This window comes from Nelumbo nucifera, chromosome 2, assembly GCF_055504915.1.
Source record: "Nelumbo nucifera cultivar China Antique chromosome 2, China Antique-T2T, whole genome shotgun sequence".
Lineage (NCBI taxonomy): Eukaryota > Viridiplantae > Streptophyta > Magnoliopsida > Proteales > Nelumbonaceae > Nelumbo > Nelumbo nucifera.
This window is the reverse complement of record NC_142650.1, coordinates 63,713,981-63,858,159: the sequence shown is the minus strand read 5'-3', so window position 1 is coordinate 63,858,159 and position 144,179 is coordinate 63,713,981. Positions and strand designations below refer to the sequence as shown.

The following is a 144,179-nucleotide window of genomic DNA, read 5'->3' as shown; positions in this document are numbered from 1 at the left end:
GAGGCTGGGCTGAACCCATGTGGCTGATGTGTAGATTAATGTTTGGGTCCCATGCCATACAAGGATATCCAACTGAGCAACCGTTTGTAGGGTAAGTGAGCAGATGGACTTAATGGGCCTAAAGCCCAATTCAAACTGGCTTAATTAGATTAATTAAAGAGGGGCGGTTTTGGGATCTAGATCAACAGATAGGATAAGGGATTGTCCTTATTCACTCAGAGAGTCCAGATCCAAATAGAGATTTAGATCTGGAAACTCTTAAAGAGAGTCCAGATCCAAATACAAGATTTGGATTAGGAAACTCGTAATGGGATTAGGAGAACCTCTCTTTAAGGCTATAAATAGAGGAGCAGGGCGAACCTCTAGTTCATCCTTCATTTTATTAATTTAAGAGAGAAGATAGCATATAGTTGGACTGCCTCTATCTTCTGCTCTTGCTCTCTCCTGCTATTGTTGCCATAACTAGTTCGATCTCCATTTTAGGAGCGATCAAGAAAGTGTTCTTGATATCATCTTTTGGTAGAAAAGGTGATTTGAAGTCGTGCTCACTCGCCCCCCATCAGATTCTTGCTGAAGAATCATGTTCTTGCTGAAGAGCCATCCTGCTGATTCTGCTTCATCTTGCACCGTGTCATCTTCGGTGGAAACAATCTTTGGATTCATCCTTGGGCATGAACACTTTCATTGGAGGTTACTATTACTTCGTACCAGGTATTACCCTCCACTCCCTTTTGGTTTCATATCTGTTCTGGTTTGGGTTCAAGATTGATCATTGAAAATGTAATTTTCTAAAACAGGGAACGTGATTCCCACATGAGAGAGAGAAATTTTTTGAAATTTCGCCTAAACTACCTGCAGAGTTCGGCCATCCATATGATGGATCTCTCATCCCTTCACAAGGTGGGTGTCTGTATAATTTATCCTGATGTACATTTTGCATAGAATCATTTTCATTGGTACTGAATTGGATTGGACCTGGTTCATCTGTAATGGATTTATATTGGATTGGGTTGGATTGAACCAATATCTAGTTCATTGATGGAAGATAAGAATACAGGTGTCAATGGACCAGGTTCGAATTAGAACCAATCTAAATTAAAATCAATTTGAACAGATTGGACGGTCCGGACATTGAATTGGACTGAGTCCAAAATGGTTCGAACTTAGTCCATCTATAATGAACTCATATTGTGCCGGATTGCATTAGACCAAATCTGGTCCAGTTGACACCCCTACCCACAAGTCATCCACCCTGATTTTCTAAATCAATGCTCTATTTTGAGAGATAGCAGAATCCACGTGATGGGGAAGCCCCATCTTGGCCAGCAGAGAAGCTAGCATGTTGTGGCCTCTCTGTAGACATGATTGAACAACAGTCTTCTTCTGCTAGCTCTTACCGATTCTTGAATATCATTGAAGATGAATCTTGTCGTCCATGGAGGGAAAGGGAACTTCATTAATGTTGATGCATCTAATAGTGAGCTGGGGGTTCGCCTTTGATGATGACATCCTTGGTCTCAGTTTGGGAGGAGTATAAATACATACAAAAATAGTACAAGATACAAGGTTTTACACACTCTATATATTTGCATTTGTACTACTTTCAAATATAAATATGGCTCAATTTGAAAAAAGTACAAATGCAAATATATGCAATACAAATACAAGGTTTGAGAATACAAAATAATACAAAAGCAATTCCTGACCACCCCCGAGCAATGATACTAGTCTATCATGTAAAATTGATGAGGATGGAGATTGTACTTAGTACATTAAAAGAACTGAATTTTCCACATTTAAATTGTAACTGTTGCCTCTTATGTATACGGGATTTTTAATCCAGATTCTATATATACAAGATTTAATTTTAATCCAAGTCTATAATAGTCTTGAGGTGTAATATTTACAGCTAAAGTATGCAAATTTTACAACCCTATAGTTCTTTTAAAGTGATCATACCACAAAACATGTTTCTGAACTATAGAATTTGCTCTTAATATAAATAATCTTTCTTAGAAAGTAGTTTCACTTTTGTTCTTTTGCCAACAAGAATAATGCCACTGAAATTTCACAAAAAAAAAAAAAAAATCAATTTAACCAAAACCAAAGTTTCATAATGTATACACTTTAAATAAACCGACTGGGAGGTGGTTCATTAGTATGTTAGTTGGTTCGCTCTAGCAATGATGTAAAATCGATTCTTACAACCACCGATTAAGGGAAAAAGGGAATTATTAATGGTGTGTGCCTATGTGGCACCAAATACCAAAAAAAAAAATAAATTCTAAATAAGGGTCTTTTGGGGTTGTGACTAGTTTTAAGGGGTAGGGAGGCCTAAGACCGGCCCTTGCTAATTTTGAAAAAAAAAAACTAAAAATAGTTATAGTTGCTATAAATAGATTTGTTTGTATCAATACTTTGAACATTAAATTTCAATTACATTTATCGGATATAATAACATTTTCTTAGTTTATTGCCAAAATGAAACCCTAAAAACAAGTTTGATCCTATAAACGGAACTGTATGTTTAATTGGAGAATTAGGATCTACCAGTAGGTATCTAGCAAAAGAATAGTGTATTGTTAAATAGCTAATTAAGGTTTTTAAAGTCGAATCAGACAACGAACTGGTCAGGGATCCGGTTCTCAGGTTGAATGAGCTGATCGTTTGAATCGAATGGACCGTCCATTCTGACAAAAAAAAAATAAAAAAAAGGCTAAAACCATTAAACGGTTCAAACAATTCAACCACTCAGATTAATGATTTACTGACCAAATCAACGTTTTTTAGCAAAATAACGATTCCCAATTTTTTGGTCCAACCGTCCAGTCCGACCCGGTTTTGAAAACCTTGTGGCTAACAAAGGGCCTGGCCCATTTGGGCTGAACTACTTCATTGCAAATTATCACATGCTTGATCATTAAAAATATAAGAAAGAATCCTATATCATGCGAACTTTCAGCCTATCCACGCATCAATCAGATCTTCTACAATATGGTGCAACATTTTTGAAAGTAATTTGGATTATCTGAATGCGATGGCTGCTGTATGGGGAATGTGGAACCAATGATAACATGCCACGTCAGTCACATAACATATGAAGCCCAACTACAAGTACTAAATCTGAAATTGAGAACTCAAATATTCTTTGTTGTCAGTAACCAAAACGTATATTTGTTCATATTGGTTCGATTTGTTGATACTTGATACTGCTGCCCCAAGCCTGTAGTAGTACTACTCTTTTTAACAATTTTATTTTGTTTAGTTGGAAACTAAATGAAACAACTCCACTTACAACTAAGATTGACATTGAAAACATGTGAAACTTCTCTCCCTTTCCACAATTTTGAACACTGTTTTGACAAGACAAAAAGGAAAAGAAAACAATAAATAAAAGATTTTTCTCCCCACACCCACATACGAGGCATGCTTCTCTTTTATTCTAATTTATATTTTCTATATAATGAAAGTATTAGAGAACAAAGATCTATTCAGGAACCTCACCTAGCTAACAGTTTAAGCTTTTAGGTTGAATGACTTTTTGAAAAGGTAACAGAATCTGTTTGACTAAGTGGTCTAATGTTCAATTTTCATGGACCCTGTTATAATCAATTAAATTTTAGTACAAGATATGAATGGGTATGCATTTATCCATGCTTAAAACCAATGGGATTTCACATGAGAGGACATATTAGAGAATAAAAACCTATTCAGGGACCTAAGATAAGAGCTTAAGCTTTTAAAATGAACGATTCCTTGAGAAAAAGAAAGAAAAGGAGTCAACTTCATTAACTTTCATTGGTGGTCGCATGTGGCAAGGAGTCAACTTCTATGCACTTGGTGCAGTCTGGTGAGAAAAAAAAAGAAAAGAAAAGAAAAGGAGAGATATAAATCTTCAATTGCATATATTCTAATGTAGAAGCTTAGAATTTAAAAATACAAAGTGGCTCATGACTATGATCTCTTCGATTGAGACTTTTCTTTGAGCGGGAGGCAAAAGGCTTGTCTTAACTAAGGTTGTGTTTGGTTTGAAGTTTTTCCTCCAAACCAAACACAGCCTAAAGGAATACACAGCGTGGAATTGCTTTTTGAGTCTTTTTTCAATATAACCTGATCTCCATCTCACTTTTCTAGTTGGCTACATGCCAAAGACCAAGTGACCAACCACTAGGAAGCTATGTAGAAGCAGGGAGCAAGGTTCCCATTGAGAGTCTTAATTAACTAGCGAATTTGTCTTTCTTGAGCGTTTTATATGTGAATTATGGCAAATATGGAGTCATTTTAAATAACGAGAACTTCAAATATATAAGGCCAAATATATAGAATGACAGAATTGTTGTTATACATGAGAAGCATGACTTTAAATTTCACTAATGTTTTGCTTTTCATAAGCTACACCAAAATGTTAAAATGAATAAAATTTGTTTCTGCTGAAATTTGAAATATTTTTGTTTATGTGGTAATATTTTGGAATATTCTAAAATAACTAAAATTTCAATTTTTCAATTTTTTTAATGGTTTTCAGTGGTATTAATATTATAGTATTAGATTTCAAATATTTGAACAAATTATCAGTCTTTTGATGTTGGAATTATAAGTTGGTGAGGTCTCTTGTTGATTGTAGCAAAGACTTGGATCAAATTCCATTGCCATCAGGGTTAGAGGGGTATGACCATGGGGGATGGGGTACCTCCATTATAGAGTCCTGATCATGAAGAAAAAAATGGAACTGAAAAATCTTGGACGGTGTTTGCCAATGTGAAGTGTGCATGATTTAGTGGGCATTCTACAACATTAACGGTTTTTCTTGTTGCGAGTTCCGAAAACAAATCAGAATCCCACCTGGTTGGTAAGGTTTCCTGCTTGCAGAGACTTGGGATCGAATCCCACCTGCACCTGAGTTGGGAGATGCGTTATTCCTTGTTGTGTAGTTCTTTAGAATATATATTTCCTTTGAAAACAAAACCTATTTTTATTTCCTTTCAAAACAAAAACAGGGTTCAAGAATGACTTTGTTTTCCTGATGTGGTGATTTGAAAAATAAATGAAAACAAAAACATTCATGTTATAGAAGACCCCTTTATTTATTATTTTTTTAAACGAAAATAACTGGCATATCAACAAAAACAAATAAACATATAACAACCCTTTTAAGTTTCAATTTTTAAAAACCTTTAATCCATAATTATACCATGATATGTCTATTTTATAAACAAAGGTACATGTTTTGACAATTTCTTTGAATCTAAGTTCATAACAAGTAAAAGAAGAAACAGCAAAGTTGGAGCTAGCAGCCCATTCCGATTTGCTGTATATTGCTTTTGAATCAAGTATGAAGCTTCCTTCCTCTGATTGTCAATGGGTTGGATCTGGACCGGGTCTGGGCAAACTTGGACCCAACCCATTAAAGAAACCCAGACCTAGATCTTTTGGGACAAGTATTAGACGCAGAACCAAGCTTGTTTTAATTGGGTTTATTAGATCTAACCTGATAAGACCTGATTATACTTGATAACCCTTTAAAGTTTTACATTTTGACAACAAACTTATTAATTCTCTTAATTTTTCTTTGCAAAATATCTTAGATATTAATCCCCATAAAATGATAATTTTAGACATGTTATATGAAATTGTCATATGTAAACTATAACAATCATGCTCTTTGGCTGCAGCTATCTTCTTTTATTATCATTAAAGAGGATAGCTTACGAGCCTTAGATGTCCATGTAGACTTTACTGGTTGAATGAATCTAAGGCGTTGTTTGATAACAGCTGAAGATGCTTAATTGAAAAGGTTATCTTTTTACTTTTAGGTTGTATTTGGTTGCAGTGCAATTTTTTTTTTTTTTTTTTGCGTATAGAAATGTAAATGAAAAAAAAATGCAATTTTTGGTTTAATTTTGTTTTGGATTTTACTTTATTTTGTTTTGGGTTTTATTTGATTTCATTTGTAATGCAATCAAATAAAGTAAGGTAAATTAAAAAAAAAAACCAAAATTTGCACCCAAATCATTTACACTGCCAAATACAGCCTTAGTGAGTAATTAAGAATGTTGTGAGCTCCTTAACAGCTGAAATTGAAGTTGGATAGTGTTGGGAATAGGGGTGTCAATTGGACTAGAGTTGATCCAATCCAATCCAGTCCAATGTGAGTCCATTACAAATGGACCTGGTCCAATCCAATTCAAATCCAATTAATATTTTGGACCATTTTGGAATTGTCCAATTCAATGTATGGACTGTCCAATCTGTTCAAATTTGTTTTAATTTAGATTGGTTTTAACCCAAACCTGGTGGTCCATTGACACCTATATTCTTATCTTCTATCAATAGACCAGATATTGGCTCAATCCAACCCAATCCAATATAAATTCATTACGGATGGAATAGGTCCAATCCAATCCAATAAATACTTTGGACCATTAAGTCTGGACTGGTCCAATTCAATGTCTTGTTGGTCCATCCAATCCATCCAATTTGATTTTGGATTGGACGGGCCCAATCCAAAACCAGTCCATTGACACCCCTGGTTGGGATAAAGGATCCCAAGCAATCAATCAAGATAATCAACAAAAACAATATTAAGGCTGTGTTTGGTTGCAATGCAAACTGATGTAACCAGTTCTGGTCATGTACCAATTTTTTGTGGTGTATCATTTTTTTTGGCTAAGTATCTCATCATTTGACCTGCTCCCAGGAGAGGATGGTGGAGCTCCCTAGTGTAGCGCAACTCGACTGCCCTCTGCATGAGGTGATCTTCTCTCCTTTGTAGGCGGCGGGAGCTGAGGGACCTGCGAGAACTCCATCTTTTCCTCCTCTTTGTAGGCGGTGGGAGCTGAGGAACCTGCGAGAACTGAATTAGAGGACCCGGGGGTATTTTCCCGGCGGGGACTCTCCGATGCCTAAGTTGGCATTCTAATTGTAGGGAGCTTGGAGAGAAATGAGAGAGCTAGAGAGCAGGGATTACCTCCATTTTTTCATTCTCTCCCCCTTGTCTTTGGGGGTTGGAGTCCTTATATAGTGGTGTCCTGTCAAATTAGGCGTAACGGCCTCTGTCAAGTCAAGCGTAACTGCCTCTGTCTCTCTGCCGCAACCGTTACTGCCAGAGCTGAGGTGGCGGGTGTAGACAGTTGTTGCAGAGTACGGCTCTGCCAGTCAAGGGACAACTCTCAGGACTGGCAGGCACGGCGCTGCCTAGCGAGAGACGTGGGCGTAGGCCTCCGGATCTGTCAGGTATGGTTGTCAGGCAGGAGATCTTCCTACGATACGTCGAGCTGCCCCTAAGTGCCGAGCTACCTATGCCGAGCTACCTGTAAGTGCTGAGCTGCCCCTAAGTGGCGAGCTCTTCGTAAGACGCCAGGATGCCTGCGAAGTGGCCAGTTGCCTGTGGCGAGCTGCCTATGCCGAGCTACTTGTAAGTGCCGAGCTGCCCCTAAGTGGCGAGCTCTTCGTAAGATGCCAGGCTGCTTGCGGAGTGGCCAGCTGCATGTGGCGAGCTGCCTATGCCGAGCTGCCCCTAGCTATACCGAGCTTCTCGAGCTATGCCGAGCTGCTTGTGGCGAGCTCTGCCGAGCTGCCTGTGGCGAGCTCTGCCGAGCTGCCTGTGGCGAGCTCTGCCGAGCTGCCTGTGGCGAGCCATGCTAAGCTGTCTGTAAGTGGCAAGCTGTGGCAAATTCTGCCGAGCTGCCCGAGCTGCCCAGTTGTCAAGAGGCTACACTTGGTTTGCATGAGGTGCCAGGTGTCACAATTTCACTAGAGGGCCAAATCCGCTCTCATCACAAACAAAATTTGTATTGATGTAAAACTATGATAGTGCAAATAATTTGAGTGTAAATTCTGACCTATTTTTCTTTTAAATTTTAGCTTATTTGTTTGAATGCAGTACAAATGAAGTAAATTAAGACATGAAACAGAATAAAATAAAAACCAAAACAAAATTAAACCAGAATTTACATTTTTTTTTCATTTACATTCCCATACATTTGTGTTAGTGCAAATAAAATTGCTTGCAATTAACCAATCGCAGCCTAAAGAACAAACCTGAAAATAAATAAATACACACAAGATTTACATGGTTTGACACTCTTTTCCTACAACCAAGGAGAGATGGCAAAACTTTTACTATATGGGAGTAATTAAGTACAATTGATGAAAAGACTCACTTGAATTGAACAAACCCAATTCTAAATCCCTTGTATACCCTCTCACATAGATCCCAACGAATTACTCTCTCTAGATCCATTAGGGAAAAAAAGGGTAAAATACAAAAAACCTCCCTTAAGGTTTCTGACAATTATAAAAGCCTCCCCTCTGGTTTCATTTTAATAAATACCTCCCTAGACTTTTGAGAAACTCGACAAAAACCTCCCTTCGGTCACTTTTTCAGATGAAAAACATTAAACTGATGTAGCAATTTCTTTTAAATACCCATTCTACCCTTTTAAATAACCCATGTAACCGATAGAACCGAAATTAACCCCCAGCTAGATCTAGCAGAAGATCAGTTGGATTGACGAGATTAACCCCCGGCGTGTAACCGATAGAACCGAAACATTCGGGTGCCCAAGACGCGCTGCCATTGTATATTGGGCACCCATCTGATAACACCACCAGCTTATCAAACATCCGGTACAGCTGGCTCGATGGCTGATGTATCGTTGTCACCACCGTTCTTCCACCTCTTGCGAGCCCTTGCAATATATCCACGATACGCTAAGCGGTGGTGGAGTCGAGCCCCGACGTGGGTTCATCCAGCAACAACAGACTCGGATTCACCAGCATCTCTTGCCCGATACTGACTCGCTTGCAGGTGATGCTACCGTAGAACTTCCCCGACGTAGGTTAGCGTCTCCAGCACGGTGAGGTGGGGATACAGTATGCCATCTTGTGACACAAACCCAATCTTGCGCTTTATGGAGCCGGAGAAGGTCTGCCCATTGTAGGTGATGCTGCCGGAGAATTTCCCTAGAAGCCTACCTGCCAGGGCTGTCAAGATTGTCGTTTTCCCGCTGCCGGATGGGCCGAGCATTGCTAGGAGGTCGCCCGGTCGGACAACCCCAGTAACGCCATTGAGTATGGTGCGTTCAGTAGGCTTGGGTTCTGGTGTAGAAAACCAGCATCCATCGGACTTCTTCAAATTTATATTGTAATTCACATCTTCAAATGCAAAGAACGAATGCATGTACGACGAAATTAAAATTCAACGATCCATATTTAACTTGAGAGCATGAAGAGCATAAGCTTCATCTGATTACCTTGAGTGTGATAGGGCGCAACGACCCACGTAGTAGCGAGCACTGGCCGCCTATGGTTGCTTGCAGCTGCTCAGGCATCTGATCCTCCAAAGATGGGCTGACATTACTGGACAAAGTAGACAACTCAGAGCGTGGCATGCCTATGATATTGTCCGAGCTGTGGTTCACAGCGGGGACATTATTGTTAGACTCACTAGTACTGATTCCAAGCTCTTGCTCACGGGGACACATTCATCAATATTGGTTTCACATTAAATTTAGTCTCAACCAATCACAATAAAAATTGCATACTCTTCATTGTTTTACATTTCACAAAATATACTTTCATGTTTAACATAGTTACCATCACATTCAAATGAATCATGTATTTTGCCGATGCATCATAGATTTTGCGCCACAAAAGATATTAAGGGGACATGTAATTAATTCAAAATTAATACTTCCAAGTTCCAACCATGCATCTCCACTGTTGGTCTGAAATACATTGTAGATCCCACATGGCTCCAAGCTAGCTCACCTTTCACTGTGATATTCCAGATGAACTGCATTGTGTTCATGTTTTATTCTTCAAACATTAAGATTTCTGAATACAGATTGTCTACATTTCTATTCCATGGCTTGTTGTATTACTTATTTGTATTAATCATGCCTGAGTTTCCTTTGGAGAATTAATGTCTTCTGCAATTAAATTGGTCCCAACAATCCACCATTGGAAACTCTTCATTAGACCTAAAGTCAACATGAAATCTAAATGCATTTGGACAGTTCTATTTAATTCTTGAAATACTTCACATAATGAAGAAGTGTATGCTTGAAAGTCAATTCATTGTGCTGACTTTACGTGTAAGGACTCTCTTATAATCTATCTGGAAAACTATTGTGACTGAAAGGAGTAACAAATGCAGTCCCCTGTTATTTCATACTTACCCTTGTAAAAACCATGGAAACACTACGTTGTGTTTGGATAGTTGACCGTTTTCTACCATGAAAAGTAAAAATTGCAGATAAAAGTACTTCTGTATCTGGATGCTGTTGCTTTCTGAAACAATGAAAACATGAAGTGCAAACTTTGGACTTTGGACTTTGTGCTATTACTTCTGTATCTGGATGCTGTTGCTTTCTGAAACAATGAAAACATGAAGTGCAAAAAGTCACTGCACTGATGTGAAAGCAAATTTGTTCAAATAGACAATGGAAACCCTCAAGCCTGGAAAAAATCTAATGTAAACTTTCCTTCCACTGTGCTCTCATTTTAACTACAAAAAGTCAAAAACAGTTGAACAAAACAATTCAGTACAAAAAAAAAAAAATGTATTCTTACTGAAATGTCGGGGTTTGACAAAAGCCCAACCCAAGCCCACCCAATCTGCACCCTCACCGAAATGACTACAAAAACTGAATCAGAGCGCAATTTTGCTTCCCTTGTGCTGTTGTGCATTTGCACTTTTACCAGACTTCTAGAACGTGCTAATGTGTTTTTGTTGAAATTGATAGGTGAGTTGTTCTGGAATCATACTTTCATAGCAAAACTATTTAGACAGTATAAAATACAAAGTAAAAGCCTAAGAGCATGTTTCTGTCTTGCTTTAAAAATACAAAAGCATGCAGTATTATAGATCTAATCATGGGATTTTCTCAATATAGAAAAGGTGCAAATCTAAAATAGATACAAATTTTACGCCTAATTCAATTCACAACATATTACAGTTATACACCTAAATGCAAAATTTGCACTTTTGTATCCCAAAAACTGATGCGAAGTTTGCTTCAGCTTCTTCCTACATTCAATTCTTACGAGACACCATTTTTTTTTATTCCTCCCAAACAAATTGAACAAAATTTTGCACTGAGCCCATTTGCACTCCCATGCATCTACTGCAACACAAAAGGAGGCTGAATTAAAATCTTGAGTTGAAGGACTCAGTAGACAGGCCACATGCATGGGCATGTTTGTGGCCCCCATAACTTGCCACGTGGCTCATGTCTCCCATGTTTCGAGTGAGACAAGCTAAGGAATGGTCTTACATAGTTTAGCTAATCATCTGATCCAAATACAAGCAGAAGCAAAAGATTGTAGCCCTCTGATCTTATTGGATTTAGAGCAATTGAACGGGTGGCAGTCACCAATCCTTTTCAACTACATATTTGCTTTCGTCTTCTCTGACTAGGAGTCTACGCGCCTACGGTAATACTGTAGGTCAGTAACCACAGCAACAACTGTTAGAAGATCCGGATCCAACGGTTTCTGAATGTAGCCAAACCATCGCGACTCCAGCTATATAAATACAAACCAGAGTAGGAGGCGCCGTCCCAAAGGAAACCACCGACGAATAAATATAAACATAAAGTCAAGTTTGCAGCCAAGAAAATCTCAACCTAATTCTCCCTCTAAATTCCCTCCTCTCTGCATTCATCCCCCTCTCTCTTTCTCTCTCTCGCTCGCTCGCTCGGAATTCGATGCCTCAGGGCGATCTTGAAACGCTAGTTTGCGGTGGAGGTGGCGGCGACGGAAAAATCGCCTGTGAAACGCTCATCGGCGACCACCGTCCGCCGGAAAACAAGGATCATCTGGAGGATCCACCAGACCAACCAGCCGAGTCTTTTTGGCTATCGAAGGATCAGGAGCTTGACTGGTTCGACCAGAACGTTTTCTACGAGCGTAAGGATTCTAAGAAAGGTATCTCCAACAACAACAACCACAGTTCCAACTTAAATCCGAGTCTCAATTCCAATTTCAGCTCTCAGCGGTACTCTTTGAATTTGAAATCCAAAGCATCGATCATCGGCCTGCCTAAGCCACAGAAGTCCTGCTATGCCGACTGCAGGTTCCGCAGGAGTTGCCGCGCGTCCAACGCCCGGTTGTTCCCCAAGAAAACCGACTCGGCCTCGGGAAAACCGGCCGTCCCGGTTTCCGAACCGTCGTCGCCGAGAGTCTCGTGTATAGGGAGGGTCAGGCCGAAGGACAGGAGCCGTCATCGCGGGAGAAACCGCCGACGCTCTGCGGAGAAGGCCGAGAAGACCGCAGCAACAGCTCCTGTAACACCAAAATCAAAACGGGAGAAAACAGGGATTTGGGCGAGCTTGAAGGCGATATTCCGGTCGGGTTGCAAAGCACAGCAAGCCGTTAAAATCGACGAGCAACCAATATTCTCACCGGCACAAGAGAGTGTCTCGTCGATCCCGTTTAAGTCTCCGGCGAGTATAACAGCGTCAGAGATAGAGCCACCACCTCCGGGACTGGCAGGGTTGAAGAGGTTTGCGTCGGGTCGGAGATCCGAAACGTGGATCGCTGATGACCTGGATGAATCGTTCGGTCGTGAGAGTATATGGCAACGACGAAACCTAGACCCACCCAAGGAGCTTGATTGCCGTCGAAAGTGGGGGGTTGTGGGACCCGCTTCCGTCTGATTACGCGGCAGCAGCGTCGGATGAAAGATTTGTTCTGTAGTCTGTAAATATAAACGGGGAAACTAGTGTAAGAGGATATGATTCAGTGAGTGCGCATTACGCACGCGTATCATCTTCTTTTAATCTCTTCATAAGTCATTCATTCTGCAATCAAGTTTTCTAAATCTGCCAAGGAATTGCAAATCTCTTGCAGGAATGATTGTAATTCCATCCATGAATTTGGATGGATTTGCTCATCTGGACTTTGTAAGAAGTGTTGTAGGAATCGGGTCGGATCAGGCTGGACGGTCTGGACCGTGAAAGCCAAGACCTGGGTGCTGATTAAATGACAGAATGATAGTTTTCACTTTTCACGAGTTGAATGGGTTTAGAACTATAACTGTGACTCCTTGAACATTCCGGTTCTTTTGTTCGGTCTGAGTCTTATGACATTAAAAAAAAAAAAAAATTATGATGGAGGTGTCTAAAGTCTAAATTAAGTCCGGATCAGTTCCTTAGAGAGCACTCCTGAAACTAACCTCACAACATCTCCCGCATTTTGTATGAAGATATTCTCAATACACGGTTGAATAGGGCTGTAAGGTCGGTGTGGGATGCACTCTTTGAGTAGCAAATCCCGATTCATCTAAACCGGTAAATCAACTCACGTGTAGGACTTTGATTAGAGAATTTTAGGTGTGAAGGCAGCTGTGGCTTGTTCTTATTGTGGTTGCAGTCAAAGAAGGAAACGTTAGTGTTCACATTTGGTGAGGAAAAGAGCGACTCCCAACTTACATTGGTGTTGATAGAAAGTGAGGGGAAGTCCAAATCACTCTCTTGGGAAGTAAGTGAATAGGGTTCATTGGCAATTAAGTCAAGGTTTGTTGCAATATCATTTGCCATGAGGAATGCCTGGGAGACTGATTAGGGGCTAGAAGAGCTGGGGATAGATCGATAAGGATTTGAATAATTTAACCGGTGAATGTGAATAAAATAGAATTACAAAATAAGATTTATGTAACCAACTATGCATAATTGGATGAGACTTAGGTAATGATGATGACGACGGCAACGATAATGTTGAGTCTCTACAGTCTCACTAGGGTGGACAAAGTGGTAATTTAGTTATGACCAACATGAGATGGCTACTTGGCTGAACTGAATTTAGTAAGCTGATGTAATCAGCCTATTCACCCAGTCCAAAATCCAAATGCTCATGTCATGGCTATGACTATGCTTAATAACAAATGAGTAGTAGGGTATAGACTAAGTCATATTACACAAAACATTAGTGTGTTCACTCGTGATTAACTATCTAACTATAGAGGATTTTACCTTATCCCTCTTTTGAATGATTTCTTTTCCTTGCTCTTGTAAAAGTAAGAGCGGTTTGCATCTTCAATCTGGTGACTGTTATGTACTGTATCTGTGATGGGATTTGCCAATTGAAGTGATTTCTGCATGAAACTATTTGGCATTTTATATAGACATGAATCCATCAAAGGATCTACCATCAAGACTGTACAGAGAAAGCGAGGGACGAGGAAGTAGATAAAGAGAGGATTTGGATTAGAATATATTAGAGAAAATTCTTGATTAATATTTTATACTTTGTGCTTAGTAATACTTTAGTCCCTAAATTTTAAAATGTGATAATTCAATACCTGAATTTTTAAAACATTTCAATTTAGTACTTGCCATTAACCAACTATTAACCAGTCATTAAGTGGCATTTGAAAAAGATAAAAATATTTTTTTAGTGTCATTTAATTTTCTTTATAAACCATCTAATTGTTGACAAAAAATTAATAGTCCCAAATCCTTGCCTCCTATTCAAGAAAGTTGGGGTCATGTATCAGTGGATATTATAGTGACCCCAACTTTTTTAAATAGAAGATACAATGATTTGGGACTGTTAATTTTTTGTCAATGTTTAGATGATTGATAAAGAAAATTAGATGACACTCAAGGACATTTAGTCTTTTTCAAATGCCACTTAATGACTGATTAACAATAATAACTGATTAATAGCAGGTACTAAATTGACAAATTTTAAAAATTCGGAAACCAAAATGCCACTAAGCACAAAGTACAGGATACTAATAAAAAATTTCCCAATATATTAATACGTCCAATATATATATTAAAATTTGGTTTTAATCAGAATAATCGAATTAAAATTCTAATTAACTTGGTTTCGATTTATTCAATTACATTTTTTGACCGAATAAACCAAATGCTTATCCCTACGTGAAGCATTTTTTATTTTTTAAATAGATTGCTGATGAGAGAACCCCGAAACCTGTGGAACCAATGATAATCTGATTACACGTCCATGTTCAGGTTTTTGGGCAACATCTTTCTTTTCTAGCAAAGTAAAGTTATTCAAAATAGTAGGAATAAGTTTCTGAAAACAAAAGATGGCTGAGTCCAATTCGCACATCAGGTGTTCTTGCCATTAATGGGTACCACCTTTTCTGTTTCATTCATTCCTGCTATTGTGAGATGACTACACGTCCATGCTCCCAATAGGGATAATCCGGTCTCAACATGTACAAGGACGGCAACTCTCACCCTACCTAGATTCTTGATGTGACGTTTTTTTGTTACTAATACCTAGGGCTGTTCATGACAAGATTCAAATCAATCAAACCGATTAATCCGGTCTGACCTAATCCGAATTGGCCGGTTTTCTTTATCATTGGTGGGTTTCGAGTTGTAAAAATTGGTAAACCGAATCGAGTTATATAACTACTTATTATTTATTAGTTATTACTTAATTATGTTGTCTCTATCCTAATTACAATCTAACTTAGTTCCCATTTTTTTCTTTAGGAATGCCATTAATGGCAAACATTGCAAGGCAATGAATCCTTAGTCCTACACTCTACACCTTTACTCCTTTAGAAATATTAGCTTGATAGCTTTTTGCATTTTTTGGAAAGATTTAAATAAATGATCTCTACTTTCTAAGGTCTTTTACACCAAATAGGCAATGACAAATATGTGTCCTTTTTTTCTTAGATTAGAAGTTTTCTTCCAATTTCCAAATTTCATTCTTCTTTCTCTAATTCTCTTTGGCTCTTCTTTTCTTGGTATTGGCGTTGATTTGAACTTCAATTACCTCTTTTCTTGAGACTCCGGATCTCCTGCCCACAAGAACTCTACCCACGCCTACCCACAATGCACTACCCTCGTGAATTGGGAACATCTCCCCCTGCATAATATTATGCAGATGATGAGATATTCTCCATGTGTGGCTGCAATAAAAGTGGGCAGGGTTCTCATGGGCAGGAGATCTGGACTCTTTTCTTGATATTGGATCTTTAAGGCCAAGAGGTACTTTGAATATCACAAAATCGACCCAAACCGGTTAGGTCAGTTTTGCTTAGTATAGGGTCTGATGGAGGACGATTTGGCTCAACCCCATGAACCCAGGACACGTGCGCATGACCTGGCTTGGTGAACAGTCCAGCCTAGCAGCACGATCCCGACTCGGCACGGAGGAAACGCCAAGTCAAAGGCAGTCAACTCGTCGAGGGTTAATACCTCGGTGAGTTAGTCCCCTGCCTAGCTCGGAGAGCCCGGGCTCTCCCCTAAGGGACGCCAAGCTTTTACCCACTTGGGAAGGAGCACCTTGGTGCTTCGAGGCAGGGACCCATCTGCCCTGAAGCACCCCAGTTTGTGGAAGCTCGGCGAGCCGCATGAGGGAAGGCAGGAAGATCTCCTGCCCGACCGCCGTACCAGACAAATCTGGTGACAGCAGCCGTGTCCCTCATCAGTAGACCTGTTCATGGGCCGGGTGGCCCGACGGGCCAGCCCGGCCCGGCCCGATTCCCGGACGGGCTTGAACAGGATTTTTGGCCCGCGGGCTTAACCTCGGGCCAAAAAGCCCGGCCCGCAAAAATTCGAGCCGGGCTCGGGCTTTGCTAAAATAGCCCGGCCCGAGCCCGGCCCGGCCCGACTTATAGTTAAACTTAAGTAAATCCGGCCCGACCTATAGTTAAACCTAAGTAAAAACCCTATGTGATGTCTATTTGAATAAATTTTTTGATTTGAGGTCGTTGATTCACTTGTAGATCCATTGTTCATTTAAATAGGGAAAAAACATTTAAATTAAAATAGAAAATGTCAGAAAATTTTGAATTTCTTTTATTAGATCGGGCTTTGGGCTCGGGCCCAAATTGTAGGCCCGTTGGTCGGGGCGGGCTCGTGCTCGGGCCTAACAGTTTTCTGTTAATAAAGAGTCAAAGCCCGGCCCGAGCCCGGCCCGGCCCGGCCCATGAACAGGTCTACTCATCAGGCAGCGTCGTGCCTGCCACCTTTAGAAGGTGTCCTACACATGACAGACACGTACCTAGCGGTGATGGCCCCGCGCGTGCCACCTCAGCTCTGCCAATACTGGCTGCGGTAGGTTGGCAGTGACGGTTATACCTGCCTTGTCAGAGGCTGACGGGGAGAGGTAACAAATTTCTGTTATAAGGAGTTTAGCATCAAGGCGGGAGAGGGATTGATCTACGGTACGCGCGCTATCTCCACTCTTAGTCTTCATCTTCCTTCTTGCTTCTCCTACCAAGTACTAACTTAATCATTGGAGTGTTTCTGCCGGGTAACTCCTTTCGGGAATTTTCTTCTTCTCAGGTATCTTCTAGGAGCCACATGAGCGCCAGCTAGGAGTGACTGGATCGCGCTACATCATTTGTCGCCGTTTGTGGGAAATGCTTCAGAAAGCCTTTCTCTAAACTTCCACATCTTTTTACTCTCCAAAATCTCAACACTCATGGCGTCCTCAAGCAATATCGGATGAAACACGGAGATGAATAAGTCCAGGGAATAGCCCCAACTTCCTACTGTCTGCATCGGACAGTTCACCGTCCCCCTCTCAGTGGACGGGATCCCTAGTTTGAATGTGCCTCTTGCAGGGGCACCCGTCGTTGCTCCACTCCCTACCACAGTCGGAACAACCTTCATTGAACCCTCTGTGCCCCCAGCGGCCAGCCCGAACCAGCTGGAAGATTTGGTGCAGTGCATGCGGACCATGCAGGCTCAAATGCAGCAGTTTCAACAGTTTTAGATCTATCAACAACACGTGCTACACCAGGTCTCCCAGTACCAGTATCAACAGCAATTCCCTCAGCTGCCCCAACCTCAACATCAGTAGCCGCAGCTCCCTCCTCGGCACCCGGCCTTGCAACAAGCCAGGTCTTGCCGCCAGGAGGAGCACCTTTCTCACCAAGGAGAGGCCCCCTAGAACCCTCCTATGAGCTAGGCCTCCTCTCGTAGCAGACGCGGAAGAACAACCACTTCGGCCTCACCGCGGGCAGTCAAGTCGGGAGGACCCCAGCTCGCCAGGTCCACATCTCCTCAGGCCTCGAAGCCCGATACCCCGTTCCTAGAGAACCGGTTCGAGATCCTAGCCGCAGGCTCCAAGCATGATCCCTCCATCCGCAGCCAGCACCAGCGGCCTGAGCTACTTCCGACACACACCATTCCTGACTGCACGGAGGTGAGCAGCACCAACGATCACGTGGATGCTTTTTAGTCGTAGATGCACCTGGCGAGAGCTAGTGAGTCGTGCATGTGCGTGGCCTTCTCCACCACTTTTAGAGGAGCAACCCGTACATGGTACCGGAACTTGGCACCTAAATCGATAAGAAGTTGGGCACAGTTTGCGCAAGCCTTCGCGTTCCACTTCGTTACTAGCAAGCGGTGTCCGCGAACTGAAGAAAGTCTCCTCAGCATAGTGCAGAGAGAGGGAGAATCCATCCGAAGTTACATCAAGCGGTTCAACGATAGCTGTATGCAGATACCGCGCCTGGACCCCGCCGTACGCCTTGCAACAGCTAAGAAGGGCGTGACACACAAAGAGTTTAAGTGGCACATGGTCATCAACCAACCAACGACCATAACCGAGTTCCAGCCCGTACATGGTACCGGAACTTGGCACCTAGATCGATAAGAAGTTGGGCGTAGTTCGCGCAAGCCTTTGCGTTCCACTTCGTTACTAGCAAGCGGTGTCCGCGAACTGAAGAAAGTCTCCTCAGCATAGTGTAGAGAGAGGGAGAATCCATCCGAAGTTACATCAAGCGGTTCAACGATAGCTATATGCAGATACCGCGCCTGGACCCCGCCGTACGCCTTGCAGCAGCTAAGAAGGGCGTGACACACAAAGAGTTTAAGTGGCACATGGTCGTCAACCAACCAACGACCATAACCGAGTTCTTGAAGCTTGCGGACAGGTTCATAGCCACCGAAGAGGAGATCAACCAAAAGGGCGAGGGCGCACCCGAAAAAAGGAAGAGAGAAGGAGAGCTTTCCATCCAAGGGGTCAGCCGAAAGAAAAAGGACACAGCTCGGGGGGCAAAGCCGGGTCAGTTTTTCCGACCTCCTGTAGCGGACCGAGCTGATTACACCCCACTGAACGCGAAGCGGGCTGAAATCCTGATGGCGATCAAGGATGCCCCGTACGTGAAGTGGCCACCCCGTTTGAGGGGGAATCCCAATGAAAGAAATAAGAATATGTATTGCAATTTTCACAAAGATCACGGTCACAGTACCGAGAGTTGTAAAAACCTCCGCGACGAGATAGAGGTGCTCATCCGTCGTGGATATCTAAGAAACTTTGTACATAATAATAATAATAGTAATAAAACAGGCCGAGAAGGGGAGCACGTTAAGGATGCCCCCGAGTCTAGTAGCAGGTCGGCCGAGCAACCGCAGAGGCAGCCTCCGGAGGAGAGGCCAGTTCAGGGAACCATCCACATGATAGTGGGAGGTTCGATCGTTGCGGGTTGCACTTTAGCGGCAGCTCAGACGTCGGTTCGTGAGGCCACCCGGGGGGAGCAGAACCCCCCAACGCGGCCGAGAACAGAAGAGCCAATTTTCTTCACAGAAGATGATGCGCGAGGAGTCCACTACCCCAATGATGACGCGCTCGTAATAAAGCTAAGAATCAACGACTTCGAGGTCAGGCGCGTACTCGTCGACTCAGGTAGCTCGGCCGACATCCTCTTCAAAGCTGCGTTTGACTAGCTCCAGTTGCAGAGAGGCGACCTGAAGCCCGCAGACACTCCTTTGGTAGGCTTCAGTGGAGAAGAAGTCCGGCCCCTTGGGAAAATAACAGTACCTGTGGAAGTCGGCATGTGGCCTTGTGTGGTCAGATTCAAGCATGGCTTCCTGGTGGTTGCGACCCCCTCCCCCTACAATGCCATAATAGGTCGATCAATCACCCATGTCCTACAGGCGGTGGTCTCCACTTACCATTTGGCTATGAAGTTTCCAACAAACTTCGGTGTGGGGGTAACGCAGGGTGACCGGCTCGAATTCCGTAAGTGCTACGTCGCCGCCCTGAAGGGAAAAACCAAGGTAGCCGATGACCTTGAGCTGGAGCGACCTATGGAGCAAGGTGAAGAACGAGTCGCGCCCACAGAAGAAACAATCGCAGTTCCGACCTCAGCAGCAGACCCAGCTCGGACGCTTTAGATCGGCGCTTCTGTTCAAGAACCTCTACGATCCGAACTAGTAAGTTTCTTACTTCAAAATTTAGATATTTTTGCATGGTCCGCGGTAGAGATGCCCGGTATAGACCCCGTACTCATAACTCACAAGCTGAATATTGATCCTGTAGTTAGGCCCGTTAGATAGAAGAAACGCAACCTAGCCTCAGAGCGATAGAAAGTGGTCGACGAGGAGGTCGAAAAGCTCCTCGCAGCTGACTTCATAAGAGAAGTCTACTACCCGAGCTGGGTAGCTAACCCTGTCCTGGTAAAGAAGGCCAACGGCAAGTGGCGCATGTGCGTCGACTACACCGACCTGAACCGAGCTTACCCAAAAGACTGCTTTCCGCTCCCCAGAATCGACCGCTTGGTGGATGCGACCTTAGGGCACAAGTTGCTAAGTTTCTTGGACGCCTATTCGGGCTATAACCAAATCAAGATGGACCCGGCGGACGAAGAAAAGACTGCCTTCATCACGGAATTCGGCCTATACTGTTACAAGGTTATAACATTCGGGTTGAAAAACGCAGGGGCAACCTTTCAAGGCTTGTAAATAAGTTGTTTGCCCCGTTAATTGGCAGAAAAGTCGAATGCTATGTAGATGACATGGTCGTCAAAACTCAATTCTCACATGAATTAATACAAGATTTGCATTCTGTTTTTGAAATTCTGCATAAGTTTAATATGAGACTGAACCCAAACAAGTGTGTTTGGTGTGACCTCGGGCAAGTTCCTAGGATACATCGTTAACCGACGCGGCATTGAGGCCAACCCGGATAAGATTAAGGCCATTTTAGATATGAGACCACCCCAGAAGTTGAAGGAGGTTCAGAGGTTGAATGGCCACGTAGCCGCCCTGAGCCGCTTCATGTCCAAGTCGGCGGACCGCTGTCTGCCTTTCTTTAAGGCAATTAAGTGCAAAGGGTTCAAATGAACCCAAGATTGCCAGTTCGCGTTCGACGAGCTCAAGAAATACCTCGCTAGTGTGCCGACCTTAACCCGACCTGAGGAGGGCGATGTTTTAGAACTATACCTCTCAACGAGTGACGAAGTGGTCAGTTCGGTACTAATAAAGGAAGTAGATCGGGTCCAACGAGCCATCTATTATGTTAGTAAAGTATTGCAGGGAGCAAAAACGAGATACCCGGAGATGGAAAAGCTAGCATACGCACTGATAATCGCAGCTCGGAAGCTCCGCCCATACTTCCAAGCTCATACTGTTATCGTCCTCATCGACACACCTCTGAGGCAAGTATTGCTTAATCCCGAGGTCTCTGGTTGGTTGACGAAGTGGGCCATTGAGCTCAGCGAGTATGACCTCCAGTACATGCCGCGAACTGCCATTAAGGCCCAAGCCTTAGCAGATTTCATAGCCGAATGCACATTCAGCTCCGAAGTCCCCAGGCCGGTTGAGCACAAGGCTCCCAGCTCGAATTAGCCCAAAGCTCCCAGGTCGGTCGGGTCCGAACCCCATGAGGTAGCAGCCAATGTGGCATCTCTCCTAGCTCGGCCAACCGTGAGCTGGGTGAGGAGCCCTGGATCCTTCACGTAGATGGCTCCTCGAACCAACAGGGCAGAGGAGTCGGGATAGTTCTACACGGTCCAAGCGGCACGAAACTGGAATACGCGCTACGCTTCGAGTTCGTGGCATCTAACAATGAAGCAGAGTATGAGGCGTTGATAGCTGGACGAGCCTTAGCCAGAGAAGTAAAAGCAAAGCACATTGTTATCTGCAGCGACTCCCTGCTCGTGGTTAACCAGGTCACCGGTGAGTATGAAGCTCGCGAGCAACCATGATTGCCTACTTGACCAAAGTTAGAGAGGCCCTGCTCGGCTTCCAGTCACACTTCATCAGACAAATCCTTAGGTCGGAGAATGCTAAGGCCGACGCCCTGTCCAAGTTAGCCAACACTAGCGACATCACCATGAGAACCGTGTACATAGAGGACCTGTCTCGGCCTAGCATTCTCAGGGGGGTGTAGGAGGTCACTCCCGTCGTTCAAGCAGAGCCAAGCTGGATTGACCCGCTCGCGAGCTTCTTGCTACACGGGACCCTACATGCTCCCCTATCTGCGTTGCTTGCGGCCTACCGAAGCCGAACTCGTACTCCGTGACACTCATGAGAGGTTGTGCGACGGGCACTTGGGGGGCAGGGCGCTTGCCCAGAAAGCGCTTCGACAAGAGTATTATTGGCCAACAATGAAGGCAGATGCCATTGAACTCGTTAGAAAAAGTGACAAATGCCAGAGACATGCCAATATTCACCACCAACCCACTACCGACCTCAAGTATCTCACCAGTCCGTGGCCTGTTGCACAGTGGGACATCGATCTACTCGGGGCATTCCCGCCAACAACGGGTGAAAGGAAGTTCTTAGTGGTAGCAGTGGACTATTTTACCAAGTGGGTAGAAGTCGAACCCCTCGTAACGGTAACAACCCGAAATGTCCAAAACTTCTTTTGGTAAAACATCGTATGCTGCTTCGGATTACCTCGGGTATTGATTTCTGACAACGGCAAACAGTTTGAAGACATCAAATTCCAAGACTGGTGCCAAGACATGGGAATCTGACAGAACTTTACTTCAGTCGCACACCCTCAAGCAAACGGTCAGGCAGAAGTAACGAACAGAGCCATCCTCCGCGGATTAAAGGCACGGTTGGACCGAGCTAAAGGATTGTGGGCCGATGAACTACCCAGTGTTCTATGGGCATACCGGACCATGGAGAAGACTGCTACGGGAGAAACACCCTTCAATCTTACCTACGGCACCGAAGTAGTAATCCCTGCAGAGATCGAAGTGCCTACGTTGCGACTAGAAGCATACAATGATCAAACGAACGAAGATGAGCTACGCACCAACCTTGATCTACTCGACGAAGTAAGGGACCTCGTGTACATCAGGACCGTAGCCTACCAACAGAGAGTAGCTCGGTAATATAACGCCAGGGTAAAGAGGCGGAACCTCCGCGTTGGCGACCTGGTCCTTCATAAAGTTAAGGTACCCGAGCCCGGCGCTGGCAAGCTCGGGTCCAACTGGGAAGGTCCCTACCGAGTGAAGCGAGTGCTTGGGGAAGGAACGTACGAGCTCGAGACCCTCGAAGGGAAACAAGTACCTTGGGCATGGAATATTGTCAACTTAAGACAATACTATCTGTAGCAACCGAGTAGGCCACGAGCCGCTCCCAAAGCCCAAGGGAAAAAATGCCGAGCTAACATGACCTTAGCACAATAAGACCCAGTCGCCTTTGAGGCACGGGCAAACCTAAAAAATAGACTATAAGTCACCCCCAGAGCCTAAGGGCAAAGAACGCCGAGTTGACATGACCCCGACACAATAGGACCCAGCCGCCTCTATGGCATGGGTAGACTCCGAGAGTGGGCCACGATCCACTCCTCCAGCCTAAGGGCTAGAACGCTGAGATAATGAAAAGACCTTGGCAGCATACAATATCTAGTTGTCTCATCGACATAGACTAAATGCTTGCAATACCTAAGGCACAGGCACTTCGGCCAGGAACCCTGTGACGGATAGCCCGCCCTGGCATGCAACAAGTTAAACCCGTAAGAGACAACCAATGTCCACTTAACCCGGGTGCAGACAGGTCGGGCATGTACCCTACTATGTCAGTCACCTCGGTGTACACAAGGCTACCCCTACTAAGTATCGGAATACTGCTCGGGACCACGATGGTTGAGGAACCCACACTCCGGGTAATCAGCCTAGTAGCCTAACAGTTCAGAGTAAGACAACCACTTCGGCAAGTAAAAGAAAATTTGGTGAAAAATGTTCTTCATTATATAAGCTCCATTACACTACATAAATACATTCAATACAAAAGAGAGGGAAATCGAGCTCGCAGGCCCAGAATACAAGGAGCGCCTGACTACTTGGGAGGCTCATCGGCCTTACTCGGGGTTTCTTCAGAGGTTACCTCAGAAGAATAAGTCAGATCGGTGGCATCAGCCTCCCCGTTGCCGCCATTGTCTTCAGGGTCTGGTTCATCCGCGGCCTGGCATGCCATGTCATCTGTGATGTTGAAAGAAGTGAAGGCACTTATATCCAGATCGGGGTAGGTATGCCTTATCCACCATCGGCCGAGCTTGAACCCCCTGCGGTAGGCCTTTGACATTACGTTGTCGAACCTCGAGGACTTGACGTAGTCGATGACAGACTGAACCTTGGTATGTTCCAGAGCATCGTGAAAGATTTTCGTCTTCTCCTCGATATCAGCTTTGAGAGACTCCACCTCGCGCTCTAGGGCCTCCTTTGTTCCCTTGAGGGACTGCATCTCGAGCTACGAAGCCTTCTGGGCCATTTTGAGGCTTTCCACCTCGAGCTTTAGGGCTTCTTGACCAACTCGGAGCCCGTTCACCTCTGCCTTCAGTCTGTCTCGTTCCCGGTCCAGCTCCTCCCTCTCTAGTGCCAAGGTGTCATTCAGACCTTTCTAGGCGGCGGCAACACTCTCCAATTGATGGACCTTGTCCTGTGTTGCCTTCAGCTCGGCATGGGCCACATGGGATGACTCCTCAGCGTCCAAAGCGCGCCTCAGGTGTCTATCAGATTGGAAAGTTAAGGCATGCACAGTAGTGTTCGCCTAACAGAAGGAAACTAGTCAGCCAAAAAAAAAAAAAGAGAAAGCAGAGAAGTGAGATAAAGTGTTTGCTCACAAAAAACGAACTTACCACCATGATGTGGGTTGCCGTGCGACCTCCGAGCTGACCTGGGGAGAGTTCGGCCCAGCTCATGACTTCTGCATTGATGACGCCCCTCTTGCTTCGGTCGAGGCTGACCTCGGGATCCAAGATGGACTCCTCCTCTTTGGTCCCTGAACTGGACGCCGCCGCGTCTGCAGTATGCTGAGCCGACCCCTCTGTAGCCTCAGTAGCCGCCCCAGCTGAGCTCAGAGCCTCAGCAGTAACCCCGGCTGGCTCGTTCTCCAACCCCCTCGCAGCCTCAGGTCTTTGGGCTGGAAAGTCACCCTCCTGATCTATCACCGGAGGGGCACTGTTGTGCTCGATCTCAGGGGTAGGAGCCCGGGAATGATCGGGTTCGGGGGAGGGAGCCCTCGGTGACTCCACACGAGCCCTTTTGGCGACCTTCTTCGCATTCCGCTTCTTCCTCCTCTTCATTTGGTTAAGGAGCCGGGTAGCCGTGATTCTCTCTTCCTCGTCCACGGGGCCTACAACAAAGTTGGTGTCAGTAAATCCAAAAACGACAAGCAGATAAAAATAAAGCGCCAAAAGACAGAAATAGACCTACCCGAGCTCAAACCGGCATGAGCGAGCTTCTCTTCGGTGATGTATTCCTGATGATCGAGCTCAGCTTGAGCCCACGAGTGGAAGGCCTCCCACGTCTGCTGGTTGACGGCGATGCTGGTTGCCTGGGTAGCCACCCTCCAGCTGGTAAGGAAGGGCCATCTTGTGCTGGCCCAGACCACAAAGTAGTCCCGCTTCCAAGTCGGGACCTTGCTCGGGAACTTATGAAGTAACTTAAAGCCTGAGTAGACCTGCCCGTGCTCAGGGGGAGCGCTAGAGGTGCTCTTTTTTATCAACAGTATGGAGCAGAGTATGTCCGCGTCCAAGGAGAACCGCTTTTCATGGCAAAGAGAAATGGTCCCCACTAAATTCCGAATGGAGTTGGGGTGGAGCTGATCCAGCGTGATATTGAAACGCCTTAACACCTCGGGGATAAGGGGGTGAAGAGGGAGACGAAGCCCACCGACGAGTTGTTCCCTGAAAATCACGACCTCATCCGGACCGTGCTCCCAGGGGAAATTACCGGTGGGAAGGCTGTAGCTGTACTAAGAAGGAAGGTTGAACTGCTGGATGAGGTCTCGAAGCCTCTCCGGTGTCAGAGTAGAGGGACCGAACTGGTTCGGCACTTGACCTTGATGGGAGGTGGACGCCAACTTACCCGAGGCTGCCCATGCTTCGTGGGCAGGTCGGGCCTGGGAAGGGTCACCATGACCCGAAGTGCCCACCCCGGGCTCATCCGAAAAGCTACTCTCGCTAGACATAAGGAGGACAGGCTAAAAAAAGAAGAAAGAAAAGGAAAGGAAAGACTCTGAGACTCAGCTGAAACAGGCGAAAACGAGCTGAAAAGACCCGAGCTGGAGACCTTAGATGCGAGCTCAAGGTGAAAGATACTTAGCAGCGAAGAGAATGCCAGAACCCCGCTATTTATAGACACAGGGCCCGGTGACCAACGGTCAGATTTGGATCAATCCAACGGACCTTAAAGAAACCGGCTGCAAGGCTCCGAACGCAAATTTAATTTAGCGCGTTTTTTGGTGTCTGCACAGCATAAAGTGCCTGACGTCCGTGCGTGAGTTGCACGAGACATGGGTTTTTTACCGTAAAGAACCAAATGCCCAGCCGGTCCAACCATTGAACCGCCTAGCACGGCAATATGAGTAACCGAGCCAAATCCGCCCGGCAAACCATGAACTCCCCGCACTGGGGGCCCCCCGTCCCCAGCACGGGGAGTGGGGGGCAATTGATGGAGGACGATTTGGCTCAACCCCATGAACCCAGGACACGTGCGCATGACCTGGCTTGGTGAATAGTCTAGCCTAGCAGCACGATCCCGACTCGGCACGGAGGAAACAACAAGTCAAAGGCAGTCAACTCGCCGAGGGCTAATACCTCGGTGAGTCAGTCCCCTGCCTAGCTCGGAGAGCTCGGGCTCTCCCCTAAGGGACACCAAGCTTTTACCTACCTGGGAAGGAGCACCTCAGTGCTTCGAGGCTGGGACCCATCTGCCCTGAAGCACCCCAGTTTGTGGCAACTCGGCGAGCCGCATGAGGGAAGGTAGGAAGATCTCCTGCCCGACCGCCGTACCAGACAAATCTAGTGACAGCAGTCGTGTCCCTCGTCAGGCAGCGCCGTGCCTTCCACCTTTAGAAGGTGTCCTACACATGACAGACACGTACCCAGCGGTGACAGCCTCGCGTGTGCCACCTCAGCCCTGCCAATAATGGCTGCGACAGGTTGGCAGTGACGGTTATACCCGCCCTGTTAGAGGCCGACGGGGAGAGGTAACAGATTTCTGCTATAAGGAGTTTAGCATCAAGGCGGGAGAGGGATTGATCAACGGTACGCGCGCTATCTCCACTCTTAGTCTTCATCTTCCTCCTTGCTTCTCCTACCAAGTACTAACTTAATCATCGGAGTGTTCCCGCCGGGTAACTCCCTCCGGGAATTTTCTTCTTCTCAGGTATCTTCCAGGAGCCACGTGAGCGCCGGCTTGGAGTGATCAGATCGCGCTACATCAGGGTCGGTTTTAGTTTCATCTTTAGGCAACTCAACCAGGTTGGGTCAGTTGGAAAAACACTAGTAAACCGATCCAACCCGACCCGTGAACAGCCCTTGTAATACCATAAGAATTTTATTATAAAATATTTTAGGGGAGTTGGTTCATCTCCCCTTCGACTGGGGAGGCATGATATCTTTGACGGGGCTTGTTCATCTGTCGGCTGCTTTGTTGGCTGTTGAGGGGTTGGCCTTGTGAGGGCCAAGGGGGCATTGGACCAGTGCTGCATGAGTGAAGTGTTCACTGTGTTACCCCTTGCTCTCAATGGGGTGGTCTCCTATCGGGTGCCCCACCTTGTTCAGTCTTTAAGTTATATTGTCCAATCTATCGGGGACCATTTTGAATTGGTCTATGGTGACCAGGTTTTGGGTGTTTGGATTATTGTTTTGTTTAGCAGCCATTTTTTGGAAGCTTAGTTGTTTGGATTCAGTGTTTTCTTAGGGAAGTCTTGAGAGTTCCCATAGACAATGCCAATTGTTGCTGTCAAGGATGGGGCCGAGGGCAGTAAGGCAAATATGCTTTCTTAAACGAGGCCGATGTGTCCAACCTTAGAATAAGGGAGTGCGTTAGAGGACCCAGGTGTTATCCCAAGGGCGGAGACTCCGATGGTCAAGTCAGTTAAGCGCTTCAAAGGGGTCAGACCAAACTTGAGATGAGGGCTCAAACGATATCACTCTAGAGCAGGAGAGCTAGAGAGCAATAATGAGCAAGATACCCTTACCTGGAGTTGAGCACCCCTATTTATACTTGACCTTGCCTTAGAGTGGTTGGATGTTGTTGGGAATGGATGACTAGGATCTCGTTTGTTCGATGCCACATGGTGCAATCATGTGCCCAGCCATATGTGCCTATATCAATTTCCTTGCATTGCTTTGATTCCAAACATTTGTTGAATGAACTTTCCTTTTTTCTTGTGAATGTTAAATGGAAGTTTTTTTATTATAATTTTCTCTCTTGACATCACCTCAAAAGTATTGGAGAAGATGCTGTAACTCGTGCAGCATTTTATAGAAAAGCAAACAATCATCTGCAAATAATAAATAGGTGACAATGGGAGCCGATACTGCTAATTTCATGCCTTATTTGTAACCCTGTTGCTCAACATTTTGCAACATGCAAAATAGTGGCTGCATAACAATAATAAATAGGTAAGGGGGGTAGTGGATCCCCTTGCCTTGTATGAGAAGGAAGCTGAAATAAGTCTGATAGCACCTTGTTTATCTTAATTGGGAATGAGAAGTAGATATGCATTGGTGTATTTGTTATGGGCCCGCGCGTAGGATCTAGTCACGGGTCGGTCCATCGGGAGAGATTCCTGTCTTCCCTTGCCCTTGGCCTTGCATACAGACCCTATCGTGGCAATCGCGTGGGTGATTTGTCCAAGAGATCACCCGAACTCTCCTAATGGGTGATTTGTCCAAGAGATCACCCGAACTCTCCTTACTCTCTTTCTTGACTGCGAAAACTGAATGCTTTATTTCAATTCGTAGCTCCTTAAATAGGAGATTACAGAAGAGAATTCCTTGTTGGATTCGACTAGGCTAGGGTAATCCAACTCAAACTAAAACTCCTAATTTTCTACTCAAACTAAAACTCATAACTCTTACTTAAGAAGATAAAATAAGATAAGATAAGGGATAAGGGATAAGGGATAAGATAAGCTGGCGGCGAGTTGGCTTGATGTGTCCAGATAAGGGTGGGCCCACCCCTATGAGCTATCGTGTGGGCCCCGCTCTGCTGCTGCTACCGGGTGCGTGCGCACAGCTCATGGTGCCAATGCCGTGCGGTGCCGAGCGTGTGCGCAGTGCGTGCGGTGCGCGCTGCTGCCTGGCGGTGCGTGCTGCGCGCCATGGTGCCGCTGCCGGGCATGTGCGTGGTGCATGCTGCCGTGCAGTGCGTGCTGCTGCCTATGACTGCGCCACAGTGCGCTTCCGGATGGTGTGACCATAACATTACACCCCTCCCGGACTACGAGCTTGTCCTCAAGCTCGTATTCCAGATACATGGCTTGGGACTCTACGAATGGATCAAACGGCTGCACACTATTTCTCAGTCCACCAATAGTATGAACAACAGGAACTGCCCCGTATCTCAGTGCTTAAAGCTGGATTATTTGATGCAGACCCCAACCACCTTCTTTAGTTTCCAGCTCCCAGGCGTAACCATGGCTTACAGTGACTACACGATCTGCTGCACTCAGTCCAACCACAAGGACATTGAAGTGTTCCCCACCTCCTGGGTCATATAGTTTGAAGTAGTTTTGTGGAAGATCAACATAACAAAAATCGTGTACTGGACCAGGGCCCTGGTGTGCTTTGTTGTGGATCACAGGAACGCACTGGGTATACTTATAGAAGAGAACCTCAAGAGCTGCCTTACCGAAGAGACCCATGCATTTTAAAATATCCTCTCGGCCTCCCCCATATATATTTCCCTCAATATTGTGAAACATAGGGCTGACCGTGAACACAAAATCCATGCCATCAATATAAACTTGAGAGAAAGTTACCTCTATATCCTGCCCCTCCACCTTACATCTCTTGCGCACTCCTGTTTCCTAGGTTTCTTCATAGTTACCATACTGTGGTGCCGCAACCATAACTCTATGTCTACGCCGAGCCAAGGCCTTCGGTAAAGCCCTAGCAGCATCGCCAAGCCCACCTGTCTTCGTCAAAGGAGCACATTCTGTAGGTTCTACTATAATGTTCGTGACATTGTCCCCGGCCAAAGGAGGAGACTTTACAGTTTCATCCTCCGTGCGCTAATCCTTGGAAATAACTGCGGCTGTAGGGGCAGCGATTTGTTGTTCGCTAGATGCCTCTGCCCAGTTGTTCGCTGGATGCCTCCGTTCGCTGGATAACTCTTACTTAAGAAGATAAAATAAGATAAGGATAAAATAAGATAAGGGATAAGGGATAAGATAGGGATAAGGGATAAGATAGGGATAAGGGATAAGAGATAAGATAAGCTGGCGGCGAGTTGGCTTGACGTGTCCAAATAAGGGTGGGCCCACCCCTATGAGCTGTCGTGTGTGCTCCGCTCTGCTGCTGTTGTCGGGTGCGTGCACACGGCTCATGGTGCCGCTGTCGCGCAGTGCGTGCGCGCGGCTCATGGTGCCGCTGCCGTGCGGTGCCGGGCGTGTGCGCAGTGCGTGCTGCCGTGCAGTGCGTGTGGTGCACGCTGCTACCTGGCGGTGCGTGCTGCCGCCATGGTGCCGCTGTCGTGCGGTGTCGGGCGTGTGTGCGGTGCGTGCTACCGTGCAGTGTGTATGGTGCGCACTGCTGCCTAGCAGTGCGTGCTGCTCGCCATGGTGCCGCTGCCGTGCGGTGCCGCTGTTGTGCGGCCTGCTGTGCGTGCTGCTGCCTATGATTGCGCCGCAGTGCACTGCCGAATGGTGTAACCATAACAGTATCAGATTACACCACTGTGATGTCATACCCTCCGTTATTTTTATGATGAATAATGGAGGGTATCATAAGCATTTGACATGTCCAACTTTATTGCTACCCAACCCACACTCTTCTTTTATTTTCATCTTATTAATTTTTCAAGAATTATGTTATTTGTGCATAATCCGCCCTTGATGAAAGGTGCTTGATTCTCTAACACTAGATGTTGCAGCTTTCTATTTAAAAAAAAATGAAATTTGGGCGGTGATGGGTTTTTTACGATCCATACAAGTATGAGTGGGATACAATAATAGGTTTGTTGAATTTATTAAAATATGCTTAGTGATTATAATACCACTATTTTATGCATTTTTTGTAAGTTTTAATCAAATAATTGAAAGTTTTCATGTTTCTTGCTTATAAGTATATATAATAGAGAACAATAGATACTTAGATATGAGTTCTGCACCCAATCCATCGGACTCACCCCACTCATTTGTGGGGGAAGATAGAGGAGTTTGGCTTCAGTTAGGGCAAAGCCCATTCCAATAGTCTCTACTGTCTTACATTGAGAATATTTTCATACTTATACGTTTTATATCATGGGAAGATATTCCCAAGATTTCAAAAGGCTGTTAGAATAGTGTGGGCACATATTTGCCCTGATGAATGTATTAATCTAATACATTCATAAAAATAAAATGACATAAACTAGCTATATAAACCCTCTATAGACAAGTAAGGGTGCAAATTAGGCGGATGAAAGTTGGGCCTTTGTCAAAATTCAAGGACCTAATCCGAATACCTGAACCCGAAGCAATGTGAAATGTTAACTCGGGTCAACCGGAATTGCAGCCCTATGCTCAAGGACTCAAGGGCATCTGAAACAAAGGGTCCCAATGATATGATCACACCGACATTTAACCAACCCGGGTCACTAAAATTTAAACCTAATGTGGGTTAGATTCATTTAACCTCAACATAACCCTACACCCGACTAGGGATACCCTAAACCCAACATAATCTTATCAGGTTGAATTGATGTGGATTTTCTGTTTTAACTTTGACCGATTGACATCCCTACATAAAATGTTCTTCTCACGTTGAGTTGAACCTTGTCAATGTAGTAACACATGGTATGCTCATGAATGTGTACAAAAGCTACGTGAGAACCGGACAGTACTTGGCTAATCCTGATATGTCATATCATTCTACTGTGAGGGACCCATTTATACCGAGTTGATACGGTGCATGATTGACCTATCATTCTGACTACAACCATAGATTATTCTTTCTTAGCTATTTTTTGTTTTGAGCAGCCGAGCAGGTGTAAATGCATGTGTATGAAGTTTACACATAAACCCATTTGTTTTATTTAGGTTGTGTTTGGAATTAGTGTAAATTAAGAATGATGTAAAACTTTATATATGTTGAGTTTTATTGGCTTTGGAAGGTGATGCTACACGATTTGGGCACTCCTAGTTAGCTGTGACTTGGCTTCTGACTGGAACGAACGGCACCTGAGAGGAAGGAGGAAGTGAAGGGTTTATAGGGAGATATCCCAGTGGGAATACTCCGATGGCTAAGTTAGAACTGATGGAAATCTCAAAGAGGGTAGAGAGTAAGAGTGCTCCAAGTGCTTAAGCTTCAATACCTTTTCTCTGTGTGGGTTCGGGTTCTTTTATGTTGGAGTCAAGTCATACCTGGCATAACCGCTCTCGCCCTTGCCGTTACTGCCAGGGCAGGTGTGGCAGGCGCAGGTTGCCACCACAAATTGCCATTGCTAGGTACGGGCCTGACAGACGTGTCATGCCCTCCAGAGGAGTCAAACAGAACGCCGCCTAGCAGGCGGAACGCCACCTGGCGTGGGATCAGAGCCCTGCCACTGTGTTCGGTGGGTACGGATGTCAGACAGGGCTCCCCATAGCTTACTGAGCTACCGCGCACCGGACTGTCTGGGGGCAGGTTTGTCCCTGTACCGAGGTGTCGAGGTGCCTGCACTGGGGGGAGGGAGGACGATGCTGCCCCGGGGTGCAGTTGGGACACTTAATCACGAGCCAGGGTGCTCCCCTTTCGGGAAGGGAGAGCTTTGGGCCCCTTAGGGGGAGCTCGGGACCTTCCATACTTGGTGGAAGTCAAAATAGGCCAGGCGTCGGTCCCCGACGAGTTGCTTAACTCGCCAAGTGGCCAGCGTTGGGCTCGGCATGTTTCTCCCGTCGAGTTGTGGTTGTGTTGTCAGGCTGAGCTGTACACTGGGCCAGGTCATGTACACGTGTCCCCGGGCTACGAGGTCGGGCCAAATCGCCCTTCATCAAAAGGAATGTAAATGAAGATCAATATAAAACTATGTTCTGATTTAGATTTATTAACATTTGGATAGAGTGGAGTTTTACATCATGAATCAATGTAAAACCTCATCAAGTATAAAGTTTTATATCGATTATCGATATAAATACTATCTTGATTTTATTGATGTAAAACTTTATATTTTTTTATTATGGTTTTCAAAATGTAACGGTTATCTATATACGGTTCAGTGTAAAATATCATCAATGCACTTTTACACTAATGGCGTTTTACACCAGATCCAAACGAAGCCTTAATTTGCACCGATTTAAAGGCAAAGGGAATGCAAATGGGTTCACTATGAATTCTAGTTTGCTTTTGTTTTGGATTTGATTTTATAATATTGGTTTGTCATGATCCCTATTTTATGTACAAGAGAACGAAGGCAGGGGGAAAGGTAGGGGGAAGGTGTTACAAATTTTACGTAAGTTTTCACCGCCTGTGTTTGTGAAAATCAGTGGAACTGTGGAATTATGCATTTGAATCAAGGTCTGCAGTGGCTTATAAAATACAAGATTTTACATTCTACATATTTGTATTTATACTCCTTCCAAACTGAGCCTTAAAGAAGAATGCAAATATATTTTGAATATTGTGTTTGCCCTTCAAGTGGATACGAATTTTGCTTCTAAACATGGATAAAAAATTAATTTGTAACATCCATTGATGGATGTAAACCAACTGATGACTTGAAAAATTTTTTGCCAGTTTTTACATTGTGTTGTTATTACACTCCTCTAAATTAGGGCTGCCAATGGATTTCGAAAATCCAAAATTTGATTTGGCAAAATTTGTTGACACAAATTTCTGATACTCCTGGTGCGACACTCTTTCTCTCATTTTTTGATTCGACAAATTTACGTAATTAGATTGGATTTAATTTTTACATTTTGCTTCTGACTTATAATGATTAAAATCTGAATTCGATTATATTCTGATATATATTGTTTTAATATTTAAAATTGTATAATTATATATAAATATAAAAAAATATAATTTATATATTATACTATATATAAATTTATATATATATGCAATAAATTCAATATTTCATATTTATATTATCTATTATATATAAGTTAAAAAATAATTAATATTTTAAATTTTTTTATTTAAAAAATGAAGGGAGGTCAGGTTGAATCTAAATTTGATACAAGTAGTGGTGTCAAATGTCAATTGGGCCAGATTTGGTCCAACCCAATCTGGTTCAATATGAATCCATTGCAGATGGACCAGGTCCAATCCAATCCAATGTATACTCTTGAACATTTTGGTTGGACCAGTCCAATTCAATCTCTGAGCTGTCCAATCTTTTCAATTTAGTTTAATTTAGATTGGTTCCAACCCACACCTGATCCATTGACACCTATATTCATATCTTTTATCGATGGTATAAACATTGGTTCAATCTGACCAAATCTAATATAAATCCATTAGAGATGAATCAAGTCCAATCTAATCCAATAAATTCTTTGGACTATTAATTCGAGACTGATCCAATTCAATATGTCTTATTGGTCTGTCCAAATTGATTTTGATTTAGACGAGATCCAATCCAAAGCCGATCCATTGGCACCTTTAATTAGATGCAAATCCAATAGGATTTTGGATATCCAATTTATTCACGATCCAAACAACATGTGGAAAAATGTATCACAATTGATCCAATAATGGAGCCTAAAGCACCATACAATCATCTCCGTCCTATAATATAGGGTAAATTCTCTTAAGTCTTAAGTAATATTTTATAAATAAATAAATAAATAAATCTTATAATCTAATAAAATCTTGAGAAACCAACTTTTGATGGTTTATAACTAATATTTTCTGTCACCGTCTAACTTTTTTTTTGAAATTTATTTATGTATTATTAGATAATAAGATGTAATTTCAATATTTCATATATTCACACTTTTGTATATAAAAAGGGCCACTACCAAATGTTAGTCGCACCTATTTGAAGCAATAGGATGGATTACATTGGTATACAAGCGATGAAAAATTAAGTAGATAGACGTTAGTCGTGAGATGCCCATACCCTACCAACAAGGCATTACAGCTGTACATCAAGAACATCTCCTTATGGATGACATTGTGACAACATATAAGTGGGGAGATGTTCGTGATGTCGGCTGTATTTCTCTTCCTAATAGGGTGTGTGGACAGCGTCTTGTGGTGGGAGATTCAAGCTCATTCACGTAATGTTTGCTGGTAACCATGGCTGCAGAAAATGTGTTCTCTATCATCTGCACCATCTATTCCTCAATTAAATCGATTTTAATATTGAACAAGATGTTTTTTTCTTTTAGGGGTTTAACTATAATACCTGAAAGACATGATATCTGGAAATTTTGTGACCAACCAATTGATATCAAAAGTTTGTTAATCAATCAGCTGGAATTTGTCAAAATTGATAGGTGAATTTAATTGGTCAAAACTCTTTACATACCATATATTTCCGACATCATAGATTTTCCTTTTCTTTTAATTGTGAATGGAGATGCATATAAAAACCAAGCCCAACTTTTTTAAAATTACATTGTTACATATCCACGATCGTTATCGTATAATATATTATTTATTATAATATTTACTTATAAGTACTAATCTCCAATGATTAATAGAATTTCTTTTCATTCTGATTACCAGTTCTTTGAAAGGCCAATTAACCCATTTCACACTAAAACATCAAATTTGATATTTCTCCCACACATGTATCCATTTGAAATGATACTTATATATGAAATGGTAATACATATTTTTCACGAATTTATATTGATCATTCCAAAACGCAACGACAAAATACCATTATACTAAACATCCCTTTATTTTTTCTTTGCGGAAATTCATATTTCACAATTACTAAGGGTGGTTGTATATAAAACTTTACGGCAGAAAGGTATAACACCGAAAAAAAAAACAATACCTTACAACCAATCAACTCACATCATAAAATGGTAATCGTGGTTTAAAGTAGGGTTGGCAATTTTGACTGTAATCCATTTGATCCACCCAATCCACCTACATTGAAACCCACCATACCCATCCATCTCTAACATGGGTCAATATGGGTCAAGTGACCCATTGGGGTAAAGAGAAAAGGGTTAGGGTGGGTTGGATAAAGGGTATTGATGCATCAATTTTGGCTAAGTACCTCGTCGTTTGGTCTGCTTTCAAGTGGCCGATGACTCAAAGGTCGAAGTGGAGCTGCCTAGGTGCTGGGCTGACCAGGTGGCGAGCTGCCTGTGAGGTGCCAGGTTGACTAGGTGGCGAGCTGCCTGTGAAGCGCCGGGCTGACCAGGTGCAGGACTGCTTGTGAGGTGCTGGGCTGACCAGGTGGCGAGCTGCCTATGAGGCTCCGGGCTGACCAGGTGCAGGGCTGCCTGTGAGGTGCTGAGCTGCCCAACTGGCGAGCTGGATTGATGAGCTTCGTTGCTCTTTAGAGACCTGCAAGGAACCAAATGTCAAAGGACCTGGAGTCGCTAACTCGACAAGGTCGCTTCGATGCTTAAGTTAGTACTCTCATAGTAGACTGCGAGCTAAAAATCACAAAGTATGAGAGCTACAATTTGCTTATTTGCTTACTTTTTTACTCGCCCCCTTGCCATTGGGATTGGTGCCTTTATAAAGGCATTATTTGGCGTGGGCTTCACACACCATATCCGAGATTTTTACAAGGTCGTCTAAGTGGTCGAGATTCCTGGAGGTAACCGCCATACACTTTGACCACCCTCCGGATCATTCGGCACGTGGACCAACTTCCAAGGATCGTGGGAGTGTTTGGATATGCATGTCGAATTCGTCGACGAGCACGTCTTGCAAGTCGCCAAGTTGCGCCTGTGCTAGGCTGCCAGGTCGCGCCTGGGCCAAGCTGCCAGGTCGGTGCTTGTGCCAGGCCGCCAAGTCGCGCTTGTGCCAGGCTGCCAAGTCGCACCTGGGCCAGGCCTCCAGGTCGATGCCTGTACCAGGCCGCCAAGTCGCGCCTGTGCCAGACCGTCAGCTTGCGCCAGGGGCAGGTCGCTAGGTCGCGCCTGTGCTAGGCCGCGCTTGTGCTGGGCCGTCAGGTGGGACACCATCAACTTGGCTAAGGCAAGTTGTTGCCAAAAATGGTTTCGGGCGTCACCTAATTGTTCTGGGGTGCCATGTGTCACAATATCATTGGAGGGCCAAATCCGCCCTCATCAGGTACCATACCCATTGAGTACAACATTAATGATCACATTAAGGGGAGGGGAAACGGTGTAGGGTTTCTAGCTTTTCATAATCAAAGGGTGGAAGATGGAAGGAGAGAAAGGAAATGCAGTGGGGGCTGGCTTTCAATACCTCCACGATGGCTAACTTTTTCTTCTACACCACTGACAGAAGGAGTGATTAACAAACTAAGGCTCAGTTTGGAAGGAGTACAAATACAAATATTTACAGTACAAAGACATATAGAATAATATAAAATATAAGGTTTTGCATATTTGTAGTCCTTCCAAAGTGAGGGTAAGGTTCAAATTGTTCTGAGGGTTGTGTTTTTCTTCTCACCACCAATGGAAGGAGAGAGTAGGGAGATGCAGCGGCGGCCGACGATGTCTGTGTTTTTCTTCTTCACCTCTATTGTAAGACAGGGCAGTAGATCTTTGGTCTTCTAGTCTTTCCACCATTGTAGAGCAAGGCCAGAGAATTTTTTTTGGGTCACTGCAACGACAACCGACGACTGAGATTGGATTCGCATAGACTCTTTGGTCTTTCCACCATTACAGAACAAGAGGATTTTTTGTTTTTTACAGTTGCAGGGATAGCGGGCAACAGAGGTTCAAGATTTGATGTGAACCTAGATATGTGTTCTCCCAAGCCTTTCCAAAATTGCACCAGGTATCCTTGTTCTTCCCACTGTTGCAGAACAAAGTATGCATTTTCAACATTTTTATTATTTTTGTTGTTTTTTTTTTCAATTTATACAATTTCCTATATTTTTATTTTCAATATTTATTTTTTATATTTTTTGTTTTTTTATAATTTATATTTTTTATGCAATTTATATGTTTTTTGTATTTTTTACATTTGCTGTAATTTATGTATTTTCGTATAACTTATGTTATTTTTTTGCTTTCTTTTGTAATTTTTTGCAACTTATATAATTCTCTTTTTTTTTTAATTTTTATAATTTCCTACAATTTTCCTATATAATTTTATGTTTTTTTGTGTTTTTATACAATTTTATTTTCTTATTTGATTTTTTTTTATTTTATCATTTTTTTCCACAAGTTTTGGGTTGAAATTTATAGTTAAATTTTTGTCAATTTTAGTATTTTATGCAATATCAACTTTTTAGAACAATATATGTTTTTTCAATTTTATCATTTTCATTTTTTTCGTGTAAATTTATATCAAATTTTGTGTTTTTATTAATTTTTCTAGTTTTCAATAATTTATTAATATTTATATTTTTGTTTGGATAAAATATTCGGTATTTTCTTAACATTTGCCTTAGATTGGTGGGTCGATGGGTGGGGTTTTGGTGGGTCAGGGTCAAGGTGGGTTATGACCCACTAAGACCCAATAAATAGGTTGGCAAATAGGTCAGAGGGTAAACGTGGGTGGGTTGATACTCAACCCTCACCCAACCCACCCATTTGTTGTGTCTATTTATTCTTTTAGTTTTGGAAAATTGTCTAAAACTCACCATGAGTTTTCAACATTTCTCTTAAACTCACAACTTTTCAAAATGTCTAAAACTCACCATGTAGAAAGTTTTTATTTTTCAAAACTCACCTTTTGTTAGTGCACCATTAATGCTTCTTAACAGAGGTGTCCATGTCAGTATAAATAACAATTTTCATGACCAAAATACCCTTGAATGGTGAGTTAGAGGAAAAATGGTCTTTTCAGTTTTCAATTTTCTTGTATTTTTTTTCCTTTTTTAGTGTTTTGTTATAATTTCCAATGTTTTGTTATAATTTCTGTTTTTTTACATTTATCTATTTTCTACAATCTATAAAATTTCCTGTATTTTTTTTGTTATTTATTTGCAATTTTTGTGTTTTTCTATAGTTTTTGGTGTTTTTTCTACAATTTTTATTTTCTGGTTTTGTTTTTCAATTTCCATAGTTTCTATAATTTGAAAATAATTTTTTTATTTTGTTTACAATTTTTATAATTTTTTGTAATTTCTATTTTTTATGTATTTTATATTTGAAAATATTTTTTTAAACTTTTTCCTTTTTTCGTGTCTAAATATTCAAATGGTAATATATTAACACCCATTAATTTTTTTTGTATATATTTTATTTTTTATAGGAAGATTAAAATATGGTGTGACATGAACCCAAGTTGATTAGTCATAGTGCAAATTCTCTTAGAACTACTTTAAACCACTAATCCATTTTACTTTTTGTGTTACTTGATGGAATAAAATAGATTTTATTAACTTTTGTGTTCATCAAAATATTCAGTACATATATATGATTAACAATTCTCACTAAAAATGAAAAGAAATAATATTTAAAATTATAATTTTATAACTAAATAAAATAAACAATCTATCGAATCTAAATTTACATCAAATGATGATTTTAATCCTAAGAAATTTATACAAATAAAATAATTATCTTAGTACTTAAAATTTATAAATTTATGCATGGCATATAATATAATAGGTTAGTATTTATGCATCTCAGGTATCTGGATACCTTAAAGTCAAAACCCAAACCCATCCCAAACCCTATAGGGTTTTAATGTAAAATCCCAAACCCGTCCCAAACCCTATAGGGTTTTGATAAACAGATCCTATTAGGGTCGGAACGGTGGAATACCTAATTCCCATGAAATTGTAACCCCTATATGATATGCCTGATGTCAGGCTTATCGTATCCATACTTTGAACCCTAGTGGTGGTAACCAATCAGATGAATTTTCGTAAAAATTCATGGAGGGTTTTGATTGATCAAAGCCTTTTTGATATCATAAATTTTCCAAAAAAAGAAATAAATAAACCAAAATTCCTCAATGTGGCTATGTGAGCGTGCTTATTTCAGTATCTTGCAGATTTGAGTCAGTGGACGATCAGAAGTGGATAATGGAGGATTTATTGATTCAGGCATGCCGACTACCTGGTGCGTTATATCATTACTTGGATGGTTGTATCGGACGGGAAGACAACCACTCCTTTGCCATTATTGATTTAAAAAGAGCTCGGTGATAAGTTGATAACCACTTCACCAAGATACGCCCCCCGCCATCTGATGATGACTCAACTGCTCTGCAGGCCCCATTTTTCACACGAAGCGCACCAAAGCTTACCTCTTTGCTAGGGCATTTTTACCATCTTACCATGTTACCTCCCTACAGGCCCACGGATCCTATTGGGCTTGGGCTTTGGTTTTCAAGGCCATATGCTGAATTGCTCATCTAACGAATGATACCAATTTTTTAGGTATCATGCCTTTTCGATACGATACATAATCAGGCTCCAATTGAAGAGCAATTCAAACGAACGTGGCTAGTGATGCTAAGGGTCGGGTTTGATAGAGGTCTTCTTTAATCTGAACCCAGTCCGGCCCTACTATTAAAGTGGTGATATCGAACCCGTCTACTCTGTCCCATGCACACCTCCACTCAACCAAAGCCTATATATTGAGGCCCTGTTTTGCTCGAGGGAATAAGGGTCTGGATCTGAATCGGAATAAATCATCCTACTGGAGTGACATTCCCCCATTTGAGAGAATAGCCATATTTTATCTCTCTTTTAAAAATAAAAGATCATTCCTGTTGATTCTAATTCTCATTCTCATTTATGTCTTATTGTCTGAGCCAAACAGAGAGAATAGACCATTTTAATTCAGATTCTGAAGGATTTCGATTTTGATTCCAACTATAAAACCAAACAGACCTTGATATTTCACTTCTGCATGGGCTTATTATGGACCCACCTCAATTCAAACCAACTCCACCTGTGCGGGTTTAGACACTTAACCCGACCCACTGGCATCCCTACATATGGCCAAAATGAAAAATGTGCAGACAGGCCCAAACATATTTTTCCTGTAGACAAGATGAGTGGTTACTTTGATTGCAGATCTAAAGGTTTTGATTGTAGGCAGGCCCAAACTAAGCCTAATGGATCATTTGATTGCAGATCTAAAGGTTAGATCAAGAGCCCATTAGTTCAAATTTAGTTGTGTTTCATTTCGGTACATATTTTTACAATTAAGAAAATGCTTTTTAAAATTGAAGAAATACAAAATGAATAAATCAGAGTGGCGCAGCGAAAGCGTGGTGGGCTCATAACCCACAGGTCCCAGGATCTTAACCTGGCTCTGATATGAAGATTAAAGATTTAAAACCACCTTTTCTCTTCTTTTAAGCTTTGATGGCATAATTTCAGTTTTGGGGTTAAGATATATGTGGACATTGAGTTTGAGCTGTTTCGAACAATCAAACCTAAGTGTAGCTTTCATTTGCATCACAGAATCAGAGTGTAATTTTTAGAGAAACTTCTCACATATGCCCAAGGGTGTTTACGGTTTTTATTTAACCGAACCGTGGTGCATTTTTTGAAAGTAAATCAGTACTATCGGTTTTAGAAAAATCAGTAACCGGAACTGAATCAGAGCCAGTCGGTTAACCTGTTGACCAGTTCGATTAACCGTCGATTCAGTTTGTCGTTTTTTAGTTTTTACAATATATTATCAATATAATAAAAAATTATAAATATATATATAATATTATATTTTAAATAATAAATAATATAGAATACATTATAAATATATATATATATATATATATGTATTTATATATAATGTATATTTATTAATTTATAATATAAAATATATGTATACTGGTCGGTTCGGTTAATCGCCAAATTTCTATATTGATTAATCGAAACCAAACCAGTACCTTTAGTTTTTTAAAAACATCAAATAAAAACCGAACCAATCGATTCAATTAACTGATTTTTTGATTCGATTTTGATGATTTGATTTTTTGATTTTTTTTGCTCACCCCTACATATGCCTCTAATCTTCATGAATGCAAGTTATATCCAATAATCCAAGTACTGACTATCCAGATAAACTTCTAAACTTTGATTCGTGGGGCTCTGATTGAACGCCCCAATAGGAATATGACCCTTTTAATTCCCTGGAGACATCTCTTAGCCGCTTGCTTTAAAATCAATAGTAGTATAGCAAAGGAATTTTGAAAGGTTCTGAGTTCTGACAAAACCTGTTCTTATGAATTATTACATTTTTTCTTGATGTTTGGAGAGACTAATTGGTTTTCTCCTTTTTGGTTAATGGGTATTCTTATCAAGCCACCCCTCATGATGATGCCAATTCTATTTGGGATTTTCTTTTGAAATGGATGACATGACAAATGGGTATTGAATTCTGTTTTGAGTCAAATTGCGAACATTCTGAGGCTGATCTGGGACGAGTGCAATAAAAAGTATTTCTAGAAATATATAAATGTTTCTGGAGATTATTCATTATTATTTATCAGTGAAAAGGAACATGATTCAACAAAAGAGTTGTAGTTCGGACCATGGTTTTCAAAACCAGATTGAGCCAGATGGTCGTATCGGAAAATTTGGGAATTGGTTGTTTTACCCTAAAACTGATTTTTTGGTAAAAAGTCGTTGATTTGATTAGTGAAATGTTGATTCAGGCAGTCAAACTGTTGAATTGGTCAATGGGTTTGGCCATTTTTTGTTTTTTAGTTTTTTATTTTTTCTATCAGAGAGGGCCGTTAGTTCGGACCAGATGGTCGGATCGTTTTCACACTGAGATTGATTCTTTTGTTGATGAAGTTTGTGGGATACATTTATTCTTTTGAGTGACAATGAAAAGCATGGCAGTGGGTTATAATTGTTTCTCTTGGGTTGGTAATACGGTAGTCTTTTTAGGAATGGCAACGGGGTGAGGGTTATATTCTCCATGACCTCGATTTTGAAATTAATCCTCATCTCCATCCCTGATCCCTGCTAGAGATAAAAGTTGTTCTCCATTCCCGATCCTCAATGGGAATTTTCCATAAGGACCCAAATCCCCGAATTTTTTTTAGATAATGGTATTTTTTGAAAAAAATAAATTTACTTAAAATAAATAAAATTTTTAAAATATAAATAATATTTTAAATATATTTTGATATGTATAAATAATACAAATAATGTTATATATAACAATATATTTAATATAAATAATATTTAATATAAATAATATTTAATATATAATTGAGGTTGGGGCGGGGAGAGAATCTCAATCCCCATCCCTGACCCCAATTCTGACCCCGATCAAAGATTCTTATTAATCTTTGTCCCGTCCCCGCCCCGCCAAAACAATCCATATCCCTTACCTCACCAGGTCGGAAAGTCGGGTTTACCATCCCTATATGGAGATCTTCCGAATGTGCTGCAAAATACTGTGAAGTGGCCAGGTGGGTGTGTCCGCCTGTCAAGAGCTGGTCCCATCTATTAAAACGAGATCTACCGAGCAAAAAATTCAGCAGACACTCGGGTAATCCAATCGCAGGTTGGGAACATCTCCCTCTAAATTTAACAGAAACGGGAGATATTCCTGATGTACATACCGAAGAGAATGGAAAAAAGGGTTTCAACTTATGAAACCATTCCGTTGCCGAGAATCGAACCCGGGTCTCCTGGGTGAAAGCCAGACATCCTAACCGCTGGATGACAACGGATCTCGTTTTCTTGATGAACCAAAATATCTTAAACAATACAAAATATGAAGTTGTTTTTCTCCGAGAAAATGCTATATTATCATCTACCTCCTTGAAAACTGATATCATTTATATAATAATAATAATAATAATAATAATAATAATAATAATAATAATAATAATAATAATAATAATAATAAAAGGCTATAGTTCACGTTAACAATGCTCTATATTTGCTATGTTTATAAATAAATTTTTGGGAGAATGACAGTTCAGCCTAACATCAGAATTCTTAGGCCCAACATATAGTTAGGGTAGGTGTTCGGAATTGATGTCAATTTATGGGTGGGTATTGGTATATAAGGTAGGGGTATTTGACATTTTGAATTATTGTAGGTATGTAGTGGAACTCAGAATTTTGCGGTGAGTTGTAGCGCACTTTTTCCTAAATATTTTTTCTTTATAAAAGGATTTTTTTTTTTTTTGTAAAGAACATTTTGAAGAGATAAAAGTAACCAAAAGATATTAAGAATTCAATTGTCATGTCTATTAATTTTCTCTTTATTGAATGATCTATTTATTATATTAGAAAATTTATTTAATATATAAATAGTTACATACAATAATTAATATAAGATTAGATGCATGTCTAATAATATTAATTATAAATTAATTAATTAATTTGGTTGAATGATTCCTAGCCTAAATATTCTACATATTAGATTAGAAAATATTAATTTTATCCAAATTTAAGTTTATATTAATTCAATATTTTATGCATTTTATTATAAATTAATTTAATAAAAAATAAATATATTATGATTAAGAAGGAAAAGAATTCATTGACATCTCTATAAAAAATTGCAAACTATAGTCCATATTTTTTCACATTCTAATGATACATGCACTAAAACTGTTTAAGTAAATCCAATTTTGAATTCAAAATTTGACATAATCGAATCAATTTTGGATAATTCGAATCATAACTGATCAAATTCAGATATCCTATTCATATTGTTTAAGTAATTGAGTCGAATTCGGGTATGGCCTGATTCAATTCAATAAATATCTGAATTCAATTGATTATTTAATTCTTACTTTTGACCAAAACCCATTGATTTGGTCAAAAACTGTTTCACTTGGGTGGTTGAACTTCTAATCCATTTGACCTAATCATCGGGTCATGGGCTACACAATTTATGTACTAAAAATTTCTAGAATCCATAACTTTGTGCTTGGTAGTTTGAGGGGTAATCTTTATATCATTTTGGGTAATGTTTTGAGATCCGTGTCCCAAAATATATAATATATTATATTTTATATTATTGATATAATATATTTATATATATACATATACATATACATACATAGATACATTTATGTTTGTTAATCATGATCTTACTTGTTCTACCTAAATAGTCGATCTAGTGACCTATAACCTAGAGGCAAAAATGGTTTAACCACTGGTTTGTTTTTAAAACATTGATTTTGGCCTTTTTATGCATACCAATAGTTGATATTTTGTATAAACAACATTTGAGTTGGAAGTAAACAACTAACCCCGGTTGTTTGATGAAATGTATAAAGTATATGATCTTAACATACACTATCTTCCATTGATTTCTTATGAAACGGTCTTTATAGTTCAGTAATGGATCATTTGATTGCAGATCTAAAGGTTAGACCAAGAGCCCATTAGTTCAAATTTAGTTGTGTTTCATTTCGAGATATATATATATATATATATATATATATATATATATATATATTATTAAAGATACAATTACCAAAACAGTTTTTAAAATTGAAGAAATATAAAATTAATAAATCAGAGAGGCGCAGCGGAAGCGTGGTGGGCCCATGATCGAAACCTGGTTCTGATTTGAAGTTTAAAGCTTCTAAAACCACCGTTTCTCCTCTTTTAAGTTTTAGGTGGTATAATTCCAGTTTTTGGGTTTAGATATATGTGGGCTTTGAATTTGAGCTGTTTCAATCAATCAAAAGTAAGTGTAGTTTTTTTTTTTTTTTTGCATCACATAATCAAAGTGTAGCTTTTAGAGAAACTTCTCACATATGCCTCTAATCTTCATGGATGCAAGTAATATATCCAAGTACTGATTAAGCTATCCAGATAAACTTCTAGACTTGATTCATGTGGCTCTGATTGAGCCCCCAATGGGAATATTATGACTTGGTCCAACTGCACCCTAGAAGAAAATCAATAGTACTGTAGTCTGTAGTTAAGGAATTTTGAAAGGTTCTGACAAAAGCTGTTCTTAAATCTGCAATGCCTTATGAATGGAAGTAAGAAGGAAACCATCAATTATTACATTTTTTTCTTGTTGTTTTGACAGAGCTCATTGGTTTTTGCCTTTCTGGTTAATGGGTATCCATCTCGAACCACCCCCTCATGATGATGATGCCAACTCTATTTGGGAATTGCTTTTGAAATGGATGACATGACCAATGGGTATGAATTCTGTTTTGAGCCAAATTGCAAACATTCTGAGGCTAATCTGGGACGAGTGCAACAAAAAGTATTTTTTAAAATATATAAAGGTTCCTGGAGATTATTCACTGCTATTTATCAGTGAAAAGGAACATGATTCAACAAGAGTTGTAGTTCAGACTGAGATTGGTTCTTTTGTTGATGAAGTTTGTGGGATACCTTTATTCTTTAGGAGTAACAATGCAAAAGCATGGCAGTGGGCTATGATTGTTTCTCTTGGGTTGGCAATGCATTAGTCTTTTTCTTTGATTTTTTTTTTTCATTTTTTTTTCAGTTAGGCCCAGTTAATTTTTCGATAAATTATTTATCCGGGTAAATGTAATTACTTAGGTAAATTTTTCTTGGGAAACACTTACCCAGGTAAGTAAGTGCATTTATCCATGTTCTTTTATTTCCTAGGTAAATAAAGCAATTATCATTTTAGCCATAGAAATCTATTATTAAAAGGGACATTTTTATCCTATTTTAGGTTGTCAACTTTCCTCCTTGGTGAGAAAGTTATTTATCCACTTAGGAGATGGGTATCACTTTCCTGAGTAAGTGATATGCCTAGGAAAATAAACTTTCCCTGGTCCCTACATAAAGATGAAAGAAGAACATGGGATTCTTGATCAATGGGAACCAAAATCCCATTGACCAATTTTCTCCCCTCTCCAAATCCAAAAAAAGAACGCCCCCTTAGAAAAATCAACTAATGAACTGGTTGTAAGGGTGTAAATGGGTCGGATTCCACTGACCTGTCAAGAGATTGGATTTATTCAATAGAACCGTACCGATTGTGTTGTCTTTGCTTTTAAGGTTTTGTGCCCCAATTATAATTGGGTCAGGACTAGTTCTTGTTGTTCTAGATGGATTGAGACCTCAACTAGTTATATGGTTAATAATACATAATGGTTTGCTGGTTTTTTTATAACTTTAGTTATATTTTAAAATAAATCTCAATGACAATATATAAGATAATTTTCATTGAAAATATTCAGTGTTATCAATTGTGAATGTATAAACAGCTTACATTATTAAACTATATTGAATAAAATTATCTTATATTTTGATATGCAATATAGTTTATATTATATATAATATAATATTTTGGGTTGAGTATAGTTATTGTATATTTTATATTTTGATTAATGGTAAGGATCGGGGTTTCGATTTATTTCAAAATCAAGGTCAGGGTTGGAGAATATTATCCCCGCTTCGTTGCCATTATTAAATGAAAACTTTAATCTAATAAATAAATCATGGGCGACCATGTTGTAAGTATTGGCATGGAAGCCCATGGTTTGCATGAGATGGCCTGAGCCCAGCTGTAGACTGAGTATTTTTTGATAAGCCCATAGGGCCATAGGCAATCTCATTGCAATGAATCTTTCAACAGTACAGGTAAAAGAAATGAAGGAGAAACAAACCAAGTATTTGGTCTTGAAATAGAATAGGCATGTTTCGCCAAACAATGAGCCACAGTATTACCTGTACGATGAATGAAAGAGTAATTTGTTGATGCATTTCCCTCTAACCAAATTGATTTGATTCCTTCTTCGATGGCCAGCCTCAAACCCTCCCTAACTTCCATCCATAGCTTTGAGTACTTCTGGGTGGTTACGAGGAACATTAATAGCCCGGCCCAAACAAAAGTTCCCTTTGTGGTTGCAAAATACTATATCAGTACCTGATTTTAAACCACTAGAAGCCCCATCAAAATTTAGTTCAATGTGAGTAGTTGGTAGTGGGGACCATGAACTAGGAAGAAGATTTGGAGTTGGGCTGGATGTCATTGTTGTGTTCAACTCCTCGTGTTTGTACAGTTCGGAAAACTGGGCAGAAGATCTACTGATGATGTTTTCAGGGATGGAGGCCTCTCCACTCATTAGACTCTTGCATCTGGCCTTCCAAGCATGCCACATGATGATGGCGCATAATTTAAAAATGGATTTCTCATTATTTTTCCACAACATAGAAAGCCACTCTTCTAGATTGTGGACATGCACTGGATTAATCTTAGCTGCCACCATTGAACCAAACCACAACAGCCTCATAGCTGGACAGAAAAGAAAGCGATGTTCTACTCTTTCCAACTCATTACCACACAAAATACATATACCATCGATTTTGGGATTCTGCCTTGCTATGTTAGCACTGGTTAGGGCTGTTCACGGGTCGGGTTTGTTCGGTTTAATGAGATTTTTCTAATCGACCCGACCTGGTCGGGTTACCTGAAATTGAAACCAAAACCGATCTTGTGTAAAGCAAAACCGACCTGATCGGTTTGAGTTGGGTTGGGTCGGTTTCGGTTCTAAGTTCAACCATGCTTGAGAGTCAAATTGTATTAGAAATTATGCTTGAATTGAGGGGCTAAGGGGGGCGGGCCAAATTAGAATAGAAGTTATCAAGAAAATAGAAAGTCAAACTGTATTAGAGAAAGAAGATTGAAATTTGTATATTTCAAGAAACCTTCTAATCGAAGTAAAAAAGGACACCTAATTATAATTGTAAGTGGTTGCCTATTTGGTGTAAAACACCATAGAAACTAGGGTCCTTTGATTCTTTTCTTTAAACTTTTCCAAAAAAAATCCTTGTCTATTTGTCTTACAATACTTGTCATTAATGTCATTCCTAACTAGAAGATTATAAATTAAGTTAGATTGTAAATAGTATAGAAACAACTTAGTTAAGTAGGAACTAAGTAGGTTGTAACTATTAACTAGGAACTAACTACTAACTACTAAGTCGGTTCGGTTCATGGAAAATCGAAACCGACCCGAACCATCAGTTTATAATTTTTTACAACCCGAAACCGACCGGGGATGAAGAAAACCCGGCTGACTCGGGTTGGATCGGTCCAGATTGATTGATTTGATCGGGTTGGGTCTTCTTATGAACAGCCCTAACACTGGTTGGTAAACAGTGATTTAAGCATCTTCAATGAAATCGAGAAACCATGGTGGTAAATCATTGATGCTCCACAACTCTTTCAAAGAAACATCAGGGAAGTTCCAGCAACTGTATGAGGAACTAGTTTCACCCTCACACAGATAACGATATGCCGAGGCAGTTATGAGGTGACCTTTAGGGGTATATGTCCATACCCATCTATCTTCTGCGTGGGTGCCTGGGTGGGTCTCAAGGTGAGATGAGTAGGAAGGATAGCCTTCGTAGTAATGTCATCAAATAAGGCTTGAATCTTGGGAGTACACCATTGTCTAGTGATTGAGTCGATGAGCTCTGCCACTCTATAAACCTGCACGGATGAATAAGCCTGTGGAGATAAGGTAATGGGCATGTCAAGCCAAGGATCCTCAAAGACACGAACACTCCAGCCGTCCCCAATTAGAACTTTACAACCTCTAATTAAATGGTGTCTACACTCAAGATTAGAAGACCATAGGGGCCCAGAGTTAGTGTTTTATTGAAGATAGTTCATGTTATCATCTGATCATTTTGGAATCCTCTAACAAAATAGTCCTCATACCCACCCAACAATAATTGCAGTAGTGCATTGGGAACATCTCCACCATGTAGGAATGGCAACATGATAGAGTGGGGTTGGGTTTTGCATGACCTATCCCGACCCCAAACTCAAATATCTTTGCCCTATCCCTTTCCCATACCCATACAGGGATATAAATACCAACCCCATCCCCAAATTCAAATCTCTCCCACGAAGAAATAGCAACAGCGCAAGGTGGGTTCAGGTTTTGCATGCCCTAGGCCCCTATCCCTGACCCCAAACTCAGATATCTTGCCTTGTCCCTTCCTTGTACCCCAATGGAGGTTAGTAATCCCAACCCCATCCTAATATCTTCGAGGATTGGGGATTTGCAAATTTCCCCACCTTGCTTAATCATTGCAACATGTAAATCTACTTATATATTGGAGTGGACAGATACTACTCTTGTCTGTCCCTAATAACTTGCCCTGAACCTGATCAATGGTAAAAAAAATTTTCCCCAGTCAGGATGGGGTGGGTCAAACACCAACGAGGGCAGGTTAGATTGCCATCTCCATCCCATAAATGAAAACATACAAATATATAGATGAGGATGGCAATTTCTATCCTACCTGGTGGGTATTTACCCCTCCTTTTTGGTGGGGTGTTTTTTTTTTTTTTTGTTTGTTGGGATTCTATAACCTGTACGGGTATGGGTAGGTTACGATATTAGGCTAAACCTGACCCTTCCCGACCCGCATATTGTTGGAAAGCATATAAATTTTATGTATTAGATGTTAAATTTAATAATATTTTGAATTCTATGTGAAGGATAATTAATAATTTGTGTTTTCTACACGTCTTAATCAAATAATTGAAATTTTTGTTGACTATCTGTATTATTTTACTTATTTATTATTTATATATGATAACAAATAATAACAAATTAGATGTGAGTTCTAAACCAAACCTATCCTTACCCTTGAATGCGGAAAATGTAAGGGAGGGGAGGGTTTTGTATTTTCATATACGGAGAGGATTTAGTTTATCAACATCTAACCTCTTATGACTTTTGGGTGGATACAAATTCGGGGGTTTAAAAGGCCCATAAGGTCAAAACCCTCCCAAACTCACCCCTTTGCCATCGATGTTCCCATGCGATGCATCCGTACAAAATACTAAGGGGCCCCACCTATTAAAACGAGATCTAGCAAAAACTAACCATATTACATACACTCTCAAGCTTGGGTAATTCAATCACACGTTGGGAACATCGCCCTCTGAATTTAACAAAATGATGGGGAGATATTCCCGATGTGCACTTGTGCAGCTAGATGCCGACCGAAGAGAATAAAAAAAGTGTTTCAACTTACAAAAACATTCCGTTGCCGGGAATCGAACCCGGGTCTCCTGGGTGAAAGCCAGATATACTAACCGCTGGACGACAACGGAGTTAGGAATATTGAAGCACTAAAAGTACCTTTCAGTATAATCTATAAGACACATTAATTTGTTTTCTTTTTCTTCCATTTTGGAATAAAATGTTATATTATTATTTGCTTCCTTGAAAATTGACATCATCTGTAGTTCACGTCAACAATGCTCTGTATTTGCTATGACCACGCGGAAATTTTTTCTGTTTTTTTATTGCATTTTGCAAAGGATTTTTTTTTTGTAAACAACATTTAAATTGTCATTAAATGAAACGTCTATTAATTATCTCTTTCTTTAATTTAGTTTTAATTGAATGCTCTATATATTATATTAGAAAATTTATTTAATATATACACAGTTAAGTACAATAATTAGTATAAGATTTAGATGCCTAATAATATTATAAATTAATTAGTTAATTAATTTGTCTGAATGATTGCTAACTTAAATGTTCTATATATATTAGATTAAAAAATATTAATTTCATCCAAATTTAATTTTATATTAACCTAATATTATATGCATTTGATTAAAAAATTAATTTAATAAAAAAAAATATATATATAATTATTAAGAAAGAAAAGAATTCATGGACATGTCTATAAGAAAAGTACAAACTATAGTTCATATTTTTTCACATTCTAATGATGGATGCTCTAAAATAATTAATTCAAAGAAATAATTAACAATAACATTAATTTATATTATACATAAAATTATAAAAAAAAGGGATTATCTCCACATCAGCAATTCAGTAGTTTTAGGTCTTACCTAGGAGTGTGAATGGTATTCCAATGTCAAATTTCAAAATCGAAATTTGACAAAATTGAATCGAATTCGGATATCCTATTCATTTTAAGTAATTGAATCAAATTCAGATATGGCTAGAGTCAATGCGATAAATATCCGAATTCAATTGATTATTTAATTCTTACTTTTGATTAAAAAACATTGATTTGGTCAAAAATTGTTTCACCTGGGCAATTGAACTTCTAACCCATTTGACCTAGTCATCGGGTCATGGGTTACACACTATATGTACTAACAATTTCTAGAGTCCATAACTTTGTGCTTTGTAGTTTGAGGGGTGATCTTTATATCATTTTGGGTATTGTTTTGAGGTCAATGTGTCCCATCTATGATGCAGAAAAGATATGGTAAGGAATGAGTTTTGACCAATGAAAACCCACCCATGAATTTTGATAAATAACACCATGCTCATTATCACAATTTTTGGATATCACATCTTTTCCATATCATAGCCCAAATATATATGTAAAATTATATATAATATATTATATCATATATGTTATACATACATACATACATACATACATACATACATACATACATATTTGTTAGTCGCAATCTGACTTGTTCTACCCAGATATTCCAACTAGTGGCCCGTAACCTAGAGTCAAAAATGATTTGGCCTCTGGTTTGGTTTTTAAAATATTGATTTTGCCTTTTTTATGCCTACCAATAGTTGATATTTTGTATAAACAACACTTGAGTTCGAAGAAATAACTAACCCCACTTGTTTGATGAAATGTATTAAGTATATGATCTTAACTTATAAATTTTTCAGTGCTTTCTTATGAAATGGTCTTTATAGTTTAGTAAGGCTGCATTTGGAAACAATGCATATAAGTGTGAATGCAAATATGTAGAGTGTAAAACAGTTCATATAAATTGCAAAATTGGTTAGTTTTGCACTGACAAATTTACCTTTTTACCAAGCAGACTTTTAGTTGTAATGGATGCAAATATGAATTCCAATAAAGCATATGCTTTTTTTTTTATCAAAAGCCCACTTGAATACGAACTTACTTCTTTTCTATCAATGTACTTTTACATCTTATTATCAATGTAAATATGCATTACTCTGTCACAATGCATAAATGTAATTATGCCCAACACAAGCAAAAGTGAACCAAATTGCAAATTTACCTTGAACTGCAATTTCCACTCCATTTGCATTGTTTCCAAACGCAACATAATGGATTATTTGATAGCAGATCGGTTAGATCAAGAGCTCATTAGTTCAAATTTAATTGTGTTTCATTTTGATACATATTTTTTTTAGTCAAGATGGAAGCGTGGTGGGCCCATAACCCACAGGTCCCAGGACCGAAACCTGGCTCTGATATGAAGATAAAAGCTTCTAAAACCCCATTTTCTCCTCTCAAAGTTGAGCTGTTTCAAACAATTAAACCGAAGTATTGCTTTTATTTGCATCACTGATTCACAGAATAAAATTGTCGCTTTTAGAAAAACTTCTCAGATATGCCTCTAATCTTTTTGAATGCAAATTATATATCCAAGTACTAATTTAGCTATCCAGATAAACTTCTAAACTTGATTCATTAGGCTCTGATTGTACCCCAATAGGAATATGTCCCTCTTAATTTCCTGTGATAGAGTTCATTGATTTTTTCCTTTTTGGTTAATGGGTATCATTCTCAAGCCACCCCTCATGATGATGCCAACTCTATCTGGGAATTGCTTTCGAAATGGACAAATCCGTATGAATTCTGTTTTGAGCCAAATTGCAAACATTCTGAGGCTGATCTGGGGCGAGTGCAATAAAAAGTATTTCTACAAATATACAGAGGTTTCTGGAGATTATTCTCTGTTATTTATCAATGAAAAGTAACATGATTCAACAAGAGTTGTAATTCAGACTGAGATTGGTTCATTTGTTGATGAAGTTTGTGGGATACCTTTATTATTCTTTAGGAGTAACAATGCAAAAGCATGGCAATGGGTTATGATTGTTTCTCTTGGGTTAGCAGTGCAGTAGCTTTTTTCTTTGATTTTCCTTTTCATTAAAGTTCACTTAAAAAGAGTCAACTAATGAACCGGTAGTAGGAGTGTAAACGGATCAGATTCCACTGAGCTGTCAAGGGGTAGGGTTTATCAAATAGAACCGAACCGATTGTGTTGTACTCTCAAAGATAAATTTCATTGACAGTATATAAGATAATTTTCGTTAATTTACTGTTATCAATTGTCAATGTATAAACAGTTTACATTATTAAAATATATTGAATATAGTTATCATATATTTTGATATACATTATATTTTATATTATATATATAATATATAATATTTTGGGTTAAGTATAGTTATCGTATATTTTATATACTTATATGTAATATAAATTTTTATTTAAGCTTTTATCCCCACGGGGAACCCATCTTCATTCGGGATCGGGGATAGGGGATAACTTTTATCCCAGTAAGGATTGGGGTTAGCGACGTGGATTTATTTCAAAATTCCTCCCCGTTGCCGTTATTAAATGAGAACTTCAGTCATAGATAAATCATGAGTGACCATGGAGTAAGGAATGGGATCTGCTCCTCATACAGGGGCGCCTCACATGCACATCCACCGTGCATTGAGGACATCTCCCGTGAATATAATTTATAAATACGGGAGATATTCCCAATACATAATAGGATGTGCATGTGAGGTCGGTGTGAGGCGCCCTGTATGAGTAGTAGATCCAGTCTCATGAGGTAAATATTGGCATGAAAGCCGATGGTCTGCATGAAATGGCCTGGGTCCAGCTGTAGCCAGAATTAGTGTTTTATTGAGGGTAGCTCATGTTATCATCCTACCATTTTGGAATCTAGATTTCCTTCTAATAAAATGGTCCTCACACCGACCTCACAACAATTGCAGCAGTGCATTGAGAACATCTCCCCCATGTAGGAATGCAACAAGATAGGGTGGAATCGGGTTTTGCATGACTTATCCGGACCCCGAAGTCAAATATCTTGCTCTGTCTCTTTCCCATACCCAAACAGGGCTACAAATCCCAACCTCATCCCCAAACTCAAATCTCTCCCACGAAGTAATAGCAACGGGGTAGGGTGGGTTCAGGTTTTGCATGCCCTAGACTTTTATACCTGACCCCAAACTCAAATATCCTGCCTTGTCTCTGCCCCGTACCCCAACTGGATTAGTAATCCCAATCCCATCCTAATCCTCATGAGGAATGGGGATTCCTAATTTTCCCCACCTTGCCTAGGGGGTGTTAAGCATTATGGATATTTCACAATATATTCCGTTTGGGAACACGCAACACTTAAATAGGTGTTCGGTTCGTCTGTGGTGTGGATCGATCCATACTATCTCGTGGATTGGTCCACACAATGAGCAAAAATCTCGTCCATAGGTTTTTCTCGTGGATCAAATCACGCAATCCCTGATTATTTTTTAAGCATTGATCCTGTGTTTCACATATAAAATTTATCCTATCTAATCCTATTTTTTTTAACTGTTGTAGTATCTCAAGCACTGCTGAATTGCTTCTCCAGTCATCACTGCTTGATTCTGTGTTTGCTGCTGCAACTCCGGCCATTAGTGCTCACTCACTTGCTTCTGCAACTTCAACCTTGCTGCATCGAACTGCCAGCAGTAAGTGCTCCTTCTCCGGCTACCCCTTGGCTTTTTTTCTTTTTTTTTTTTTGTTTCTTTTGTTGGTGTTCTTTTTCTGCAAACATAGACGTTGAGATCCTCTATGGCATGTTCTTTGAGTATTTTCTTTGTTCTTGCCTTTTGTTTTCAACTTTTCTTAATATGATTTGGAATCCAATATCTCTTGTCATTTGTTGGTCCTTGTGGAAAGAACACAATGAGAGCATTTGAATCCAGACTCCAATTTAATTCAGATTAGATATGGATACTAATTGATTCTATTCAAATAAATTGTTATAATTTACCGTTGGGATTTAAATAAACAACTGGGTAGAATTATTTTCAGTCCTCAATGAACTTCTTGTATTTTGTATATCTCATTTGTGAAGCTTTTTATTAATTATTAATATTAATTTTATTAATTATTAAAATTCTTAGCAATTTACTATTATTATTACATTGTGTATATTATTAAAACATAAAACATTGTTTTTTATTGATTAATGGCATTGGTTATCTTAAATGTTATAGTTGAGATGTATGAAATCAAATACAAGGTGTGGATTAAAATGCACCACACCTTGTATAACACCCATAAAAGTGTGGTGTGGATTGGTCCACACATTTTTGTCCATAGTGTAGAACAATTACCTTGTTGGGGTGTGGTGTGTTCCAATTTCTCATCTACACTACAGAACACCCCCCTAATCATTCCAACATGCAAATCTATTTATACATCGGAGTGGACATATACCACCCTTGCCTGTCTCTGATAACCTACCCTGAACCTAATCAATGGTAAAAAAAGCTTGTCAATCAAGGTCATGTGGGTTAAATTTGGATGAGGTTAGGTTAAATTGTCATCTCCATTCCATGAATGAAAACATACAAATATGTAGATGGGTATGGCAATTTCTACACTACCCGGTGTGTTCCCACCCCTACCCTCCTTGGAGGGGCAGGAATTTTTGCTTGAAGGACAGGTCTTGAGATTCTACAACCTGTATGAGTATGGGTAGGGTCCGGTATTGGGCTCGACCCTCCCTGACCCGCATATTATTGGAAAGCATATAAACTTTATGTATATATTAAACAAGGAAGACTAGAAATTTTCTCTTTTTTGATTTTTTTTTTGATTTTTTTTAATTTTTTAATCCATGTCATTTTCCAAACTACCAATTAGAAACTCTACTTTCCCCCCCAAAAAAAAATCTTCCTAAATCTCTCTCTATCTCCCACACATTCCAATAAAACCTAAATAATCTAATATCCTAAAATTTCTCCCAAACTACCTCCCCCACTATCTCCAACTTTATCCCAAGTTATCTCTAATTTATTAGAGAGTTTCTCTCATAAATTATCTCTAATAATTATTTATCTTTTCCCCCACTTTTTATCTACATCTATCTAAAGAAAGTTTGAACTAAAAAATTTAAGAATTATTTAAATATTCTGACGAAATTATATAATAACTTTAAAATATTTATTAAAAAGATAAAAAATAATTATAATTGATTTAATAATATTCATATTATTAATAATTATGTATTTTTACAAAATTCACCACGAAATTATGTAAAGATAATATAAATTATGATTTTCTGGATTATTCAATCTAAACTTTATTCAAATAATAAAAGTCTAACATTAAAAATTAAATATTTCAATAACTAAGTATCTTAAATAACAAAATATTAAAATCAATATTTTAAATCAATTACTAATATATTTAAAATAGTTACTGAATAACTTTCATTTATAATAAATAGATTAAGATTTTAAATATTTTGTTAAATAATATAATATTTAACATAAATAGATTTTAAACAGTTAAAAAAAAGTATGTATTAATAGTATTATAATTTTATGGATTATTAAATTCAACAAGTAATTGATATTTTAAAATTTAAATAACAATATTTTTTAAATAAATAATATTGTAAATAACTAATTTCATTTATACCAAAAAATAACTTTCAAAAAATGATTGTTTATTAATAATAATTTTAAAAACTTATTATTTACTTATTATATATTTTTCTATACTAAAATTAATATTTATTGTATTTCAATAATTACTTATTATTTATTGTGATAAATATATTTTCAATAATTATGTATAAATCTATTTTTGTTTTGTTATTTAGTCAAAAATTTTCAATAATTATTGTAGTTTAAACTACTATTATTTAGCTTTTTAAATTTAATTTATTGTGTATTTTCACTATAATTTTTTACTAATTATTGGAGATTAAACTATTGTTCACGGGTTGGTTCGGCTCAGTTGTAGGTTGTTTGGCCAACCAAATCGACTTGGTCAGGAAAGGGGGTTGGTCACTTTGGTTATATTAATTTGGGTCAATTTTTGGTTTGGTCAGTTGGTTAAAAGCTTTAAACTTAAAAAAATTAAATTTAAAAATTAAGTTTAAATTTAAAAAAATTACAATGCCATTGTTAAAAAAATAAATTTAAAAATTAAATTTATGATATAAACTATTTTAGCCTAAGAAATATTGGAAATTTCCCACTTTCTCATATTAAAAAAATATATTTAAAATATAAAATATTAATATATATCTATGGTTTGGTCATTCGATTTTAGTCAATTTACAAATGGACAAAGTGAAACTGATCCAACCTAGTTGGGTTGGGAAATTGTTGAAACAAAGCCAACTGGAAATACTAAAAGTTGGGTTGGTCAGTTTCATTAGTTTGATTCGGAATGGCAAGGACGAGGAGTCTCTCCCCATGTGGAAGCACTGATTCCAAACAAAAAATACCCAGCACCATTCTTATGAGAAACTGGTGCGATGTTCCCAAAACTGATGCCAAACACCTACTAATTAATCTCCTAAAATTTCTCCTAAACTACCTCCCCTATTATCCCCCACTTTCTCTAATTCCTATTTATCTCCTAAATTATCTCTAATTTATTTGAGATTTTCTTTCCTAAATTATTTTTAATTTATTAGAGATTTTCTCTCCTAAATTATCTCTAATTCCTATTTATCCTCTCCTCCCACTTTTTATCTATATCTATCTAAAGAAACTTTGAATTAAAAAAATTAAGAATTATTTAAATATTCTAACAAAATTATATAATAACTTTAAAATACTTATTAAAAAACAAAAAATAATTATAATAGATTTAATAATATTCATATTATTAACAATTTTATATTTTTACAAAATTCATCATGAAATTATGTACTAACACTATAAATTACGATTTTCTAGATTATTCAATTTAAATGTTATTCAAATAATAAAAATTTAACATTTAAAAATAAAAAATTATTTAAATACTTCAACAAAATATTAAAAATAGCTAATAATTATTTAAATAAAACTGACATAACGAAAATTTTAAATATTTTACATAATATTTAAATATTTAAATAGTTAAATATTTTAAATAACAAAATATTTAACATAACTAGATTTTAAATAGTTAAAATAACGAAACTATTTAATAAATTTAAAATTTTTCTTAAAAGTAGAAAAATAATTATAACATAATATATTAATTATTTAATTATTAGATACTTAATATTTTAAAGTTTAAATAATGATATTATTTAAGTAACTAAATAATATTGTAAATAACTATATTTCACATATCAATTAATAGTTCTAGAAAATAACTTTCAAAAAAATATTTATTAATAATAATTTTAAAATCGTAAATGCATTTCCAATAATTTTGTATAAATCTATTTTTGTTTTGTTATTTGTTAGAAAATTTTCAATAACTATTGGAGATTAAACTAGTGTATTTAACTTTTTAAATTTAATTTACTGTTCTTATTGTATTTATTATATTTTTGGTATAAAACTTATTGATTTATATTTATTAGAGATTAAACTATTATTTGAGGTTACACTATTTATTGACTAATTTAATATATTTTCAATAATTGCATATTTTCGCTATAAATTTTTAATAATTATTGGAGATTAAACTATTGCTATTTATTAGAGTTAGACTATTAATTTAACTGAAATTAGGAGTGTTCATGGGTTGGTTCAGTTCGGTTGTAGGTTGTTTAGTCAACCAAATTGACTTGGCCAGGTTGAGGGGTTGGTCATTTGGAACCGTTTGACCATTTGTGAAAACCGACCAACTCGGGTTATTTTAATTTGGGTCATTTTTCAGTTTGGTTGGTTAGTTCAAAAGATTTAAACTTAAAAAAGTAAATTTGTGATATAAAATATTTTAGACTAAGAAACATTGGAATTTTTCCACTTTTGTATTGAAAAAATATATTTAAAATATAAAATATTAATGTGTATGGTCAAATCATTCAATTTTGGTCTGTTTATAAATGACCAAAGCAAAACTGATCCAAGTTGGTTGAGTTGGAAAATTGTTGAGCAAAAGTCGACCGAAAATCGACCAATTTGTGTCAAGTTGATTGGATTGGTCAGTTTCATCAATTTGATGATCAACCCTAGTTGAAATCCCATGCATTGCGCGGGTCCCCGCTAGTTTTGAATTTTATGTGAAGGATAATTGATAGCTTATGTTGTTTTTTACAAATCTTAATCAAATAATTGGAAAGGATAATTGATAGTTTATGTTTTCTACATGTCTTAATCAAATAATTAGAAATTTTGTTGTTTATTTGTGTTATTTTACTTATTTTTTACCTATATATGACAAGAAATAATAGGAAATTAGATGTGGGTTCTAAAACCAAACCACCCCTACCCTTGAATGCGCAAAATGTAGGATTGGGGAGGGTTTTGCATTTTCATATACAACAAAGGGTTTGAATTCAATTCTGAAAAACCGACCTGTTACGGGTTTTGAGATAGATACAGTTGAGAGGTTTACTGAGTCCACCCCTTTGCCATCCCTATATGTAGGTGTTCCCAATGTGTTGCAAAATACTATGACCAGAGATGGCCCCACCTATTAAAACAAGATCTATATATGGTTTTCAAAACTGGATCGGACTAGATGGTTGGACCGGAAAACTAGGAACAGTCAGGTGATAAGTTATGTTTTACCCCAAAACCGTTGATTTGATCAATAAACCGTTGATTCAGGCAGTCAAAACGTTTTTTTTATTTTTTGTCAGAATGGGCCATCTGTAATTTGGTTTACACGGTCAGACCGTTCAACAGAAGAACCGGACCCCCGACCGGTTCGTTGTTCGATTCGATTTGGAAAACCTTTTGGATCTATCGAACAAAAACTCAGCATACACTCCCAAAACAAGGGTAATCCAATCGCACGTTGAGGGGCCTACGGAAGAGAATGAAAAACGAGTTTCAACTTATTAGACACATTCCGTTGCCGGGAATCGAACCCGGGTCTCCTGGGTGAAAGCCAGATATCCTAACCGCTGGACGACAACGGATTACTGTTACGAGATGCACTAAAACATAACTTAAAATATAAGAAATATTAATTTTGTTTCTGTAAAAGGCTGTAGTTCACGTCAACAATGCTCTATACTAATATACTTGCTATGACCTATGACCATCCAAAAATTTTTGTAAAAGAGTTTTTAAATGAAATGTCTATTAATTATTTCTTTCTTTAATTTAGTTTTAATTGAATACTCTATTTATTATATTAAAAATTCTATTTAACATATAAACGACTAAGTACAACAATTAATATAAGATTAGATGTCTAATAGTATTATAAATTAGTTAATTAATTAATTAGGCTGAATGATTCCTAACCTAAATATTCTATATGAATTAGATTAGAAAATATTAATTTTATCCAGATTTAATTTTATATTAACCCAATATTATATGCATTCGATTAAAAGTTAATTTAATAAAAAATAAATATAATGGTTAAGAATGAAAAGAATTCACGGACTTGTCAATTTAAAAACATACAAACTATAGTCCGTATTTTTTCACATGCATTCTAATGATGCATACACTAAAATAATTAATTCAAAGAAATAATCAACAATAATATTAATTTATATTATACATAAAAAAGGATTATGCCAACATCACTGCATCAGCAATTCAGTAGTCTTAGCTCGTGGTGGGTCAATAGTTTAATTATTTGAACCGTGACATCATAATCATATAATAAAAATACAAAAATAGATAAAAATGTAAAAATGCAGAAAAAAGGTAAAAAAAATTAAATGTGCCCTGAGGATTCAGAAACTGATTTGAATATATCTTGAGGTTTTAAAATTGACCCCAGTGGACTTAAATATACGCTCAATTAATAAAAAGCATTGGGAACCATTTACACATCATCACATGACCCATTTAAATTAAGAATAGAAACCCTATTTAAATGTTTTGCTCAATGTTTGCAACCTGTCATTACTTGGTCATTGGGTCATGGGTTACATATTATATGTACTAAAAATTTAGAGTCGATAGCTTTGTGCTTGGTAGTTCGAGGGGTGATCTTTAGGAATGGCAATGGGGTGGGGCGGGGCAGGGCCGGGTTTTGTCTGCCCTATACCCAAACCAGAATTGAAATTCCCCACCCCGAACCCTAGAGATGCTAAAAATCTTAACCTCATCCCTGTTCTCGACCCCCAACTTTACCTTACCCCACCTTGATCATTCTTGTATATTTATAGATTTATTTATTTTTTATTGTTTGAAACCTACTTAGAACTATTTTATATTATGCAATATAATATATAATAATATAATATACATTAGCATATATTAACAATTTTATATGTATTATGTTATATAATATAGTCGGGGTGGGGTAGACAAATTACTGTCCCCGCCCCGACCCTGACCCCTAGGATTTCAGGTTTTCCCCGAACCCCGACCAGTAGCCAAAAAATCCAGTTAGACCAGGGCGGGATCCCACGGGGATGGGTCAAATTGCCATCTCTAGTGATCTTTATATCATTTTGGAGTAACATTTTGAGATCTGTATCCCAAATATATACATATATTATATGTAGAAAATAATTATATTATATTTTATTGATATAATATTATATTTATACCTATATATATATATATATTTTTTTTTTCTAACATGTCACGACCTAACCCGTTTTACCTAGATAGTCGAACTAGTGACTCGTGATGTAGAGGCAAAAATGGTTAAACTTTTGGGTTGGTTTTTAAAATATTGGTTTTGCCTTTTTATGACTACCAAGAGTTATATTTTGTATAAACAATTCCAAATTATTGGAATTGATCCCCACCCAAGCTGGTTCCAAGGTCTAAGGGTTTACCATACCCAACTGACTAGGAAAATGACCTTGGTTGGCCTTGGTGAAACCAGCCTTGGAACTGAATTTGCCTTAAAATAAATCTCAAATTACTTAGAGGATGAAAAGATTTGAACCCAAGTACTCATGGTTGCAAATTCCATGGTCTCATGAGCCACTTAATTGAATTGACAAATTTTCTTCAATTTAATATTTAAAATTTTGAATGTTTATAATAAGTAATGTAAATGGTAATATTTAAACAATTAAACATAATGACAATCTTTGAATTATATATTATCATTATTGAAAATCAAGTTTAAACCTATTATTATTATTATTATTATTATTATTATTATTATTATTATTATTATTATAAATAATAGCTTCCATGCGCAGGCCCTCATGCCGAACTTGGAACCACCAAGGTCAAAACTGAACTTGGAACCAATTTTGACAGGGTAGGTTTTGGTCCTAAAGTGACTTGGAACAGAATCGAATTGACCCATGCTCACCCCTAGAAATACTCTCCCCCACCAACTCTGTCCAATTTGGCAATGTTTCTTGGGCCTCACTTCTAATATCTTTTGCAAAGCTTGGAGAGGTATTAGTAGGTGTTAGTACCCACATTCATACTATGACATGACCCCAGTTTTTCTCCCTCACTTTAGATCCATGGGAATTTCTTTCTTTTTTCCCCAAATGACAAGCAAGGAATGCAGCCTATGAAGATCAAAGATGATTAAGGCCATGTTTGGGAGTACTTAAAAATAAGTGCTTATTTGGGCTAGGACCACACCATTAAGCACTTATTGGTGTTTGGGAAATAAGTCTGAAATAAGTATTTATTTTAAAAATAATGGCTTATTTTTTAAGCCCATAATTTTAACTTTTTTAAGTGATTATACAATAAGCACTTATTCATTTTTTCCCAAAATTATCCTAGTTGATGTTTGGGTGATGGTTGATCTGGCCAAGGATGCCACGTGGTAGCCTCCGTGGCCATCCTCTCTCTTAAGTCACGTTGACACCACGTGTGATAGAAGAGCACAACTAAGAAGGAGTGTCCTGCACGGACAAGGAAATTGACCTTGCCGAGGAAGAGAAAACCTCCTGAAGACCTTGGCGGACAACCTCATCCCAATAACCCTGGGAGCCCTATCCATCTGGAACATGGACATCCAACTATAAACAGGTATTCCCCGCTTGAGGTAAGGGACTTTTGGAAGAACATTCTTTCAATATCTCTCTACACTATCTCTTTAGCCAGGAATAGCATTATTTCAACTTGTTCAGCCCAACCACCTCCTTCTCTGCCCAACTAACTTGAGCGTTAGAGTATCTACCCGAGGATTAACTCCTTGAGCCTTTTACCATTCTCTTGGTTGCAGATCTCAGTGCACGACTTAGTCCTTCAACATAGGCCCCATCTAGTTGGCAGGATTATTTGATTGTGTCCTTAGTTCGGAACACCTCAGATTGGACAACATTAGGTTGGCGCCGTTTGTGAGAAGCATACAAAAAGCCATTTCCCAAACACCTTTCTGCGGACTTAAATCAACCATACCTAAAAACATATCCAACCGCTCTAGAGCCTATTCCCCATCTCATGGGTTCTACTCACTTTGCAACTTTCCACCTTAGGAGTCCAACATCAGATTGCGGTCGACCCAACGCAATTCCAAGCCATAAAATAGAAAGTCAACCGCATCCTAGCCATGATGGAGATGTTGGGGCAACCAACTCATCCTCCCCAAGCTACATGCCCTGCCACACAAGCACCTCCTATAGCCGATACTCGCACCGAGAACACCAAAAGGTGCCATGCAGATAGGCACAGGGCCCAACCCGATCATGAATGACCGCAACCATCCAAAAGACCTGACTCCCTAGCCTGGCCTCGCGCACACGACATCCATAGTAGATCCTATCACTTCGCCTGAGTGCCAGCGAAAGAACGGCTCAACCAACGTCTATAGCAGCCACCAATCTCGATAGTTGAATCTAGCTCGGTCTAAGATCAGCCTACAATCCCAAAAGGGGAGAAATCAACAAACATGGTCCTAGACGATAGAGACATTTTGATCAAAGAATTGAGAGAGCGGCTAGTCGAACTGGAGTGCAGCTAAGCGAATAGAAGCGTTGCCCCTTCGACGGCTCGACTAATAGAGTGGCACCACGGTCAATAGCCTAACAAAGAGCCAATCTTCGTCCAAGAAATCGTTGACGAGCTCCTCCAGGCCGGATGGTGACCTCCTCAGTTCGAGAAGTATGATGGAGCCTCGGACCCCAATGACCACATTGAGGGGTTCAAGGCGACAATGATGCTACATAGCTCCTCCGAAGGCCTCATGTGCAAGGTCTTCATCGCCACCCTCCATGGAGTCACCAAAACCCGGTACGCCTCCCTTCCTCCATGGTCTATATCCTCCTAGTAGCAATAGGAGACGTAGTTCCTGGTGCAGTTCACCGCCAACCAAAGGCACTGAAGACGTCAACCAACCTTATGCAAGTGTGAGAAAGGAAATGAGAGGCCTTGAGGGAATACTTGGAAATGTTCAACACCAAGGCCCTCTAGGTCTGAGCCCTAAATCAGTTAGTAGTTGTGATTGCCATAATGAGCAGATTGCGTTCCTCGATGTTCAGCTTCTCTTTGCAAAAGAACCCTTTGCCCAACTTGACCGCGCTCATGAAGCATGAACAAAAGTATACGAATGCTGAAGAGGCCCAAGCGTTGCACAAGGAGGATGAAGACCTGCATGACTGGAAGCATAGAGACCACGACCGCTGAAGATCGGATAGAGAAACCAAGAGGCTAGACCGCTGACTAGACCATAAACCGAGGAACCCACTACGGACGTATCACAACTTTACTCCACTCAACACTCTGCGGGCTCACATACTGATGCAAATCCACAATCACAACTTCATCAAGTGGCCCGCGAAGATGAAAACCCAAGGCTACAAGAGAAATCGAGACCACAACCATGACACTAAGAGCTTCCATGACCTTCACCACCACTTGGAAAACCTCATTTGACGCAGATTTATCAATATCAAAGAACATAAACCTAGAGAAGAATCGCACTGCACTGATGGCCCGCCAGCCCGAGCTCCCCCTATCAGGGTCATCACCATCATCTCGGGCGGGACGACCCTTAAAAGGGAAACTAGTCACAAAAGATCTACCCGAGGAGCTAGAGTTCTAAGACTAAAATGTCCCAATGAAAATTAGTGTTGAACACTAATAGCGAACGGACTGTACAAATTCAATAAATAAAAAATCCTCTTCAAGCACAAATGACCAAACTCCCATGCACAACCCGATAGAACTCCAATTGTCGAAGTTCGTATTGACCAACAATTGTAGTGTGATGAGAACCTCACGAAAGACCTGATCGACCACAGACGGTCGAGGCGAGAACAAGCCCCTGATGGGCACCACAGGAACGACGTCCCTACCAAAATGGCAAGAGGATGGCTATTGAACTCCACTCTCATAGTCGGAGTAGAGATAACCGAGGACCACGGCTAGCCCAGCCAAAGAGCGTGAAGCTCTCCAAGACCAAGTGCCATTGAGCTCCCCAACAACGTTGAGAGTTTGGAAGCACCTCGGCCAACATAAGACCAAAGCCACTAAGTCAGAGACCTGAGCTAGCGAAGAACAAAGACCTCGGTCAGCATAAGATAGAGGCCACTAAGCCAGAGACCTTGGCTAGCATAAGATCGAGGCCAACGAAAACCAAAGACCTCGGCCAACATGAGACCGAAGCCACTAAGATAGGGACCTCAGCTAGCAAAGGCCAAAGACCTCGGCTAGCACAAGACCAAGGCCACTAAGCAGGAGACCTCGACTAGTGAAGATTGAAGACTTGGGCAAAATGAGACCGAAGCCATAGGGCTGAAAACCCTAATTACAACATTAAATCCAAAACTTTGACTAGATTAAGAGCCAAGTACAAAAGCATGACGTACACTTCCTATCGACCGACCTAATTCTGAAGCACAACTTAGAAAAGAGAAGGGAAAAAAACAACATAGAAAGTGCTTGGTAGAAAGACAAAACTTCCATTAATGAAAAAAGTTGATACAATGATTGCCAGCTCAGCATACCGAGTTGTGTACAACAAAAATCCAAAAAAGGGGAATCAATCTAGGCTAGTTGTGGCATCTGCAAGGCTCACCTCTTCGTGAGTGGTCGCACTATTGTTCGGGGCAGAGTGCTCAACTAGCGGCGCTTAGAGGTGTAAAATGGGTCGTGCTAGGCTGACACGACACAACTCGTAAGCAGCTCACGCAAAGTGCAGGCCATGTCATGTTGGTCCGCAAGCTGTCCCAAGTCGTGCCTCCCTCCCTTGTGATAACTTGAGAGGTCGGCCCGGCACGGCCCACAGCCCAAACCCGTGTGGATCTGTGTCGTGCTGTGGGTTGGGCTGGTCCATGGGCCGAGCCTTAGGCCAAGCCGGGCCATGGACTGGCCAAAGCTAATTATTTAAAAATTAAAAAAAGCTTAAAAATTTAATTTTATATGAATTTTGATGTATATAATTGCTTATATATACAATAATTAAATAAATTAATATAATAAAATTGAAAACAATTATTTATTTTATTAATATATTACATACTATATATTATTATATAATTATAATTTATATAATATATTATATATCATATTATATAATATAAATATTATATATATGTATATATATAATATAAATAATATATATGGGCCATGAGCAGCACGAACTACGAACCCAAAACCCAGGCCCAACATGGCCTGAAACTTCGTGTCGGGCCTAGCACGGTCCATGTGCTGTCGTGCCGGGCCGATCCAAAGCCAAGCCCGCAGCCTGACCCGATTTACACCTCTAGGCAGCGCCGATGCCTTGGCATTAAAGGGACCGTACTGTTCCACAACCGTGGCAATCTTAGGATGCTCGCGCATGACCCTTTAGTAGCGAGCAAAGTCGGTTTGCTAGGATTACGTAGTGTAATCATCGAGGGCAATCTAAAACTCCTTAAACTTCTTGTACCTGGCGACCACCTCCTCCTCGGCGCATAGCAGTTTTTCCTTAGGCTCCTCGGCCGCCTTCCTTGTCTTGTTGCGATCTCCCTTGAGCTCATGAGCGCAACTCTTCAAACGTCTCAACTCTTCGTCCTTGTCTGTCATCGCTTATCTTAGCTCGGTCATCTAAGCCAGTTAGCCTGCATACGAAAGAATTTGCCCTCCTGAGCCTCGGCCATTTGACGAAGGGTGTACACCCTGTTGACCAACTTTGTCACCGTGCAAATAGCTTGAGAAACATGAATTCAACAAGTACGACCAAATAAACTGAAGAATAGAGGAGACAATATGAAAAGCTTACTACAACGCACTCCCGGATGGCAGTGCTCTCTAGCACCCCGCTTGTGCAGTCGCTGGTCTCTCTTCAGATGTTTGGCAGCAGATTGGCCCTCGCTAACTACTCGGGCATGCCCTTAGTCTCCAAAGTGTCCTCCGGTTGAACACTCCAGCTCGGCCTATAAACCTCAGTTGCCAGCTCTACCAGACTCGGGGATGAAATCTTGAATCCTCTCTATAGCACGTACCTTGGTGGAGACCCACCGAAGACAACGTCCACCACGTCTCCCTCAACTGGCCTCAACCTCTTGCTCAGTCAAGGGTTTACAACCTCAGGACGGCAGCTTGCATACATCTCTGGTTCTCTCCTCCTCGTCCATGATCACCATATCTGCTAGAAAAAACAAGTCAATCGAAGCCGAAGTAATAAAGCAAGAAGAAACACTTACTAAAGCAAGGACAGACCAGTTGGAAGCTCCATCAACCCGACACAGATCAACATTGAGAACAACATGTACTCTTATATGTCGACCCTCATTATCCTCCCAATGGCCGCTAACTCCTCCCTAGATAGCACAACCTCGGTCGGCGCCTTCACTTTGGTCCTCAGGGTAGATAACTCGGTGGGGAACGACCAACCCCTCGGGTAGCACACAAAGAAGAAACCCTCCTTCCAATGTTTCATTGAGGGGTCCCCGATGAGCACCTTATTGTGTTGCTGAGCCGAGAAGTAGTAATTGCCCTATTGGTCTTTCTTTAGGTGCATAAAGTATGTGAACATCGGCAGAGTGATGTCCACATCGTGAACCGAGTAGTAATAATAGAGGCTAACCAAGTACCTAAAAGAATTGGGTATTAGCTAGACTGACTGGATGCAGTACCACCTCAACACTGCCGCAATACTTTCACTTAAAGGAAACCTTAGCTTGACTATCAGGTCGTGCACATATATGCAAAGCTCCCCTGGCCAAGCCAAGGTAGCCCTCTCACCAATACCTAGGCACCTTAGCTCATACTCCTTGACAATACAATAAAAGGCCCTAATTTGGGTCGGGTCCCCGGGAGTCAGTATACAAGGTGAAGACACAAAGTGACTTCCAAACCGCGCGGTGACGCCAAGCCCCTCTTTTGACACAACATCTACTTCGACCTTGTCATTTTCCCTAACCTCGACCTCCCAAAAGGCCACGACCTCCTTTGTCACGACACCTCCACCCTCAGGCCCTTTGTGCTCAATCCCATGGGCATTGGTCTCATGGACCACGAGTGCAATGGCCTCGGGATGAGACCCCTTCTCGGACTCACTACTCAATGTACAAGAGCTAGATGAAGAGGAAGAATAAGAAGACAAGGAAAATGAAGATGTTTTACCAAAGAGATTACACCGCAGAACACCTGAAGCACTAACCTAGGACTATTTCATGCCGAGCTCCTAAGATCTCTCACTCAAAATGATAAAGTAAAATTGCTCGCCTACCCCTTTTATATAAAGGCAGCTAATGGTTCAAATTAAACCAGATCAATGGCACCTATTCGACGCCGCATTTTGCATGCACATAAGCTTGGGAAGATGAAACAACTCATCTGCTGGTCCATTTTGGAAATGGCATGAGTGTTGAACCAGCTGGTCCGCCCAGCAAACCGACTTTAATCTAGGCCAGTCAACTCAAAGAAATTAAAGTTTCTCAATTGAAGACTGCAGAACTTTTCCACAACTAGTCGCGGTCGAGCACTAGACTCCTCGACTTCGGAATTGGGGGAGTGGTATTTGGGTGATGGTTGAGCTGGCCAAGGATGCCACGTGGCAGCATCCGTGGCCGTCCTCTCTCAAGCCACGTTGACACCATGCCTGACGGAAGAGCATGACTAAGGAGTGTCCCGCATGGACAAGGAAGCAGACCCCACCGGGGAAGAAGAAACCTCCCAAAGACTTTGACAGACGACCTCATCTCGACAACCCGGGATCCCTATCCATCTGAAACATGGACATCCAACTATAAATAGGTATTCCCCGCTCGAGGTATGGGACTTTTGTAAGAACACTCTTTGAATATCTCTCTACACTCTCTTCGGCCTAGACAAACCTTATTTGAACTTGCTTAGTCCGGCCACCTCCTTCTCTGCCAACTGACTTGAGCGTCGAAGTACCTACCCAGGGATTAACTCCTTGAGCCTCTGACCTTTCTCTTGGTTACAGATCTCAGTGCATGGATTCGTCCTTCCACCTCGACCTCGTCTAGTTGGCTGAATTATCTAATTGTGTCATTGGTTTGGAACACCTCGGATCGGACAACATTAGTTGAATTTTAAAATGCCACTTATAAAGCTATCCCTAGTTGAAGTTTATAAAAGTATGAAAATACTTCCATAAAAGTGCTTTTATGAAAGTACGTTTATAAAAGTGCTTTCATAAAAGTACTTTCGGAAAGTACTTTTATAAAAATACTTCCATATAAGTGCTTTTATAAAAATACTTCCACAAAAGTACTTTTATAAAACTGCTTTCATAAAAATACCTATATAAAAGTACTTTCATAAAAGTGCTTTCACAAAGTACTTCTGTAAAAGTGCTTTCGTAACATTTAAAAGAAAATGAAGGACAAAATAGTCACAAATGCTTATTTAAGTCCTTATTGGAGAAAGACTACCAAACTTCCAATTAATATGAAATAAGTGCTCATTTTTTAAAATAAGCACTTGAAAAAGTTGGGTGCCAAATTGAAATAATTGCTTATTCAAATAAGCACGTTTTTGAGCACTTAATCAATAAGCACTTAGTTTTAACATAAGCACCAAGGTTTTTAAAACCAAACTGGACAACGTACCTGTCAAGGGTCTGGTTCTCAATTCGAACGGTTCAATTGTTCGAACCGAACGGATGGCCCATTCTAACAAAAAATTTAAAAATTTAAAAAATAAAAACTAGCCAAACCGTTGAGAGGTTCAACCGCCCAGGTCAACGGTTTGCTGACCAAATCAATAGTTTTTGGGGAACTAATGGTTATGGGGTAAAACAGAATCGGTGACCTGATCGGTTCTCGGTTTTTTAGATCCGACCCTCTGGTCCGGTCTAGTTTTGAAAACCATGATAAGCTCTACCAAATAGACTTGTTCCTAGGCCTGGCTTGGCTCAGTCTGCTCTTTGCCTCTTTATCAACAGAAAATGTGTAGGCCCAAGCCCAACCTGACCATCGGGCCTAGATCTTGAGCCCGAACCCGACTCTTATATAAAGCCCAAAGCCCAATTTGTACACAAAATGTCTTATTTTCAATGTATTTTTATAAACTAATATTGTATTAATTTAATAAATTAATAAACTAATTTATATTTCTTAATAGTAAATTAATATTAATTAATAATTTAAGAAACAAATATATATTATACATATTTATTATATATAACATAAATGCTTTTTTATTATATGTAATAGTATCGGGCTGGGCTTATTTAGGAAAGCCCGATCCCGTGGGCCTGAAATTTTGTCTAAGCCCAAAAAGTAATGGGCTGGGCCAGGCCAGGCCATCTGACTAGCCAGCCCATGAATAGGTCTACTCCCAAACATGGCTTAAACGTCATTAGAACTTGTTGGTCTGTTACGAAGAACTAGAGATGATGGGACTCAACAAAATGAATAAACCAACTTCTATTGTTTGTTGCTCTGGACTGCCATGTGCGGTTATTGCTTTTAACCTCCTTTGCAAACTTTGGAGATGAGAGAACTCTATCAAATCTCTGTTATTTTGCAGAGTTGAAACAAATCCAAGTTTACAAGTAAAGCAAATGCGATCCATCTTTATCTTTGGATATTCTATTCTCATCCATTTTTTGTTATACAATTCATGAACTTAGTTACCATATGTAGAATATTGTAAATTTATATATATTATATTATAAAGCGATTAGGTCCTACGTAAGCAGTCCTCTCCTTCTCCAGTTCCCCTTTCTCTGTTCTCTTCTTAAACCTCTCTCCTTTCTCCCTTACTCCTTTTCCAGTTATCTCATTCACTCATGTCAACAATGCTCTGTACTTGCCATGACCACAAATAAATTTTTTCTTTGTAAAAGGATTTTTTTTTTTCTTTTTGTAAAGAACATTTTTAAGAGATAAAAGTAATCAAAAGATATTAAGAACTTAATTGGCATTAAATGAAATGTCTATTAATTATCTCTTTCTTGAATATAGTTTTAATTGAATGCCCTATTTATTATATTAGAAAACTTATTTAATATATAAATTGAGTGCAATAATTAATATAAGATTATATGTCTAATAATATTATGAATAAATAAATAAATTAATTTGGCTGAATGGTTACTAACCTAAATGTTCTATATATTAGATTAAAAAATATTAATTTTATCTAGACTTAAGTTTATATTAACCCAATATTCTATGCATTTGATTAAAAGTTAATTTAATAAAAATAAATATATGATGATTAAGAAGGAGAATAATTCCTGGACATGCCTATAAAAAAGGTACAAACTATAGTCCTTATTTTTTCACATTCTAATGATGTATGCATGTACTAAAATAATTAATTCATAGAAATAATTAACAATAACATTAATTTATATCATACATAAAAAAGGATTATGTCCACATCAGCGATTCAATAGTCTTAGTTAGGGGTGTCAATGGTATTCGAAAATCCAATTTCAAATTTGAAATTTGACATAATTGAATTGAATTTGTTTACATAATCGAATTGAATTTGAATATGATCTGATTTGATTCGATAAATATTTGAAATCAGTCGATTTATTTAATTCTTACTTTTGATCAAAAACCATTGATTTGGTAAAAAATCATTTCACAAGAGTGGTTGAACTTCTATCTCATTTGACCTAGTCATCCGGTCATGGGTTACACACTTTATGTACTAAAATTTCTAGAGTCCATAACTTTGTGCTTGGTAGTTTGAGGGGTGATCTTTATATCATTTAGGGATAATGTTTTGAGATCTACGTGTCCTAAATATATACATATATTATATCTTATTTTATTGATTTAATATATATATATATATTTGCTAGTCTAACCAGTGACCCGTAACCTAGAGGCAAAGCCGGTTCGGTCTCTGGTATAAACAACACTTTATTGGAACTTTCTTGTTCAAATCATCAAAGAAATTTTCTCTCATCCTTGGTGAATGGATTGCTCTACAAAGGAATTAATTATAACCATAACAGCATGAGATTTGTGATTTCTCACACCTTGAGAGAAGGAAACAGATGTGCTGATTTCCTTGCGAATGCCGGTATTGGTGCTAATGCCATGTAGCTTTTGATACCGTTTCAAATCTTCCGATTGATCTTAAAAAATTAATGCATGAGGATTATATTAATATCCCTCTGTTGCGTATTGATTAGTTAGGTTGTAATGTGGTTTGCTTGTTTATTTTGGGTGGGTTAAGGCGAGAGCATTTTGTTTTGGGCTTGGGACAAGGCGGGCTATGTCCATCCCTATTATATTTATTTTTCCTTTTGATAATGATTAATAAAATTTGTAGGTAGCCGCCCCCTCCACCTGCAATAAACTTTGGGGGTCTAACTTGTAAATTAAAAAAAATTAAAAACTTGATTAGGAAAAAACAACTAACCTCGCTTGTTTGATAAAATGCATAAAGTATATGATCTTAACATATATTATCTTTCATTGCTTTCTTATGAAACGGTTTTTATAGTTTAATAATGGATTATTTGATAGCAGATCTAAAGGTTAAATCAAGAGCTAATTTGTGTTTCATTTCGATGCATTTTTTTTTTGTCAAGATACAATTATAAAAATAATTTTAATAAGTTGAAGAAATATAAAGTTATTAAATCAGAGTGGCGCAGCGGAAGCGTGGTGGGCCCATAACCCACAGGTCCCAGGATCGAAACCTGGCTCTGATATAGCGATATGCATAGTAATGCTTCCAAAACCAACTTTTTAAGCTTGGATGGCATAATTCCAGATTTTGGGTTAAGATAAATGTGGAGAACTGGACTTTGAGTTTGAGCTGTCTATGTTTAACTTTTAGAGAAATTTCTCACAGATATGCCTCTAATCTTCATCTTCATGGATGCAAATTATCCGAGTACTGAATTAGCTGTACAGATAAACTTGTAAATAGGGGTATAAATGGATCGAATTCAAATCTGATGGATATTGAAAATTAATATCCGAATTTGAATTCGATTAAACATTTGAATATTTAATTCGATTAATTAATTATTTTAGATAATTAATAAATATATAAAATAAATATTTTATTGACATAAAGTATATGAATATATAAATTTTATATAACTTAATTATTATATATATAAATTATATAAAATATTTTATATATTATATATAAGAATTAAATAATCAGTCGAATTCAAATATTTATCGAATCGAATCAAGTCATATCCAAATTCGACTGATTAGATATTCAAATTATCCGAATTCGATTTAATTATATCAAATATCGAATTCGAAATCAAATTTTTGAATACCATTGACACCCCTACTTATAAACTTGATTCATGGGGCTCTGATTGAACCACCAATGGGAATATGAACCTCTTAATTCCCAGGAGACATCTCTTGCGCCAATTGCTTTAAACAGTCCATCTGCACCCTAGAACAAAACCCATAGTAGTAGGGGTGTAAACGGATCGAATTCGAATCGGATCAAGCAATGTTTGAATTCGAATTCGATTAGAAAATCTAATATCCAAATTCGATTCGATATCCGATGGATATTGAAAATTAATATCCGAAATCGAATCCGATTCGATTCGAATTCAATTAATTAATTATTTTAGATAATTAATAAATATATAAAATAAATATTTTATTGATATAAAGTATATAAATATATAAATTATTTATATAACTTAATTATTATATATTATATAAAATATTTTATATATTATATATAAGAATTAAATAATTGATCGAATTCGGATATTTATCAAATCGAATCAGGTCATATCTAAATTCGAATCTGATTAACTATTCGATAAGAATAGAATATCCGAATTCGACCGATTAAATATTTAAATTATCTGCATTTGATTCGATTATGTTGAATATCGAATTTAAAATCAGATTTTCGAATACCCTTGACACCCCTACTCATACTAGTGTAGGACACTAGGAATTCTGAAACGTTCTTACAAAAGCTGTTCTTATGAATCTGCAATGGCTTATGTATGGAAGTAAGAAGGAAAACATTAATCATTGCAATTTTCTTGTTGTTTTGAGAGAGCTCCTTGGTTTTTGGGTCAAACTCGGTTGTCACAACTCACAATTGATAGTTGGTTTGATTTTGGCTACGTCAGAACAGTTTATAACCAGTTTGGGTCCATTCAATTTATCCCAAACAAGATCCATCCATTGACAGCTCTATGGTACAGAATGGTTTTGACAATACCATTGTAACGTTTTATTGGGAGCATATCTGGATTCTTTTAGTTCTTTAATTCCATATCTAGAATCTTCTAAGATTTTATGTATTAAAATTTTACAACCTACGTGGATTGGGCTGGTCCTATGGGCCACAGAGCCCAGCCAAGCTTGGGCTTCCTCGTCAAAGGACTGTAGGTTTTGCCCAAACCCCAATTTAAGGCAGCCCCAGGCGTGGTACTACGTACTTTAGGTTTGCTTGTGATGGTGGCATAATAGGTATTTGAAGGTTAGACCAAGAGCTCATTTTAGTTCAAATTTAGTTGTGTTTCCTTTTGAAACATGTTTTCTTTTTTTGTCAAGATACAAATATAAAAACAAATTTAATGAATTGATGGAATATAAAATTAATAAATCAGAGTGGCGCAGTGGAAGCGTGGTGGGCCCATAACCCACAGGTCCCAGGAACGAAACCTGGTAATCTTTCTAAAACCAGCTTTTTAAGCGTAGAAGGCATAATTCCAGATTTTGGGTTAGATATATGTGAACTTTGAATTTGAGCTGTTTAAGTGTTTGTTTTAGAGAAACTTCTCACAGATATGAATCTAATCTTCATCAACGATGCAAATTATATCCAAGTACTGAATTAGCTGTCCACATAAACTTCTAAATAAGTGTGTAAATGGATTGAATTCGAATTGGATCAGACAATATTTACATTTAAATCTGATTAAAAAATCTGATATATGAATTTGATTTGATATCTAATTGATATTGAAAATTAATATCTGAATTCAAATTCGATTAAATATTTTGAATATTCGATTCGATTTAAATTTGATTAATTAATTATTTTAAATAATTAATAAATATATAAAATTGAATCATGTCATATCTGAATTTGGCCAATTAAATATTCAAATTATTCGAATTTGATTCGATTATATATCAAATATCAAATTTTCAAATACCATTAACATATACTTATAAACTTGATTCATGGGCCAATTGCTTTAAATAGCCCATCTGCACCCTAGAACAAAACCCATAGTAGTGTAGTAAGGGAATTCTGAAACGTTGTTACAAAAGCTGTTCTTATGAATCTGCAATGCCTTACGCAGGGAAGTAAGAAGGAAAGCATTAATTGCAATATTTTTCTTGTTGTTTTGAGAGCTTGGTTTTTGGGTCAAAGTATATAGTCACAACTCACAATTGATAATTGGTTTGATTTTGGCTACATCTATTTTATAGAACAGTTTATAACCAGTTTGGGTCCATTCACTTGATCCCAAACAAGACCCATTCCCTTGACAGCTCTACGGTACAGAATGGTTTTGACAATACCATTTTTTTTTCTTTATTTTTTGGTTTTGTCTTTCAACGACTCCACATCCACAAACATGTTCCGATGTGCTTCCAACAAGATTTATAACTACACATTTCAATCATGTGTTGTATCTGAAAATCTGCTCCCAATATGTTGGACGCGTATTATAACATATCTGGATTCTTTTAGGTTTTGTATGTTGTATCTCTGACCCCGAACTCAAATATCCTGTCCTGTCCCTGTCTTGTACCTCAATAGGACTAGTAATTTCAATCTCATTCTCTTCCCCACGAGGATTGGGAACTGCCAAATTTGCCTTGCCACTAGGAGTGTTAATGGTATTTGAAAATCTGATTTCGAATTCGATATTTGATATAATTGAATCGAGCTCGGATAATTCGAATATTCAATCGGTCAAATTCGAATATTATCTATTTCGATTCAATAAATATCTGAATTTGACCGATTATTTAATTTTTATATATAATATATAAAATATTTTATATAATTTATATATAATAATTAAGTTATATAAATAATTTATATATTTATATATTTTATATTAATAAAATATTTATTAATTATCTGAAATAATTAATTAATTGAATTCGAATTGAATCAAATATTTGAATATTTAATCAGATTTGAATTCGAATATCAGATTTTCTAATTGGATTCGAATTTGAATATTGCCTGATCCAATTCGAATTCGATCTGTTTACACCCCTACCTGCCATGCCCGCTCATGCTAAACATGTTAAAATGCTGGAATCATTTTAATTCAGCCACTCTGGAGCAGATCTCCACTAACAACAGTGATCATCAAAACATTTGGATTTCAATGATGGAATCACTTATTTATAATATAACCCGTGTGATGCACGTATACATGCTAAAGATAAATAAAACCCCGTTTAGTTCATAGGAATAGGGGTCTGGAATCGGAATCGGAATGGGTTATTCCGATTCCAACTGTGTGGTTGAATGGAATCGGAATTCCATTCCCATTTTTGCTGGAATGACATTCCCCCATTTGAGGGAATGGCCATTCCCTATCCCTCCCTTGGGAATTAAATCTCGTTTCTGCTGATTTCAATTCCCATTCTCATTCCTGTCTGAACCAAACATACTATGGGAATGGATCATTCCGATTCTGATTCCACAGGATTTCAATTCTGATTCTGATTCCGATTTTAACTACAATTTGTCTAATCCAATACTTGGCTTTATACTTGTAAAAGCATGCATATGCACGGGGAGAGGCAGTTCAGTAGTTTGTTTTCTTATTACTGTGTGTGTGAAGCCCGGAGGCCGGAGCACGGAGGAGAATTCCATTGCATCGAGACTCAAGATTATCATCGAGGGTGACTCTAAGTTCATGATAGACTGTTCAAACAAGCAAGTGGAGTCTCCGTGGAGACTGAAGCCTATCATCGAAGACTGCTTAACTTTGCTCGATCGGGATGATGGAGGGGTAATGCGGTTTACCGTCATATCTTTTTCGTGAAGCCAACAAAGTTGTTGATTGGTCAGCTAATCGTGCTCAATCATTTCCTACTCAATGTTTCTAATATTCATATGCCTTTTGCTCTTATGACTTATTAATTGTTTTGTTTTTGGAATGTGCTACTCATCTTGTGTATAGAGGTGCATGTAGGGCGGGTTGGGCCGAGTTTATGGTCAATCCGGGCCCGACTCTAAAATTTAGGCTTATGGCCCGAGCTCGGACCAAATTCAAGGTGAAGTTTGTTTTTTCAATTCGAGGCCAGCTGGCACTGTAATTTGATGAATTCGGGTTGGGCTTGAGCCTGGGCCGGGTTTACGTTGGTCAATGAACCCACTCTAAAATTATACATATATGTATTTATGCAAATATGTATACATATATTTATGTATATATGCATGCAAAACATGTATGTAAATAGGTAAATATGTATACAAATGTATATATATATATATATGTATATACAAATATATGTGTATATATATGTAAATATGTATGTGTAATTAACATATATATACATATGTGTATAGTTAGAATGGGCTCGTGTTGGGTTTAAGCTACCTAAGAGCTAGGCCCAAGCATGGCCTGAAAAATAGAAAAGCTCAATTTCTTGGGCCCAAGCCCAGCTTGAAGACCAAAAATCTAAGCCCAATCCATGTAAAATTTCCAACTGGACCAGTTTGGGCTCGGGTTGGGCCCGCCCAAGTTGGACCCCTAATTGTATAACACCTCTTCCATTGTAGCAAAAAACAGAAAAAGCGATGGAGGGTAGAGATAAAATCAGGCACTCTAACCCATGTAAATAATTAATTATGGGTGTGTATGAGGATATTACTTTAGCCACTCTGGCTTCCCGAAAGAAAAAAAAAAATAGTGAAGTCGGCCTCTTGGATACAGAAAAAAAATTTATCTTATTATATGACTTTTGCTACACAATGCAGTGCTAAAACCATCAAAGTCACGTTGTGGCAGCAAACTTCCCCACCCCCACACTCACAAATAAAAAAGAAAAAAAAAAAGGAAAATGAAAAGGAGAGAGATGATATCGAATGTATTAGAGGGTATGTTTGGAGGAGTCAGATTGGCACCCCACATGTACATTGTCATGAAAATATTTTCAATACACGATTGGGATGTGTTGTGAGATGCCTGTGGTGCACTGTAGGGCGCCCATGCCAATTCAGTTTGAAGGTATTTAGTGTTCATACATGTCCCTGCTATAGCAACCAGAATCAACTCAATTTTTAACCTTAGGCAACTTTATTTTAAACTAGGAATGACCCTCATACTAAGGATTGATCATTAATCTGAATTATTTCAAAATTTTAAATTATTTACTAGCAGAACCCGTGCAATGCACGGGATTTGTTAAAGAAAGCTAAACAATAAAACACATAAGAGTATACAATTGTTTTATATTTCTAACTTTAGAATACAAAAATAACAACTCGATTCGAATTGCTCAGCTTCTAATATTTTCGGTTGAAATTGGGACCAGTTTTGTTGTGGCCATTTGTAAATTGACCAAAATCTAATGACCCAATCATAGATATATATTAATATTTTTATATTTTAAATATAAATTTTTAATACAGAAAAGTGGGGAAATTCCCATATTTATTAGTCTCAAATATTTTATATTATAAATTTAATTTTTAATAATATTAATGTAATTTTTAAAATTTAAAATTAAGTTTTCAATATAATCTTTTAAACCAATTGAGCAAACCGAAAATCAACCCAAACCAATACAGCCCGATTTAGTTGGTTTTCACTAATGGTTAGTAGATTTAGGGTATCCAACTCCCCAACCTGACCATGTCAATTTGGTTGGCCTAGTAGCCTACAACCAAACTAAACAGGCCATGATCAACACTCCTAATTTCGTCTAAATTAATATTTTAATATCTAATAAATATAAGTAGTTTAATATACAATAATTATTAAAAATTTATAGTGAAAATGCACAATAATTGCAAATATATTGATAATAAAAATAAAATAATTACAATAATAAAAAATACTAAAAATACTAAAAAAAATATATTAAGTTAGTCAATAAATATTATAATCTCAAATAATAGTTTAATCTCTAATAAATATCAATGAATAAAGTACAACAAAAATACATTAAATACAATAAGTATAATAAATTTAATGTAATATCCAATAATTATTAAAAAAATTTTGTTAAATAACAAAACAAAGATAGATTTATACATAATTATTGAAAATATATTTATCAAAAAACTATATATAATTTCTGAAAGTACAATAAATATTAATTTTAGTATATTAAATATTTAATAAATATAGATTAAGATTTTAAAATCATTATTAATGAATATTATTTTTTGAAAATTATTTTTCTAGAATTATTAATTGATATAAGTGAAATTGGTTATTGAAAATATTATTTAGTTATTTAAATATATCCTTATTTAAATTTTAAAATTCTAATTATTAATTGATTTTAATAAACAATAAAATTATAATTTATTCTATTGTTACATAATTTCATTATTAATTTTGTAAAATTTTAAATTATTATTAATTTTAATATTATGTTATGATTTTTTATTTTAAAATTTTTAATTTATTGCATAGTTTCGTTACTTTAACTATTTAAAATATAGTTATGTTAAATATTTCGTTATTTAATATATTTAGTTATTAATATTTAAATAGTATATAAAATATTTAAAAATACTCATTATTTGAGTTTAAGATATTAAGTTATTGAAATATTTAAATAATATTTTATTTTTTAATGTTAAAGTTTTGTTCTATGAATAACATTTAATTTGAATAATCTAAAAAATCATAAATTATATTGTTAGTACATAATCTCGTGATAAATTTTGTAAAAATATAAAACCATTAATAATATGAATATTATTAAATCTATTTTAATTATTTTTTGTGTTTTTAATAAATATTTTAAAGTTTATACTTTTATTGCTTAATTTCACTATTAATTTTGTAAAATATTAAATTCTTATTAATTTGAATATTATGTTATGATTCTTTTTATTTTATTGTATAATTTCATTATTTTAAGTATTTAAAATATGAAACCCGCCGAAGTGGAAGCCCTCTTCGAGTTTGTTTGTTTTGACTTTATTTTTCTTCATTGTAATGAAACCAATTGATTTCTCCTTATAGATGATTCTCCTGAAAAGTTTCTCACCTGCAATCTTTACAAATTTTTCCTTCTTTTTCACAAAAATTTTAACTACTTCCATCGGTAATGCAGACCATGAACACGAATCAGAGCAGCATGTTGATACTGCAGGAGACCTGCATCGACGCTGCTGGGTCCAGCCATGCATGTAGTGATGAATGGCGGTAATACGTGGCACTGCTGCCCTGGGGATTTGCTATTGTACCAGATGGTGGCGTTTCAGATACTAGTCAATAATCTGCCGACGGCTAAGAACACCATGGAGTCGGTTGAGATCGTCAACAACCTCATATCTTGCATGGTGCAGAAGATCAAGGCCGCCCTTTCATTGCGAAAACTGAGAGACAGTGAGGAGAGTACAATGAGGAGAGTGAAGGTGCGGGTGCTGGCTGTAATTGTCCTTACTTGCTTGAAGACGACTAATTAATAAACAATAATCATGATCATGTTTAATTTCTTCTAATTAATAAATACACAAATCAATAATCATTCCAAGTTTTAGGTATAATGTTACAAATGAAAATCAGCTGAAAACTGTTGGTCGTCGGCGTCGACCGGCGGAACTCAAAAGAGTTAATCTCCGGTGGGTTATCGAAGGTGTCAAGGGCTTGAAACGACGTCAGGGGGCTCCCACTCCGGTGGATTTCAGATCTGAGAAAAACGAATGAGAAAAACCAAAAAAAAAGATAAGAAATGAGAAAAACTTAACAGAATACTTACCTCCTGCCGGTATGGCCGTTGGCGTCGGCCGGCAGAACTCGAAAGAGTTTATCTCCGGTGGGTGGGATACGAAAGGGGGCGCCAAGGTTTTCAGTTCACAGTAGAATAGGAGAATACCCGTAATGGGAGAAGAAACCCTTTTGGGCAAAAAGGAATTAACGGATGTGATACAAATGGCGTGAAATGGAGTCCGCACGAGTCATCCTAGTGCACGTATCATGTACGCGTCGCGCCTAAATTTCGTGAGACATTTTTGAGAGGCAAGTCTGTGGGGGCAGATGCAAACCCAGAAAGTTCGGGGTAGGTGCATGCAATTACTAAACTTTAACAGAAGTTTTAGTAATAAAGAACTATAAACTGATTGGATTCAAATCGATCCAATTATGAAATAGATCGAATTCAAATTTTAACATCTAAATCCAAGACAATCAATTCTGAGTTCAATTAATTGGATAAGGGACTTTTGGAGTCCTTTCTCAGCCTTATAAAATGGGGAGGATTTTACATATTTATTTAAAAAGTGAAGATTGATTATTGTTAGGATCAAAAGCCAAGGAGGTTTGTACATTATACCTCCCACAAAACTGTGTCATGAAGTAAATTTATCATTTATGTATCTCTGGGCTACAGGATTGGCATATCCATTTTTTTTTTTTAACTTTTAATGAATGTTTGCCAAACCTCGTAGTATTTGGCAAACTACAAATTGGGGTGGATATTTCCTAACGATTATTTTTTTGTTAAAATTTATGAATATTTACATTTAAAGCCCCGATTGGTTGATAGGAATAGGTGTATGGCCATTCTTATAGGAATGGCATTCCTCCATTTGAGGGAATGGTTATTCTTTGGTCCCTGCCTCTCTTTTGGGAATGAAATCTCATTACTTCTGATTTCAATTTTAATTCTTATACCTGTCTAAACCAAACAGACTATGGGAAATTGGGAATAGACTATTTTGATTATGATTCCGAAGGACTTCAATTCTAATTCTGGCTACAAACTAAATGAACCCAAAGTTTTATGTGGGTTTGGAGTCAGAATTGGAAACAGAATAGGTTATTCCCATCAATAGGAATGAGAATTTAAATCAACAGGAATGAGATTTCAATCTCAAGGGAGGGGGAAGGAATAGTCATTCCCTCAAATAGGGAAATACCATTCCACTAGAAATGAGAATAGGATTCCAATTCCCTCCAAGTAAATAGTTGAAATTAAAATTGATCATTCTAATTCCGATTCCAGACCCCCATTCTCAGTTTCTCACGAACCAAATGGGATTAGTTTTGAAATGTTGTGTATGAATCGAAAGTGCAGTCGATAACTTTCAAATCTTAATAGAGTTAAAATTTCAATTTTAACCAATTAGACAATTAGCTTTGTTATTGTTAGATCAGTCGGACAATAATAAAACAAGAAAGATTCCTACTAGGGCAAGAAATGTAGCTGATTGATACGGATCTGGTCCTTTTTTTCTTTCATACACGCACTATGGACAATTTTAAGACAAACCCTAACAAATTGAAACTGGTTAACCGAATTATGGACAATTTTTGTAAATCGAACCGGTCTTACAGGTTTTTCAATTTCTCCAAATTGAAACCGAATCGATACTACCAATTAACCGGTTTGTCAGTTTTGGTTTTTGACTAGTTTGGTTTTTTATATTTATAATATATATTATATAAATCTATATAATATTATATTATAAATAATAAATGATATAATATATTATAATATTATAAAAATATATAGTATATATACTATACTTATAAATAGATTATTATTTTTTTTTCTAGGGCAACTAAAACTCAAACCAAATCTTTGGTTTTTCAAAAATACCAAACCAAAATCGAACCAATTGATTATGTTAATCACATTTTTCGGTTCAATTTTCTTGGTTTGATTTAGGGGATGTTTGGAACTGTGGTCGTTTTTGAAAAAAATGGTGCCACATTGGATCCACATAGGGTTTTCAATAAATGCCTGTGTATCTCATTGTTTGGTTCAATCGATTATTAAAAAATCAGGCATGCCTCGAAAATCGGGACCCCACCGATGCATTGATTGACTGATGTGTATCCTATGTGGTGCTTACCTACAGCATATACATGAAAAACAGTGATGAAAATCACCTTACCAAACATCATAGTATTGCTCACTGCCAATGTGGCAGAAGCATTTTTTTTTTTTGTGAAAAATGGGTCTTGAAAGCATGAATGTTTTTTCTTGAAAATCGGTCCCAAAAATCACCCACGCTTCCAAACACCATGTTAGTTTTTCGGTTTTTCATGAACACCCTACAAATATTGGGAGATGGAAATCCTGAACGGGTGGTTCAAGCACTCAAGGGAATCAACAGTCGTTTGTATAAGCAATTAATGATATCATATATTGAAGCTCTAGAGACGTGTAATTATTATTCCTCGAAGCATGTAGTTCGTAAAAATTATTTAAGAAACTGTGGGACAATTTTCAGAAAGATAATTCTTCCTATTCTTCATTTTCATCTGTGGGACAATTTTCAGAAGGATAATTTTTTTTTATTCTTCTTGGAGTAGTGAGATAAAACCTCAAGTGAAATAAAGTGAAGTAAATCTGTTCTGCTTGAAGTATTTAAGTGAAGGGTAAGTATGATATTTTAGAAAAAACAATTAATGTATTACATTTAGCATTTTCCATCTAGAAATGAAATGGGAGGAAATTATTTATACCATTTTGTTTCAATAGTGTTAGAAAACCCAAACCCAGGGAAGTTTTCATATTCTTCCTAAAAAATAGTTGGAATTGAACAAGAGATAAATCAAGAATTGACATCAGTTTTGAAAGTGAAATTCACAGGTTGAGCGGTACAATTGAACACATTAACTGTATACCCATGCGACATGTGAGCAACTGTGATTAGATTTCGATGATGGTCATCGAATATGGTCCCATTCCAACCCCAATCCTTGGTAGAAATGTAACAATGCTTTGTTTTAATCAATTTCGGAAGCCAACTACCGATAATATATATTAATTTGAAAAAGGAAGCCTTAATGCCCGAGGCCCAATAAATCAACTGATGGAAGATCACACATATATATGGTAGATCTGGTCTTGATTCTATATCATATTCCACACCGACCTAATCTTTTTTTATAACTTTAGGTTCAAAGATGTGGATGGTTTGATTTGCCAACCTGAAATGAATTCGAAGAGATTCCTTTGAATAAATTTTCAACATCAACATTATCATTATCTTTAATTTACCATGATAAAATAGGAGCCCGACTCCTAACGTGTGACTATATCAACACTAATGTATTAGACCCCATCAGAATTTTGAAGTTAAGTGTGATTAGGCGAGAGTAGTATTAGAATGTGTGACTTCCTGAAAAGTCTTTATGTTGTACCCCAATTTTATATGGTGCCAACCAATTGATTTGTTAGGTCTATTGATGGTCGTAGTGTAGAATTGACACTAAATCCTGCCTGCACCTAGTTTAGGGGATGTTTCAAAAGAAATAAGAAAAAAATAAAAAAAAAGTGCTTAGCAACATTTCAAATCCAATGTCCCCTTTTCCCCCAAATAGTGCAAGATATGGGCAAGCATAAAAACAAGATTTGGTTGGATGATGAGTTGATGCATGACTTTATAAGATCCTTTGCTCTGTACACACAGTCTTTCAATGTTTTCTCTTTCTATTAGAACACCAATGGTCAAGATATTGATATGATACGCCATGTATTAGATATATCATATATATGTATTGATATATCCATGAATACATAAACCCATATTTAAGTTTTTTAAAACCTTTAAAGTATTGGTATCAGGCATTGTACTAGATTTCTTGGATATTGATATGAATACGCTTTAGCAACACATGGATACGAATGAAAAATGTGAAAACGCTTTGAGACACTAAGGAATGCATATAAATTTCATAAATATATTAATAAATTTATATTTAATGAAAAAAATATCGATAGTTAGAGTATAAATATATAGGAAATGTATATTCTAATGGTATTTGTGAAAAAATATATATTAAAATTAATATAGCGGGATACATAAAAATCATACAATTCTATTGATAGCGTATCAATCAAGACTCTTAAAACATATTACATACATTTTATAAATTAATACATGCACAAAACTATTATTAAGCTATTTTTTATTGAAGCTCAAGGCACAAAACATATACAACTATTATATGTAAATTATTATATCAATGATTTTTCAATTTTTCAAAATTTAACTTTTATTATTAACAAAAAAAGTCAACTAAAAATTAACTCTTAAATGTTTAAATAATATTTTTATTTTTATAAATAATAAATATGTTCTTATTTAATGCAAATTAAAATATTAATTAATATCTTATAAAAATTTTAGGATACATATTATGTTAAATTTATAAATTTTAAGTACTAAAATAATTATTCTATTATTGCAATATAGTTAACTTGAGAGCACACTTTACTGCTCCTCTGATTGCTTTAACAACCCATTTTTTTGCATTCTTTTTTTTGAGGTTTTTCTTATTTACTTTTCAAAAAGGTGATTAAAATTGGACATAATTCTGTTTGGATTCCCAAAACATTTTGGGAGACCAAACGAATCAAAATATGCATTAGATTTCTCAAAATCATACTCACAGCCTCTCAAAACCGAACTCACGGAATCTGAAACTCCATTTTCAAACACCTCAAACTATCTCTCACAACCTCTCAAAATCTCAAACCCAACTCTCTCACTTTTAGGAGACCAAAGACATCATTGCATATTTTAAACATCTCCGATTGCAGGTTTTCAACCTTAAAGATATATATATCTATATATATATATATATAGTGTAAAACATAATAGGTGACTGTTACATTTTGTAGATTCAAACACTTAAGACTGTTATACATATATATATTAAGGTTTTCAACCTTAATTTAGTAGATTCAAACACTTAAGACTTCGCTTGGATCTAGTGTAAAACATCACCAGTGTAAAAGTATATTGATGATGTTTTACACTGAACCGTATAATAGGTGACTGTTACATTTTGAAAATCATGATAAAAAGTGTAAAATTTTACATCAATAAAATCGCTGTAGTATTTAATTGTTGTAAAACTTAATGCTTGATGAGGTTTTACATCGATTCACAATGTAAAACTTCGCTTCATCCAAACACCAACAAATATAAACCGGAGTGGAATTTTACATCGATCTTCATTTACACTCCTTCCAAATGCCAACAAAACTGAACCAATGTAAACTTTTACATCGTTCTTGATTTACACCGATTTCAAATGCAGCCTAAAAATTTCATACCATTCCAAGTTTAAAACTATTCCGGTGAATAGTGCGTCAATTGAGTAGGTTACCTCCTTTGTCCATTGTCCTCTGCAATTACTTCTTAGATTTAAATGTGGGAATTTTATTTTTCTCAATTTGGGACAAATATATGGAACAACTTTGGGGTTTGTTGAGTTCAATACTATTTAAAATTTTCATCCAAATTTTAAACACTTTCAAACATTAAGTAAGAGGCCAAGCCCTTTTTTTGTGAATAGATGTATAGAATATTGATAGACGGAAATTTGGATATGCTTTAGCAACACATGGATACAAATGAAAAATGTGAAAACGCTTTGAGATGCTAAGGAATGCTTATAAATTTCATAAATATATTAATAAATTTATATTTAATGTCAACTATCTATAATTAGAGTATAAATATATATTCTAATGGTATTTGTGAAAAAATATATATTACAATTAATATATCAAGATACATAAAAATCATACAGTTCTATTGATTGTGTATCAATCAAGACTCTTAAAATATATTACATACATTTTGTAAATTAATACATGCACAAAACTATTATTAAGCTATTTTTTTATTGAAGCTCAAGGCACAAAACATATACAACTATTATATGTAAATTATTATATCAATTATTCAATTTTTAACTTTTATTATTAACAAAAAAGTCAACTAAAAATTACTCTTAAATGTTTAAATAATATTTTTTTATTTTGATAAATAATAAATATGTTCTTATTTAATGCAAATTAAAATATTAATTAATATCTTATAAAAATTTTAGGATACATATTATGTTCAAATTTATAAATTTTAAGTACTAAAATAATTATTCTATTATTTATATTTATATACTAAACCGCAATGTGCTGAGCTGGCAAATTGCTGCAATATAATTAACTTGAGAGCACACTTTACTGCTCCTCTGGTTGCTTTGAGAACATATTATGTTCTTTTTTTGAGATTTTATTTATTTACTTTTCAAAAAGGTGATTAAAATTGGGCATAATTCTGTTTGGATTCCCAAAACATTTTGGGAGACCAAACGATTCAAAAGTCTGCATTAGATTTCTCAAAACCAAACTCACAGCCTCTCAAAACTGAACTCACGGACTCTGAAACTCTCCATTTTCAAACACCTCAAACTATCTCTCATAACCTCTCAAAGTCTCAAACCCAACTCTCTCACTTTTAGGAGACCAAAGACATCATTGCATATTTTAAACATCTCCGATTGCAGGTTTTCAACCTTCAAGATGTATATATATATACATCTGGGTCCGGTGTAAAATATCATCAGTGTAAAAGTATATTGATGATGTTTTACTCTGAACCGTATAATAGGTGACTGTTACATTTTGAAAATCATGATAAAAAGTGTAAAATTTTACATCGATAAAATCGATGTAGTATTTAATTGTTGTAAAACTTAATGCTTGATGAGGTTTTACATCGATTCACGATGTAAAACTCCACTTCATCCAAACACCAACAAATCTAAACCGGAGTGGAATTTTACATCGATCTTCATTTACACTCCGTCCAAATGCCAACAAAACTGAACCGATGTAAACTTTTACATCGTTCTTGATTTACACTGATTTCAAATACAACTTAAAAATTTCAAACAATTCCAAGTTTAAAACTTTTCTAGTGAACAATGCGTCAATTGAGTAGGTTACCTCCTTTGTCCATTGTCCTCTGCAATTACTTCTTAGATTTAAATGTGGGAATTTTATTTTTCTCCATTTGGGACATATATATGGAACAGTTTTGGGTTTTGTTGAGTTCAGTACTATTTAAAATTTTCATCCAAATTTTAAGCACTTCCAAACATTATGTAAGAGGCCAAACCCTTTTTTTGTGAATAGATGTATAGAATATTGATAGACGGAAATTTTGGAAAAAAACAACTAAAAACATTAAAAAATAGAGAAGAACTAACTGGGTCGACATGCAACCTGTTTTACTGTTCAGGTGAAGAAGATGATCAAAATGGCTCTATTGAGACCCGTTTTCGATAAGCCCGAATTTGAAACGTCAGGCCATATGTCCCAATCTGTGTACTATACTGGTCCGCCATGACCCGTGTATAGTACAGGTCATTTATCTATATCTACAACCAACTTAAATTTATAATAATTAGTAATTATAACCAATATTATTAAATCTGTTAATTTAACAACAATATTTAGATTGATGGGAACCGACTCTACCCAAATGACAATACTGAAAAAAATACTGAAAATTTGAAATTTAATTAGAAAATACTGAAAAATGACAAACAATTAATTACAAAATACTGAAAATTATTTTTATGATTAATACTTTATTTAAAAATTATTGTTTAACTGAAATTTGTTATTAGTGAAATTGCAAAAAATCACAAACAAATAATGAAAAATATGGCAAATTAGTGAAAAATATTGAAAATACCAAAAACACAAAATATATATATATATATATATATATATATATATAAATAATTGAAAAACATTAAGAAAATACAGAAAAGGAAAAAAAGTTAATTTTATAGTGAAAATTGATTGAAAATCAACTGAAAATTAATGAAAGATTAGTAAAAATTAATAAAAATTATTGAAAAAATATTTAAAATTAATTAAAATACTGAAATTGCAATAATAATATTACTTTTTGCTGAAATTAATTTTTGGTGAAATTTTATTAAAAATCAGCTTGAAATTATTGAAATTTTAAAAATAATGAAAAAATGCTGAAGCTTAATGAAAAAAAATACTGAAAACCCACAATAATTATGAAAATGAACATTTTGATTATTGAAAATTGTTGAAAAACTATTGAAAATGCAAAGATTACTAAAAATTATTGAGAAATGCTGAAAATGAATGAAAAAATTCTGGAAATACCGAAAATGCAAAACAATTCTGAAAATTAATTTAAAACTATTAAAAATACTTAATATAAATCAAGATTTGTTGAAATTAATTTTCAAGTGGCCAACAATCAGGATATCCGTTTGATCTTTTTTGTCTTAAAATATAACACTAACAAATATTGTGTAAAAAAATAATTATTTTATTAAGTAATTATCAACAATTTATTATTTTTGTTAAGAATATTAATAATTAATCAAAATTACTATATTACTCAATTATTTTTGTAACAAATTATTAAAATAAAGATTAAATATTTTAAACAACATTTCATTCCTTATTTATCAGTTTTTGTTGTTTTACCGAAGGTTCAAAATATTGATATGCCCGATACGCCGATAGGGGCATATCGGGTGATATTGACACTTGTTTTTTTAATTTTTCTTTCACAACCGGTTCAAGGGGCGGTTTAAGAATCCTCCACCCCCTGAATCGGTCAGAACTCTGACACACCCTCTGTAGGGGTGTATCAGGGAGCTCCCGGAATGATACGTATTGGCCGATACAGGTTGATACTTTGAACCTTGGTTTTACCTTCCCTTGACAAATCCTATGCATCGCACAAGCCCCCATGTAAAAAATTGATATATCATTTTGATACTTTTTGTCATCAAATTGGATATTGCATTTTCCCGTGCATTGCACGGGTCCCGCTAGTTAGTATATTTATTTGTATAAATTTTTTTAGATTAAAAACCACTTTTGGACATAAATGTAGATTTGAGAAATTACTTATTCCATTAGCTTACAAAATATTAATTTTTATTTAATTAGAAATATTGAACATACAAATTTGTTATTTGTCCAAATTACATGTACACTTTATTATTATTATTATTATTATTATTATTATTATTTTGGTTTTCATAAGATGAAGGTTTGCTTAGTGATTGGCTTAATATGTTTAAGGCTTAAGCATCTAGTGATTTGGGTTCAAAATCCCACTAACTACAATTTAAGTATAGACGTTCGGAAAAACAAATTTTATCCATCGTATCATCCCATATTGGTACATATCAATCGTTACAATATGGGCTACAAATGCATATTGTCATGACATGCATGACAAAGGCTCAGTTTGGAAGGAGTATAAATGTAAATATGTAGAGTGTAAAATCTTATATTTTGCATTATTTTGTATGTATTTGCACTGTATATATTTGCATTTGTATTCCTTCCAAACTGAGCCTAAGGGAATACCAACTTATTCATAGCCTAAGGGAATACCAATTTACAGCATGGCTTCAAATTTTTCTCTCTCTCTCAGTCGTGGAGGTCCCGGCCTTGTGGATTAAAATCTAGAGCTTAGCATATAGTGAGTGCAGAATCATTCAAATCATGGTTTTTGAACGCTGTTGACCATTTGGCCTGGGAACTGTCCCCTCAACTGGTTCCATTTTATGCAAACTCAGTCCTTGGCTAAAAACTGTTGAATCCGCCAATGACCCATTAACTCAAATAATCAAACCATTAATCCATTCAACGATTTTGACCATTTTTTATTTTTAAAAATCTTTATTGTCAGAATAGGCCATCCATTTGAACTGGATGGTCAAACCTTCACCCAGAAATCAGTTCCGCATCATTTTTTAAAACATTGGATATAATATAGCAATACCTAATCTTGATCATCAAACTAACAAAAATTTGGATACGATCTCGTGAAGATAAAGCACAATTGCAAACCACCACCTTTCATTAATCATTTTACGAAGATGCAAACACGATATTAATTACAGTCTGAGACACGGACCCATGAGAAGAGGACTAATGTCTTCTCATCGCTTAACGCATCAGGACACAGAAAGCTAATAAACAGAGACACAGCAAACACCTGTAATCTCTTAGTGTGCAACTGCTGGTTCCACAGCCAGGGAACTTGGGTTGATTAAAATTAAATAGCCAGGAGAAGGCCGGGAACAGACTTGCCCGTAACCTTGGTAAACTGGCTCTGCCACAGCCAGGGAAAGCGAATCGACGAGGACGGTGGGGATGGGGATGGTTTGGTGGGGTCTCCAAAACAGGTGACCGTAAGGGACGTATCGAAGTACTCCCTGAGTTGGGTAATCATCCCACCATCAGCCACCGTCCAAGCGTGAACCCAGGAGACACAAGGGTTGTGATCGCAACCTTCGACGAGAACTGTGGATCCAAAAGCCGCGAAGGAGAGGGGAACAAATACGAAAGATTCGTCCCATGACACACTACCCGTCAATAATCGCATCAAATACAGATGAGAAGGTGGCCCATGGAACCACCACTCGATGTCCGATGCCAGCAGCCTCTGGACCTTCTCAACGTCTCCACCACTTAAGGCTTCATACAGGGCGCGGACCACCCTTATACTGGATTCTTCCTCTTCCTCCACAATTTCCTGTGACTCTGAGCTAGCCAGTTCTGCTAGTCAGTAGTCACTATTCACTAGCTAAGCAAAAACAAACCAAACTAAGATTTGTATAGCGAGTAGTGAACTGAACCTGAATGCAGGAGGGACGGGGGCTTGTTATATAGATAATAGAGCGCAACGGATGATCGTTTGTCCCCTTGCTACACAAAATTTTCTGTTCCGGATCAATAGCAATCTGCCACAAATCATTTTAATTTTGAAATGGAGGAAAATTGGCTGTGTGGCAGATTGCTATTGGTCCGGGACAGAATTTTCTGTTCCTAAGGGACAGACAATGTGAATTCCGAGGTTTTTTAAAATTGGATTGGATTGGAAACCGTTTTAGAGTCCATCTGGGTCAAATGGTCCAACCGCCTGATTCGAATAGACAGCCTGTTTTGATAAAAAATTAAAAAAAAACAAAAAAAGGCCAAAAACCGTTTTCAGGTCGATGATTCATTGGCTAAATCAATGGTTTTTGGCCAAAAGACGATTTTGGAATAAAACTGAACAAGTCAGATGACCAGTTTCTGGTTTTTCCAATCCGATTTGATTGATGAATTCCCAACGTGCATATCTTTGGGAACATTTCCCGTACTTGTCATTGAGAGACATTTCCAATACACAGTTAGGATATGCCCTAGGGTGCCGGTGTGAGCTCGTGATGGATAAGAAATTAAGAAGATGGACCCTCTCGAAAAGGCCTAATCAACTGCCAACATCATATGTTCCAATACCCTATCATGCCTTACATCTCATACATGGTGGGTCCCACTGTTATGGTGGGCCTAGTTTTATAGTGAGATGTGCGGTATCCGATCAAGTTGGTATGGTGTTGGAATTTGTTTTGTTGGTAGGTGATCGCAATTCCTATAGGGACCACGGGCCTCATAATTAGCCAAAACACTTTATTTTTAACCCCACATTGTTGTGGCCTAGTTATCAATTACTATAGATTTAAAAACATTCAAAATGTCAAATACCCACATTCTATATATCAACACCCGCCCAAAAATTAGCATCAATTCTGAGCTGACACCTACCCCAATATGAAATATGTGATCACCTGACAGCATGGAATTGATTTCAGTTTGGGCCATTTGCATTAACCCAAGCAACCAATTTCACTTTTCCTCTTTTTTCTTTCTCTGAAAAAACAAAGAAAAACGCCTGACCAATCAACTGAAAAGTCTGAAATCATAAAACAGGTTTATTTATGAAAATTTATAGGTGGATTTTAATTGGTCAAAACTCTTTTTCATATCATATCTTTTTTGCATCATAGTTTTTTCCAAAATTAAAACATAAGACAAAAGCATTCCGTTTGGATTCTGCTACCAAAAAGCTAGGACAGCCGCACATCGGGAATATCTCCCTTATCAAGAGCTGTTTCCGATTTGCGGCTATGGTGGTTTATATATCTCCCTATTTATACTTGCATCAACATTATATATTTGACACCTGCACACTGATGGTGCGAGACTGCGAAGGACCCTGGTTCAATCACGGATCAGGTTTAGGAGTCGGAACATCAATTCGGCGCCCTTGACCAAAATAATACGATTGGGTGAACCCGTATCCGAATAAGGGTGCCATGACTCATGAGATGAGCCCCGAGTTTAAAAGCATTTTTTTTTCTGTTTTTTTCCCTTTTCTATAAGCTAGGATACCCTATTTTGAAAGATTTTACTGTCAGAACCAGATTTTTGGGATTCAAATTTTCGCTAATTTTTGACCCAAGTCCGCCCAAATTACAAACATCTTATGTAGTGTTTGGAATGGATGCCATTTTTTGAGAGAATTTTATTTTTTTATTTTTTATTTGACACCATTGTTTAGTGTTGTATAGGCATTTTTAATTGACATATCATCGTACTGTTGGTAGCAATAGTAAAATAGTAAAGAGATGGGAAAAACCAATAGGGTCGTTATCTTGGACCACACCTTTTCTGATTTCTAAGGAATGCTATAAGAAAACATATTTCAGAAAAATCACATAGCCAAACATCAGGCATTGTCTAAATCTTAAACCTTAAACCCTATCCAAAACCTCAATCCTAAACCCAACAACCAATATTTTAAAACCCTAAACCTTACACCATTAAACCATAAGTCTTAAAACCTAAACTCAAAACCCCTAAACCCTTAAACTAGTATTAAACCCTAAAATATAACCTTGGTCGGAAGCCAGTGGACCTCGAATGAAAAATTAAAAAATAATGATTTCATCCATCAAACCTTATGGCTAGCATTTTTCAAGTCATGCAACCTTACCTCGGTGCTCTGATGTATTATTGATATTTATTTTAAGCCGCTCCCACTAAACAAGCTAATAAATAATTCACAAGAAAACCATTTTTTTTCAGCTGATAAGGTTACCGAACAGAAATAAATAAATAAAAGTTGAATCGCATCATATTTGGGTGATCTTATATGGGATCCATCTCACAAAGCACTTGAAAGCCCTCCCAAAGTGGTTGGCCCAAGCACAAGAGAGGGTCCTTTTGACAGCGCAAGCTGTCAAGATTAGACAGAAATATATTTCTACATCATATGTTACTCTGTGTATATCATATACTAGTGGTAGTCCGTGTGATGTACAGGTAATTTTATTAAGCTAAAATTAAATAATAAAAACTTATAAGAGTAGATAATTACTTTATATTTTCACTTTTAAATAATTAATAATTATTAATATTTTATGTGTTCTTTTTAATATTTTTTGTAATATAAAAATAACAATAATTAATTTTAGTCAAGATTGTTTATTAAATTGATGAAACCAATTAAATCGGTTAATCTGAATCAAATTGACCTGAATTGGTCGATTTTCTAGTATTTCTGTTCTGCTTTGGTTCAGTAATTCCCAACCTAATTACATCGGATCAGTTTCGGTTTGACCATTTGTAAACCGAACAAAATCGAACTGACCCAACCATAGACATATATTAATGTTTTATATTTGAAATATAACATTTTAATACAGAAAAGTGGGAAAATTCCCATGCTTCTTAGTCTAAAATATTTTATATTGTAAATTTAAAAATTTTAATTTACTTTTAATAATAACAGTGCAATTTTTAAATTTAAATTTAGTTTTTTAAGTTTAAATGTATTGAACTGACTAACCAAACTGAAAACCAATCTAAACCGATACAACCTGAGTTGGTCGATTTTCAGTAATGGTTAATGGTTAATCGGTTCGAAAAATAATCCTTGAGGTGGTTTGGTCCAATTGAGAATGTCATCAACTCCTTTCTGAAGTCTAAACACCTTTGAAACTATAATAATTACTTTTAGAGGTTTATTAGAGTTGGTGAACTTGTCTTGGCTTTGACGTTTGAATGTAAAGAATATTGTTCTGAAATTTGAATGTTGAGTTTTGAAAAGTGACAACTGACCATTTTAACCTTTGATATGAAAAGTTTGTTTAATTATTTAACAATTTAATTCATGATTAATTAAATGAATATAAAATAATTAATAAAAATAAAATTGATAAAAATTACAAATTATTAAATATCTTTAAAGAACTGACCATTTATTAATTAATTAATAAGATAATAAATTATTACATAATTATTAATTTAAGTAATTAATTAATGATTAATAATTTATTATTATTATTAATCACTCTTACAATTAATTAAAATAATTACTTATTAAATAGAATAAATAAATAGGTAATTAAATAATTGAATAATAAGAGTGATTAATTATGAATTTATAGAATAATTAAATCATTAGTTAGGTAATTAAATAATACATATATAATTAATAAAATAATAATAATTTCTAATAATATTTCATTAATAATTATATAATGAGATAATTAAGTAATTAGCATTAACCATTTAAATGATAATTTTTAAAAACAGTTTTACATGCTGTTTCCGGTCCAAATGGTCCGACTGTACTTGTTAACGATGGTTCGAAAACATTGATTGAATGGGTTATAGGGATGCATTTTACTTTCAATAGTAGTTTAGTAGTGGAACCACTGAACTAATAGTGGTTGTTTTACATGCTGTTTCTCTTGACATTTTTATATTAGTAATTGGTGAGTCTTACTACAGCTAGCAGTGTATACAGTAGTTTGTAAAGGTATATATATGGTTTACAGTAGTTTACAGAGGTATATGGTTTTCATAACCCATTTAATGTTTTGATTTACGGCCAAGTATTGAAGATGGTTGTTGTTTTCAAAGTTTCTGTCTTGCCTTGAAACAAGGTAAAGAGATAGAAAAATGAAAGTTCTGGCCCTTCTGTGATCTTCAGATTGGCTTCCAACCGACTAACTCTATATGCATTGGATGAAGAAGACAATGTGATATGATGGGTAATGAAATTCATTACACCAACCTTTTCCACTAACAAATAATATGACTGAGAAAGAGAGAGGAACAAATTTACTTTGATGATGAGTATATTATTTTATATATGGTTCAATTGAGTTGGATAAATTGTTATCCACTTCAGTAAGCCTCGAGATGAATGATAAGAGAAACTCGGATAGAAGAATCTTTTAGTCTCTCCAGTGGGGTGGGAGTTGGGAACCCATGTTCTTTAACGTTGTTGCTTCCTTGCCTTTTGGATAAGAAAATTAATGAAGTTAAGATAAAGGTAATGATGGCATTTATACATGATGTTTATCAATTAATTTTTTACCGAACTTGATAAATATATTTATCAATTAATTTTCTATAAAGAAAATTTCTTTTGATGAGTAAATCGAGCGTGGAAATGGAAAGCCCATAGTTTTAGTTTGGGTTTTGCTTTGTTTCATGCAAATAGGTAGGAAATGGATACCAAAAGGGAAAAGTCAAACAATGGAAGAAAATTGTCTGTCTTAAGTCTTAACTTTAAAAAATAGATATTATATCTGAGTGACGAGGAGCCTAAGAATAGCTGTACCTGCAAGAAGAGCTCAATATGTTCCAATATTTTAGCAATTTTTTATTTTAGGGTAGGAGCTCCCTTCTGTGCAAAATCAATGAGCAAAGCTTGGGTAGGTTCCCCATATTGCACTCTGTGAGCCTGAACTCTAAAAATTCTCTCCAGCATCCAAACTGCTTTCTCTTAGATATACTTAAAGCTAATTATAGATTAGCTACAAGAGTGATGGGTTGAAATCCTCTTCCTTAATGCTTTGCTCTTGAACAAAAATGGGTACTCTTCTGCCTTTGAACTCCATGTAAGAGAACGGCTCTCCAAAATTGTAAAACTTTTCATTTGTTTCACATGAATACATCAGAAAAACTCTGTTTAACCTTAGACACTCCCTAGGCTTCTCTTCTTCACTTTCATCATCTGAAGGATTAACTGCAATAAAACCTCTTGGCCTTCGGCAACTTCCATCTTAAACCCCTAAAGCTCTCTATTATAAATTAGAATTGGGTATTCCAAGCTTCACTTGGAAAGCAATTTGATTACTACTTTTTTTATCAAACAAAACCCAATATCTTGTGGTACAGATGGAGTGTTTGTCGTTCTCTAAATCTAAGCTTCCATTGGCTTTGAGTTTCTCAAAATGAAACTGCTTTTGTTTCTTCCTCCTCTTCTTGTAGAAAATCCAACCTGTTATGAGTAAAATAGGGAAATATGTATCCTTGAAATCCAGTTTTTGAAAACTTAGTTCTACTTTTAGCTTTTAAGACTATTGCTAAGATGTATTGATATAACAGATAATGAATTTAATTTTGTTGCATGCTTTGTGTGAGATATTGGAGTTGGTTTATATAATTGAATTGCTTGATATAGTAGTTACACCATATTTAATTTTGTTGCATGCCTGTTCGTTTGCTCTGAACTCTGAAATCTGAAAGTGCAATAATTATATTAAGAGGTATATTGGTATTAGTGAATTTTCAGAATTATAAATTCTGAATTCTGAAAATTATCAAATATCCATTTTGACCCCATATATGAGAGTTTTTGTTTGTCTTTTTGGGGGTATCATTGGAAACAAAAAATTGTATGATTACAATTTAAGAGATAAGAGATAAGAGGAAACGACCAACCATTTTTCTCTTAAAGTTAAAATATTTCTCTTAAGAGATAAGAGTTAAAAGGAAATGGACATGCCCTAAGACTTTATATAGTCTATCTCAACCAATCTCAAACTCTATCATAACATAACAAACTCAAACATATCTTATACATTCAAAAATTTGAACAAGATGAAAGAAAAAAAACTAACCATAAAGGTTTAGATTGCATTAATAAAAATAAAATTTTATTAATAAAGTAGTGGAATACATCAGATAGCTAGGTTGGTGAGAAATTTTTTAATAATTCTTTTCCTATTTAGATTTTATAATAACCGTTACCGGTTAAATTAAGAAGTTTTCATTGCACTGACTGCCTTTAGAGCAATCAGTCATATAAAATGGATAGGAGCTGGATTAATCTTCCAAGGGACCCCTCATAGTGTATAGCCTCTCTTCTTGGTATATGTTTTATTATATAGTATTTGGTTTGATAATATGTTGTTTGGGGTTTAATGAATTTTGTAGGGATGATCCAACATGTATTAAGGGAGTGTAAAAATTTATTGAATTTTCTATTGTTAATGAATCTCATGGTGGTAGGATATTGTGTCCATGTCAAAAATGTGTCAACTCTACATTAGAAGATAAAGATGAAGTTTTGGGCCATTTATTGTGGAATGGGATGATGTCAAGTTATACTAATTGGATTGATCATGGCGAAAAGAAGAAGAAGAAGAAGAATCCTAATGAAAATAATGCACCAAATGTGGATGTTGATATGATTGAATGTTGTAGGATGCTTTTGGAATATCATACCAAGTGAATGAATAAACTAAAGGGACCAGATGCATATGCAGGGGTGAGTCTAATACAATAGCTGAAGAATAATATAATTTATTAGGTGATGTTGAACAATATTTGTACCCGGGTTGTAAAAACTTCACAAAATTATCATTTATAGTGAGGTTATTTCAAGTTAAGTGCCTTTGCGGGTGGTCTAACAAATTGTTTACTATGTTACTCGAGTTATTGAAAGAGGTTCTAATAGAAGGTGAGGTGTTCAAGTTCGTACTATGAAACAATGAAGATCATAAGGCAACTAGGTTTTGACTATACTAAGATTCATACATACCTTAATGATTGCATGTTATATTATAAGGAATATGAACATAAAGACACTTGTAAAGTATGTGGTAGTTCTCGATGGGATCCTTCTTTCAACACAAATAATGGCAATGAGGCATATTCATCTAAACGTAAGGGCAAGATTCTAGCCAAGGTTTTACGCTACTTTCCGTTATGGCCAAGGCTATAGAGGTTATTTATGTCATCTAGAACTACTTCATCAATAAGATGACATTAAGAAGGATGTAAGAAAGATGAGATATTAAGGCATTCTACTGATTTTTCAATTTGCAAAATTTGTTATAGTAAGCACATATCATTTGCACTAGATCCACGTAATGTAAGACTTGGATTGGCAAGTGATGGTTTTTGTCTATTTGGAATAATGTCTAGTTCTTATAGCATTTGGCCTATTGTGATCGTCATTTATAACCTACTCCCCTTGGATGTGTATGAAGCAATCAGATATGATGTCGTTATTGATTCTTGGAGCACGTGCACTAGGCAAGGATATTGATATATATATATATACTTGCAGTCGTTGGTGAAAAATCTTATTGATTTATGGGAAAATGGTGTGTTAATATATGATGCAACAAAGAAAGAGTTATTTCCATTGTGTATGACTTCCTTACTTATGCTAATATGTCAGAGTGGTCTACCTAAGGTAAACTGGCATGCCCTATGTGTCATAGAGATACTTGTTCACTAAAGTTGAAAAATTGGCACAATTTTTGTTATATGGGTCATCGTAAATTCTTAGATAGAAGTCATAAGTTTCAATATGATAAATCATCATTTGATGGTAATGAGGAGTAGAGATTAGCACTTATAAGATTAATAAGGAAGCAAGTGATAAATGATGTGCAAGGATTAGATTACACACTTAGTAAGGGAAATGAATCCAATGGTGGAAAAAAGAGAAAACATGGGGACAGTTCTAATAATGATAATTGTAAGAAAAGAAGCATACTTTTTTAATTTGCCTTATTGAGAAGATCTTTTGTGACACAATTTGGACATGATGCACATAAAAAAGAATATATGATAGTTTATTGGGGACATTATTGAACATTGAAGGGAAGACAAAAGACAATTTAAAATTCTATCAATACTTACAACATTATGGGCATAAGAGAAGAACTTCACCTAAGCCTGTCTACCTGTGACATACTACGCATTGAATAAGAAGGAGAAAACCATTTTTTGTCAAGTGATTGGTAATGTGAAGGTTCTAGATGGGTATGCATCCAATATTTCACGCTTATCACAAGTGAATAATTACAAGCTTAAGGGGCTGAAGAGTCATTATTGCCATATTTTGTTGAAGTTTTTTATCTTTTCTTTTGGTTGGTAAAGTGCCTTTTGCCTTTGAATACCATATATTTTGCGGATTATGAGAAAAAAATGTTTTGATATGGCCTTTAAAGTATAATCATGTAAAAAGATTAAAAAGAAGGATGGGATCATTAACCGGAATTGGTCTTGGTTATCTTTGTGCTTTTTGAAATGTCCTAACTTGTAGGCAACAACTATTCTGATGCTCCTCCCCTGTCTTCTTATTGTAGGCAACAAGTACATTTTCTCTAAATTATTGTGGGTCCTTTACCTTGAAAAATTTAAATTCTTTTACTTGATCTCTCCTTTTTTCTTTTTAGTTTGGTTGCTATCTTCTTTTTTATGATTTTCTAATTTTGAAACCAAAGCTAGTTCACATACCGATCTAGTTATGCGGGCAAAGAAATTGAGAGTAGAAGTCGAGGTGATACACAATGCATCTGTAATGAATGCAGTTGGAGTTTGTGGTTTGCAGCTCTACAATTATGGTTAAACAATATCCATACCATTCATTACTGAAACTTGGACTTCAGATAGTTTCTATGAGAAGATCCAGTAAAACCGTGAGCTTGGTTTACATACTCTCTGCTTGTTAGGTTAGTTTCTTATGACACCATAAATCTATTGGTTGCCCTATGGCTTTTGGAATGTTCTCAAAGGCATGAAAAACTACTGCCTGTATTGTTTCTAGTACATGTATCTTACATCCAATGGATAATGTTCTTGTATTTGAACCTATCAATTTTTCTTATTTTGTTTTTCCCCTAAAGTCATAATTTCTAGTTAAGTTGGAAAATGGGAAAGAGGGAGAGATTGAGGCAGATGACAGAGGCACATAGGCCAGAGAAGCTAAATTTCTTGATATCTTGGTCCCTCAGCCACGAGTTGCATTAAGCTTAATTTGATCTTTGTAGTTTGGGCAATCTGGGGATATTTGGAAATAGTGGTGTTTGAAGGGTAGTATCATAGTGTTATTAGCTATCCCTATTGGAATTGGGGATTCCCTTTGGGCAGAATTTGGTGGGTCTGCAAAGACTGAGGTGGGAGAAGCCCTTATAGTTGAGCAATCTGGTGGTGGGAAATGACTCTAAAGTAGTAGAGGGATGGTTCAAATAAAGCAGTACAGTTTCATGGCTTTATAGGCATGATACAAGAGAGAAGTTAAGAGTTTAGACAAATGTTGGAGAGTAGCCCTAGCACTTGGATAATCAACTCAGACTGCACATTCAACTCTTTACTTATTTATTTTTTCCAAATTACAGGTGTTACCTCTATCACCATTTATAGCATTTTAGAAATTTAAATCTAGAGAGTGAAGATAGCTTTAGGTTGGATATTCTACAATGAAGTTGAGTTGAATGATAATTTACACAAAAAGATTTTAAAATAGCCATATATTTTGAACATACATAAAGATACAAGTGTGCCATCTTCACAGAGCTTGGCTTCACAAAGTAATCTGAGCCTTTCAAGTCCATATCGGTTTGCTACTACAAGCGGATGCATAGCCATGAAAAGAGAAAAGTTAGACTCCTGTTATACTGCCTCTCAACTGTAAAGGAGCCAACTGGACTTCAACATCCCAATAAAGCACCAAAATTAATGATAAGAAAATGAAGTTACTAGGCCTTTAAGAATCCAAGTGAGAATATTTTTGAGACCGCCATAAATATTAGTACGACATATTAAAAGCCTAATAGAGGAACATCTGAAGAAATATTGAGAGAAAAGCATCATCAAGCTTTTCCGGCCTCTTGATATACTTAAACCCCCTTCTTACTAGGTGTTTCTTTCTCTGGGTGGTTTACCTTGACAAATTATAGAAGGGGAAGTGAATCACGGCTATGTCTTCCTCTTTGTTATCAGATTTAGCTCGACCAAAAAATATTTTACATACACATCACTGGAGAGGGAATGGGATGCAACTTCAATTATCTATGTCCTAGATCAACCATAGTCATATAAGAGATGAAGAGAAATGGATTTAAACAGAGGAAGAGGAATGGATCTGGACATTAAGGAGAGGAAATAGTGGCTATTCAGAGAATTCAATAAATTAGATTGGGTCGGTAAGACAAAAATAAATAGATCTATCATCTTCACCACCAGTTACCTTGGCACTTTTGTTATTTCCCTCAGAGACCAGGAGGCAGCATTTCCATGCCATCATGGGCTTTATCCACCCAAATACAAAAGAAATGTATTTATACGATCACAGTATTTGAAAAGGCAATAGTCAATATCTTATAAAATGAAGCAAGCAACAATGGTAGAAACTTGACAAAGTTGAAGAAAGACTTGACAATCAGTAGCAGCATTTGGTGACAGAACTAAGAGATGGCCGAGCCAGAGCTGGAACAACTAAATTCTATTGGGGGGGGGGGATTTCCCAAGGGGGAAGTTTGTGAATATTTGAAACAAAATGAAATTGATGATGAGTAGCAGCAATAGTGTATTTTAAGGGTGTTAGGCACATTGTTGTACAAATGTCATTCTTTTTTCATTAAGCAATAAACTAACCATTACTGATAAACAAATCAGGTGGGGGTTGTAGCTCTTGGAAGAAACACATGTGTATATAATAAAATTTATTGGAGCACTTGGTTTACACAGTTTATTGGTTCAATTGTGGGGAGTTTGTTATTTAGGTTTTTAAGTTTTCACCCATTTGAACTGAATTGGCTGACAGGTGGTTCCTTTTCTTTTGTTTCTGATGGTGACTTTTGAGTATTTATCTGTTCTCTTGTAATTTCTGAAATTCTGGAACTAGAATCGTCTTTATTGATTTGAAAAGGTTGTTGGCTGTAGGTTCCAGGGGAAAACATGTTGACTTCAAAAAGACATTTTCTTATGCTGGTTTTGAGCAGCAACCAAAGAAGTTTCTAAATCCAAAGATACTGTTGATGAATGTTGAATTGGAGCTAAAGTCTGAGAAGGAAAATGAAGAGATAAGTTGGGGTTTGGTGGTTCCTCTCTGGTTGCATTTAATCTATGTAATTGTTCTGGATTGTTCTTGCATCTTACGCGCAGACTCTCATACCCTTTACAGTATCAATAAATTGTTGATGCTGAATGGAGTATAATCTATGATAAGTTGGCTAAATGTGTGCAAAGTGGGGCTAAAATTGAACTCTCAAGGCTAGCCATTGGTGATTTGGCAACACAAGTAACATTTCCCGACTGATTTATTTATTTATTTTTCATTTTATGATTGCTGATAAATATTGAGGTAAACTAAACTTCAAATTGAATAGTTTTTTTCTACTAGGTTTGCTAAGTGATATTGCTCAATCCGAGGTAGTGTACGAATCGAGGATGACAATCAGATAGTCCTGCCTGGTAGGTCGGGGCCGAGCTTCAAGGATGAGGCCGCGCTTCACGATCTGCGATCAAGGAAGAAGTCAGAGGCCCGAGGAATTACCCCCAGGTAAGTAATCCGACGCTCAAGTCAGTAGGAGGTGGTGGATGTTCGGGCCAAGCTATAGGGATGCTGGTCCGAGCTAATTAGCAATGTGGGTGTTCAAAGTCAAAGGTCCCTTACCTCGAGCATGGAGTACCTTTTTATAGCCAGAGGGTCCATATCCTGATCGGAGTAGGTTTTCAAGGAAATCGGGGCAGAATTCCCCGCTGAGGTTATAGGGGTAGAGTCCTACTCCTCGGCGGAGTTGTCATCCCATCCCTATCCGTTAAGCGGGCTTATCCGTAGGGCATAGTTGACGTGGTCGGTGTGATCATGGCAATGCTGTAGCCTGGCCGGACTGTGCCGACGTGGCCGAGCTGTGACAGATGGCCAGGGACCTCATGGCCAGCTCAACGATGTCCCCAACACCACTCCCCCAGTTTCGAAGCCGAGGGACTAGGTTTCCTAGGTTTGTTGCCCGATTGAGGAACTTTCGAGCATGCGTATCGTCCGCGCCATGTTGGTCGTTGCCGAGGAGTCCTCCAATCGTCGGTTGTGGAACCTAAATAAGAATAAAAATTTCGGTTCCCGAACCACTCCCTCAGTTCTGCTGTCGAGGAGGGGGAGTGCTCGACTAGACTACTGCGTGGCCTTGTGGCTGTAAGCTGCCTAGTCCGAGGATTTGAGTGGCCTAGCCGAGGATACGTGTCGAAGGTTGGACCGGTACAGTAGTTGAACCGACACAATTAATGGGAGCAACCGCTGCTTGCCGAGCGTGCCGCTTCGGTTTCTGAGGCTTCCTGTCATACGTTATTGGTCGCATCGGTTGGCTTTCCGAGGCATTGTCAAGGGTGCTTCATTTGCACCGTTGATCTCTCCTCGGTTTGTGCCCCTGATAGTTATAAAAGCGTAGAGGGGGGGCTCCTTATCCTCAATATTGCTTGCAAGAGTGTTTGGCATCCACTGCTCGACAAATTCGTCGGTTACACAGTTCGACAGATAGCTCGGTAGATAGCTCGGTAGCTTTCGTTCTTCAGCTCCGCAAATTGTTTGGTATGTTCTCTTCCTCATCCGGGTCCTCCAATAGTTCTGGTTTCAACTCTTCTCGCGGCTTGACCTACGAGCCTGAGCTGAGAGACTTCGTGGCTACCGAAATTGAGGAAGCCGAGGCCGGTCCCTCTGGGATGGAGACGGAGCTTCCTCTTCGGGCAGGTCGTTGGTTCGGTACCACGCCCGACGTCTTGACGCCCAGGGATATGGCTTGGATCCGAGCTACGTACATCATTCCCGCGGAATACCAAATGAGGTGTCTGCTGCTCGGGGAGATGGTCACTGATGCTTAGCCCAGTGAGCTGTTTGTTTATGAGCACAACTTGGAGGCTAGACTAAGGTTCCCATTGAGCGAGGGGTTCGTCGAGGTGCTAAACTAGTACAGGGTGTTGCCAGTGCAGCTGATGCCGAACTCCTTTAGATTTTTGCTCGACCTTCTCTTCCTCATCCGGGTCCTCCAATAGTTCTGGTTCCAACTCTTCTCGTGGCTTGACCTACGAGCCTGAGCTGAGAGACTTCGTGGCTACCGAAATTGAGGAAGCCGAGGCTGGTCCCTCTGGGATGGAGACGGAGCTTCCTCTTCGGGCAGGTCGTTGGTTCGGTACCACGCCCGATGTCTTGACGCCCAGGGATATGGCTTGGATCCGAGCTACGTACATCATTCCCGCGGAATACCAAATGAGGTGTCTGCTGCTCGAGGAGATGGTCACTGATGCTTAGCCCAGTGAGCTGTTTGTTTATGAGCACAACTTGGAGGCTAGACTAAGGTTCCCATTGAGCAAGGGGTTCGCCGAGGTGCTAAACTAGTACAGGGTGTTGCCAGTGCAGCTGATGCCGAACTCCTTTAGATTTTTGCTCGACCTTATGTCCTATTGTGCCGTCCGTGATATCGAACTAATCATGGGGATGGTGAGCTTTATGCTCTAACTGAAATACCACCAGCAGGGGTACTATTACTTCTCCACCTGGCAGAATAATTGGTCGTTGGTCAGGGCCCCTTCTTCTGTGAAGCATTGGAAGGAATCATTCTTCTTTGTGCGAATCCTTGGGGGTCTCCCTTTTCCTGCCGAGCTGAGGGGGCCGAGGACGACTCTGCCGCAGCCCCCATGGTCGGCGCTTACTTGGGAAGAGAGGTCGGCCCTGAGCATGATCCACGAAATCGACATTATCGCGTACACATGCTCAGAGATGTTGATCCTCACCGGGCTGATGTAAAGGGTGGCCAGTTTGTTCATGGGCCGGGCCGGGTCGGGCTTTTACTCTTCATTAATGGAAATTTGTTAGGCCTGAGCCTGAGCTCGGCCCGACCAATGGGCCTACAATTTGGGCCCAAAGCTCGAGCTGAGCTCGCTGGAGCTGAGTTCACGGTGACTGTGAGCTGCGACCTGCGATTTTAGCAGTGATCAGTTCGCGTCTGAGAGAGAGAGAGAGAGAGAGAGAGAGATAACTCACCGCCGCCGTCGGTGCCTATATTCACCGCCTCGCCGTCGTCAGTGTCTGAGATTTGAAAGAGAAGTGAGATTTGAGAAGAGGAACGAGAGAGAAGAAATAGAGAGAGAGAGAGAGAAGAGGACTCATCGCCGAAGTTGTTAAGCCAGTGAATGTTCACCACCTCGCCGGTTGTGTGGCTGCCTGAGAGTGTGAGGACTAAGGACTGAGAACTGTGGAGGATCTGGAGAAGAGAGGTTCGGCTGGAAAAAGAGGTGAAAGAAAGAAGGGTATTCGACTAGGGTTTTTAACTTTAACTATAGGTCGGGCCGGGCCGGTCTCGGACCGAGCTATTTTGGCAAATCCCGAGCACGGATTGAATTTATTGCGGGCCGGGCTTTTTGGCCTGAGGTTAAGCCTGCGGGCCCATTTGTGTGTTCAAGCCCGTCCGGGGGCCGGGCTGGCTCGTCGGGCCACCCGGCCCATGAACAAGTCTAATCTTGGGTATCCTACGTTGTTGGTGTGAGCATGGCCAGCGTGGAAGAAATTGTTCATCGGATAAAGGCGCTCCGACAAAGGCAGGAACGGGCCAGTGTGCAACCGGAGGCTCATCCTGAGGCAGAAGAGCGGCCACGGTCTGAGGACAGGGTGGCTCGTCGGCGAAGAAGAGTTTGACAATGAGAGATTGAGGAGGACGACGTTGTCGTGGTTAACCCCAAAGGGGTCCGTCGTCCCGCTGGTGCATCGGCAACTGAGGCAGGAAGCAGCTCGGGTCTACACGTGCCGAGGTGGTTGGTTCGCGTAGACAATAATCTAGAGAAGCCTGGGTTCCCGAGCAGTTACTGTGAGGAATCATGATAATGTCCACATCTCGGGAATCGGTCGTAGTCGGTAGTGGAGCCTTGGAGTGTGTGCTGCTATGGTCTGCTACCCAGGTAAATCCTCTTCTTCTTATTCCTTGTGTTTTGCACGGTATACTTATCATATTCGTCTGCAGAATGCTTATGCGGTGGTTGCGTTGGTTGATCGTCCCCAAGATGTTCGATCATCATACGAGCAGGAACACTCTGAGTATCTACGGCAGAAGGCCTAGTTGGCCGAGCTCCAAGCTGCTAGGGAGCGGTTGACCGTGCTGGAGAGGGAGGTGGCTGAGCTAAAAGAGCAGCTGGCTGAGCAGGCTAGTCTTGTCCAGGAGCTGAAGGGGAGACCGCCGAGCATAAGGCTGAGTGGAACAAGTTGAGGCAGGAGGTCGCTGATGAAGCCATCAATGAGTACAAGGCATCGGAGGAGATGCAACTACATATGGACGAGTATGTCGAGGCTTCCTTCGCGGTTGGGTTCCATCTTTTTCGACGAAGGATACTTCACCATCACGCGGAGTTGGCCATTGAGTCGCAAGGCCGGGATGTCTTTGATCCAAATTCTCCGCAAGGGTCTGTCGAGGGAGTTGAAGATGAGGCCGAAGTTGTTGTTGGTGCTGCTGATTCTGTCGCCGAGGATTGATCAGTGGCCTCCTTTGTTTATTATTTTCTGTGTTTTCTTTTTTTTTGGGGGCTTGGTATGCCGAGCCTTTAAACGATGTAATGAACAGTTTAGTTAAATTTTAAAGCTTCTTTATCTGATAACGTGTTGCTATACTTGTGCCTCTTTTTCCATCCGAAGCCCATCTGGCCGAGCTGTTGTGTGTGCCGGGCTGGGCTGTCTCTTGTGTGATTCTATTGGTCGGAGTGTGGCTAGTTGTGCCATTGCGTGGGCCGAGGTCGGTTGTGCCTTGGGCGGCCTCTTTGCACTTCACGATTTTAGTTCGTCAACCGAGGTATAGTCGACCGAGGTATGGTTCGTCGAGGCATGGCCGGCCGGGCTATGCCTCGGCGTCCCCAGTCTTGTACTGACCGAGGTATCGTTGACCGAGGTGTAGCCGGTCGGGCTATGCCTTGGTGCCCCCCATCTTGTACTGACCGAGGTGTCATTGGCCGAGGTGTAGCCGATCGGGCTATACCCTGGCGTCCCTAGTCTTGTGCTGATCGAGGTGTAGCCGGCCGGGCTATGCCTTGGCGCCCCCAATCTTGTATTGACTAAGGTGTCATTGACTGAGGTGTAGCTGGCCAGCCTATGCCTCGACGTCCCCAGTCTTGTGTTGATCAAGGTATGGTTGGGTGAGGTGTAGCTGGCCGGGCTATGCCTTGGCACCCCCAATCTTGTACTGACCGAGGTGTCATTGGCCAAGGTGTAGCCGGCCGGGCTATACCCTGGCATCCCTAGTCTTGTGCTGACCGAGGTGTCGTTGGCCGAGGTGTAGCCGGCCGGGCTTTGCCTCGGCGCCCCCAATCTTGTTTTGACCGAGGTGTAGTTGGCCAGGCTACGCCTCGACGTCCCCAGTCTTGTGCTGACCGAGGTGTCGTTGTCCAAGATCTTTCGGTTCTCGAGCTACCAGCCATGGGATGCTCAGTTTCTGGTCTTGGGAGCCTTTGGGGCTAGGGCTAGACGTTTCACAGCTAGCTCAACCGTTAAGCCGACGGTAGTGTGGAGTTCCTCGACCGCCCTCAGGCCTTGGTGGGCGGGGGCGTTCTTCCTCCATGTTTAGGCTTAGTCGTTGGCAGCTGAGTCTGGTAGCCTACTTGGCAATGTGTTGTCGAACCAGGCGTAATGGGCTCAGCCATTTGGGGATCGACGGAGTCAGCTCAATTGGAAGTGTGACTTGGCATGTGCGTGTGTAGTGTGTGCGGTGGTCATGGGCGCATCTCTAGGTCGAAGAAGTAGCTTAGAAGGAGATTTTTATTGCTTGTGCGTCTACTGGTAGTACATCTTGAGGTTTCCCGAGTTCCAACTCATTAGTATTTGTCGACCTTCGAGGTCTTCAAGTCTATAAGTACCTGGTCCAAGGACTCTGGTGACTCTATACAGTCCTTCCCAATTCGGTCTGAAATTTCCTTCTCCTGTTGTGGGGACTATGATTTTGCGCAGAACGAAGTCGAATGTCTTCAATTTGCGTCTTCTTACCTTAGAATCATAATGTCGTGTCATCTTCTGTTGTTGTGCAACCATCTTCACATATGCTCGGTCTCGAGCTTCTTCTACTAGGTCCAACTCTGCGCGTAGATCTTCATCATTCTGTTCCTTGTCAAAGAGCTCAGTTCGAAGGGTCGGGGAACTTATCTCCACGGGGATCATGGCTTCAGACCCGTAGGTCAGTTTGAAAGGGGTCTCTCTAGTGGCAGTTCGTGGGGTCGTCCTATAAGCGCAGAGAATGCTTAGTAGCTCCTCAACCCACCTGCCCTTGGCCTGATCTAAGTGCGTTTTCAGGCCATGTAGTAGGATGCGGTTGGTTACCTCGGTCTGCCCGTTGCTTTGAGGTTGGTGTACTGCGGTAGTCCGGTGATCGATCCTTAGGTTGGCACAGAGGGCCTCGAACTTCTTGTCAATGAACTGTGTTCCGTTGTCTATGCTGAGCACATGCGGGATACCGAAGCGGCAGATGAATCCCTGCCAAAGGAAGTTTCGGGCATTGTGGGTGGTGATGTGTACCAGGGCTTCGGCTTCTACCCACTTTGTGAATTAGTCCACTGCTACGAGAAGAAACTTCTTCTATGCAATAGCAGTGGGGAAGGGGCCGAGGATGTTCACCAGCCTGTGGCGAGCTACCTAGTGGCGAGCTGCTTGTGAGGTGGCAAGCTACTTGGTGACGAGCTCCCTGGTGATGAGCTGCCTGGTGACGAGTTCCCTGGTGGCGAGCTCCCTACTATGCGGCCTGTGACTCAGAGAATGGTGGAGCTCCCTAGTTTAACGCAACCCGACTGCCCTCTGCATGAGGTGACCTTCTTTCCTTTGTAGGCAATGGGAGCTGAGGGACCTGCGAGAACTCCATCTTTTCCTCCCCTTTGTAGACGGCGGGAGCTGAGGGACCTGCGAGAACTGAATAAGAGGATCCGGGGGTATTTTCCCAGCGGGGACTCTCCGATGCCTAAGTTAGCACTCTGATTGTAGAGAGCTTGAAGATGATTTTGGAGAAATGAGAGAGCTAGAGAGCATGGATTACCTCCATTCTCCCCCTCCCCCCTTGGGGGGTGAGGTCTTTATATACTAGAGTCCTCGCGGTTAGGTGGGTGAAAAGCCTCCAAACGGTAAGACTCGTCACATCCTGTCAGAACTGGGGTATGGTGGTGAACTCCTCGAGGTCGTCAGGCTGGCGCTTGCGTCAGGCGGCCAGGTCGGCGCCTGGGCCAGGTTGTCAGGTCGGCGCCTGTGTCAGTCGCCGAGTCGGTGTCTGGGCTAGGTTGTTAGGTCGGTTCCTGTGTTAGTCGATGAGTCGGTGTCTGGGCCAGGTTGTTAGGCAGGAGATCTTCCTGCGGTACGCCATACTCTTCTGTACCAAGCTACCCTACAAGTGGCGAGCTGCCCGGGGGAGCTATGCCGAGCTCCTTGGGCTATGCCGAGCTGCTTGTGGCGAACTCTGCCGAGCTGCCTGGCTCCTTGGCGAGCTCCTTGGTGAGCTACCAAGCTCGTGGGGTATGCATGCCAAGTTTATCGGTGGGTGTCTTATGGGCGGCTAGGTCGGCCAGGTCGGATCATGTGCCAGGCTGATCCAGGTCGGCCAGGTCACGCAGGCCGCGCCAGGCAGTGCGCAGGCCGCATGCAGGCTGCGCGCCAGGCAGTGCAGGTCATGCCAGGCCGCGCCAAGCCGGCCAGGCTGGTGCCCGGGTGGGACACCAACTTGGTAAGTTGTTGCCTGGGTGTTGCCTAGTTGTCAGGAGGTGCCACGTGTCGCAATTTCACTAGAGGGCCAAATCTACCCTCATCATTTGCCCCCCACTCCCGAGTTGAGAGTAACTCAGTGAAGGGAGTAGATTTCTTCTTTTGGCCCGTAAGTCGACGAGCTAGTAAGTGCTGATCCAATTCCTTACGCTTTGGGAGCTGCCTGTATGTGGCGAGCTGCCAGTAAGGCGAGGAGGTCTCCGCCAGTTTAGTAGTGTAGCCCTTAGGCTCTGGGGGCAATTTATAGTTCACTTTTGCTAATTTTGCTCCTGCTGAGGAAGCGACTGGGTATTTAGCAATAGTGTGGCTCGTAGGCTTTGGGAGTGACTCGTAATCTACTCTTTTTTGACTTTGCCCATGCCGGAGAGGCGACAGGGTCTTAAGTAGTAATGTGGCCCGTAGGCTTTTGAGAGTGACTCGTAGTCTACTCTTTTTTTACTTTGTCCGTGCCGGAGAGGCGATCGGGTCTTAAGCAGTAATGTGGCCCGTAGGCTTTGCCTGTGAGGTGCCGAGCTGACCAGATGTTGAGCTACCTGTGAGGTGTCGGGCTAACCAGGTGTCGAGCAACCTGTGAGGTGCCGAACTGACCAGGTGCCGAGCTACCTGCAAGGTGCCGAGTTGACCATGTGCCGAGCTATGATTGTGCTGCATCAGCTTCGTAATGCCGGTCACCCACTCCTACAAGAAGCTACTAGGAGCTCGACCTTCGGGGGCAGCACTACTAACTTTAGGTCGCCAGCTCACATGGGAGCCTTGGAAGGCTCAACCGGTAAGGGCGCCTATGTAGTTTGTTGGCCGCCAACTCCCGCGGAAGCCACGAAGAGCTCATCTTTGTAGGGGGGACCTTGCGGAGAGGACTGATGAGGCTTTATCTGAATTGAAAGTAAGGTTGGTAGAGCTACTTAGTCTGTTAGCTCCCTGCATAGTCTTTGAGTTCATAAAAAATGTAAACTATAAAGCGATAGCTTCAATTTCTAAAAAGTGAGGACTTAGCTTTGGTAAGATGAGAACTTAGCTTTTGTAGGATGAGAACTTAGCTTTTTGTAGCGTGTTCCCACAGACGGCGCCAATTGATGTAACCGTTTTTTGTCACGTACCAATTTTTTGTAATGCATTTTTTTTGGCTAACTACCTCGTCATTTGACCTAGTGGTGAAGTGCCTAGTGACGAACTGCCTGGAGGTGAGATACTTGGTGATGAACTCCCTGGTGGTGAGCTACCTGGTGATGATCTCCCTGGTGGTGAGCTCCCTGGTGGTGAGCTACCTGTGAGGTGCCGAGCTGCTTGGTGACGAGTTGCCTAGTGGCGAGCTGACTAGTGGCGAGCTACCTAGTGGCGAGCTGCCTGTGAGGTGGCAAGCTGCTTGGTGACGAGCTCCCTGGTGGTGAGCTGCCTGGTGACGAGCTCCCTGGTGGCGAGCTCCCTACTATGCGGCCTGTGACTCAGAGAATGGTGGAGCTCCCTTGTGCAGCACAACCCGACTGCCCTCTGCATGAGGTGACCTTCTTTCCTTTGTAGGCAGTGGGAGCTGAGGGACCTGTGAGAACTCCATCTTTTCCTCCTCTTTGTAGGCGGCGGGAGCTGAGGGACCTGCAAGAACTGAATCAGAGGACCCGGGGGTATTTTCCCGGCGGGGACTCTCCGATGCCTAAGTTAGCACTCTGATTGTAGAGAGCTTGAAGATGATTTTGGAGAAATGAGAGAGCTAGAGAGCAGGGATTACCTCCATTCTCCCCCCCCCTTTGGGGGGTGAGGTCTTTATATACTCGAGTCCTCACGGGTTAGGTGGGTGAAAAGCCTCCAAACAGTAAGACTCGTCACATCCCGTCAGAACTGGGGTACGGTGGTGAACTCCTCGAGGTCGTCAGGTTGGCACTTGCATTAGGTGGCCAGATTGGCACCTGGGCCAGGTTGTCAGGTCGGCGTCTGTATCAGTCACCGAGTCAATGTCTGGGCCAAGTTGTCAGGCAGGAGATCTTCCGGCGATACGCCATACTTTTCTGTACCGAGCTACCCTACAAGTGGCGAGCTGCCCGAGGGAGCTATGTCGAGCTCCTTGGGCTATGCCAAGCTGCTTGTGGCGAACTCTACGGAGCTGCCTGGCTCCTTGGCGAGCTCTTTGGCGATCTCCTTGGTGAGCTACCGAGCTCGTGGGGTATGCATGCCGAGTTTATCGGTGGGCATCTTATGGGCGACTAGGTCGGACAGGTCGGATCATGTGCCAGGCAGATCCAGGTCGGCTAGGTCGCGCAGGCCGCGCGCCAGGCAGTGCAGGTCGCGCCAGTCCGGCCAGGCCGGTGCTCGGGTGGGACACCAACTTGGTAAGTTGTTGTCTGGGTGTTGCCTAGTTGTCACAAGTTGCCACGTGTTGCAATTTCTTTTACTATTTATGTTTGTCCGAGGGGAAAATCTATGATGCGGAAAAGATATGGTATAGGAAGAGTTTTGACCAATCAAAACCCACCCATGAATTTTGTTAAATAACACGTGATTGGCTACCACGTTTATGATTCCAGTTGACTGGTCAGGAGTTTTTCAGATATCATATCTTTTTCATATCATAGTCAAACCCCCTTTCAAGAGCTTCTTGTAACAGTTTGGGGTGATAATGATTTTGATCCAAGCTTGTGGAGAAGACTTCAGATGTATGATTCTAATCATGGTTTTTAAAACCGACTTGGTGACCAAACCGGTCAGGAGTCCGATTACTAGGTCGAACGGTCCGACTGTTCGAACCCAATTGCCAGGTCTACCTTTTGTGGGTTTTGCAAAGTTGATCCGGACCCATTTAGTAGGGAGACGCACTTGCTAATTTCATCTCTGTTGGAGGCATCTAACTGAGATGCTCGTGGTTTCAACTTCCGGACCCATTTTGTGTTTCTTGAGGTTTCAACTTCCCGGTGCTCGTGGTTACATGCTTTAACCTCAGAAAGCCTAGCAATCTTTCAAAATTGTTTTTCTTGTTGCTTTTTTTACTTTGTAACCTAAGCATTTAATGAATTATTTTGCTTTTGGGCATAAAATAAAAATCATATCTATTCTTAAACTGGATCATAATGCCCATTGAAACTTGATCATATAAAACTATATTCATAAATTCTTTCAAATGTGACCAACCCTCCCAAACCTAGTCTGACCCAACCCAACTTATGTCGGATTAAGCTCAGCATTGGCTTGGATTGATAAACTTGGACTTGACCTTGGGTTGGGTTAGGCCCAAACCCAAGGTTTGCACTGGGTACAATTCGGGGGTTGGGTCAGGTTCAAGGTCAACCTAAACCAAACTCTAACAGTGCAAACCTTGGGCTTGGGCCTAACCCAACCCAAGGTCAAGTCCAAGTTTAGCAATCCAAGCCAATGCCTCGCTTAACCCGACTAAGCAAACAATAATATATTTTGTGATTTAATTAATTTAAGTAATTCAACAACTAAACTAATTTAAATAAAGTTATTATATTTTGTTAGTGTAATTACTTGTAATAGAAATCATGGTTCGACGTAGATATAAAAACGTCATAATAAGTGGAATAAAATTTAGTGTGATCGATTCACTATATTCCATTATAATATAAAACATTTACAATTGAAGTATTAAAAGAAATAAATTCCCAAGTATAACATAAATAAATTTATACATGGCTAGAAGGACTTGTTTAAAGTAGCTAATGATGCAGTCTATTGACTGAAAATAACCTACAAAACATTAATGTAGGAAATTTAAATAAATAATTTTATTACCTAAGATAATTACTTAGTAAATTTAAGTAAATATAATTTAAGTTGACTAAATGTAATTCCTTTAATGTATTGCTTTGAACCACATCTATGTAAATTAATTGCATTTTTAAACTAAATTAATTTTGTTATTTAAATTACATGATTTTCGAACCACTGTTGACTCGGATGGCCGAACCACATTTAAAGTGGTTTTCAAACCACATCTAAAGTGGAAAAAAGAAATGGAGTCTCAAGAAAAGATAAACTCAAAAAATTAAATGCAAATACAAAAGGAAAAAAAAAGAGAAAAATTTAAAAAAAAATGAAGTATATCATATGGTTGCAGTTGTCCTCTACTCAAAAAGGAGGATATACTCTCATCATCTAATCTACTATACTACACGTCTATTATCTGTACCTGTACCTCTGTATATACCATTTATAAAAATGAGGATCGTAACAATTTTTAGTCAAAATAAAAGTTTGATTTTACTTTTCCTTTTTATCCTTTATGGTTTTTGTTTTTCCAGTAATTTATTTAACTATCATGATTTATGAGGTGCTTGATTTTATTTTCTTTTTTTACTCTCTATGATTTTTGTTTTTCCAGTAATTTATTAACTATCATGATTCATGAGGTTGTAGGCTGTCCATCAAACTTTTTCCAACAATAAAAATTGAGAATACCTTGATTTTACTTTCAATCTTTACCCTCAACAATTTTGTTTTCCAATGTTTTTTTTATCGTTCAAGTATTTGATCTTATCATAAATGGCTACATACACTCTCCAGTGGTGACCTTGTTGCTTTCTATTATTTTCATTTAACCCATTACGACCGCCAATAAATTCTCATCAATTACACACATGAAACTTAAGGATGCTAAATGGGGATTGGAGATCTCATAACCAATAATTTATCGTTATTTATGTTTTTTTCTGAAATCATATATGAATCAATTATTTTATAATACAAAAGAATTAATATTAATTTTAGTTAGATAATAAGAATCCTATTATGGGGTCAATATTAATTTAGTACTAAAAAATGAGAATGTTGCAATTGGTTTGGTCAAAACACTCGGATTTTACTTTCTAATTTACTCTCAACTTTCTATTTTTTTCCATTGTATATATTGCCATTGTAAAATAATTATGAAAAAACATAAAATGAAGAAAATAATATAAATTACAAAAAAACAAAGACATACATATTAAATTTACAAAAAAAACACAGAAACTCATAGAAATTTCTATACCATACTAAAAATTGAGAATGTTGCAATTGGTTTGGTCAAAACACCCAAATTGTACTTTCCAACTTTACTCGCAACTTTCTATTTTTTTCCCATTGTATATATGTCATTGCAAATAATTATGAAAAATCACATAAAATGAAAAAATAATATATCCCAATTCAACCCCTTAGTTTTTTTATTTTTCCAACATATCCCAATTCTATATGAGGGTGCATGATAGTAGGTGGCAAAAAAAAAAAACCATTGTCTTTTCTAAAAAGCCATTGGGTGGGCACCTAACCCATCAACCCGTTAATGACCCATTTTGGGTTCAACCCAACCCAACCTGCCCAACCCATTAATTTTTTACATAATACATAAATTCTAGAAAAATATAACTATAAAAATACATAATATACAAATAAAGATAGAAAATATAGAAAATAACATAAATTAAAGAAAAAATAAAAAATGCAAAATAATTATGAAAAACATAGAAAATGAAGAAAATACTATAAATTACAAAAAACAAAGAAATACACAAAAAATGTAGAAAATCATAAAAATTTATGAAAATAATAGAAATTACAATAAACAAAGAAAACCCTAAATTACAGAAAGAAAAATATAACAAAAATACAGAAATTTCATTCCATGGGCCTTAGACATGCTTGTTAGTTGGGCCCACGTCTTATAAGTGCATTTGGCCACTGGGACTGTAAGTTATCGTGTGTGTGATTGTTAAATAGGGACTGCAACTCATGTCCTTAGTCATATGCAACACTGTGACACATTATGAATCGTTTCAATTGTTTTATTCTTGTACAAATGTGCAGAGGTGATCAACATGCCTAGAAGGTGTTTGCATACATGTTACTATAGTTGGTTGATTGATAAAATTTTCTTCCAACTAATTTCTTTATCTCCATTTAGTTAAAAAGTAAGAAGAAAATGTTTTTAGGCTTACATATTATTTAATAGTTATCTTAGATAATGGCTTCTGCTATTCAATAGTTAATTGAGTGAATTAACATAATATCTTAGTTTACTTCTAACCATTAATGGTCATTCTTTTTATAGGTTTTAAATTATTACAAAACAGGAGACCGAGTAAGTGTGGCATCTTCAATTCTCCATAAATTTTGTGTTTCATTGGGATGAACTATATCTATATATAATGTTGTTGAATGTAATTTTATCATTGATGTGGTGCATTAATGTTTCAGTCTAATGCATTTACAACCAACATTTTATAATTATAAAATTCATATCTTGGCATTTTGTAAGATAGTCTTTTTTATGTATTATATAATTGTCTGAGGACTTAAACAGCATGTAAACTTTCATATATACTTGAGATATAAAAGCATAATCAAACATTACCATCAATATCAAATACCCCGTGGCCATTCCATTAGTCTTCAAAAGAAAGTAGAACTACATAAGCTACCTTCTCCTTCTGGAACCAATTTAGATGATTCATTTCTTATTTCTTCATTCTACATAAATTTTGTAGAAACAGAACCAATTGGCCAAGAACAACAAAAGCTGAATCAGAACTACTTAAGCCTGAACTTGCAATGGCTACTGTTATATAATTGTCATCAACTTCCAGTCCTCGGGACCACCTAACTTAATCCACAAGCAAAGAACAAATGAACCATGAGCACCCCCTACGTTTAAACAGGTAGGACATGTATTTGAGAATGTGTTGAAGACAACCCCAAGTTGATGACGACCCGAATGGGGTAGTCTTCTTCACCTGTAACAGGAATTCACATCTGCACTTCACAGAGGGCATCCCAGAAGCACCCCACATCGGAAGATGTTCCCAATACAAGCTGGGACGTGCATGTGGGGCGTTTGTGGGGCACAGATGTAATCTCCCAAAACAGAGTGATAAGCTCAGTCAAAAATTCTCCATCTGTTTCCTCCCAATACTTAGTTGCAGGTTGCAGAGATTGACGATGCAGTGAAAGAAAACACCCATATAGCAGCGTGTTAGGTAGCAACGATGAAAACTATTTTGCCATTAAAATCAGGGGGAAACACACATTTGCTTGCAGGTTGCAGAAATGGAGATGAAGGGTGTTTGGAAATAACGGAGAGTCGTGATTGCATGAGAAGATGAGAAAATCATGGAAGATTCGGTTAGTTAGGAATGCTCAGTTCGGTAGACTCCTATTATATCACGATTAAGAATCATGTGTTTCACTGTAAATCATGGTTTTTGAACCATGTTGATTCAGATAGTTGGACCGTTCCGCCCGGAAATTATTTAGGCAATTGATTCCGTTTTATCTTAAATTCGGTCTCTGATTAAAAATCGATGAATTAGTCAATGATCTGTTGCTTTGGGCGGTCAAACCATCAATTTTTTGGTCATTTTTATTTTTAATTATTTTTTAATTTTTCAATTTTTATTATCAGAACAGACTGTCTGATTAAACCGACTGAATAACTTAAAAACGGTCAAACCAAACGATCCAGTCGCACGTTGAGAACATCTCCCCGCTACGAATTTAACAGAAATGACGGAGAGATATTCTGAATGTATAGCTGGATGTCTGCGAAAGAAAATGAAGAAAGGGTTCAACTTATAAAAACATTCCGTTGCCGGGAATCGAACCCGGGTCTCCTGGGTGAAAGCCAGATATCCTAACCGCTGGACGACAACGGAACTCCATGATTCTAATGCTCTAAAAACTTCTTTAGAATATCTGTAAGAAATATTAATTTGTTTTTTCCCTCTGTATAAAACGCTATATTATCTAGCTTTCAAAAAAACGCTATATTATCATGATATATCATCTACTTCCTTGAAAATTAATATCATCTAATATATGATAGATCCAGTCGCACGTTGGGAACATCTGCCCCTACGAATTTAGCAGAAATGACGGAGAGATATTCTGAATGTATAGCTGGATGTCTACGAAAGAGAATGAAAAAAACGGTTTCAACTTATAAAAGAACATTCCGTTGCCGGGAATTGAACCCGGGTCTCCTGGGTGAAAGCCAGACATCCTAACCGCTGGACGACAACGGATTACTGATTACGTGATGCACTAAAATGTCTTAATGCAGAAGAAATATTAATTTTGTTTCCTTTCTTTGGTATAAAACGCTACATTATCATCTAATTCCTTCAAAATTGATATGATCTATATATATCATAGAAGGCTTTAGTTCACGTCAACAAATCGGCTCGATTTGGTCGGTTCTCAAAATAATTCAGTCATTTTCGGTTTGAAAAATAGTAGAATCCGACAATTCAGTTTGATTATGGATTATTGTGTTATAAACTAAACAAAAACTGATCCGGCCAATTACTTTTTACACCTATCTATTGTATTTTTTTTAGTAGAAAACTGATATTAATAAATGAAACCAGAACAAGAGAAGAAGACAAACAAGGAAAAGAAACAAAACAACAAGGAAGAGAAAAAGAAAAGAAAAACTATAGAAAACAAGAAACAGAGGACGTTAAGGAGGGATTAAATCCTTTTGGATCAGGCCAGAAAGCTAAAACGGGCAGGCATCTTTCTAGCAACCTACACCACCCAAACCTTTTTGAGCTGCTATGTGGGCAACCATATTTGCTAATCTTGGAACCCACTCAAACTTAACAAGTACAGATCTTGCAAAATGAAGAAAGTCTTGAATAACAATAGAGATTTCATAATCACAATCAACACAAGCAGAAGTCAAACAGTCCACAACAAGTTTACAGTCACTTTCTATGATGAAATGGGATAATCCTAGCCCCTAGGAGTAAACCATTTAAAACTGCAAGAGATTCAGTCATAACAGCAAAACCTCCCTTTAAGCCAGCTGAATTTGACAGATAAACAGGTACCAAGACTATCCCTTACAACAGTTCTAGTCTCAAACAGAAAAGAATCAGCTACAAAAGCTCCGCCTACATTAATCTTTATCCAACTTTACCACCTTCAGAACAGGGAGTGTTGGTGATGATGAAGATACTTGACCCCAAAACTCCTTGGCTAGCATCACAGCCCTATTAATCACCAAGCAATGGTCAATATTAGACTCATTAAAAATAGCACCGTTTCTGCGAAGCCATATATACACCAAATCAGAGAAGTTGTTAGAGAAAGCAACTCTTCTTTTCTATCATTCTGTCCTTTACAAACTCTGACTCACCCAATAAGTCAATCCTTAAAACTCTCATTGTCATTTACATTGTAAAAAAACAAGACCCAGGGGAGACCCAAACCAGCACCTGCTTGCACAATCACACCTACAGATAGCATGCAAAACTGTTTCCTCCTCTTTTAGATACCACTTTCCTTTTGAACAAGTTTACATTTACTACAATGGCTCCAATGCAACATTTCCATAGGAAAGTTTTGAGCTTTGGAGGCACTACCAAGGACCAAATAGATTTCCAAAGGCATTTACCATTCTCTCTGGCCGGGAAGAGTTAACATCTACACTCTTCATGACAAACTAGGTTGATTTTACATTAAAGTGACCCTTTTGGTCTAGACTCCATATGAGTTTATCCTCTTGCTCCACCAAAAGAATCCTAATACTAAGAATTTGGCGAGCTATTTCAAGAATGAAGAGTAAGTTTATCAGCTCAATATTCCAGGCTCTAGATCCTTGGTCCATTAAGTCAGTCACCAAGGATACCCCAAGAGTTCTAAGTTTGGGCCCATAGATTCTAAAGCCAAGCAAACCAGGAACCATGGGTCCTGCCAGATGGAAATTCTCCTTCCCGATCCCACCAACCAATATGCACCTTTGGAGATGACTTCCTTTCCTTTCAACACACTCCTCCAACCCCTTGAACCATTTTGGGGCAATTTGTCATTTAGGAAGGATATATGCGTCACATACTTGGCTCTCAACACCTGAGCCCATAGGTCATTATCATTACTTGCTAACCTCCAAGCTAGTTTAGCTAAGAGTGCCTTGTTAAAACAATCTAGGTCCCTGAACCCCAAACCATCATCCAACTTATTTTTACTAATTTGATCCCAACTAACCCAATGTATGCTTTTTGAGTTGTTACTTTTACCCCACCAAAAGTTTCTTTATTATCTTTTTATATCCTTTGATATGTTTCCGGGTAAGAGAAGCATGACATACTATAAGTTGGTAAGGCATCCAAAACTAATTTTATAAGCACTTCTTTACCTACTTGGTTCAGTAACTTACCTTTCCAACTTGAGAACTTCCTATCCATTTTGTCCACAAGATACTCGAACATCCTTGACTTGGATCTGAAAAAATGAGAGGGGAGCCCAAGGTATGTTGAGGGTTTCTCAACTTTTTTTAAATACATGCTCTTAGCTATGATTTTCTAGAATTTAGGGTGTAGATTGGAGCTAAAAGAAATTTCAGATTTCCTTAGATTCACCTATTGGCCCGATGCTTGTTTATAGTGTTTAATGGCCTTCATAATCTTCTTGCCTTCATCTAAATCTGCCTTTGAGAAGATGAAGCTATCATTTGCAAAAAACAAGTGAGAGATGATAGGGCCTCCATGACTCACTCTGATTCCAAAAATCAATTTAGCTTCAACAAAATCATTTAAAATGCTCGAAAAAACATAAACAAACAAGAGGAACAGATAAGGGGACATTGGGCCCCCTTTCCTTAGCCCTCTCAAAGGGTATACTTTTCTACTTGGAGCTCCATTTATCAAAATCTAATATGACACCGATGTCACATACTCCATGACCCACTTAACCCAAGTCTGCCAAAACCCGAGTTTTTCCAAAACTTTTGTCAAAAAAGCCCACTCTATTCTATCATAAGTTTTACTCATATCCAATTTAATGGCCATATAACATTTCCTAGCCTTTGTTTTCCTCATAAAGTGAAAAATCTCATGGGCTATTAGTTTGTTGTCCTCAATAAATCTCCCTTCTAGAAAAGCATTTTGATTGTGTGAAATCCCTGAGGGAGGAACAGATAAGGGGACATTGGGCCCCCTTTCCTTAGCCCTCTCAAAGGGTATACTTTTCTACTTGGAGCTCCATTTATCAAAATTTAATATGACACCGATGTCACATACTCCATGACCCACTTAACCCAAATCTGCCCAAACCCGAGTTTTTCCAAAACTTTCGTCAAGAAAGCCCACTCTATTCTATCATAAGTTTTACTCATATCCAATTTAATAGCCATATAACCTTTCCTAACCTTTGTTTTCCTCATAAAGTGAAAAATCTCATGGGCTATTAGTTTATTGTCCCCAATAAATCTCCCTTCTAGAAAAGCATTCTGATTGTGTGAGATCACTGAGGGAGGAACAGATAAGGGGACATTGGGCCCCCTTTCCTTAGCCCTCTCAAAGGGTATACTTTTCTACTTGGAGCTCCATTTATCAAAATCTAATATGACACCGATGTCACATACTCCATGACCCACTTAACCCAAGTCTGCTCAAACCCGAGTTTTTCCAAAACTTTCCTCAAGAAAGCCCACTCTATTCTATCATAAGTTTTACTCATATCCAATTTAATGGCCATATAACATTTTCTAGCCTTTGTTTTCCTCATAAAGTGAAAAATCTCATGGGCTATTAGTTTGTTGTCCTCAATAAATCTCCCTTCTAGAAAAGCATTCTGATTGTGTGAAATCACTGAGGGAGGAACAGATAAGGGGACATTGGGCCCCCTTTCCTTAGCCCTCTCAAAGGGTATACTTTTCTACTTGGAGCTCCATTTATCAAAATTTAATATGACACCAATGTCACATACTCCATGACCCACTTAACCCAAGTCTACCCAAACCCGAGTTTTTCCAAAACTTTTGTCAAGAAAGCCCACTCTATTCTATCATAAGTTTTACTCATATCCAATTTAATGGCCATATAACATTTCCTAGCATTTATTTTTCTCATAAAGTGAAAAATCTCATGGGCTATTAGTTTGTTGTCCCCAATAAATCTCTCTTCTAGAAAAGCATTATGATTGTGTGAGATCACTGAGGGAGGGATTTTTTTCATCCTATTGGCAAGGATTTTTGCAATAACCTTATACATGGTGTTGCAAAGACTGATTAGCCTGAAGTGATTGGGTTCCTCTAGGTGGTTTACCTTTGGAATGAGGGTTATGAAAGTTGAGTTCAGATCTTTATGGATAACCCCGTCTCTAAAGAAAATTTTCACTGATGCTTTAACATCCTCTACAACTATATGCCAATATTTTTGAAAGAACATATTAGGGAATCCATCCGACCCCGAGGCCTTTCTTGGTTTCATTTGGAATAAGGCCTCATAGATCTCCTCATAAGAGACATCCCTTTCTAGGTCTCTAGTATCCTCTTCAGCTATTACTGTTTTGACATGTTCTAAGGTTGCTTTCATATTTGTGGGGTCTGAAGTGCTAAATAAATTCTGAGAATGATCCCTAAAAACCATCTCAATTTTCCTAGGATCCTCCTCCCAATCTCCTTGATTATTTTTAGTTCTCAAAATTTTGTTCCTTGATCTCCTATTTAAAGTAGATTGATGGAAGAACCTAGTATTTCAGTCACCCCACTTTAGCCAATTACACCTAGATTTTTGGGCCCAATGAATCTCTTCTCGCTTCAATCACTTATCTAGGATTTGCTCACAATGTTTAACTTTCTAAACTAGCTACAGGGTCATGCAAGGCTCTTTCAAAGTCTGATTTTGCTTCTTCAATCTTTCTACTAAGCAAGCCAAAGGATTCATTGTTCCATTTCTTCAGTTCAGCTCTGAGCCTCATACTTTTTGCTCCCAACACATGTAGGCTTTGACCTTTAGAGGCCTTATTCCAAGACTCCTCAATTACCATTTCGCAATATTCATGGGTAATCCACATTTCCTCAAACCTAAAGGGTTTTCGTTTTCCCCTCAAATCAGATTTAGTATCCAGGAGAATTAGTAGATGGTCTGAACTTACCATTGACATGTGGTAAATACATGCATCAAGAAATACATCTTTTCATTTAGTGTTACCCATCCCTCTGTCTAGAACTTCAAAAATCATATTACGATACTCCCTTCTATTGCACCAAGTGAACCATGGACCAGCACTTTTAATATCAGAGATACTTAAACTCCTAACCAAATTTACATTTCTCTGCAGAACCCAATGCTTACAGTCCTTACCTCCTAGTTTTTCATCCTTGCAAAAAATCAAATTTAGGTCGCCTATGCATAACCACAACCCCTGACTTCTTGAAGCTATTTGAGTCCATTGGTTAAAGAACAGAGGTTTATCTTTTTTGTGGGGAGGGCCATAATAGAAAGTACAAAACCAGCTCCCACTCATTGTGTCATTGATTTGAGTGTGGATGAAATTTTTATTTGCAGTAATTACCTTGAGGTTTATGTCGTTTCTCCATAACAATGCTAATCCACCAGATAGCCCAATTGCATCTACCCCCATATATTCCAATCTCTAAGAGTTTTGAGTTTCCTAACACAGTCCATTAATTTACATTTGGTTTCCATGAGAAAAAGAATGACAGGTTGTTCTTAATTGAAGATCCTCTTCATTGAATGAATTGTCAGGGGGGAACCAACACCCTAACAATTCCAATTGATCACTTTCATTTTCTTCTTGGTGGTTGTTTTGAGATAACCACCCACACCCATTTATTCAGACAAGCACAATAATGAACATGCATATGAGAATGAGCACTACAAAGCTTTTAAAAATATTTTGGTGAACAACACTAAGGCTTACTAAGTTGAGTATGCACTGAAGTCTACCACTACAAAAGTGGAAGGTCTTAGCCCTACCACGCAAAAGTTGATGGTTAAACTTGCCTCTTTTCCTAAACAAAAAGTTCGTTGTTAAGTGTCACTTTGTCCATCAGCACTCAACCTCAAAGTTTGGCATTTCATCTTCCTTACACACTAGCAACTAACTGGATTTAGTGGTTGTTTCCTTTATGCCATGGGTTTGTGAGCATCTCTTCTTGGGATGACTGGGTCTTTTGAATTTTTTACCAAAAGTTCTAAAAAATAAAGGGAAAACATTTGAGTTAAGTAAAATATTACTAACCTCCATAGGCACTGATACCATTTTCCTAGCTTGTTGAGTCCATGTTGAAGTTCCAAAACCAGTCGCACCATCGACTTGGCTCTCCAATGGAATGGAGGTTTTTGCTGCTTCAAACTTGTGCTTTTTGAAACAGGGGACTATTTCCTACCCCGATCTACAAACCCGAATCCGAAACCCGCTCTGTTCATCTTTGACATTGGTCGTTTCAATTTGAAGTTTGAAAGGACAGGGTTGATCGAGGCTTCCTCTATTATCGCTAAATCTGGGGCCAAAGTATTGAGGTGTTGTTCACCATCAAAATCTTTCTGTAGCATTGAATCCGCTTTTGTGTCGGTTGCATCCTGTTGATGTGATATTTCCTTTATCACAATACTCAATTTTTCTTTGAAGGGTAAATTTCTAGGCCATCTTTCTGGAAGATTTGATTAACACTCCCTAGTATGGTAAGACTTGAGTCATAGGTAAATTGTCCTCAAACTTCCACCCTGGATCCTTTCCATGACTGATCATCTTGTTGGAAGACGTTTACTGAAGCAAACAACAGATTGAAACTCTGACCGTCCAACACATAGAACTCAGCTACCTTTGTTAAATCATTTACAAATCTAGTTTGAAAAACTACTACATGAGGACAGTGATCCCTCTCTGAACATAGCACCCATCCGATCAATCTACTTTGGGTTCGGTGAGTCATTACTCGAGTTCTCAGAATCTTGAACTAACTTCTTGTTCCCCTTGTCATCGTTTGATCTCTCAGAACATATTCTCTTTTCTTCAAGACTCATCTTCGTACCTTTGTTGAGAAATTTATCTTCTTCTGCGTCAGGTTCCGCTCGGAGCCAGGGGCCATTATCCCCTAGTTTTTGTTCTTCGTTAATTACATTTTGGGCTAGCATGGACGCCAAGTCATCAATAGGATCAGCTCGATCCTCAGAGCCACACTTTTCTTCTCCATGTCCAATCTTCCCGCACTTGTAACAGAATAACGGAAGTCTTTCATATTGAGAGGAATGCCAAGCTCTAGTTATGTCCTATTTCGTTCTATAAACACCATTCTCAAGCGGATTATTGACATTCAGTCAGATTTTCACCCTTAGATAAATGTCCCATTCCAGGGAGCTAATATCCTTGATGTTGTCCTCATCCAAAGGTACCGGTTCTCCGACTTCTTTAACTAGCATTTCATCGAAGGCTCTAGTCATAGCTTCTGGTGGAAGATACAAATACAAATGTTCAAATGTTCAAAAACTAAGTCCTTGGGGGATATATGAGGCACCCAGTCCCGAAGGAGAAGCGAATAGTCCTTGACTAGCCATGGTTGATTCTTCAAAACTCTCTTCCTATCTTTCTCCCTCGTGAAGATGATAAACAACACATCTCCACTTATTCTCCTCACATCATATTTCTTAATCTTCCTTGTTCACATATTCTTAATCCTTTCTAGAACTCCATAAGCATTCAATGGTTTATCTGATATTATTTACCATAAAGATAGAGGTTGCATTTGTTTACCAAGCTCTTCGATTCCTCTAAGCCCTCCATCCTTTTCGACCAAAGCAAAGGATTAGGATAACCAGGGGAGACAGATTTCTACTAGATGAGGTTGCGAGAAAAAACCAAGGAAACCCGTTGTTTGCACTTCAAATAGCACTAGGGCTACACCTCCATTTCTTCGCTCTTGCTAGCACAATGCATATTGGTTAGCATTTATTTTATATTAATGGAATAGAGGAAAATGTAGCATTGTTATTACTTTTTAATTTTGACTCTTTTTATGATTTGACTTATTTTATATTTAAAAATTTTCAGCCGCCTAACATTCTCTCTTCATTCCTTTCTCCCACTTTTAATTTCTCAATTTCCAATTTCAAAAGAATGAAAAAGACAAAACTCAAAACTATAAATCCTACTACATAGGGTCTAACATCTTAGGCTTATAGATGTCAGTTTTATCAAATAAAGTTCTAACAAGACATTTTTCATACTAAATTGAAGAGTTTTACCTCTAGTGGGACCCATGTAATAATAAATTAAAGATTTGGCATTTGATAGTAAAACACATAATACACTTTCCTTCGATTAACCGATTAAACCGATTGAAAAAATTCAAAATCGGTTTTAATGGTTTTACATGTTTATCGATCGGTTTCGGTTGACTAAATAATCAACCCGACAATGTTAATTTGGTTGAAAAAAGTAAGTGAAATCAAACCAAATTAACCTGTATACAACCCTACCAACCGCTGGACGACAACGAAATTCTACGTTTCCAATGCTCTAAAAATGTCTTTAGACTAATCTATAAGAAATATTAATTTGGTTTTGTTCTTTGTATAAAACTCTATATTATCATGATATCATCTACTTCCTTGAAAGTTGATATCATCTATATATATGACAGAAGGTTGTAGTTCATGTCAACAATGCTTTGTACCATACATTTTTTTTCTTTTCTCTTCTTGCATTTTATAAAAGAATTTTTAAATGAAATGTCTATTAATTATCTCTTTCTTTTAAGGCTATATTTGGTTTTAAGGAAAAAGTAGGGAAAGGAAAGGAAATGCAAGGAAACCTTTACAAACCTTGTATAAATTTTGATATCTTTCCCTACCTTTTCCTTTAAAACAAACATAGCCTAATTTAGTTTTAATTGAATGCTCTATTTATTATACTAGAAAAAAGTTATTTAACTTAACTTTGGCTGTTGGGGGCGAGGAGTCCTTCCTGGGTTTGAGCACCTTCACGACAGTTCATCAATTCACGATCATGCTTTTATTTTTACTTAAAATAAATTAGAATGTAATTACTAATTTGCCCACTTTCATGGTAACACCCCCAACTCAAACTCTCTCAACAGGAAAGGCTATTGGCCTCCAACAACCAATTTTTTTCCTTTACGATTAGGAAGCCTTTTTCCGAAAAATATTAGTGGATTTTAACAACTAGGGGAGAGAGAGAGAGAGTTTGTATCCAAAGCCAAAAGTCCAAAACTCCCTTGTGCTATTTTTACAAAACTCTTGTAATTGGTAAAAGGTAGGGAAACCCATTCAACCCAAGCCAAATTCAAGGCAAGACACCCACTCCCCATCCAAGGTTTTTAAAATTGAACCAGATAGGAAACCATTTTGGGGTTGAATGGTCCGATTGTTCGGTCCAAACAGATGACCCGCTCTAACAAAAAAAATTAGAAAAACAAAAAAAGGATAAAAATTATTATCTGGGTTGATGGTTCGACCGCCCAGGTCAGCAATTCGCTAACGAAATAAACAATTTTTGGACAAAAAGTGGTTTTGATGTGAACAGTGTCTGGTTCCCAATTTTTTTGGTCTAACCATCTGGTTTGATCTAGTTTTGAAAATACTGTCCCCGTCAACCCAATATTCAATTTGATGATAGAAATGATCAAAATGATATATTGAGTATCAACCACATGGTAAATTTCTATTATTGTTAATTGAAAGATTTAATAAATTTCCATTCAATCGGACCTCAATCCCCATCCTCGACCCCAACCTCAACCAAGGATTCCTATTAATCCTTGTCCTCGCCCCCCACCCCACCAAAACAATCTCCATCCCCAGCCCCATTGGGTTGGGGAAGTCAGGTCCTTGTTGGGGATGGGAAAAATTGACATCCCTAAAAGTGTGTTCTAATAAATGACCCTAATAGAAACACATAAGAGTATACAATTGTTTTATATTTTCAACTTTTTAAATAATTAATAATTATTCATATTTTATATACTACTTTTAATAAAATTTTTATAATACAAAAATAACAATTATTAATTTCAGTTGGCTTTATTTATCAAACTGATAAAACCAAACAACCCAATTAACTCGACCCGAATTGGTCGGTTTTCTAGTATTTTAGGTTGTCTTTGGTTCAAAAATTTCCCAATTTGACTAAGTTGGATCAGTTTCACTTTGGCCATTTGTAAACCGACCAAAATTGAATGACCTAACCATGGATATATATTAATATTTTATATTTTAAATATAATTTTTAATATGGAAAAGTGAGAATTTTCTCATATTTCTTAGTATAAAATGTTTTATATCATAAATCTAATTTTTAAATTTATTATTTAATAATTGCACTGTAATTTTTAAAATTAAATTAAATTTTTAAGTTTAAATCTTTTGAACAAATTGATCAAACCAAAACATCGACCCAAACCAATACAACTTGAGTGGATCGTTTTGACAAAAGGTTAGTCTGTTTCAGCTGACCAACTCCCTAACCTGACTAGGTCAATTTGGTGGGCCAAATAGCCTACAACCGCACCGAACCAATTCATGAACACTCATAGTTTTAGCTAAATTAATAGTCTTATCTCTAATAAATAACAATAGTTTAACCTCCAAATAATTATTGAAAATTTATAGAAAAAATACACAATTATTGAAAATATATTGATAATGAAAACTACAATAATCACAGAAATTACAAAAAATACAATAAGTACTAAAAATATATTAATTTAGTCAATAAATAATATAATCTCAAATAATAGTTTAATCTCTACTAAATATTAATCAATAACTTATAAGAAAAAACAATAAATACAATAAGTACAATAAATTAAATTTAAAAATTTCAATAATAGTAATTTAATCTCTAATAATTATTGAAAGTTTTCTATTAAATAACTAAACAAAATAAATTTGTACATACTTATTGAAAATACATTTATCACAGAAGACAATAATTATTAATTTTAGTATATATAATTATATAATAAATATATATTAAGAGTTTAAAATTATTATTAATAAATATTATTTTTTGAAAGGTATTTTCTCGAATTATTACTTGATATAAGTGAAATTAATTATTTACAATATTATGTAAAAATATTAAACTATTATTAATTTCATTGTTATGTTATAATTATTTTTCTACTTTTTATATTTTTTTTATATTTATTTTAGTTATTTAAAATATTTAGTTATTTAAATACTTAAATAATATGTAAAATATGTAAATTTTAAAATATTAATTATTTTTTGAATTTAATTATTCATAAAATCATAAATTATACTATGATTACATAATTTCATCATTAAATTTGTAATATATTAAATTATTATTAATTTAACTATTATGTTATAATTATAATATGCTATGATTATATAATTTTTCTAATTTGAATAAATTTTTTAAATTGATTACATAATTTCGTTATTTTAACTATTTGAAATATAGTTATGATAAATATTTAAATAATTTGAAAAATATTTAAAATTTTTGTTATTTGAATTTTATTTATTTAAAGCTATTACATATTATCAAATATTTAAAAAACATTTAAATCGATAATCAATGAAAACGTAATTTAAATTGTTTGTACATAATTTTGTCATATATTTTGTAAAAATATAAAATTATTTTTTGTGTTTTTAATAAATATTTTAAAGTTATTTTATAATTTTGTTAGAATATTTAAATAATTCTTAAATTTTTAATCCAACCTTTGGTTAGATAGATATAGATAAAAAGTAGGGGAGAGGATAAATAGGAATTAGAGATAATTTAGGAGAGAAAATCTCTACTAAATTAGAGATATTTTTGGAGATAAATAGGAATTAGAGATAATTTTAGAGAAAGTGAGGGAGGTAGTTTAGGAGTAATTTTAGGAGAAGAGATTAATTAGGTTATTGGGAAAGTGCATCTCATTGGTTGTTTCAAAAATAACATGGAATTAAAAAATAAAAAATTTAAAAAAATGAGAAAATAGATAAATAAGTTCTCTCAAAGAGAGCTATGCTGACATGGCAGGACCAGTTTTAATATATATATATATATATATATAAATTCTAAACGATGTCATTTGAATTTCTAGTTCTAACATGTCTAGTACACTAGTAGCTAGTCTACGAGTATTTTATCTCTGGGCCTAGAGAATTCAAATTAATGGTCCAGATCAATCAAGATCAGCGTCACAGTTCTTTATCTTTTATTAACGTATTGTTCTCATTGTCTATCTGTTCAATTTTTGATCTGACGGGAGTTTTATTTTATTTGTGCGCTTGGGCTGTTTGGGGAAAGAATTTAAAGTTTGGAATAGATTCAATAGAATAAATATTTTGGTCTTGCAATATCAAGGGGTCTATAGCTCAGTGGTAGAGCATTTGACTGCAGATCAAGAGGTCACCGGTTCGAACCCGGTTGGGCCCTTTTCGCATTGTTTTTTGAGAACTATTCAATACCAAGTATATTTTAAACACACATATAACCAATGAATCAGAGTGGCGCAGCGGAAGCGTGGTGGGCCCATAACCCACAGGTCCCAGGATCGAAACCTGGCTCTGATATTCAGAGAAAGGCTTCCGAGCTGTATTTTTTCCAATTTTCTTCTTCTGTTTAAATTCCAATTTTCTTCTTGAGTTGTAAGGAGACAGGAATCAAAGTCTGGTGGATGATTCGTGACCGTTCAACCAGAGCGTGATTAGTGGCATGGATCGTCTTGGTTACTAGGCCATTTCGCTGCAGAGATCGTTCCCATCGAGCATCACGACATCAACCCTTTTTTATCATGATTATTTTTTGTGAAATTACTCGGAATTCAATTTAGTATTTGTTATAAATTAATGAATCCAGGGGATAATATTTTTTTTTTTATTTTTTCAGATTGGGTATCCTTTTTACCATGATTTTTTTTGGTGAAATTACTTGAAATTCAATTTACTATTTGTTAGAAATTAACGAGTCCAGGGTATAATATTTTTTTTTTTCAGATTGGGTACTATAACAACATCCTTAAGGCTTTTAGGGAAAGGAAGGGAAAGGTAGGGAAACCTATATTGGTTTAAAGGCCTAAACTACTTTGGTTGCACACCTCTTCAACAACCATGTATGTGTTTGGTTCCATTTATGTTTATTGAATAAACGTTTGTACTTTATTTACTAGTAAAACCGAGAAATACAATAATTGCAATCGTTTATGACAACTAGGCGCCATTTTAGCATAACAGTGAATAAACGCCTGGCCGTTTGTGGAAGCTTCAAAAAATAACTTCTACAAACAATTGGCATGCACATAAACCAAAGTTCACTTTTTTACATTTTCGATGTATGCAAAAGAGCGAAAAAGAGAGAAAATGCTGAGATGGCGCCTATGTGGCACCATCAATAAACGTTTACTGAATAAACGTAAACGGTACCAAACACCCTGCATATATAGAACCCAATACACAAAGTCCTTTTTAAATAGAACCTTAGTAATGGCATACTAAACCTATGATCAAAGGTATGATGTGACGATACATTTTTTACTCACTAATAAGTGTGCACGTGCTTTACATGTAGCAATTAATTTTAGATGATGATAATGATAGTAATAATATATCCAATTTTTTATAAATTTTATTTTTTTTTTATTTTTGTTTTTATATTTTATATATTTTTTATTATTAATCAGATATAGATTGCAAAATTCAAATATGATTACATAAACACCTCATCCACATATGTAATAATAGGATCGAGTTGTTAAGTTTCGACTTTTAAGTATCATTGACATGCCTACCTGGTTGGCTAGACTCTTCTTTTTGTAGTGTTTTATCTTTTTGATGTATCTTTTTTCTTTTGTTCATGTATCAAAAAAAAAAATTATAAGATTTAAATAGAAGAAATTGGATGAGGTGAAAAACAATATTTCAATTTACAACTTAAAATTTAAAATTAAATAGGGACTAAGTCCAAGAATGAGTATTTTAGTCAAAAGAAAGTTCCACAATCTTATTCATATTTCGATAATAGTGTAAATATAGAATTATAGATGTGTTCAATTTTTCTATAACTATTTGTATTTTTATGTGTAAAAATAATTCTGATATATAACACTTACTTTGTGTTTAATTTGATAAATATATGATATTATACATGCGTTTGAATGCTTTTTTATATGCAAAATTTATGTATTTTTTCATTTTTGTATTTTTATATTTTATTATTTATTTATCACATTAAAGGTTAACACATTTAACCCAAAAGTTAACCTATTTATTATCAATTTTTATATTTCGTTGTTGGTCAGTTCTAAATTATGTATTTTATTTTCATTCTCAATAAAAATAATCCATGTTTATTACACTTATTTTTTTAATTTGATTAATAAAAAGATCATAAGTGCACTGGAACGAACACCGGCATCGGAGAAGGAAGTGGAGACGCAAGGACAGTGAACAGAATAGAACGAACACCGAATTTTACCTTTCGAACGATGTGAACAGTGTTTTTTGTGGGAACTCCTTGTTAATCATTGGACTTTATCTTGTGGGAATTCCCTGCTAACCATTGAACTTTACCTACTTGAATATGGTCAAATACTGGTTAAAAGATTGGTGAAAATGAGAGAAAGAGAGAGTGGAGGAAGTTGGAAGATTTGTCCTAATGTAGTGTTTTTATGATTTCTAAGAAAATAAAAGCAAAAAATAGTGTTAAATTCCATTTCCCTCATCCTTCCTTAGGCCTTCTTACGTATACATTTCAGTTTTATATATATACAGAGAGAGAGATGAACTCGGTTCCATATATCTGGTGGATTTTCTCAAGATGAACAAATAAATCTTGAATAAAGGATATTAATTCTCCACCAATCTCAGCCCAAAAGTGTTGGTACATTTTAGCACAAATACCATATGGACCCAGGGCTTTTGTAGGTCCAAGGTGCGTTCCGAATCCTTCCAAGGATCAATGGCTTATGAAATGTTGTCGAATTGTGCTTTCAATGACAAAGATAAGGCCGATGTCCATTGGCCAATAGATTCTTCTTGTAACCAAGAAATATTGTTCTTTCTTTTACGGTTGGAGGCAAACTGATGAAAGAAATTGATGACTATTACAATCTCCTTCCGCAAGCCATTTACAATGAGATCATTAAGATTCCTCTAGTTCAAGTTACCTTAAAAGGGAACCCTCCTCAAGAGATCATATCTCTTTAGATTCGTGCCTCCATTTACCTTGTGTTGGATAGATTCATTCCTTGCATGTACTACATTTTGCCCTAAAATCACCATTTGCATTGGACCATTCTTGTGGAAATTTTAAACATTAAAGCCATGCACTTTCAACCAGTAAGTTCCAAATCTTGATAGAACCGGGGGCAATTGTTGCAAACGAGGTTAAAGAGAGATGTTTGACTATTTTCTGAAGGGAGTAGTCCTCCCAAAATGAGTGAGCGAGCGAGCGCATGTTCACCTCATCTACGACCAATGTATTAGAGGGAGATCAGTAGTTTTTAGGGGTAATATGACGTCATCTACGACCAAGGTGGACAGCACAGCACAGCACAGGATTCTGATTCTTCTAGTTCTTCGATCGGAAGGAATAGTGATTCGGGAAGGTCGTCGACGGTGTCTAATAATGAAGATTCCGGCGAGATTGAGATTTTTGTACTTGGGTCGTTCTCAAACCACCACATGAGTCCTGTCTTCTCCTCTCCAATCAACATCTACCTCATCTGGTACGGCAAGTGGGCTCCCAAGCTCTTGATTCATCTTCTCCATCTCTGCCAACTATCGAGCCGCCCCTTTGTTGTTTGTCTCTGATTGGTGGAGCACTGTACCTCTCTACACTGACTACACTGGCACCAACATCTCTGGTTCAGTACTCATCGCTAGAGAGTACGCCAATCACCTTTAGTCTCACGGGACTCACCTCTAGAGGTGGTGGAGGAGATGAGCTTGCAATGATCATGCTCTTGGGCCGATTGGGAATGGAACTCTAGCTTGCATAAAGACCGATGCCTCAATGAACAAACCAATTACTTGAAGTAAGCCACGAACTGCCCTGATTCGTATCTCTGTTGACTCTAAGCTTATGTGGATGATAATTGATGGAGCGCAATCCGGCCGGTCCTACCTGTCAATGACCTTGTCTCTGGCTGGAGTAAAAGGTGCTTGAAACGGAGAAGAAAGCAAATAATCTCCGGGGAGGAACCCGGTGAGAGTGCTCCGAAGCTCAAGTTAGTATTTCTTCAAAGGCAAGATAAAAAACCAGATGGCGCAAAGTTATCACATACCTCCTTCTTGGGGGGGAAGAGAGCCTTTTATAACCACTTCGCGCACTCACTCCCAAGCTCCTGTCAGGTCGGGTATCATTACCTCTGCACTTCTGCCAGTTCGGGTGTCATCACCTCTGCTGGGCAAACAACCGCCACTGCTCTCTTTGTCGGAGCCGTCTTTGTGACTGGAGGTGGTGGTGGCAGGTGGCCGTTGAAGTGCGGTTGTCAAGCGTCAGATCCTAAGTTAGTCAGGTGTGTCGCCTCAGGATACAGACTCCTTTGGTGTCAGGTCAGGTACGGTTGTTCAGTTCGGCATCCTGGAGACGAAGTGCTGGAGTGGTGTGCGAGGTGAAGTCTTAAGTTCCGATAGAGGTGTGGCCCAAACTACCCTAGGGCGGGCTAGTTCGGGTTGTTGCCATTTGCGCTCCTCGTAAGGCTCGGGGTCAAAGGGAGAGTTCGGGCTCCTTTTGGGGAGCTCGAACTACTGGTTCCTCCTCTCGGAGCTCGTGCCTTAGCGAACTGTCGTGCTGAGTTGTTGCTTCTACCACGTGTTGAGTGGTCAAGAGGTCGGGCCAAGTCTTCCTTCATCAATTGCCCCCCACTCCTCGCGCTAAGGGGCTTGCCCTGGCATGGGGAGTTCGCGAGGTGGCGGGTGGATTTGACCCATACTTCGAACTGGTTGACTGATAGCGCGAAGTGCGCGTTCGTCAGGAGATTTCCGGGTTTCTCGAGTGCCAAAAAGTCAGGAAACGCGCCAATCTATCTTTAAATGCTGGGAGACGTGACAATGCGCGTTATTTCAAAATTTTAAAAAACACGCCGCTGGGAGACGTGACAGCGGGCGTTGATGATGCACAATCTAGCCAGTCTTATCTGTCAATGATCTTGCCTCTGAACTGAGTAACAGGGATCTGAAACGGAAGGAGAAGAGAAGCTCCGGGGAGAACCCGGCGTAAGGGCTCCGAAGCTCAAGTTAGAATCCTTCAAAGGCAAAATAAATCAGATAGCGCAAAGTTAGCATACCTCGTTCCTGGGGGGTAGGAGCCTTTTATAACCACCTCGCGCACTCATTTCCAGGCTTCCGTCAGATCGGGCATGATTACTTCTGAACTCCTGCCAGTTCGGATGTCATTTCCTCTGGCCGGACAGAACCGCCACTGCCCCTTTTGTCGGAGCCATCTCTACGGCTAGTGACGACGGTTGCAGGTGGCGGTAGCAGGAAGCCGTTTGAAGTGCGGCTGTTAGGCGTCAGATCCCAAATCAGTCAAGTGTGTCGCCCTTGGATACGGACGTCCTTGGTGTCGAGTACGTTTGGTCAGCCTGGTGTTTCGGAAGCGAAGTGTTGGAGTGGCGAGCGAGGTGTCTTGAGTTCGGTTTGGAGTGTTCCGAGCTGCCATGGGCCAGCTCGGGTCAGCTTTGTGAGGCTTGGGGCCCAGTATAGTTCGTGTTCCTTGCAGGGAGCTCGGGTTCTCAGTAGGGAGCTCAAACTCCCAGTAGGGAGCTTGGACTTAGGGAGCTCGGGTTCTTACTTAGGGAGCTCGGACCCTTAACAGGGAGCTCGCTCTTAACAGGGAGCTCGGGTTCCTTGGAGGGAACTCGGACTCTTGGTAGGGAGCTCGAACTCAGTAGAGCGGTCTGGAGTTCGGGCTTGGTAGTGAGCTTGGACTTGCTTCCAATGTTCGCTTCGGGCACTCTACTGTCCCGAGTTGCTTGCCTTTGCCATGTGTCGGGTGATTGCGAGGTCGGGCCAAATTTCCCATCATCAATTGCCCCCCACTCCCTGTGACAACGGTCCTGTCTTGGCGCGGGGAGTTCGTAAGGTAGTAGGAGGGTTTTGGTCCGTGCTGAGGGCACTCGATTTAATTTGACTTACAAAAAAGGGCGCGCGTTTGGGAGACGTGACGGCAGTTGTTCGAGAGTTGGGCTGCAGACGCTTTTATTGCGAGGAGACGTGCGCCGACACCCCGTCAGTTTCGAGAAGGTGCGTGCTGACACCCGTCCTCTGACAGGACGTGCGCGACGCTCCGTCAGTTTTGGAAAGACATGCGCTGATTGGTCTTGGAAGACGTGCGGTTTAGCGCGGCTGTGGGCCGTTGGATTGGCTTCGATCTGGGCCGTCGCTTTCCGGCCGCTGTGGATATAAATAGCGCGCGGGGGGGGGGGGGGGGCGTCCTTGCTACTGTTGTACATCTTGAGCTCGCGCCTAAGTTTCAGTTCGCGTCCAGGCTTTTCAGCTCGCGTCCCAGGTTCTTTGCTTGTTTGAGCTTTCGTGGTCTGCTTCAGTCTTCTTCCCGGGTGAGTGCTTTTGGAATCCCGTTCCGTTTCCCAATGTCTAGTTCGGAGGGTTTAGACTGTTCAAGCGGGTCTGATGTAGGTTCTATGAACCAGTTTGCATCCCCCGGTAGTTCAAGTGAGACCGATGTAGGTCCTGAGGAAGGGGTCGGGCCTGCAGCCCGAGGTGCTTCGGGTAGGTCGGCGTCCACCTCCCGTCGTGGCCGGGTTGTAGATCAGTTCGGCCCTTCGACTATGACGCCTGAGGGACTTCAATCCCTCATAGATTACTACGACTTGCCCGGGGAGCACGGTTACTTCATCCCTACGGGCAGCTTCCCTTGGGAACACGGTCCTAATGAGATCAAGATTTTCCGGGAATAGCTTGCTGCGGGGCAGCGGCTGCCCTTTCATCCTCTTCTCGTCGAGGTTCTAAACCACTTCGGTGTGATGGTCGGCCAGCTTCACCCGAACTCTATTAGAAATTTAGTGGGGACGATCTCCTTATTTTGTGACGAGAGCTTCCCTTTGGATCTGGAGGTTTTCTCCTCCATTTTAATGCTGAAAAAACAAGTGGGTCCCCTTCCTAGGCGTAGGCGGGCATACTACCTGTCTCCTCGCCCGGGCTTCAAGCTCTTACACGGACTCCCTAAAAAGGTCCCGGCGTGGAAGCGGGACTATTTCGGGGTGCGAAGTGCGCTGGGGTGGCCGTTTCAGACCGGCTGGGGGATGGCCGCTCCCGATTTCGGCGTCACACTTGATAAGGAGACGGCGAAGGGCCTCCAGCAATGGGCGCGGCTTGGGCTGGATTGTCAACGGTATCTGACGGAGGCCAAGCTTATTGCTGCGGGCCTGAGTTCGGGTAGGTTCTTTCCCTAGTGATCCTGTCTTGCTCTTCTTTTACGTGTCTTACTGATGCCGAACTCCTTTTCGCAGGTACGATGGACTCTCGAGGGACCCGAGGTGGGCACTTGTTCCAGGGCATGAAGAGGAGAAAACGGGTGGCTAAGCGAGCTCGCGCCGAGCCATCCCAGGGTGCGGAGCCCGAGGTACCGGACTATCCGGCAGAGGAGCCCGAGATGGTTCCTCCTATGCAGGAGCCGGCGGGGGCTCCTTATGCTGAAACCACACACACGGGGGCTCCCGCCTACTCCGAGTCCGCCCATACGCGAGCTGGGCCATCAGGCTCAGAGGCCCCGGGGGACTTCAGGAGCGTGCTGTCGCCTGTTCATGCTCTTCAACGGAGTAAGGAGGCGATGTTTCCCGAGGAAGTTGCGGCGTGGATCGAGCTCCCTCTTCACCAAGTGGCCTGCCGTGCTGTTACTCATGCCATGGTGGTAAGTGCTCCCTTCTTTAGAGTTCGGCTTTTATTCTTCTATTCGTTCCTTTGATCTCGTTTTCCTTTGATAGGTGAACTCTTCCATTCACGCCTTGGCGAACCAGGTGGAGAGATGCTCGAGGCAGGCGCGAGCTGCCGAGGAGGCTGCTCGAACTGCCGAGGAGAATGCTCGTGCCGCTGAGGCTACTACTCGCCTCGCGCGGTCTAGGCAGGCGAGGTCTCAGAGGGATGTCGAGGCCATGGGAGTGGTGATGAAGCGTATGGCGGAAATAAAGCTGAACTTGGAGCACCAGGTCGAGTATCTTCAGGAGGATATCAGGGAGAGGACTCAAATCTTCTCTCAAGGCATCGAAGATGCGAAGAAGAAAGCTGTCAATGATTATATCGCTTCGCCGGATTTCGATGATCTGATGGTGGACTCCTACAAGAGGGGTTTCAAGCTAAGCCGGTGGATGATCCGGAATACGTACCCCGACCTCGATACCAGCGCCATATCCACTTCGCGTATTAATCAAGAGATGGCTAATGCTGCGGATGCCGAGCCGGACTCCGAGGGGGAGGCAGGTCCTTCGGGTGTTGTCGAAGTGGCTTCTGATAATGATGAAGTAGCCCTTGGCTTTGTGAAATAAAATGTACATTCTTTTTTTTGAATGTACACATCTATTCTGAAATGAAATGGCTTTTTGTTCATGTACTGGTTGTCCTGTCTTCGAGCTATGTTTTTTGCCGAACTGACCATTTCGGTTCTTCAGTTCGTTTTCTGACATGAAATGGCTTCGGGGTATTGTCCTTGGGGGTCTATAGGTAGTACCTTCGTAAGTTGACAACGTTCCATGCTCGGGGTACTTGTTTCCCTTCTAGGGTTCCAAGCTCGTATGCTCCCCCACCGAGTGCTTTCTTTACTTTGTAGGGTCCTTACCAGTTTGGTCCAAGTTTCCCTACGCCGGGTTTAGGCATCATGACCTTACGAGAACCAGATCGCCGACGCGGAAGTTCCTCTTTTTTACTCGCGCGTTATAATACCGAGCTACCTTTTGTTGGTAGGCCGCAGTTCGGATGTGCGCGAGGTCTCTCACTTCGTCCAGTAGGTCGAGGTTGGTGCGTAACTCACCCTCGTTTGTTTGTTCGTCGTACGCTTCTAGTCGCAACGTAGGCACTTCGATTTCCGCCGGGATCACTGCTTCGGTGCCGTAGGTGAGGTTAAAGGGGGTCTCACCTGGGGCGGTTTTTTCCGTGGTTCGGTGTGCCCATAGAACACTTGGTAGTTCGTCTACCCACAAACCTTTGGCTCGGTCCAATCGCGCTTTCAGTCCGCGGAGGATGGCTCTGTTCATTACTTCTGTTTGGCATTTCCCTGTGGGTGTGCGACCGATGTGAAGTTCTGACTAATTCCCATACTTCGGCACCATTCTTGGAACTTGATATCTTCGAACTGTTTGCCGTTGTCGGAGATCAGTACCCGAGGTAGCCCGAAGCGACATACAATGTTCTTCCAAAAGAAGTTTTGTATGTTTCGGGCTGTAACTATTGCCAGGGGTTCGACTTCTATCCACTTTGTGAAATAATCTACTGCCACCACTAGGAATTTTCTCCCGCCTGTCGCTAGTGGGAATGGCCCCAGGAGGTCGATCCCCCATTGGGCGAAGGGCCATGGGCTGGTGAGGTATTTGAGGTCGGCAGCGGGCTGATGGTGGATGCTGGCATGCTTCTGACACTTGTCGCATTTTCTGACGAACTCGATTGCCTCTGTCTTCATCGTTGGCCAGTAGTATCCTTGTCGAAGTGCCTTTTGGGCGAGGGCTCTGCCCCCCAGGTGTCCGCCGCACAAGCCTTCATGGATGTCACGGAGTACCAGCTCGGCTTCGGCTGGGTGCAAGCATCGCAGATAGGGGAGCGTGTAGGATCGTCGGTACAACCGTTCGTCTATCATGACGTATTTGGCTGCTTGGCGCTGCACCCTCTTGGCTGCGTTGCAGTCCGCGGGGAGGGTTCCGTCTAACAGGAAGCTCGCGAGTGGGTCGATCCAGCTTGGCTCTGCTTCGGTGACGGGAGCGACCTCTTCTGCCCCACCGAGAATGCTGGGCCGAGGTAAGTCCTCTACGTACACGGTTCTCCTGGCGTTGTGGCTCGTGCTAGCCAGTCGGGACAGGGCGTCGGCCTCAGCGTTCTCTGACCTCGGGATTTGCTTGATGAAGTGTGACTGGAAGTTGAGCAGAGCTTCCTTTACTTTTGCCAAGTACGCAATCATAGTGAGCTCGCGGGCTTCGTACTCGCCTGTAACTTGGTTGACCACAAGCTGGGAATCACTGCAGATAACCATGTGCTTTGCTCCGACCTTGTGCGCTAGGTTTAGCCCGGCTATCAGTGCCTCATATTCCGCCTCGTTGTTGGACGCCGCGAACTCAAAGCATAGTGCGTATTCCAGTTTTGTTCCGCTCGGGCCGCGTAGCACTATTCCAGCCCCGCTGCCTTGTTGGTTCGATGAGCCATCTACGTGAAGGATCCAGGGCTCCTCATCCCAGTTCGCGCTTGGTCTAACTAGGAGGGATGCCACACTGACTGCTACTTCATGGGGTTCGGACTCGTTTGGCATGGGAGCTTCGAGTTCGCCCGAACTGGGGATCTCGGGCTCGACCGGCTCGGGGGCTTCAAGGCTAAACGTGGATTCTACGATAAAATCTGCCAAGGCTTGGGCCTTAATGGCAGTTCTTGGCTTGTACTAGAGATCGTACTCGCTGAGTTCGATGGCCCACTTCGTCAGTCGGCCGGAAACCTCGGGTTTGAGTAAAACTTGTCTCAGAGGTTTGTCGGTCAGGACGATGACGGTGTGAGCCTGGAAGTACGGGCGGAGTTTCCGTGCTGCTACCACCAGTGCATACGCTAGCTTTTTTATCTGCGGGTACCTTGTCTCTGCTCCCTGCAAGATTTTACTAACATAGTATATGGGTCGTTGGACCCGGTCTGCTTCCTTTACTAGTACCGAACTGACCACCTCGGCGCTAGCCGAGAGGTACAGTTCTAAGACTTCGCCTTCCTCGGGCCTAGCTAAGGTTGGCACACTGGCGAGGTAGCCTTTTAGCTCGTCAAACGCGAGCTGACAGTCTTGGGTCCATTCGAACCCTTTGCCTTTGATTGCTTTGAAGAAGGGTAGGCAACGATCTGCCGACTTGGACATGAAGCGGCTTAGAGCGGCTATGCGGCCGTTTAGCCTCTGGACTTCTTTTATTTTCCGAGGTGGTCTCATATCTAGGATGGCTTTTATTATGTCCGAGTTGGCCTCGATACCGCGTCGATTGACAACGTAGCCCAGGAATTTGCCCGAGGTGACGCCAAAGACACATTTGTTGGGGTTCAATTTCATGTTATACTGACACAGGATTTGGAAGACAGAATCTAAGTCTTGTATTAATTCTTGTGAAAACTGTGTTTTGACGACCATGTCGTCTACATTGCACTCTATCATTTTGTCGATCAGGGGCCGAAACAGCCTATTTACAAGTCTTTGAAAGGTCGCCCCAGCGTTTTTTAACCCGAAGGGCATGACCTTGTAACAGTATAGACCGAACTCGGTTATGAAGCTGGTTTTTTCCTCATCGGATTGGTCCATCCGGATTTGGTTGTAGCCTGAGTAGGCATCCAGGAAGCTTAGCAATTCATGTCCCGAGGTCACGTCCACTAGGCAGTCAATCCTAGGAAGGGGGAAGCAGTCTTTCGGGCAAGCTCGGTTCAGGTCGGTGTAGTCGACGCACATGCGCCACTTGCCGTTCGCCTTTTTCACCAGCATAGGGTTGGCCACCCAGTTCGGGTAATGGACTTCCCTTATAAAGTCTGCCGCGAGGAGCTTCTCGACTTCCTCGTCGATCGCTTTCCAGCGCTCTAGGGCTAAGTTCCGTTTCTTCTGTCTAACGGGTCTGACTAAAGGGTCAGTGTTAAGTTTGTGAGTTATAAGACCAGGGTCAATACCGGGCCTATCGGCCGCGGACCATGCAAAAATATCTAAATTTTGGAGTAAAAAACTTACCAGTTCGGCCCGTAGGGGTTCTTTGACAGAAGCACCAATCTGGAGTGCGCGAGCTGGGTCCGTAGGCGAGGTCGGGATCGCGACTGTTTCTTCTGTGGGCGAGGCTCGTTCTTCGCCTTGCTCCGCGGGCCACTCCAGATTGAAGTCGCCGACCGCCTTGGTCTTTCCCTTCAAGGCAGCAACGTAGCACTTGCGGGACTCGAGCTGGTCGCCCCGCGCTACCCCTACACCGAAGTCCGTAGGGAACTTCATGGCCAAATAGTAGGTGGAGACCACCGCCCGCAGGATATGCGTCATTGGCCGCCCTATTATGGCATTGTATGGGGAGGGGGTCGTGACCACCAGGAAGTCGTGGTTGAGTCTGATCACACAAGACCACGTGCCGACTTCCACGGGTACCGTTATTTTTCCTAGGGGCCTGACTTTCTCTCCGCTGAAGCCCACCAGGGGAGTGCTTGCGGGCTTTAGTTCGCTCCTTGGCAGTTGTAACCGATCAAACGCCGATTTGAAGAGGATATCCGCCGAGCTGCCCGAATCTACGAGCACGCGCCTAACCTCGAAGTCATTGATCCTTAGTTTAATGACAAGCG

General features: G+C 38.9%; 1 protein-coding gene, 1 long non-coding RNA gene, 8 other non-coding genes and 2 pseudogenes across 10 annotated transcripts; 4 read left to right on the top strand and 8 right to left on the bottom strand.

The window, feature by feature from the left end:
* Positions 1-8,281: 8,281 nt before the first annotated feature.
* LOC148802274 (ABC transporter G family member 21 pseudogene) lies at positions 8,282-9,186 on the bottom strand (annotated as a pseudogene).
* Positions 9,187-11,544: 2,358 nt separating this feature from the next.
* Positions 11,545-13,038, top strand: LOC104607736 (uncharacterized). The gene has a single exon (XM_010273436.2). It carries the CDS (start codon positions 11,712-11,714, stop codon positions 12,660-12,662), a length of 951 nt encoding a protein of 316 aa, XP_010271738.1. The 5' UTR covers positions 11,545-11,711; the 3' UTR covers positions 12,663-13,038.
* A 30,759-nt stretch (positions 13,039-43,797) lies between these two features.
* TRNAE-UUC (transfer RNA glutamic acid (anticodon UUC)) lies at positions 43,798-43,869 on the bottom strand. Its single transcript has one exon. It is a non-coding gene; the product is annotated as a tRNA-Glu (tRNA).
* Positions 43,870-51,164: 7,295 nt separating this feature from the next.
* TRNAE-UUC (transfer RNA glutamic acid (anticodon UUC)) lies at positions 51,165-51,236 on the bottom strand. Its single transcript has one exon. It is a non-coding gene; the product is annotated as a tRNA-Glu (tRNA).
* A 9,702-nt stretch (positions 51,237-60,938) lies between these two features.
* Positions 60,939-61,010, bottom strand: TRNAE-UUC (transfer RNA glutamic acid (anticodon UUC)). Its single transcript has one exon. It is a non-coding gene; the product is annotated as a tRNA-Glu (tRNA).
* Positions 61,011-73,990: 12,980 nt separating this feature from the next.
* TRNAM-CAU (transfer RNA methionine (anticodon CAU)) lies at positions 73,991-74,062 on the top strand. The gene has a single exon. It is a non-coding gene; the product is annotated as a tRNA-Met (tRNA).
* Positions 74,063-81,979: 7,917 nt separating this feature from the next.
* Positions 81,980-82,512, bottom strand: LOC104607664 (uncharacterized). The gene is made up of 2 exons (XR_736995.3): positions 82,281-82,512; positions 81,980-82,211 (listed from the first exon to the last, which is right to left on the bottom strand). It is a non-coding gene; the product is annotated as an uncharacterized LOC104607664 (long non-coding RNA).
* Positions 82,513-92,403: 9,891 nt separating this feature from the next.
* On the bottom strand, positions 92,404-92,932 carry LOC104607738 (senescence associated gene 20 pseudogene; annotated as a pseudogene).
* A 26,608-nt stretch (positions 92,933-119,540) lies between these two features.
* TRNAE-UUC (transfer RNA glutamic acid (anticodon UUC)) lies at positions 119,541-119,612 on the bottom strand. The gene has a single exon. It is a non-coding gene; the product is annotated as a tRNA-Glu (tRNA).
* Positions 119,613-119,909: 297 nt separating this feature from the next.
* TRNAE-UUC (transfer RNA glutamic acid (anticodon UUC)) lies at positions 119,910-119,981 on the bottom strand. Its single transcript has one exon. It is a non-coding gene; the product is annotated as a tRNA-Glu (tRNA).
* Positions 119,982-132,057: 12,076 nt separating this feature from the next.
* Positions 132,058-132,129, top strand: TRNAC-GCA (transfer RNA cysteine (anticodon GCA)). The gene has a single exon. It is a non-coding gene; the product is annotated as a tRNA-Cys (tRNA).
* Positions 132,130-132,194: 65 nt separating this feature from the next.
* Positions 132,195-132,266, top strand: TRNAM-CAU (transfer RNA methionine (anticodon CAU)). Its single transcript has one exon. It is a non-coding gene; the product is annotated as a tRNA-Met (tRNA).
* Positions 132,267-144,179: the final 11,913 nt, after the last annotated feature.

Coding starts and splice junctions, on each gene's coding strand:
- LOC104607736 (XM_010273436.2), top strand. CDS start 11,712: ATGCCTCAGGGCGATCTTGAAACGCTAGTTTGCGGTGGAGGTGGCGGC.